At 39.6% G+C, this 144,179-nt stretch overlaps 1 protein-coding gene across 3 annotated transcripts; it reads right to left on the bottom strand.

The window, feature by feature from the left end:
* Positions 1–37,722: 37,722 nt before the first annotated feature.
* c21h8orf34 (chromosome 21 C8orf34 homolog) lies at positions 37,723–142,653 on the bottom strand. Of its 3 annotated transcripts, XM_036125456.1 has the most exons (16): positions 142,200–142,653; positions 114,971–115,115; positions 112,281–112,412; positions 108,315–108,434; positions 104,295–104,323; positions 103,034–103,197; positions 93,930–94,102; positions 73,428–73,563; positions 68,141–68,226; positions 67,944–68,020; positions 57,903–58,029; positions 50,259–50,519; positions 49,969–50,228; positions 45,574–45,670; positions 38,980–39,018; positions 37,723–38,192 (listed from the first exon to the last, which is right to left on the bottom strand). In XM_036125456.1, the coding sequence occupies exons 1-16, from the start codon at positions 142,266–142,268 to the stop codon at positions 38,185–38,187; spliced, it is 1,923 nt and encodes a 640-aa protein (XP_035981349.1). In that variant the 5' UTR covers positions 142,269–142,653; the 3' UTR covers positions 37,723–38,184. The 3 variants fall into 3 exon arrangements, with proteins under 3 accessions (XP_035981349.1, XP_035981348.1, XP_035981347.1); XM_036125455.1 differs by having other exon boundaries at positions 49,969–50,519; positions 67,944–68,017; XM_036125454.1 differs by having other exon boundaries at positions 49,969–50,519; positions 142,200–142,652.
* Between the last annotated feature and the right edge of the window lie 1,526 nt (positions 142,654–144,179).

Genomic DNA, 144,179 nt, shown 5'->3' with positions numbered 1-144,179 from the left:
CCTTGGCCTTCTAAATCAGCCTTAGAGTTACGCCTGGTTTCCAATCAGGGAAAACAAAAAAAAGACTCCTACACATATTTGCATGAACCAGATCCTTCAAAAAGACTTTTTTTTATGCACCAGATCAGTTTGTTTGAATGATACTAATTGACAGGTAAATGGAAGCCCACAGTTGCACACCAAAGATAAGCAATTATAATACGTTAATTTGCATGACTAAATCAAAAAGGCATATACTTCCATAAAGAGTTTTTACACTTAAATCAATTATCATCTTATCTACTGACAGGGAAGTGACACTAAAATTACACATTTCTCCAAATGAGGGCCTGGATCATCCCCTACTCATTGGGTGTGCCCTAATAAAAGGAAGTTAAAGTTAAGTTTGTCGTACTGTTATTTACCATATTTTTGCTTTAAACCGCAAATAACCGTGTCTTCAACTTGCCACAGGATTGAAAGTGGTCTTGAATATTTTCCATGGTATCCATATACAGTTTAAATTCTTGGTGTCATATGATTAGTATAATTCAAAATACTTACAGACATCATTAAAATTTTCTTACACCCACAGTGCAGTTCACTTTTCGGAGAAATCTGGAGGAGACAAACCACCAGAAACATTTATGGACTCATCTCCGGACAGAAGTGATGGCGCTTCGTCTTTCCAACAAAGCCCTTCTAATGACAGCCCCATGCTCCACACGCAACGATGAGCACAGACTTCACAGCTGGTGAGTTTAACAGCTAACCAAAAAACGAGAAAATCAGCATCCCATCTGCTGCTCGTTTCTCCTGCACATCGTTAATCAAACTGCAAATACTCTGTTCCCACCACATTAGAGATGTACACGGAACCACGCCGCTTTCTGTGTGACATCATCGCACATTAGCAACTGAACTTAAACATGTCTGACTTGCTTTAAGGTATGATCCATCAATGCATAACACATTTAGTTCTGTGACTTTATTATTAATGACTTTGGTTGTAGATTATGCCATTCAACTAGAGATTAAAAACCTTTGACTATCAATCAACATCAAAAATCAGATTAAGCATTGAGATTATTCTATTAACAGAAAAACTCCAAGAACTGAACACATGATATTACCAAATTCAAAATAACCTCAAAGACCAATAAGGAAAAGTTTTTTTCTGAATTTAGTTGTAGTGATGCAAAACCAAGTAATTTTACAGTAAAATGATAGTGAAGGAGTTCAAAATTTAAAACAATAACCACTTCCAACATTGCACATTAATGTGCGAAAAGGTGGAACGACTAGTTGGAAACAGTTGTTAAATCTGTTTATATTACTGTTAAAATCCACCCATAAATAGATTTACTTTAATGCATTTTGTGGAGAATTAATCACAGGCTCAAGTGATTTAAAGAAATGTACCAGAATGCAATGCTAATTCGTAAAGTTGTATTGTATTGGTTAATAGGAAGTGGTTTTCAGTTTAATTTTATAGATCACCATCCGATGGAGATGCTCAAAAGTCACGTTGCCTGGTTATATAATCAGCTGATTATTGGGTAAAGGTTAAAGTCGGGAAAGTTCCCACCAATGGTATTTGTTTCCGTGAGCGCAAACACATATATATTTAAAAAACTTAATTTAACCCTCTCAAGGTTGGTGGCCTTTAAAGGGTTCAGAATCACATGGTTCCAAAATCACATTTTAATTGATCAACTGACCTTTAAAGACAGAAGTACAAAAATGTGTTTGCACTGCTACTGCTTTCAATGCGATTTGACTTCTTAGATGAACTCTTTCAAATTAAGAACTCCCATTATAACTTAGAATTCTTATTATAACTCTTTTATAAAAGCAGCTGAAATTACCAAGGGATTGACTAAACGAAAACAAGCAAAACACTGAAGACTTGATTAGGGAGTTGAGAAGATGCCGAGTGCCTTTACAGCAAACATCTGTGATGAGAGCTTCCTGGATGATGAACTCAGTGACCCTCGGTCTGCATGTTCTCCCCGAAGCCGGCTGCTCTGGGAAATCTGCATCAGCTCCTAATATACACAATTTGCCTCTCTACTCATTAGTTCATTTCTCATGTGCCAAACCCAAAACATGTGGTTTAACAGAAATTTACAACGTTGAAAAGTCATTCTGGTGTGGATCAGCGAGCAGGTCTGAAGATTGTCAAACAAACGGCCATTTTAGGCATTCACATCCATAAGCAATAAGTTATTTTGCTTAACTTCATTTCCCTGTGTACAGTTATGCATTGGTTTTGCAAGTTAAAATTATATAAAACACTTTAAGCAGTTGAGAGTGAGCAAGTGAGATCAGAAAACCACAAACCCCAGGTAATAAATCTCAGCGGGAGGACAGTAGCGGGCAGGTTGTAAACTAAAAGGCCGTGTTGAGAATAACATCAATGAAAGACACCTGTTATAACAGATTCTAAACAGAGCTGTGACTAAAGAACAAAGTGCTGCGACAGGAAGCCCTCTGAGAACTGCAGTGTTCAACTCAGAACCGCTCCACTGCCATCTGAAAAAATAATTTTCTCTCTTCTTCCCATCCCAGAATTTACTGCTTTTTCAACAATGTGTTCACTGTTTAATAAGCCTTGCTGGAACATCTGGATCCACTGCCTGTCAGAGTCAGTCAGTATTTATTCACGATAGAAGAGATAAATTCTATGCATTGCAGACAACAATCACCAAAACTCTGGAATAACAGCGGCTGGGTTCTGCTATAAATTTGCTCAAGACAGGATTCACAACAGCGACTGTCTGTATACACTTTTTAGTAGATTATCGCTTGTTGTTGCCGAGGTCACTGGATAAGCACATATAAAATTAAGGACACATTTAAAATTGTATAGATAAAATGCAATAACAGCTTAAATGTGAATTATTGATCCAAACTGTTCTATTACATTACCAATTACTGCAGTTTTCTGTAGTATTTTTGCAAATATTAGTAATGTCAGTAACTATTATAAACTTGGACTACATTAGTAGCTGCAAAGGGATTTACAAGTGAATACTTTCTATTAATCTTAGCACATGGACTGATTAAAACAATAGATTAACAATTATGCAGAAAATTTGATGTGTTCATTAAGCGATTTATCTGTATTTATGCATGGTCAAGAAAAAAACGTACATGGTTTAAAATGCGTACAGTTTCAAAACTGCTAATGTTTTAAATAATTATATCGCTGCTATGGCTGAAAGTCATTCTAATGTAATGCCAAAGGCAGCGCTGTACTGTTTTTGGCTTTACTTTTTTTGGTCCTACTAGTTGCTGTGCAATGCTTGTCAGCCAGCTCAACAACTGACTGTACTTTTCCATCGCATAAGTGAAAGAGAGATTTTGATGTTTGGAAACATTTCTGCCTGTTAAAACATTACTGCAAAGTTATTTAAATTAAAGCATGGCTGCCCATAGCCTCCTAAGGTACCGGTGTTACAGTTTAAAACCGCCGCTGGTAAGCTAGGAATAGCATGACTGCTAGGCAGCGAACTGCTGGGATGCTTCAACTTTGAACTGGTTGACCTGTGGCCGACTGACTATAGACTATAATATAGGAAGCTGGCATCTGAAAAGTAAACTGTAATAAATGTACCATTATGTCCACATTTATACAATATGAGTATGATAGAAATATAATCTAAAACACACAAGATCACATGACCAGTAGGGGTCATATTACTAGAAATGTTGACATGTCTGATATGTTAAGAACAAGTTCTTTATATGTTCTGTAAACCGTTTATATGTAGCAAGAGCTCTAATTCTTGCTAGGGAGGGGGGGTTGCACTCCTGCACAGCTGTAACCGAAAAGGCTATCTGACTGAAAGCACTTTTCTGGAGAGGAACAATACAGTCTCTTCTCGGGTTGCCCCTCTTGTTGATCGATATGTGGTGTTCCCTGATATTTACAAACTGACTGAGCAGCGGAGATGACAAGAAAACCCTCAACAGGAAAGAGCAATGCATTATATAAAAGTTTTGGTTTTTAATCTCTCTTTTGTATGGAACATACAGGGCTCTCCATTGTGCCAAGGCGCTAAGGAGTCAGAAGTCATAACCTTAAATTTAAGGTTATGACTTCAAACTATCTCACTCTAAACAAGAGTTAACTTTAAAACCGGCCTCTGCGATGGTGGAGCCCAGATATTTCCAAGCGGGCCCATGAAAAAACCTGCCACTAATTCACCACAGCCCGGAGAAACATTACAGGCGGTTCCTGTAGTTACTTGGAACCAACAGAACCATATTAACCTGACAAATCAATATAAAACACGGTGATACATGGACTCTTTTACCCGTGACCTTTAATGTGTTTCAGCCTCAAATATACCGTGCATAATTCCTGGCAAACAGAGAAGTCAAGTTGGCATCAGCACTTGGAAATGTTTACTTTTGTAGCCTTTGGATGCAAAAAGGCTGAAAGACTGCTTTTTTCTGCGGAGACAGAAAATAATCAAGATGGATTTGGACAAGCTGTGAGAAAGCGGGACGGGCTTAATGAACGGGTGCAAATAAAAAAAGCTCAAACTTTCTAGAGGGATAGTAATCAACCTATCAAAGTTGAAATTTTACGCTCGTTTAAAGTTATCATTTGTCAGCCAACTCTTTGTAACAAGTATATTTATTTTTTAAAGAAATCCAACTTCTATCATTGAGGGTTAGTTTGATTAGGAAGCAAGACACGGATTTATAAGAAGCCATAAAATTTCTACTACTTTCTACAATATTTCCAGTGCTCTAAAAAGTTGGTGTAATACCAGGTCACAGTGTCTTATCATAACAACCCTGTTTTATCTCCGATGAGTGGAAGGAGAACATGGTCATTTTTTATTTCTCTCTGTATGGTTAATGATTTGAACGGTAGGAATATTTCTAGGTCTAATGACTTTTCCGTCTTACTAGAATCTTATTAAAAGCTGTACTCATAGGTTGGCACAGGATTGAAATTGGGATTTGGGCAATAACTCAAAATCTGGGATTTTGATAAAATTTTGTGCAGCCATTCATGGTCTATTTGGATGAATATCCATCAAGGCATAAAAGATGGATATTTGGATATTAGTAGGTTTTCCCCATATATTAAAAATTGGAGTGTGATTTGCTCAACTGTGCTTTATAATGCCCTCAATTTTATTATTTTTTCTGCTACCTCAAGCTTTCTTATGTTTGACTTCTTTTACACAAATACATCCTATTTTTGTTGCCATCATTACAAATTATTTGCATCCTACTCATCTTTTGTTAGTGTCACCCAGCACCTTTTTCTCCCCCCAATTTTTAAAACCCTGCACCTTCCCAGCAATCAAACTTTACACAAGTTTTCCCACCCATTCAATCCCTTGTATCAGGACTCACTTGAGGACCCATGTTTTCCTTAGGAAATGACTCATAAATTAACAGTTTCCAGGCTGGCTGTGAAAAAGCCAGACAAGCGCACAGAAGGATCCCCGATTAGACCGGCTGGAAGACAAGGCCAGACAGGCTGAGCCTGGAGGAACCATTTAGGAGAACTGTCTAGAAATTTTGAAAATATATTGATTAGATGACAGGGGTTTATTTATTAATTTCCTTTTGAAGGGAGCTCTCAGCTATGGTCAAACACGTTATGGCCACTTCATTTTTATTACTTTTATTTTTTACTACTACTTGAAATTAAGGGCTGTACAGTGGCGCAGTGGGTAGCGCTGTTGCCTTGCAGCAAAAAGGTCCTGGGTTCGAGTACACCCCTGGGTCTTTCTGCATGGAGTTTGCATGTTCTCCCTGTGCATGCGTGGGTTCTCTCCGGGTACTCCGGCTTCCTCCCACAGTCCAAAAACATGACTGTTAGGTTAATTGGCTTCTCCAAATTGTCCTTAGGTGTAAGTGTGTGTGTGAATGGTTGTTTGTCCTGTTTGTCTCTCTGTGTTGCCCTGCGACAGACTGGCGACCTGTCCAGGGTATATCCCGCCTCTCGCCCAGTGAACGCTGGAGATAGGCACCAGCACCCCCCGCGACCCCATGAGGGAGAAGCGGTTTGGAAAATGGATGGAATGGATGGATGGATACTTGAAATTAAATTCAATGCAACAGTCGGGTGCAGAAAGAATTAACTAAATGAAAATCTAACTAGAAGTGTATGAAGTACTTATTTCAGGCAGCATCCTTTGAACAGACAAAGATTTCATATCTCAATCCTGCATGTTCATTTGTTTTAGTTTAACGCAGAGAATGTGGGTAGAATAAAATAAATCACAGGCACTGGTGATTATCAAAATGATTGCCATTCGAAATGGAACTGGTCCATTTAATTATTCACAAGTCCTGATCCGTTATCTGTTGGTCAGAAACAAAAAGTACATTTTTATCCAATCAGTGAATGCACCACGCATGACTTCTACAATGTTGCTCTGACAACAACAGTTCAGTGTGGAGGTTGCTACTGAATGAAGAAGACTCAAATTAACATTTTCAGCATCAGTGAGGTAATAAAAAGTAAATTCAGAGAGGGCATTATAGCTTCCTTTCTATATGCTTAGCTTTTAATGTTCAGATTAGCTCTAGGAGTTCAGTTTCCATGAATCTGCTGACTTGCAACTCCTCATTGTAGCAGGTTGATTGTTGCCACATTTACTATAATATGTTTACATGCACAAAATTTCACGATTGGATTAAAATGTATTCAGATCAAATAATCAAATTGTACTGTTTATATGGGCACATGTCAAGTAATCCAATCATAATGTGCGTGCATATGCTCCTGGCTTTTTACAGAATAGGAACATTCTGACATGCACAGTTATCAAATCCCCCCCCCAAAACACAGAAGAAGTACTTCCATCTTTGCTAAAGAACAAAACATAGTAAACAAAGCAGTATTATACGAGTTAATTTGTCTTCCGAGCGCCAAGGCTGGACCAGCACAATGGTTTAATTACGGTTGTAACGCTACTAAGTAAGCAACAATTTTGAGCTTCTATATTTTTTCGAACAGAAAGGTTGTATCGGGAGCCCTGAGAGTTTTGCTTCCCGATGTATTTCCTTCCCCCCACCAATGTAGAAATACATCGGGCGCACATGCGTACTCAGGTCAGTTTGCCACATTTGGAATAACTTGGGTCTGACAAGCGTTAATATGCATGTTGAACGGATTATCAATCGACATAAATCACCCCTCTCATTCAGATTACAGTTTCATTCCTATTGAGTTTAAACCGATCATCATATTCTGATTAGCTTGTTTACATGATGCTTTTTTTATTCCGATCGGCCTTTTATTCCGATTACTTTTTGTCCATGTAAACGTAGCTAATGAAAAGTTACATGTCGACAAATATTCAAGGAGTCTGATTCTGAACATTGGAGATGTTGGTAGATTTTTAGAAATACAACAGTTAAGGTGCACACTTTGTATGAGCTAAAGTAGTGCTAATAGCCTAATCTTGCTAAGCGCAAATACTAAATACAGTTTACCAAATAAAAAGTTTAAAATGTCAACACTAATAAGTTCGGCTTTTTTAAAATAGCAAAATCTTAATCCAACAGACTATGGATCGAAGTTGAACAAATGCTATGTTGCGAAATCTATATCTCAGGCATTCCAAGTATTGGCCCTTGAAGCAGCAAAACTGTTTTAAAAGCATTGATATCAGAACATCTGACAGCATGTTAGGAATATCTCCAAATTAATAGGTCTTCAAATCCCCCATTAGGACAAACACCCATTTGGAACAATTGAGACATTCTGTCAAAATAAGAAAATCTGTACAAATTTAAGATTAAACAAATAAGCAGAACTTCATCTGGCATCTTTATTAATCTTCAACCTCCAAAGTTACTTAAGACTTTCTGAAATAAGTTTAACAATCACTTTCTATTAGTAAATTGAACGCTGATCTAGCGATAGCCTACGGATTTTAATGTTTATGTCATTCTAAAAGCCTTTGTGCAAACTTTACTCCAAAGTGTTGGTCTTAAGCTTTTGCAATACAAAATCCTTTCTAGAACATACTTCACGGGACAAAGGATGTTCCAAATGGGATTCCCACCAACATGTCCAAACTACATGGGAGATTTACCTGATTACTATCTCCATGCTCTCTGGCACTGTCTGCCTTGACTATGGCTTTGGCTAAAAGGTATGAAGAATACATGCATACTGCTACATAGCCCTCCATCAGAAAAAAAAATTATACATTTGGCGATAGCTGCTGTTTTGGCAATGAGAAATCTGATGAGCCAATTATCAAGCATTTTTAAATAAATTGTTAGCATACCATTGATGTATGGTTGTTATATGATGAACCACATATGTGATGTTTGCTTACCAGGTGGTTATTTGTGATATTGATATAGTACATAGATACATACATTGTGATTAATGGAAAAAGTGTATGTCTTGTTGTGTCTGCATGTTATATGTAATCTGTGTGCATCCTGAACCTGTGTCTGTTTCATCAATAGTTTCACTATGGTAACACATAGTCACAATAAAGATTCTTGAATAATATTGTACATGATTAATTTAAACATCAGAAATCCTTAAAAATTCTATGCTGCAAAGAAAGTCCCCAGGGTGTTACCCTCTACCAGAAATGGCCATCATAATGTAGCTCTACAACTTAAAAAAAAAAAAAAAAAAAAAAAAAAAAAAGATTGGGCTGACTACCACCTATAACCGCTATTTCAGGAGATCATCCAAGTAAGACCCGACCTGTAAAATTCTCAACACCCTACAAATGTAACCCTTAACTTAAATAAACAATAGATGTCCTGTTTTTCTCCAGCCACATTTTACCACAGGCAACACAGCCCGTTTTTGTAGGTGAATATGTGTTTATGTGTACTCCCTAGGGATAAATAACAGCTAATTTTAGCATATTCACTTGGGGCAGCTTAAACCCAAATATTCAGACAGACATAAATCCAACTGAGTGCAGAGTCTGTTTTTGGGTGTCCAATACACGAACGAAAACACAAATAAGACATTCAGCAAAAGGTGTGTACATGTCTCACATCACTGTGTCAGTTTGTCCAACAGGATACCTTCCAGTTTTACGGCCCCCACTTTACAAAGAGCTAAAACATGCTCACCTGTACCTTTCTGGTCTTTTAACGAGATATTAAAAACTTCAGCGCAAATGCGTTTCTCACATTTAATTTCATGTAGACCAGACAGCAGTTAAAAATAGAGACAAAAGTCTTACTCTTCAGCCCCAGAGCTACATTCAGTCTCATTCAACTACATATTTTAGATTGGACCGGAGACGTCTAGGGTTTTGGACATTTTCCCAAATAGCCAGCAACAGCAGGACCTTTGTTATTGCTGAAAGCAGCGTAAATGTAGCAAATGGTCCTAAAATAATAATTTATGGAACAAAAGACCAGAAAAGCCCTGAAGAATGTCTCAAGATGCCTAATATCTCAGAATCAGTTCAGATAAGGATTTGTGATTTACATAACCTCAACTCTGTCAGGTCATCTCTTTTAAGCATAAATGCAAGTAGGTAGGAGGTGGAGAATATGGCAGGAACAGGGAACTCTGAGCTTTTGGTAGGAGGGAGCAAAAGTCAACTGGCAAACATACATTCACATTTTGAATCAATATAAAACAATGACAAGGAAGTTCATTATCAGGAAGGCCAACGTAAGTAGTGTGTGGTCAAAGAAATGAAACAAGACAAAATTAAACAGGGCCAAATCTATAGCAAGGAAAATATTTCTACCACATTTGTCAATGACAAAAAAAACCCAAAAAAACAATTTCAGCAAATTGAAAGAAGGCTTCCCGTTTGTGAATGGATTTCTGTTTGACAACATTACTAATTAACCAAGCCACTGCTTATGTAAACCATTTTTTTGATTAAAAACAGGTCAAAGTTAAAGACACATTTACAGACTGTTAATATAAAGTATTTTTTTTAAATCTTAGCTACATTTCAACAAAACTTTCAGATCACATGTTCATGTTCTTTATTCCCACATACATCCATCAGGAGAAGAGTCCTACAGTTGCATTACATCAGCTGCAGCGTTGTTTTGAGAACACAGACTGGGTGTTTGAGCATCAAAGCTTGGAGGAGCACACCACATCAGTGCTATCCTACATCAGCTTCTGTGTTGACAGTGTCGATGTGGTCAGAAAAAAAGGGGGTTAGAGTTAATTCAAAAGACACTCTGGATGACAAAAGAAGTCTGGGCTTGGCTAATGCAATGTGTGGCTACTTTCAGAACTGCCTTATTCAGTAAGGACTCTGCAGCCAAAGCGCAAGTCCATCAGTGGTCGCCATGATAAGTACTGTCTGAATAGTGCAGTCAGTAAGGAAGGAGGCAGGAAAAGGAGCCTCTAAACGTCCTCTTGTGCCTAGTTTTGCCTAGGAACTCTATGGTGTCCCTTAATAATAATCAATAAATCAATAATCAATCACTTTATTGTCAATTTCTTCATATGCTCCAGACATACCAAAGAGATCGAAATTACGTTTCTCACTGTCCCACGGTGAAGACAAGACATATTTACCAGACTAAGTACACAGACAACATAACATTCAGATAAAAGTAAATAAGAGGGCACATGCAGTGAAGAAATAAATAAAAGCAGCAGTGGCTATAAGCCTTTTGGTATCACACAATCCGTTGTGTGATGTGATAAGCACACCCCCCTCTCAGAAACCAAAAACAATGTTTGGAGACCAGAGAGCACACTTTTGTTGTTGATTTTCGGATGGCTGTAGGCCCAGATTTGACTGGCATCATCCATGTATGTTTCCGTCACGTAATGACAGTAATGGCTGAAATCGGCACAGGAGTCCGAAACTCCTTTACTCCCCACGATGGAGTTCTTAGTGTTGACCCCTGTAAGGTCAAAGAATAGGAGCTAGCAGCTATTAAGGGTATTCGGATGGAGACAAATATTGATGACAGTGATAACAACGCTCAACAGGTGTGGCAAGAGTCCAGCACCTCACCAACTATAAATCTATAAAGACAACGATGGCCCAAAGGAGGGGCTGCAGTTGCAGAAAGGCTAAACCAGGTCACTCATTTTAAAGTGCAAGGAGCTGAGATAGTTGCAACTCCAACTCCAGGTTGCAGCAGCTCCAGCCTTATGGTGCAGGTGCACCAGGTGAGGTCCATTCTGAGGGTAGTGGACCTCAGGAAAGCCGCAGGCCCAGATGTAGTGACTGGCAGGGTCCTCAGGGAGTTTGCACACCAACTAACCAGGGTCTTCATTAAAATCTTTAATTTATCCACACTCTCTAAAGCTATTGCTATGGCACATCAACTTTGCTGACCATCCCACTGTGGCTGGGTTCATCTCTGGTGGTGACAAGACCACATTCAGGGAGGAGGTCACCAGGCGTCTGGGGAGGCGTGTTGATAACTTGAGCATTAACACCTCTAAGAACTCTAAGAGGTGATCGTTGGCTTCAGGAGGAGGAGGAGGTCTGGCCTGCAGCCTATCATCATCAGTGGGGAGTGTGTGGTGAGTGTGGCCAGGTTTAAGTTCCTGGACGCATGGATACAGACCACCAATGGAGCTCAAATATCACATTGATTGTGAAAAGTCCCTACAGTGTGTCCACTTTCTGAGGATCCTCAGAAGGCTCCTGAGGCAGGAGCTGCTTCTACCGGTACACTATTGAGAGTGTACTGACTTGCTGTCTAGAATAGTGTAGAATAGAATGCCCTTCATTTTCATTATGTGTATAACAAGATTGGAGAGAGCTACTCCTTTTCAGTTCAGGCACAGAGTATAGACCACAATAGTGCAAGCACTATTAACAGTTAAAATACTAAATATTAAAATATTGAAAATATATCCAAAAAATACAAAAGATATAAAAGTATGTTTTACCAGGTGAAAACAGAGAAACGCAGCAGTAAAAAGTGTCAGTGAGTCATTATTGACCATCGTACATAATTTTCTTGCCACAGTGTTTATATGATGTCTGACATGCAATGTGAGCCTTTCCAGCTCAATGTAAATGTTTACTGCAGAAAATTATTTAAAATTGATACAAAAAAAAAAAAAAAATATGTGTAGCAGTGCCAGACCTGGATAATGCAGCCCCAAAGGGGGCACAGTGTTCTGTGTCCCATTTTGAGGTTAGGGTTGGGTTCAGGGATTTTAAGCATTCAGGGTTAACTAGTCCAGAGCAACAGAGCGTGTTGAAAAGAGGTTGAGAAACATGTCCAAGCAGGTTGGAATGGGTGTAGAAAAGTGTCAGGTGTTATGTGATAAAAGAGATGCAATGTATTTAAAAGCCGTTTGATAGAGACAAGTTAACTATTGACACTGTAATACAAATTCCGCTTTATTTCTGTAACAGATATTGTTTCAGGTTCATGTACCTTGTAGTATGTAAGTAATGTTCTGTTGTGACTCACGTTAAAATCTTAGACAAATGTGTTTCTTACAATGGTTCATTCAACTATCAATCTGACAAATTCTGTTTTTATGGTTTTCGTTCAAAGTTGATCAAAATCCAACTGGCAATGTACCAGTATACATGTGGTTTTATAAATCACAAGTGGAACTGGTCCTATTGTCATTTCTGTACCCACATCTAGACACCAGTTTTCAATTGTATTTCCTATTCACCCACACACCTACACATTGCCTGCTGTTACATATTTATAATGAACAGTGCCATTTTATGCTCATTATTAACCGAATGAGCTGCAAAGTTAAAGTCAAAATAGCAGCCTTCCAATGAAGAGACGACAACTCTACCATTGAACTAAGGCTAGTCCTGTGAATTTGAAGAACATTTATTAATAAAAGTAAATGATATAACAGTTAGTATGGATTTAAGAGCTCAAAGTTACGCTAAACAGGTCTGCTTTTTTTTATCACTTAAACAAAATGCAGCATGTAAGTTGACTAAGTATTGTATCAAATCCCAACAGTCAAAAATAAAAAAAATAAAAAACATGTTTTGCAACAACCTTAAAGTGATAACAAATCTGAACCGGTTGGACTTCTGATAAACGCAACATGTAGGAACAAGGATAAAATCCATCATGTATGGATGGATGGATGGCAGGTATAAAAATGTGATACAAGAGATTTACAAGAAACAAAAACAAACATGCCAGAAATGTGGCAGAGGTCTTAATCAGCAGCAGCTGGTTTATTTAAACAGAAAAGCAGGGCAGATAAAAACAGTCATTTAGCACCGCTTTGTTGAGACAAGTGAGACAATGTTGCTTCAGATGTTCCTAACGTTCCTGACTTGCAAATTAAAAAAAGGTGCAAAAACAGAATAATTATGATTTACTGGTTACAACTTGCTGGTCATTTTCACTAAACTATCACTTGACCTTTTACAGCTTTAAAGAACTCTCCAGATACTGAAAAAAATAAATCTTTATAAAATAAAATATCTACAATCAGAATTGTATGTTACTTGTTCTTGCTTCTGTGCCACTTGTACATCCAGCTTTTAATGTATGAATGTAGGAGGATGAGTGCCTACTGATCCAACAACCTTCCTGGTTTAAGTAAAAAAAAAAAAGACAAAAAAAAAAAAGGTGATCTTTGCTGAGCACCTACGACGGAAATGCAAAAACATGCAGGCATTCACGAGAGCATCAGCCCCGCATGTTTTGCATCTACCCACACTTTCCCTCATGCTCCGACATTCTCATCACCTTCCCCCGCACTGTGTGACATCCTCTATATTCCGAGCCTCATTAACAAACACTCCAAACGCTAACATTGCATAACACGGGCTGCAGCCATTGCTAAATGTCAACCCTGCCCACGCAAACACACTTGTCACAGTGTGAGGAAAACTACGCGACTACACCGCAACCTCTTACTGGAACATCTGCCAATTTGCTTATCATTTAGCAAATCTGTGAGTGTGTTTTTCCACCCTCATTTCCATCTTCCCCATTTGCTTTCTTGGCCTACAGGTCCTTCCATCTGCTAGCCAGCTGGTGGAGGCGGAGGACGGAAAGAGAGAGGGGGGTTCCTGCTCCACCCGTATTTTTGTGACTCCCAACAGTCTAAGTTTCTCCCTCTTACTGGAATGATTCCTCTGTGGGTCTCGTTGGGGTCTGACCCGACCCGGGCACTGGTTTCACCTCCCTGCATGATGTAACATTCCGGCCAAACACACCACAATGTTAAATACAGAGCAGTGTAACAAATTACTGACAAGATCCTTCATCCATTCATTAGCTTCCTTATGTCTGTAAGCAGCACCAATTAGAAGTATTCATACCACTTAAACTTTTGCACATATTGTCCTGTCAGATTTAATGCCTTTTTATGTTATTTTATTATGCATGAAAAATAAAGAAAATTTTAAAATATACAAATCTGAAAGGGATGACTATTTGTATTCACTTCTTTGTTCAAATATCCCAAAATAAATTTTAGTGCAACAAATTTACTTTAAGAAGTCAACCTTATTAGTAAATAGGGCCCCATCTGTGAGCAAGTCATTTTCTGTACTAATCCAAGTCCTCTGTGAAGGCCTCGTAGGTTCGTTAAAGAACGTTAATGAACAGTCAGCATTTTGAAGATCAAAGACAACAGCAAATAAATAATAGTAGGATAGAATCTATAAGCTTCAAAACTTGAGAGTTTGACCCAAAATGATTACTTGTTGCCACAGCTGAGGTCAACAATATCAGAATCTATGACTGCATGGGGGCGTGAAATTCTGTCCACCTGAAATATTTTGCTCCCCTGCGAGGCGTGCGCTTACAGCAACCAAGGAGTGTTCACTGTAATCAAATTTTTCAGCTCCCATTCATTTCTTATGGGAATTGCTGGGTCAATGCCGAGGTTTTTTGCAATTTACTGAAAAATCGGTCAAGTTTTCTAAAAGCTATATGAAAGCACACTTTTAATTACTCTGCATCTTCCGATGTATTTTGAGCCATAACGTACAAACCGTACAGGGCTAGTTAGGCGCTGCAAAAGTGATGGGAAACAGGATATAAAACCAATGACCGGAATAAGTATGCACAATTGTACTGTGTCTACCTTATTGTAACCATACTAACATGCCATGCTGAGAAAAATACTCCATACCATTTTGTATACCACAACAATACTTTTTGAAAGCACAGGCTTATGTCTGGTTTGGAGAAAAAAAAGATTAAGTGCAATGTGGCAACCTTAACTTTAACTTCCTTCATTAGGGCAAAACCAATATGTCGGAAACAATTCAGCCCTCGTTTACAAAAGCATGTGATTTTAGGGTCACTTCCTTGTCTGGAAAAACAGTAGACAAGATAACCATAAAAGTGTTATCCTTTTTGGATGTACCTTTGATTCAGTCACACAATCATTTCAGCACGTTTGTTCAGCTTTAGTGTGCACCTGAGCTTCCATTTGCCAATCAATTAACTGCTTATACAATCACACATACATTAGCCTCCAATAGCTTTACAACGAAACAGAAGTAATGGAGGGGGTTCACAGGTTTTTTTCTGCTTTAATAATCAGACATTAGCTGATTATCATATTCCTGCGTTGACTTGGAATGAAGCGGAAGCACATCTCGACAGGACGGGGAAGCTCAGACCGACAGAACACAGTAATTTGATTGTCGGTGTCCCTGAAGTTACAGATGCAGAAGCTTTACTGACCTTTTTACTTTGCTGTGCCTTAGCATTAGTTTTTAGCATTAGCATAGCATGCTGCATTTAATTTTTTCTCTTTCGTCGGTCTTTATAGGGAAAGATCCTCCAAACAACGCTTTTGTGTTTGTCTTGATGATAAAGAGTGTTCAATATTTTTTTTTATGGCTGCACTTCACATGTTAGCAGGGTTTAAACTTTCAGCAGCAGATCTCTAGATTTTTATTTAAGTATAATGTATCAATAAATAAACTGCACTGTGATCATATTTGTGACATGAAGTTGCTTTGCTAAATTGTTTGACTACATAAGAACCCAAAAACAGGCAACAGCGCTGACCTGAATGGGGGCCATTGATTAAGCCATGTGTGTCAAAACGTGTCACTCAATCTTTTTTTTTTTTCTCCTCCTCCTTTTCACTCTCCTCTCTGCCTCTGACAGACATATTCAGGGGGAAGCTGATAGTGTGTAACCCGACCCTGCCCAGAACTCGCACTCTCGCTGTAATGATCTTGGCGCACTCCCATTCCCAGTGTTGGTTTAACCTGATGTTAATGTGGCCCTTCTGGGCTTCTGAATCAAAGCTCTGTTCCACTCGGTCAAACACATGTCTAGCCTCTGTCGCCTCCGCTGTCCAACGTAGTTTTTCCAGGTAGTACTGTCTCAAACAACAAAGAATGTATTTTTACATCTGTATTCACATATGGTATTGCTTGTCACAGCAGGGGAAAGACACGAGTGAGTGGCAGACTGGCAACCTGATCTTTAGAAAACGTCTCCACTACTACAGCGGTCTTTCTAGAAATACTGACATTAGAAACTCTTTGAACTCAGGAAGCTGTAAGAGATATACCTCCTTTTAATAACTGCTGGAACAATTCATTGATTTGAACTTAAGTTCTTTAACTCAGTCATGGTGAAAATGATGAACATAAACTTAGATCAGACATTTTGAAAGATTAAAACATTTATAATTACTAAATAGGATAAAGTAAAAAAAAAACTCCACATGATTTTTTTTAGGACTTGTTAATGCATTTTTCAGGAATTAATTCCAAACAATAGATATATCTTGACAATGAGATAGTTAAGTGTTATTTTGAAAGGCAGAACATGAGAGACAAACATCTGAATATTTTCAATGGAAATTTTTTGACAATTTTGTTTTGGAAACTTTCTTTAAAATTCCCTTTTTTTTAAATTAGTCAAAGCAAACTTTAGGAACATTTTGGTACATATTTTGTTTTGTTAGACATTTGTTAAGACATGTTCCAAATATTTCATTTTTCTTACACAAGCATAAAAAGAAGTTAGCATAAATGTTTCTTAGAACAAAATCTACAAAACCTAGGAGTAAAATTGGAATATAAATGATAAATGGACTGACATGGTCCCTGGGGTACTTCGGGAGAAGTGCCGATCAGGGAATAAATTTCCCCTTTATCGTCCCACTGAGGAGAAATTTGTCTCTGCGTTCAACCCATCCCTTAGGGAGCAGTGTGCTGCCAACACTGAGTGGCGTACAGGGAGCGATCTGTGGTCGAGGGTCCCAGAGTGACACCCAGCTCACTAACCACGATGCCACCACACCCACTCCAATAGAGAGACTACAAAAGGAAATAGCAAAGACAAGAACATGGGCATGCACTACTGAATTTCTTTGGGTGATCTGTCCTCACCAACCCCAATAATGTTGACTACACTTTTAGAGGTCCAAAGCTGAAGACCAATCATAACCCAAACCAGGAAAAAGAAGACTGAATGTACAATTTAGTCTCTGCCAATCAATGCTACTTCCACTTTGTTAAAGCATAAACAGAGCTGGTATTTCTTATAGTGTAATGAATTTGATGAGATCTTGGTGACGCCTTTTTATAAAAATAAAAAAAAAGTGAATGTTTCAGCTGCAGTCATTGTGAAACAAATGTGACAGCTTTGAATGCTTATTGCTCTGAAAAAAAAAAAATTGCAAATAATTTACACCAGTACGCCAAGATTATGAACATTTTTAGTTTTTTCATGACCAGGCTGTTAAAAACTGCAACGATGTGAATAGTTTGTGACGCCTGTATTCGAAAGCCAAGGAAATAAACATGCGGTTCTCATTTATAAAACATCTACGGCATAAAAATCTGTTTCCCAGAAGTTTATGTCACTATGGACTATTGAGGTGCAGCAAGGGAATTCAAATTGTGTTTAGGGCCATAAGATTTCAGGTGATATGGTCATTTTGCAGCATATATGATTAATAGTTTTTCAGTTCCAAACTTAGAAAGACGTACAGGAAAATGTTTTATACAGGATATTTAAAGCTAGAACGGAAATAAATCATATACATACTTTTTAAAATCAGAACAGTTTCATTGCCAAAGCATAACCAATGGGAACAAAGGTACTTCTGAAATAGTTAGCTGCTTTTATTTCAGGCACTCGTATGTTCACCAGTATTAAAGTATAACTACAGAATTAAATGCAATCAGTGCCCGGCAAAAGTATTCAACAACTTTGAACTTTTCAGCATTTTCTCACTTTAAACCTGTGATATACACTTCTTCAGGTTGGTCTTTTTTATTAAAATAAAAATTAATAAATTTTTGCCCATTCTTCTTTGAAAATTATCTAAAAAATAAAATAAAAATTGCTCAATCTCAATCAGATGGGATGAAGAAAATGTGTAAACATCAATTTTCTCCTGACAGAAATTCTTAATTAAATTTAGGCCTAGGCTTTAACCAGAGGATTCCAACAGGTGAACATGCTTTGATCCAAATCCTTCCATTTTCTCTCCGACTTTACCTTCACCACAGCACGATCATATCGCCATCATATTTCCTCATGGATGGTTTTTGAGGGTTGATGTGCAGTGCTAGCTTTCTGTCCTACATAGGGCTCCAAACGTCACCTTCTTTACCCACTTTCCCCCCAAAGGTACATCCAAGTTTCCCACCTGAGCTGTAAATCTCAGCAGACATACCACTCCCCTCTTTCCTGCTTCTCCTGTTGATGCTGGGATCCCCACGCTGACAGCCATGTGGTTTGATGTTGTGCTTTACTCTCATTCAAGAGATGGATTGAACTCTTCTCTTTGCTATTTTAAAAAGTTGGGATATTGTGTTTTTCCTGCCGCTTCAAATTTATCCACATCTTCATCTTTGACCTGTGGGCTACGTTTCTTGGTCTTCACAAGTTTGTTCACTCATGTTCTCTAACAAACACCAGAGGCCCTCACAGAGGAGCTTGATTTGGAGAATGTTTAATGCTTAAGTGACTTTTGAAGGCAGTTGATTGCTCTACAGTTTATTTAAGGATATCCGAGTAAAGGAGCTGAATACAACTGCATAACATACTTCCCAGGTTTTTATTTGTAAAAACAAAATTGGACAAAATTTCCTCCCACTTTACATTATATATATATTTTTTTACAATCATGTGCTACTTTGCATAAAATTACTGTTTATGGGAGGTACATACACAATCCCAAAATGACAAGTGTGTGATTTTAAGATGATAGCCGACTATTAAGGCCTGGACATACTTTTTCATTGTTAAAATGCTTTTAAACTGTATGACTACTTTACAAAAGTAGTCATACAGTAGTGGGGCTATTAGTGGGGCTATTATGCATTACTTCCTTTACAACTGGATATAAAGTCTCATTAATAGTTTCATAACAAGGAATACTGTTATACTGTGATTCAAAACAAAGCAAGAAACCAGTACATTTAATGCAACTGAAAAGAGAAAGAAATAAAATACTTGATCTCTTCCTCAAAGCATTTTCCAGACTTCCCCGCCTCGATCAACCACCTTATCGTGGCAAAAAGAAACTTTGGGCCCCGCCGACCCTTGGAGCTGTGCTGTCTGGATCACTTACCTTCTTGCAGGGTTTCGAATAGCAAATTGTTCTCAGACACGAGGCCAGACAACAAGCCAGTGAGTAACACCTCATGCGTGACTGCATGAGCAAAAACGTGCTGCAGGTACTTTAAAGAAGGAGAAGCTTTCTGAAACCATTAACCCGCTTTGTTTTTAACGCAGTCTGAAAGCTCAGGGTTTACACTTCACTTTTCCTTCCCGCTTGCTGCGTGGTGTTACAGTGTGAGCTTGAAGGCATCAGCAGAGCAGTCACGGAACATGTGTTTCCGCCACCTCCGCTCCTATTACAACATATTTGTTATTAACTTGAGATAACAAGTTTGCACACTGCTTTGGAGCCAAGACCAGTGATTCTTGGATGCACTTCTTGATCTGCTCTTTGTTTCCCTTTGAAAATGTGCTGCTGTTTAACAAATCTCTTAAGAGTTCTCCAGAGAAAAGAAGTACCGGGCATGGTGAGAAGCAAACCCAGATGATTTGGAAGTCCAGGCTTTGAAGTTTTATGGCACATTAGCCGTATGATAGCTAACAGTGGAAATGCCAGATTTTTTCTATTGACCTTCCTATTCTCTACAGGTAGGGTTGCAAGTATATATTGTACTTGTACATTTCTTATTTTTAGGTTTTTGGTCCTGCATTCACAGGTTCTGAATGAACTTGTACACATGCAGAATGCTGATACGTAGAATTTACAGAACTCTGCGATTGACTCCACCTTGAGAAAGCTGCACCAAACCAAGTTGCTTTTAGTATCCTAGTAGTCCGTTGCAAACTGTTCGTATGGGGGGAAATCTTTCTCTGCAGTAGTCTACAGCATTAGACATGTGATGGCTACAAGCCAGTTCACCCCTTTGCTTAATTGTTCCCATCCTGCAATTTTAGACCATTCAGCACTGTCTAAAACATCAGTTTTAAACACATGCTGAAAATAATGGAAGCAATTGTTACCAAGGCCACTTTCATCAGCATTTTAGTTTTGAAGTAACAGTTTCTGAAATGGGAAGCACAAGCTAGAGTTGTCCACAATTTATCAAAGGCTTCAGCCTTTAGGACCTATAGTGATGGAAATCTGAACAGTATTGATATGTCTTCACAATGTATCTGCAATGTGGAAAGTCATAGAAATAAGCAAAAGCCATTGAAGGACAAAGGTGAGCCCAAACTTTTGACTGGTTGTGTACAAATAAATTAATCTGGGTTTTCAGATCAACATCTCCCATAAATAAAGAAGCAACATGATGATGTAGTTGACTTTGGATCCAGCAATGTGGTAAAGGGAATTATAAAAAAAATGAAGTTATGTCTGCTCAGTTTTTATTTCTAAAATACTTAGTTTAGTTATAAATGTACTATATTTTTCTACGTAAAATGAAAATTCTTCTAAACAGCTTTTATTTTTATTTTGACAGCTTTATTTTGTTAGAAAAAGTTCTAAAGTTAGGAGTTTAATTGCTTTGTTTGGCTGCTTAAACCAGCCCTAATTTGAAAACTACACAGGTTCAAAACTCTGATCTCGATCTGTGGGTTCTCTCACTGAGTAACTCTAAAACTAGAATCCCACAAAATAATTTCTTCCCTTTGTAAACCTGAATGTTTATTATTTTAATCATTCTTTTTACAAATGTGGTTACGGTTCAACAAAAATTCAAGCTGAGACATTCAAGTCAAACTAGATTTCGCTGTATGATTTATGTAATCTGCTGCAATTTATTCCATACTCCTATTTGCTTTTCCTTCCAAACATTTCCAGGCTTTAAGACTGTGAAGGAACTCTGATTATTTTAATCTAGAGAATATAATTTGCGTTATTTTAATTGTTGATACTAGACATAAGAACAAATATAGAATAAAGACACATGCTAAATGTTAGTTATGTGGTATGACCTGTGTTCCCATTTTCACACCCTGACCGACTGTGTTTTGCAACCGCTACCTTTTCCAGACAGCCAAATGCGTTTGTCTTATAAGTGAAGCCATCTGAACGGCAGTCCGCAGCAACAAGTGGGAGTAGGGAAAGTGCTGCCCCACTTTCCCTACAGCCAGAGAAACTTTGAGTCACTCAGAGTTTGGATGAAATCTCATTAGAATAATTTTAAGCAACATGATGGTAAATGTTATCAATCCATACCTGCTTAAAACCTCTTTTTACTCTGATACCAGTAACAGGCCCATGCTTGGTACAGTTACACGCCCACAAATAGTCCTAATGTTTTTTCAAAACAAAGTCAATTGTCCACTAGCCAGAAAACCCTTAGTGAAGAACCAGGCCATCCATTTTAGACTGACTTCATCCCAACAGATCCACCCACTTTTGCTGCCTGTCTCTCCTATTCATGCCGTCTTAGGTGAAAAGAGTTAAGTCTTTCCTCTTTCAATAAGATGCCTGCTCATTCTAGCGGAGGTTTCCATGTCTGTCCAAACACAGTGAGGCTTAGGTCTGAAGAAAAGCCAACCGAGTGAGGAATCCCATCTGTGTCCTCATCCATTCTGCAGGTCTGGACATGAGCAAACAACATGCTTTCACCACCCTGGCAACCATTTTTCACTTTGCGCTGGCAAACTGCAAACAGGAGCACAAATCAAAGTTTGTGACGGCAGAGCCGGCACCCTCTCATGGACTGATTGCGACTTCCTGGCTCTTTGTGACTGTGTCTTAGAAGCCTGGAGATGCACACAGGGGAAGAGTGGCACTGCTGAGCTGCAAGGACCACAGAGCCTCAAACACCATTCTGTTGAAATGCAACGCCTTACAACGTCAACACAATGACGATACGTTTGCTCTTTGCATATGGTGGCCTGACATGGAAATACTTTGATGCTGCAAACTGATAAAGTAGATAATTTAATTATTTACAATCAGAAAGTTTTACTTTAACCGTCGTCTTGTTCAATTAAGAAATCAGATCTTTGAGACTCTGCAAAACCATAATTTCCCAAAACAGCTTCCTAATTAGAACTAAATACATTCGACATGTGAACCTCGGACCGAATTAAACTCTAATGTGTTCATTACAGACCTGTTTTTAAATGCAAAGGATGCCTCCTGTTCATTTCAAAGCCCATTGAACGTTTCCACTGCACGTCACACAGGCAGAGTGATGTGATGGGAAAGTTCAGTCCTCAATTCAGGGGTTTGCTTGGATAGATTGGACAAATATTTCTTTTGTGGGGTTGTATCCTCCCCTCAGTTGGGCCCTGACAACCTCGGGAGTAGGAGTAGACAAATCAAACTTTGCTATATTATGGGCTGGCTGCTCTACGACATGTGGCATTCTCGCCCTGAGTGCAAGGCACCAATTGATTTTATTTTTTTTTATTTAATTATTAATTCAAAGTGGACCTCTTTGTCTCTATTGCAGTCAAAACTACAGAAAACAAATCATACCAGTTTAATGAGTTGCTCCAAATACACAATAAGGGTGTTTAAAATCTAATCAAAATTATTTTATCCACTAAATGTTTTGAGTTGGAGAGAAGGAAAACAATTCCTCAAAAGAAACCACTGTGCCTGATCATTATTCCAAAGCAAACCGAGTGAAGCCTTTAGACATCTTTTACACCATATGGGGCCCTCTTAAGAGTCAAAGGCTCTGTAACAGCACACCGACTGCACGGACAAACAACAGCCCAGACCACATGTCCCTGTAAATCAAACCCCCGTCTGCTCTTTCGCATCAGTGCCATACAGTGAGTGCTGAAGCGCAGGTGACGGCGATACGGTCGCTTCATAATGCTGCTTCACGGGCCTGAAGCCTAAACGTGGTGCTCCTCAACCTGGGAACCATTATCTGCAGTTTTTCAGAGCACATGCAGGCATTTTACATGGAAACCGCATGTAGAGTCCTGTTTTCATTAATACTTTTCTTTTCCTGATGATACTTCAGTTATTTCAGTGCCTTTTTTAACCAATGATAAAGAGCCAATACAACCATAAACCAAATATAATAAGCCACAAATCAGGCTTGTGTCCTGAAGATAATGCAAATTCCCTAGTTTGAATCCCATGTACTGCCACTGTGGGTCTGACTAAAGGTTAGGATTAGAGTTAGCCCATTGTTCCCTAACAAAATGGAAAATGGACAGGTTAAATGTAGAGAGCAATTGATTGTGATTATGCTTTTCATCATTATCATCATTATTAGAAACCTTATTAGCCTTTCAACAGCATCATTTGTGCCCTGTTGTGGGGCGAAGGCACACTTCCTTTTAACGCCTTCTCTCCCACTGGATATTTATAAACAATGGACACAGCGATTGACAAGAGCCCTTTAAAGGGAACATAGCATGGTTTTAAGTTCTTCCTTTTCACATTTAAATCATTTAGTTGTGGTGTATATAAAGTGGAACTGCAATGCTTTGGTCTGAATTTCTCGTTATAGATGCCCCTGGTATGGGGTTCGCCTGAGAACAACTCATTTTGGTGCTGTCTCTTTAAATTCAAAGGAGGCACTTCACACACTGCTCTCCTCCAGGTCGCAGATCATGCCACTCCACCCTGTTCAGCCATTTTTGGAGTATGGTGGGGGACGGTGTAATGAATTATGTGGGATAATACACCCAAATACTGGACATTTTCACTTATCCATTTGTAGCTTCACCCTCCTTCAGCTTGGACTACAAAATTGCGGTCATAAAAAGAAAAATAAATAAAAAGGTTAGAGGCATATGTTTTGATTCAGAAATTATAAACGTATCATTTCTCCATTTTCTTAGGGATCTCAAACTACTACCTTAATCTCAGAATTTGCAGCACATTTTTTCCTCTGTTAGTCTTTAGGGAAAAAATGTCAAAATTTGTTTTTGTCACAACAGAAAAGCCAGAAGCCGAAGTCAGAGCAGAGAAAGGCGGACTACTGGACCGCTACAACATAATTAACATTCTTAGAGTTTATATTCATACCACATTGATCCGATCGATTCCTATTTTGAGGCTGTACTAGTAACATCAATGTTTTAAACAGGCAATCATTGTCAGGCAGGAACAGCATCTCTCTGAAAATGTACAGCCCATGTTATTTGTTTGTAGTCTATCAAAAAGTTGTTTCGGGTCTGAAAAACCCATCTAATAAATCCATTTTACGGCTGTGTTCAGCCAATGGCATCATTTAGTGATGTCTCCTTGCCTGAAACATTGTGGAAACCAGTATATCTAATCTCATTTATAAAATCACACTTAGTATGATAACGTCACGAGACTGTACAGTCTTATTCACCCACTGCTCTAGATATGCTCAGGAAACTGAAGACTGTGACTTTAAAACAGTTTGATCCAGAATTTAGTTTAACTGTATCACTGTGGTTTTTCCATGTTTCCAAAGCAGGCCTGTTGTACCTCTTGGATACAATATGTGGTCGACCACGATATTTTAAAAAGTGCTGTTTGTTTAAACTTCGATTGCCAATTACATCTTGGGCCACTTGGATAATATTTCACTTGCTTTTATGTTCCCACCTTATATGGATCTGAGAGATCTAAGTCTTAAAGCTCACCCTACTGTGATGACGGGAAAGAAAGAGTGGGGAGGATTGTAATCGATATCATTGCAGTAATGATCAATACTGTGCTCCCACTGAAACAAAAAAACATCACCTCTTTTGTGAACATAAGCTCACATTTTATTCTTTTTTTCCTAAATCCCAACACCATAAAAAAGGAAAACCTTTGTGTATTGCCATACAAACCAAACCCTATTAGTTACAGCCATAGCACTGAAGTCAAACAGTGTTTTACTTTTAGCATCCAAAGCAAACAAGAACAAGCTCCATAACAACAAATGTGTTGCGTTACCGCTCCATTATGTTCTTGTTTAGTCGAACGATCATAAACGTTTTATGAAATCGGGGGCAAAAAAAACAAAACAAAAAAAACATTCACATCACATTGCTGGGAAACTGACATCAGAGTCTTGGCAGCAGCAGGCTTTGATGAAGGGAAACGGCATCATCATGGTGATTGGAAAGGAGGAGAACCAAACAGTTCTAATGTTACTCATTCCGTGACAATTAATCTGTCCTTCGCTATTTACAGCTCCATAGCCTCAAAGCCAGTGGGCCCGTAACTGGAACTGACTGAGGCCGACTGTGAGAAAAGGCCACTCACACACTGTTTGCCAACCTCAGGGACATGATACCCTCTGAGAAAGCAGAAGAAAGGAAGAGAGAGAAAAGGAGCAGCAGGTGTGAAGCAGCTGAAATCTGTCAAATTTCTTCTGGCATCACTACAGACATTATCTGGCCTCCTACGGCAAGAGATCCATTGGAGATTTTATAACAGGGTCGATCAGACAGCCTTTCCCCTCCCAAAAGGCCAGTAACAGCGTCATCATTCCCCCCTACTCCACCCTGTTCTAGCATGCCGTCCCTGGGAGAGCAGATAAAATAACAGAAACCAAATCAAAGCGTTCACCATCATCTGGAGTACTTGAACTGCTTTTGTATTGGAGCAAAGGGAGCAAAGGCTAAAGATAACTTATGAAACAAACAAAAAAGCAAATGTCCTGTCTTCGTAGTGCATCAGCATCATCATTTTCTGATTCAGAGTAGAGATACATGGGGTTCCTATAAACTCTTGAAAATGTTGAATTTAATTTCATCATTTTCCAATTCTGGAAAAGTGTGGAAAAATTGGACACCAAGTATGGGAAAATGTTTGATCTTCCACGTTTTTCTTTTCTTTCAAAAGAAAAATCTCTAATAATGCTTCATTAATGCAGTGTTCACATTGATTTGACAAACCTTATCATTGATTTCCTAAATTACTGAATTTTTTTTTTTTTTTTTTTTTTTTTTTACATTTTATCAGTTTTTTTTTAACTGAATGAATGTACACTTATTCAAAAATCCAAAAGGAATAACTTTATTGCCTTTTAGGTCTCTTGCCAACTTTAATTTTACGTTTACTTGTATCTGAATCGGTTCTTTTGTTGTTGTTTTTTTAACAAAAAATAAAATAAAAAACTAAACCGTAAATGTAGTTTACAAACTGTATTAACTGTACAATATTCCATACTTTGAATAATCCAGAGTTGCAGATTCTGAAATAGTGCCGATCCAAAGAAGTCCAGAGGCCATAAAAATCAGTAAAATGATCTTATAATAGGCTTTGATAATCAGAAGCCAATTTTAGCATCGTGTGGTTTCATTATTTGCTGAAGCTACACACAAGACCCGACCAGTGTTAAAGAAAGATTACGGTTCACACTATGATGCAGATTTGCACATTTGAATATTTTTCAAAGCAGAAAAAGACATTTAAGTCTGGAAAATTACATTGGAAGCCTGAAATCCTGTGTGAATGAGTTGTTAAGGCCTGTTCCAGTTTGCAGTTTGAATAATGCTTAAAGTTTCCAAATCTTTGGCTACTTTTAGATTGAAAATGTTCATAAATTTCTGCTGAATTGGAATATTTTGTTGCAAGTTAAAAAGAAAATGTTTAAAAGAAAGAAAGGAAAATACATTGCTAGAAATCTACAAATAATATCCTTGTTGGTATTGGACAGAACTATTTTTTCATATAAAACTTAAATTAGTGCCGTATTGCACTACAATAATTTTTTTGTTTTTAAACAAGAAATCCTCTTAACAGTTTTAGAGAGCGGGAGTAAATTATGTTTTATCTGAGAGGAAATAAGTGACCAAATGATTCATGCATTATATTGTTAAATCATTAATTTTATTGGAACTAGACAAAAAAGTGTAAAAATGTGAAACTGATCTGAACCTGGAAAATAAATTTAACTGGTGCATTCTGTAATGTATAATTCACTTGTATTTTATTTGTCTTTCCCTAAGAAGTAAGTGTTTTATGACAGAAATCCATTTCTGGTGGCAGCTAAAAAAACAAAAAAAACAAGAATGTGCCATTCAAGCAAGTAAGATATGTGTAAACTTATAGGAAGATGGCATTGAAAGGAAACCGTTCACTTAAATGTTTATATCAAGTGTTAGAGGAATAATTTAACCTAAATCACAGAGTTGGGAGGATGGTAGTTCTCATTCAACCAAGAAGGACAGATTAAGAATAGTTTTATATTTTTAGAATTATGAAGTTAGAGAGAGGTAAAAAAAATAATGTTTTCCAAAGCTGAGATTAACTTGTTGTAATTGAAGAACATTTTTATCAGCAGTAGAAACGGAGAATAAATATGATTAATTAATATAATTAATAGGTAACTTATTGTTCAGTTAACAGAGAAGTAAAACTAGAAACCGACATCTCAAACGTATTTAGTCATCTTAAACACTTCTTGTCTTCTTACTCCATTATTAAGCATCTTTTGCACAATGAAAAGTAGATCCCACGACACACAAAAAGCCATGATTTTCACATTTGATCCAATTATTCTAACTGTACAAGAATATTTGAACCAGTTCCCCACAAAAACAACCATACAAGCAAAGACAGAAATGAAAGAACGCTTTATCTAAATGAAAAATGAAGGAAAGGGACATTTGATCATGGCAGGTTGGAAAAACTGATTAATTACCAATAAAACATCTGGATTGTAGCGCTCAAAAAAAGTAAGGAAACAATTTTTTTTTCACAGATTGTAGCGAGTCATGATAAATTAGGGATATGTAATATAAAGTTATTTAAAGCACTCAAGTAAAAAAAATTAAAATAAGAAGAGATAAGGCACCAGCACTGATTTTATGTTCTCAGCCAAGTGCCAGCAGCCTCTGGCAGAAGGTTTGACAAATGGGTGACAACACAAAAAAAAAGAACGCCAGCAGCAAATCGGAATAAAGCAGCACGAGAATGTGTAATAAATCACAGTTGTGTGGGCTTTATAAATTACCCTGCAACTTTATATGTAAATGGAAACACAAAAGAACAAGACAGCTTGTTGGTGCTTTTGGGAAAAAAAAAAAGGGATTGAAAGACAAACCCGACTTTAACTATACGCTTGGGAGTTGTTCCAAGATACCCTGAGGGACATTCAGTGGGTAATAATACAAAGCAGCTTGACAATAGGTGTAAATATGATCAGGTTAACAAGTTCTTTGTGTCCCTGCCACAATCTTTAGTTTCACTCCAGACTCAAATAATAATAAAAAAAATAAATTCAAAGATTTCCAACACATAGTGAGACCTCTGAAACCTAGATTAGGTTACTATGCTTGAAAAATTATCAACAGAATGCACGCACAAAGATTTCCTGGACGAAGAGACGGACTGTTTGGGTGAGTCACTCGATCCAGGTTTAGGATTCTCCCCACAAGACCTTAGATTGGGCGAACCGAGACACACACACACATACACACACACACACACACACACACACACACACACACACACACACACACACACACACACACACACACACACACACACACACACACATACACACACACGCCTTTGAAATGATCCCCAAGCGTCTGGAACACTGACCGCATCACGGTCAGCCAACAGAACCATAAATTAGTCTGTGTGAAAGCAAGGGAGAGATCCAGACATGACAGCTAAGACTACCGTTCTCACGTAATGAAGTACTGAAGTTAACCTTAAAGTGCTGCGGAGGCTGCTGGAGCCTGTGACTCAGAAATCTGCCATCATGCAACTCACAATCAGGCAGAGATTGCAACAGGATTGATGTTCCTGCATCCTCGAGGTAATCCTGCTGGATTCTATCTGAAACAAAATGACACAGCGATGACCTCCTAGGGGTGCCGAGAAGAACTCGCTGCTTCTGGTGGTGATTTCTTTCCGATCAAACAAAACACATTTAAAATGGGGCTGAGTCATCTGCTTCTGTTGTTTATCACAGACATTTGGCCTTTGTTTTATCTTCATTAATATGGAAACACATCAATGCAGTCTTTTTTTTTTTGTGAATATCAAAGTGCACAAAAGTGCTGCAACAAAAACATTTAAAGGCTTCGGAAAAACAGCTGGGCTCAAGCCAGCCACGCACTTGTTTAATACAGACAATATGTCCATCAACAACGCTGCAGATTCCTATCCAAACCCAGCAGCCCTCCGCTATCCGCAGAACAATGATGGATATCTCCTGGTTAACAACGCTGGGAGAAAAGATGGCCAAAAGCTGACCGAGGTAACAATGTGAAGTTGAATAATGGATCGGATTCTGTAATGCGTCCCAAATGCTAAAATAAATAACAGCCGTATTCCTGCATTCGATTTTCATTTAAGATTGGTCAGAAGTCAAGATGCTTCATGGCTTTGCTTCTCTTTGTTAAAACCACTAAAATGAATACAACATAACAAAAAAAGTGTTGCAAAAAATAAAGTCTATTTAGGTGTTCATCAGTAAAGAAAAAAAAAAACATGAAGAAGAGCCACACTTTTCTGTATTTACAAATGAAATAAGGTGTACAACTGTAACATATCTTTCCAGAAAACAACATCTATCCATCCATCCATTCATTCATCCATTGTGTAAACCCACTTACCAGTGCAGGGTCACGTGGGAGGGGGGCTCCAGAAGTCACTGGATGTGAGGCAGGGTAGTTCCTGGGCAGGTCACTGGTACATCACAGGGCGACACAGGACAAACAGCTACATAAACCCACTCAAGGACAATTTAGAGACAGTAATTAACCTAACCGTTATGTCTTTGGGCTGTGGGAGGAAACCAGAGTACCCAGAGAGAGAACAGCACATAACCCACAAAGTTTAACGTGCCTTCAAAGTGGGCTAACTTTAGCTTGAACATGAAATTATATCTTCTATTCAAATCACCTAGAAGTGTTTGAGACTCTTGTGTTTTAAACAATAAAGAACACCCTCTAGCCAATAGACCTATGTATAAAATTATAAACCATTAGGAAGGAGCCCTGTTTGTGGGTGAAGTGTCTGACATGGTGGATTCACCTGATCAGCCAAATGTAGATCACCTGGGAGGCGGGTAGTGAGAGTGGAGGAGACGAAGCATGAGAGAGGAGAGAGCCTGGGAGGAGTTCAGCGTTTGCTTTCTGTAAGGCACAATAAAAGTGGTGTGGTGTTCACCCCCACTGCATTTGGAAGCTGCTCTAAAGGGGCACCATCGATCTGGACCCCAGGAGTGGGTCTTGACCCTCCTCTCAAACTAGAATTGTGCCTGAATAAAGTGATTTAATTTGTCATAAACCGTTGTACTGCTTTGAAGGCAATCATTTTGGTTGTCATCTTTAGATGAAGTTATACAACCATATACAACAGAATAAGACTAATAAGTAAATAAATATTTATTGCAAGTAGAATAAATATGAAACAATACCATAACACTAAAGTTCATTGACCATGGCAAATTTTGAGCTTTCCTAGATAATACACTTTAAAAGAGCACAAGGTTTGAAGCTCCATGACTAAACTGACTGAAATAAAAACTTTAGTGCTAAAAACTATCCTGCCCTTTTGTGTTCAAATCAAAATTGTTGCTCATTTCTATTTTATTTATGTACAAAGTTGTCAAGAGCCACTACTAATAGACTCTGGAGCCACAGGTTGCAGGACACAGAGCCAGGGAAATATATATAAATAATTTAAATAATATATTTTTGTCCAGCATTAATTCCGACATTAGCTTGAAATAAGCAGTGCAGATTTTTGGACTGATGAAAAACTTTAAGCAATAAGTCTTAAAGAACAGAAAAGGTTTATGTCGCTAGTTATGCTAGAACTAGCGCTTCCCTTAGGGAAAACAAAAAGCTAATTTTGTCTTAAATTAGAGTCATCTTAACAGAGAGCCATCCAAATCTACCCTGGTCACCCTACTGAAGGGTCCACAAAGTAAAGCTTAATATGGAGTTTTTAGTTAAAAAACACTACTGGAGACAATGAAACAAAGAAATTATTCTAGTTATAGGTTTCGAAAAGTTGGACAAAATTATTTTTTATCAGAAATCCCCAAGAATGTACTTAGCTTATTACTTATGATGAATAGAAACAAGTCTTTCTGTATGGTTGTTAATGTATGAAAGAAGTCTAGTCAAGGAATTACTTATCTTATTCCTTTGTTAATTTGATGTTAGTTTTTTCCTATGTCTGTAATGTGTTTCTGTTCATGTATCAATCAATCAATCAACTTTATTGTCAATTTCTTCATATGCTCCAGACATACAAAGAGATCGAAATTATGTTTCTCACTGTCCCACGGTGAAGACAAGACATATTTGTACATATGTACAGCACTTTCAATTGTCTTGTTACTGAAATATGCTATATAAGCTTGCCTTGGAGCAGCTTTGCCTTCGGTGGTAGATAATTATTCAGGCCTATAGGACATTGGTGTCAGACGGAAATGTTTTATAGCTAAACCTGATATTTTCACAGTCTGTAAAAATTCAATTCAGTTTATTTAGATATTGTCAATTGACAACATGTCATCCCAAGTCAATACAATGGGATTACACAGACTCCAAGTCATGTACATACTTTCCAAATTGATCCTTATAAACAAAAACGGCAGGTCAGTTTATTACATTAATATTCAAATTGGTCAAAAAGTTTTCTATCTAAGGAAACCCAGCAGAGGGCACTGAGTCAATGACATGCAACATTCTTATAAAAGGAACAGAAAGGAAAACTCTGCTGTAACAGGGAGAAACCTTCAGCTGAACCACGCTCAGTGGGAACGACCATCTGCCACGCCCGTCTGGGGTTAGAGAAGGCAGCATTCACACAAAACTAACACAGAGGAACTGATCTTGGAGTACTTTCCGTGTGAGAGAAAAGTAAAAGGGTAAGAGCTGGCTCAGAGCAAATAAGCTCTGAACCAGTTTTCAAGTCCATAGAATGAAAGAGATCACATATAGTTGGTTGCAGTAAAAGCTCAGTTAATAGCCACGTCTAGGAGGGAGTCAGGATTCAACAATGAAAGACAGGGCCAAGTGTATCATCAATAGAAGGAGAACACGAGATTTTGGTAGCAGTAGCTCAGCTGATGCCCCCCCCAGGACGGTGTCACAGATAAACAACTGCAGGCTAGATGTAGCTATGAAAAAAAAATAAACAGAGAGAACGTAATGCTAACAGTTGAAATAGCAGCAAATATTGCAAAATTGGAGAGTAGTAGGAGAACTCAGCATAGTGAGAAAAATAGACCCTGATGTCTTCCAGCAGCCTAAGCCTAAAGCAGCATAACTATAGAGGTAGTGCAGGGTAACCTAAACCACTCTAGCTATAACCTTTGTCAAAAAAGAAAGTTTTAAGCTTAGTCTTAAAAGTAGACAGGGTGTCTGCCTCACGGACCAAAACTGGGAGTTGGTTCCACAGGGAAGGAGCCTAATGGCTACTTTTAGAAACTGTTAGAGACTCTAGGAAACACCAGTAGACCTGCAGTCTGAGAGCGAAGTGCTCTGAATTACAATAGTCCAGTCCTGAAGTAACAAAAGCATGGACTAGTTTTTTGGTGTCATTTGTTCTGGCAATACTCTGGAGGTGAAAGAAGAAAGCCCTAGAAACCTGTTTAATGTGGGATCCGAATGTTATGCCCTGGTAAAAAATAACACCAAGGTTTCTTTATTACCTGAGGTCATTTCACTACAATCCAGATTAAAGGAGCCTGGTCACGTATTCCATCCATCCATCCATTGTCTTCCGCTTATCTGGGGTCGGGTTGCAGGGGTAGCAGCTTCAGTATGGAGGCCCAGACGTCCCTCTCCCCAGCCACTAGGGCCAGTTCCTCCGGGGGAATCCCTAGGCGTTCCCAGGCCAGCCGGGAGACATAGTCCCTCCAGCGTGTCCTGGGTCTCCCTCTGGGTCTCCTCCCAGTGGGACGTGCCCGGAACACCTCCCCAGGGAGGCTTCCAGGAGGCATCCTAACCAGATGCCCGAGCCACCTGAACTTGTCACGTATTATGACCATAAAAAAGAAAAAAAAAAAAGAACATATATTCATCTCCAAATAAAACAATACACACCAAGCCTTCGTCCTGTTGGTGTTTTAGTTCTTTTTGAGCCTGAAACGAACTTTGCACCGGGCATGATGAGCAGACATAAACATTGTTGTACCATTTACCAGAACTAAAGAAAGCAATATGGTGACAATTGACCCAGCAACAGTAAGCAGACCGTCCGGCAAAGCCCCACAGTACAGTGACTGCTCTGCATGGTCAAAGACCAACCAGATCTGCAGGGTTAGGGGTTCTTTACCTCTATCTTTTCGCTCCTCCGCTGGGCGCCGCTGACTCGCTCAACTCCATCACAGAAATAAATACATAGACACCTTGTTAAGCACTAAATCACACATTGACATCATTGCCATGTTAGAAGTGGCATTGTGGAGGGATACAGGGAAGATGCCTCATTCACGCGGCATGGATTTGTACCACCCAATTCACAGCACAGATCTACATGCATTACCTTTCACAAGTAAAAATGTATATATAATTATGATTGTATTTATTCCTTTTGTTAGTATGACATCATAATATGTTTGTGTGCTCCATTGCCTCTGCTTGTTTATTTAGTGCATGCAGGCGTGGTATCGTACATCCGGTCACGTGGTCTTTTTGTGGTAAATATACACAAAAGCTCTTAAAAAGACACACTGTGTAAAACAAAGAAATAAAATATATTAAGCCAACAGAGCGTGACAATTTAATCGTAAAACCTTTCTATGCAACCAGAGTGAGTCGCTGGTGTAGAAATTAGTAGTCATAGTATGTAGCTAAGCCCCTTTAAGTGGCTGCACAGTCACACACACACAAAGACAAAAGATACATTGTTATTCTCCCCATCTCACATAAAAACAGACAAAATTTTCATCATAAGCTTTTATTTTCAAAAGTTGAAGACTGCATATACTTACGTAGTATTTGGTTGAAAAACCTAAACTGCATTAATTAACAAGCTAGTCTTACCTTCGCCATTATGGGGTTTCTTGTCCTGTCTACGAGCGAGTAGCACCTTGTCCCATTGAGCCAGTCAGCGACAAAAAAAAACGGTAAGCATCTAGACTTTTGTATATGCTTAAGTCTGCTCAGGTGTAAGGGTTTAAATCATGTGACGTGGAATCAGGCAAAGTTGACTGAGGAGTGGACTGAGCTGATAGGATGGTGACAGATGGCTGTTGGCTGAGGGGAATGGAAACTAATATATAAATCATTCAAACAAATCAGGACATCTGGTTCCCGAAACAAAGTTTAAATTACAGGATCTATGACTTACTTTTTTTACTTCAAACACACCTTATTACGTTTCTACGCAGCACTTTCTCAGCAAGCTCCAGTATTTTAAGCTACAAATGACAAATTGTTCATTCCGTCAACGTGAACCCTCCCTTTCGTTTGTGCTGTATGTTCTGATGAAGCTCAGTCTGTTCAGTTGTAAATCAAGACCTGGGTCAGTCCGCTGGCTGTTGATGGTGGTCCGGTCCTTCCAGTTAGTAACGGGGATGCCTGACCTTCTTCCTGGGTGGCCCTTACAGTGGCTCCCATTGGTGCTGTGTATAGACGCTCACACATACACTGAGGCTGATTTCTCCAGAGAGATGCTTTTAAAGAAACACAACTTAATCTCTCCGCTTCTAGCGCAAAGCATGTAACTAAAATCGTTCAGCAAGTGATGAATTATCAGCAGTATAAAACCAGCAATCATCCCTGTAATAAGTCATTGAATCAAGACTGTCCCCACTATTTCTTTTTCAATAATGGGGGACATGTGGGCGAAACAAACACCAAAGGAAAGGCATCAGATTGCTCCTTTTGTGTGACATCTGTGGCTGTGAGTTAAAGTCTTCATATTTCAAATTGACTCGTCTTCCTCTAAAACTCTTACGTCTTCATATTTAGCTGATGTATAAATGAAAGAGTGGCAGAGACATGTGAGCTTAAAGAAACTATTGATCGTAAGGCTGGGTTAACATGCTTGTAATCTGCAGGACAGCAGCAGATGGCAACCATCCCGAGCGTATTTCAGAGAAATGTCAATGTGAAAGCTGCACTAAGCAATGCAAGACTTTTGTGGGAGGAAAAAAAATGTTTATAGTGTTATAAAGATTATATCAAGGCACCAATGCAACCAAATTATGCCATGTCCTGAAATTCCTCCCTCCGACCACATCCCTTATTTAACGAGAACGCTATGTGCTCATTTACATGCGGCATTAGTCTACACATGTTTTACAGGATGAGGTTTTAAGTGATCAGTCCTCTCACACATTCTTAGAAGGAGTCACCCATAATGAAATAGGACTCAAGATCTGAGAAGTTCGCTGACCACATCCCAAGGGACAGTGTAAAAAAAAAAAAAAAGCTGGGGGAAATCTCACCACATGTCTCAGTAGGTTTTGAATGTAGGGATCAGACCATGTCCACGATGTGTTTGTGTGTCTCTGGAGCAGACGTCGCCTGTGTAACCCTCAGACAACCACAGTTTAACAGACGCATGCCCAGGCAAACACACAGGGGCGCAGTCATGGACAGAACCCATTTCTCTTTCTCTGTCAGCACCTCAAGGGGAGTAGGAGACAAAAACGATCTATGGAGCAAGAACCCAGCTCAGATAAAACCAGGTAAACAACTTTGGTCGGTATATTTGTATAAAAGTAGTTTAGTCTATAAGGGGGGGAATGATTTCTAGCCCTGTTTGGAACCTCTCAATATGAATAGAAAGCAGTTATATGTTTAAATGAACAAAATTAACATGAATAATTGCTCATAACTGACCGAGGTCCCTCAAGGTTGTGTGCTTAGTTCATTGCCGTTGATGCTGTAATTGCCATGCTTTGAGGTATTTTCCTGACCCACATGCAGAACCGTACGCAGAACGCAGTATGATAAACTTAAAGGGATTTATTTAAAATATTAACAAGGAATATGAGCACAAACTGAGAGGGATTTATCTGAGCTTGTGGTTCTGTAGCATCTGGAAAAGGAGATGAGCAGTTTGATTTGGTGGGGTGAATAATAATAAAGAAAAAATATATACAGGAGAAACTGAAAAGAAGATGGCTTAGTGGTTCAGGGGGGGAAGCTGGAGTTTGAGGGAGAAATGATGATCGTTGTGGTGGAATATGTATGGAGATGTCTCCATGAGAATTCGGGTCCAGGAGGTGGTTTTGTTGGCGGTGTTGCAACCTGAGAAGCACACGAACAGAGAATTGGTGAGTGAGCTGCTGGATGGCAACTGAAGACAGCAAAGCTACAGTGGCCGACTGTGGAGGTTCTGAAGGAGAATTTCTGAGTAGGTTCGTCGAAGGAATCCAGAGTTGGACGGGACAACCTCAACATTGCACAGAGAGCACAAGGGTAAGTCAAGCAGAGGAAAGCTAACATGAATTCATAACTCAGAATCTACAAGAAAACTATAGAATAATAACAATAAGGACACAGGGGGCTTGACTCTACCAGCAAAGATGATCACTGGGCAAAGTGTAGTCATTCTGCCGCTCCTGAAATCCTCAGCATTTGATGAGGAAAACTGCAGACAGGTGAGCAAGCAGCAGTGGGCCAGCCACGCCCTCCAGCAGGGGTCCTCTGTTCAAGAAAAGGCTCACACACACACGCAATAAACCACACTCACACACCAGGATTCATGATAGCAACACCTGGGAGAGGAAGGAGGGGTAACTGTTCCAAATTTCCAAAGAAGGCATTTTAATTCAGAGGTAAGGAAAGTAAGCTCACCTTTCCGTGACCGTCTATCCGAACAGTTTGACAAAAGAGTCAAACTGGAAATATGTGTTGTATTATTTTTGTTACAAGACGAGCCTTCTGTTGGATCTTAAAAAGATTTGGGTGAAAAACAATTACTACTATGGTAGTTTTTATCGTGGGAATGTTTGCCTAACCCCCCCATTATCAGCATTGATGAATTGCAATGTATCACACCTGAATGGTTCCTTATAAACCACGCACAAATAACAGACGCACACCTCTATAGCATGTTTCATAACAGATGACTAGGCATACTGCTTATGGGCTTGCTGATCTGTACGTATAAGGAATTGTTGGCAGGTTCTTGAAGTGGGTTTCTATTTCGAAGAGAAATACTTAATCCACTACTCTTTGAACTTTAAAGCAACTGCCAACTGTTTTGGAAAGTGGATTCAAATCACATGACCAGGCGTACAAAGTGTAACTACTTTGGCAGAGTTTGGATGGAATCCTTGGGTTGTTTCAAGCTTAGTATCAAAATAAATGTTTGACTTTCAATAGTCAATAATCTTGTCCATTTACTGAGTCTTCTTTGTACCACACTTGGTTAGACACTGGTTGTTTAAAATGACTGAACAACATTTTGAACAGAACGGAAGATTTCAGGAAAATAAGTCGTCGGAAAGCTTTAAAGACAACAGGGACGAAAAACAGAACAAGTGCACTAAAACATTTTTAATTTATTTCACAGCATTCCACGTATTTCCTTCTACAACTTATTTTCTATCTGAAAAGGACAAAATCTTTTAACAGTCCATGTCGATTAAACACGTTCATTATATGAGTGTGCTGTCCTGACGATGTAAATCTGTACTAGGCCGAGAAAAGGAGTCCATCAGGAACAGTATGCGTCTTCTCTCTGGTCTCCATACACAAGTTCAGTATCATGCTTCGATGCAAACAAAAATAAACAGCATATCCCTTAGTTTCAAGTAATATTTTCTCAGTTTATCATTCAGTTACAGTACAATGTTTATGAAACGGGGGGTGAAAAAGTATACAATCTTTTTTTGCTATTTTCATTCACACGCTTTATAAAAATAATTATCTTTGAACAGTTATTCAAAATATCCAGTGTTTTGCATAATTGTTTGTTTGGATCAGGCCCTCTGGTCTTCATCGCTATAGGCCTGTGGAAAAATGAAAGACGAAAACATCAGTCAACTGGAAACCTGCACGAGCCACATTTAGCCACTAAATGTATTAATAACTGAGGTAATTACAATAAAAGAGCTATTTAATGTTTGAATGGAGAAAAAAAATGAGAGGTGGAAAACAAGGCAGTCCAGCGGAGACTCCAGTCTCCAGATTTTACAATATGGAAGAGATCTGGGACGGCGCTGAGCTTTGAGTTTGGTTGCTGTGGCAATGCGCTGGCCTCTCTGATAGCCAAGCAGCAGCAGCAGCAAAACAGCAGCAGCCAGTCCTCTGATCTCCCTCCAGACTGGCACGCTCACGCTGGGAACTGTGGGCACCTCCAAAGCCACAAGAAGGGGAGCCACAGACGACCTCAAACCAGACAGACTTTCTCCTTCTCCCAAATGTTGATGCTGGGAGTCGACGCTGTCTGCCGCGTGTAAACTCAGAACCAAAGTGACTTAATGGAACCGAGCATCAGTGTTTCCCGGCCCCACACACAAGCAGCCTCGACCAATCGCCTTTGAGAGGCTCTGTGTCCTCTATTTAGCCTGTGACGGTAATCCACAGGGCCATAAATGAAGGTGGAGGCTGCTATGGTAAGTCAACCATCGGCAGTTATTTGGGCTGCGTGTGGCTCCACAAATGAGGTCATGTAAAGAGGCAGAAGCTCTCTCATTTTAAGGCGGTAGCTTACATTAGCAGACCTATTCAAGCGTCGGTTGTCATTTTGTAGCTCCAGCCTTGCGGCTGAAAAAGTCGAACAACAAAGATCCTTACCTGAAAACACGGATCTTTTGTTGGCATCCCTTGAACTACCTGTGAAATAAAATACAGAGTCACCAGAGCTCGTTTTATGCTCAGGAATACCTTTAAACAGTGTGGGGAATACATTTCACATTGCTCTTCTAAGAGCAATTTGAGAAAAGAAGTATCACTTTAAAAGAAGGTATGAAGGAGCTTTTTTTTTTTTTGGTTTGCCAATACTTTTCAATGGCTCTTTTTCAAAGGGGGAAAAATTGTTTGAGAATGAAGCAACTGCATGAGAAGATTGTCTTTACACCAGATTAACACTGCTTCACGGTCTCCAGGACCTCCATTACAATTTAAACGCGGCTGGATAAATTCCCACGTGAAGCCAATCGAGATGCTTCTCTGCTAACACTCCCGAACATTTTTTTTTTTTTTTTTTACATTTCTGCTTACGTGACCATATCTTTCACATTTGCCCCAAGATGTTGAGTTGGAAATTCCCTATACATATGGGAGTTTTTTTTTTTTTTTTTTGCGTCTCCCCCATCGGTTTCAGTGTCGCTGAGGAGGAGTAAGCACCACCATTTCTTCTCAGCAGAGCGACAACATGCAGATGAGGGGTTGTTTTTGGAAAGGGCTCTAAGCAAATGTCTCCCCAAGTGCAGTCAGAAGAAATCATGCACACACGCACACAAAAAAGATCAAATCTGTGTGGTTTGTAAGAAGCTCTGAACAAAAATTGGTAGTATAAACCTATGAGCCGCTTCTTGTGCTTTTTACCCTTCTGATTGCTAAATGTGATGCTTCTCTTTGAGAATGCAACAAATACATTGGCATTCCAACAGCAGCCTGAAAGCCTGAAAGCTTCATCTATGTGCAATCCGGGAGCTTCAACTCAGCTGGGAGCGCCGTGCCAAAGGGAGCAGAGGATACGGGTCTCTATTTACTGTAAGAAGCCTGATTCTTGCGCGGTAATTACTGCCATGGAGATTGTGGATTGTTAGGTGCATGATCTACTGGAGGCCTTATGGAGGCATCACATTTACTGCAACAAAAGCAGCAGCTGTGGTGCAAAGAAGGTTACAATAAAACACTTGAGTTGCAGAGTGGGAATGGCCAGGCTGTATCCTTAACATAAGTCATTTCCTGTTTCAAAGTTGCATATGACTAACCTATGCCAGTGGATGTGGAGTGAACCTCACAGATAAGCCTCCACTGTGGCTAATAGGTTTCTCAAAGCAGCACCCAGGACCAGAATATGTCAGTACCATGATACTGGGCCATCGCCATCTTACAGCCAGTGAACTTCAGGGACAAATAAAGCGTTATTAAATTCAGTTCAATTAAATTGGAAGGAAACTGTTCTTGATTTGTCCCAAAAGACCCTGCAGAGACCACCCACTTCTTGGCTGATTTTCAATGTCATGACGCGGGGTCAGTGTGAAGAGGGTCTAACCCTATAATATAAAACAAGAATTGCAGAAGTGCACACATCTGTAATTTGTTGAGAAGGATTTAACACAAAAAATATGCAACTGAGTTATTCAAAACAATACATCTGGTCTGTTTCTTTTAAGGACTTAAATTATCTTTAGCCTCAAACAACCAACAGTTGCAAATCAGTTTGCGATAACTAGAAAATAATTTAACAAAAATCAGTTGTGAACATCATAAATAATAAAAACTAATGAATAAAAACCAAATTTTTATTTTTACTGTGCATATCATTTCATAAGTTATATTTATAAATGTGTAGAAAAGAGAAAATTTCATGTGTAATGTGGCGTTTGTGGTTGATACTTTGTGGATGTTTTCAGAATAACAGGAAATAACTTTGGATTTTCCACAATCACGGAGCTCTCGATTTGGACACATCAGCTGTGATTCTTTGTCGAGGTTTGAATGCACTAACGATGTGAAGTGATGTTTTACTGAGAAGAGGAGTGTGTGGTAGCACACTCATTTCCTCTTCTCTTGCCAGAATAAACAAATCAAAAGAGCTTTGATTTTGTTTGTTGCAACAGGATATTGATTTTGGGTATTTGGAAACAATAATACAGGAAAAAAGAAAATGTTTTTCTGATGTGACCTGGTTTTGATTAGTGTCAATTTTATTAAGGGCAAATATAGCCTTAACTCATCCTATTATGTACGGTAATGGGAACACTCAAAAGCTCCAATGCTTAAAGATAAACTATAAAACTAAATTTGATTCAAATAAATTTGACCACATATTTTATGAACTATGACATTGTACATATTTACAATACTTTTATAAAGTCTAATTTCTTCATGTTTGCATCCAAAGAGCTAGATTTTCTTGTCATCTTTTAATGAAGTTTTTGATCAGTAGTTTTAATGATCTTTTATGAAGTTTTTCTAAAACCTTCAGCTGGAAAAATGGCTTTCCTCTTGCCACACCACCATAAAAGCCAGACGAGTGGTGCACACTTGGGTATATTTGTCCTCCCAAAACATTATTCACTAAGAGCTGTGGATCTCCTGGTCTTCTGACAGCAGTTGATGAAAAAAACACAATATGGCATATTAGCAGTAATGAGGTGAGTAACTACAAACTTGGAATAATGAAGATGAACAAACTGAAGAACGAAACTTCTCTTTATCACAGCAGAAAATTAGTTTTAGCATGAAAACCCACTGCGCCTGGATTTTGACTTTTTAATGTTATAGAAGGGAAAGAAACCTCAGGTGCAGAAGTGCTTATCGAGCAGCTATCCTCACAACGCTAGCACGAAGGGACGATGCATAATAAGCCTTCTACAGAATAAATATATTACCAACTGACGGACACTACGTGATTGTCTTGTTTGATGCCGCCATGTCAATTTAGCAGAAAAAGGCTCTGCTGCAAGTCGCAACGCTGAAATGACCAAGATGCAGCCTACAGCAGCATGTGAGAAACATTTTCCCTAACACTCTCAAATGCCTTTTATCTTTGTATTAACATCACCTCTAAAGATTACAAGGAAGTCTGGTTGCTTCGGAGCTATTTACATTAAGGGGTGGGGGGTGCAAAACCTTTACAAAGTAATGCATCCGACCCAGAAAACTGAAAACATAAAGCCTTCAGCTACGGGTGTCACAAACCGTTGAGGCATAAAAATTGCTCTGGAAAACACTACATAATGTGATTAAAGGGCTGAATTTGTCCTCTAAAGACGATTTTCATGTTTTCCCCTGACTAATAACATCTTTCTCATGCACTCACACAAAGACATACAAACCAGATTTGAGCGAACGGTCCTGCGGGGCTTCTCTCACGCCATAAGGTGCTTTGTCACGTCTTGTGGCTGCCGGCTTTCTCTCTCTGACTCCCTGAGCCACATCTAATTCAATGTGTGCTTAATATCCTTTCTCAACATGCCACTATCACTTGCCAAGGACTCAGAGCAGGCCCCCAGGGGCTATTAGGAAAACCTATCCATTTATTGTGCAAGATACGCATTTGGCAAAACAACGACCCTCCAGAGAAAGCTTGTCAGAGGGGTTATATTTCCATGTGACAACCACTCGCCAGCTTGATCTTTCCTTTGGCTGAAATTCTTGTGTCATAACGTCAGCGAGAGCTGTCCTTTCAAGTCCCACATGCAGTTAATTTTCAGTTCGAGTAGCTGATCTTTGTTTACTGTGAAAACATGGTTACGCTTAACTCAAGGACAATTCTCATTTCGTGCATACATCATTTTCTGGACTCATTCATTAACAAACCAAAGTCGTGAGGCAACGTAGATGCGGAGATGCGGGTCTGGCTGATGGTTTAGGACAATCCCGGCATTCATGGGAAACACGGGTCCAGGACAAGGGGTGCTGACAAGCGCGTTAGACGACTCCAAACGTTGGTTTTCACATTTTCACTGGTTGTAATTTCTTCTTTGGAAGCAGGAATGAATCGATTTTGTGAAAATATGAAAAACAAATATTTTTGCTCACCTACACATGAGGCAAATGTATAACAGAACTTTTAGAGCTGGTATGTACAGCGCCTAACAGATGTACATTTTCAGAAATTGTCATGTTATAACCACAAATTTAAGTTTGTGTTTTATGTGACAGACGAACACTAAGTAGTGCAGAGTGTTGATGTTGAAGGGAAATTTGATACATGTCCCCCAATTTTTATTCAGCCCCCTTTACTCTGATACCAGTAAAAACAATCAAGTCAAGCTATTGTCGTTAAGAAATCCCCTTATAAATTAACAGTCATCAGTTTACTGAAAGTAAAGGATTGTTAGAGAAGATTAGTGAACAAACAGCATCATGAAGACCAAGGAACACAGAAGACAGGTTAGAAATACGGTTGTGGAGACATTTAACATAGGGTGAGGTGAGAAAACAGAATCCAAAGCTTTTAACATCTCACAGGGCAATGTTCAGTTCACAATCTTAAAATTTAAATAGTATGGCACAACTACAATACCTACAAAGACATGGCCATCTCCTTAAGCCAATAGGCTTAGCATTAGTCAGAGAAGCAGCCAAGAAGCAATTATCTCTCCAGAAGTTGAGGAGAACCACAGCTCAGGTGGGAAAATCTGTTGATAGGTCAGATATTAGCCATGCTTTCCATAAGTCTGTCTTTACAGAAGCTGAATTGTTAAAATAAATCCCCTCAGAGGTTTACTGCTGTGGAACAATGGGCTATAGTCAGATTAAACCAAAACTGAAGCTTTTGAAAAACAAACAAAACACTATGTGTGAACATGACTGCAAACACCAACCATCTACAGTAAAATACGGAGGTGAGATCATTGTCATACGAGGATGCTTTTCTTCTCAAGGGAGAGGGAAGCCAGTTGATGGGAAGATGAATGGAGCTAAAAAAACAGGTGAAATTCCAGAATCCAATTGAGTATTAGTGGTTAGTTTTGAAAAACTGATGTTCATAAAAGAGGAAGAAAAATAATTGCTCTATTGGTGCAGCACGTCTCTATGTTAGAGCAGACTCACCATGCAGTGCGGCTAACAGACCCTTTTAGACAATTGTTGCTTAATTGTCACAGACTGATGCTAGATTTAAAGTCACTGAGGTGCCTGCTCTACGCTTATCAAGGCTCATACTGGAAGCAATTAGCTGCATGCATACAAAAAAAACCCTGCTGTAATTCACTTTCCAAGCCCTTTTCAGCATTGCCAACGTTAATACAATAATCTACAAAACTGACAATAATTATTATTCTCAATTATGCCTAATGTTGCTAATTTACATCATACCTAAGTTCATATCTATTGTATGGGCCATATTCAAATGAACAATTTCAACTTAATTCAGTGTTTATTTGAAAGCACAAAAATCATCATTGTTTCATTTAATTGCAAATAAATTTAGGCAGTAAGGTGTTAGCCTTTGAATCAACCATCCAAGTGTTCGCCTCCTGGGTCTAGACCATTTGGTACATGCTCCCACTTCTATTTCTGCCACCTTTCCTGTTAGGTTGTTGTAAATAAAGGCAACTAGCACTCTAAAACATAAGAAAATCAGCCTTTGTATGTTTAAGGCTGGTAGTGTCATACACTAGAAAGACTATACATTATATCTGTTGGTGTATCACATTTAATAATCAAAATTATTGAATTTTGTAGTTGTTAGGTGACAAAGTGTGAAAACGTTCAAGTGGTGTGAAAACCTTTGGATGGAACTGTAAGCTTTAAGAGTCAGACTATATAATAAACTTAGCAACTAAGTAGAAGACCTATCCATGTATAAAGTCATTAAGGCCTCTCCACAACCACAGCAGGTGTGGTACTTGCAGTCTGAGCAGCGCGGCTCTAAACCAGTCTTTTCCAAGTGCTCAAATAAATCTGTTCTCTTCCAGAAACAAGCCCCGGAGCAAAACCCTAAATAACGTTGACATATATCCTTTTTCATTGAGAGAGGGCCCAGGCTGTAAATTCTTACCCGTATCTCAAAGGATGAGAGATGTTTAGCTAAACGTTAACCAGCGCTAAAACAAGCAAAAGTCTGACGGTTCTGGTTGGATCACAGAGAACCGAGAAGTACTTGGTTTCCGTCTGCCGAGGCCCAGACCGTTGGACCGTAATGCCTCATGCATCTGTATGATTTACGGAGCAGAATATCCGAGGAGGGCTGATCTCATTCGACGCTAGCAGATTTGGCTTTGCTGTGTAGCAGCCAGACCTTTACTGCAAAACGATTTATGATCTTCAACAACAATCGTTCATGTTGATTGACTAGATCTTGATAGAGACATATAGCAATTGGTGCCAAAACAGGACATTTTACATGAAAATCTTTCCCCCCCTTTGTAAAAATCCCCAACAGTGAAATATGGAAATATTCTCCTTGTGTTCCAGCTGAAAATTTACAACTAGTAATTTTGCTTTTATACTTTAATGCGGTGGTAATTTTGGGGGCAGAGTGACATAATGAAATAAACCTCACATGTTAGGAAGACAGAAATAAAGGAGCTGCAGGAAGGTAAAATCATTATAGGAGCACATTTGTGAGCTGCATATTCACATGGGAGACCCAGGCAACTGCGCAAACCTGTGAATAATGGCCTTCTTTTGGAGCAGTAACCTTGATCAGCGTGCAAGACACGGAAAGCAGAGAGAAGCAAAAAAGAAAGGTAGGCGACTCACTCTTATCCTGTTCAGGAGGCTCCATGATGTCACTGTCTGTGTCGCTGGGAATATGCCAGGGCTGTCTGATGGCCTGGAGCTGCTGGTAAAACTCATCCTGAAGTAGGAAAAAAAAGACAAGACAGAGGAGAATAGATGTGAGACAGGAATACGGCTGATTGGAGAGAGACTGTTGTTTACCAAAGCGTCTCAGCTTGGCACCAGGGTGATGTAACACAAAGGTACTGATGCATGTTCCTTTATTTTTTTTCTGTCATATTTAAATGTTTCACGTTTTCAAACAAATGTTATGGTTCAACAAAGATACCCTGAGTCAATGCAGAAGGCCAGCATTAATGATGCACCAAAAGGAAAGAGACTGGGAGGAGTTTCAGAGTGAGAAACGCAACTTAGCCTACAGTACATATCTGTACCTGTATAAAAGAGGAACTTCTTAATGAAGATTTTTTTGGGAAAAGCCGCAGTTCTTGGAAGACGGCAGCTTAGGAAAAGAGTATCCCACAGGCAGTCAAAAGTGTGGTTTTGTTACGGTCTGTGCTTCTTCAGAACCTGAGCGCTGTCATAATTAATGGAACGACGAATTAAACACTCAGTCTGTGTTGCTGCTGTCAGCATGACGACTGCAGGGTTATGTTTACATGACACCTTAAATCAAATTATACGTTTGTCATGTCTTTATCAACCAGTACAATATAAACATACACTTACCAAAATTGGATTGAAATTTGGAACACATTTGCACCACTGCTGACTCTGGCGTTTTTAAGGCCATGCTTAAAACCTATTCATTCATTCAGCTTGGCTTTTGACACTCAGTAGCATAGTGTCATATTTTGTATTTTATTTTGTACTTTTTTATGTTTATGTTTTTAATTCTGTTTCTATAATGTTGATTTGATGTACAGCACTTTGGTCACCTGATGTTGTAAAGGGCTATGTAGATTGATTGATTGATTGATTGATTGATTGATTGATTGATTGATTGATTGATTGATTGATTGATTACCATTCATTTAATTAGGTAAACCTGGCTGGTGCAAGTTTTGACCCAGCTTTTTGCCTCAGAATTGACATAATCCTTTCTGGTGTAGATATGATACCACCACACAGTTGAGGCAGATTTGTTGTCTGCGCATCCATAATGAGAATCTCCATTACATACCAAAGGCATTGACATCTTTTGGCTACGGAATCTACTAGAGGATCTTGAATTCAATGTGTTGTTCAAGAAGCCAGGCTAAGATGAACTGAGCTTTGTGACATAATGCATTGTTCTGATGGAAGTCACCATCAATAGACGGGTACATTGTTGTCATGCTCAGTTGGTGCTGAAGGGTCCAAATGCGGGCCAAGAAAAATTCCCCACACCACCACACCACCTGCACCAGCAGCCTAAACTATTGGTACAAGGCAGAGTGGATTAGTCCTTTCATGCTTTTTTTTTTTTACATTTTATTTTAGGCAAATTTCTGACCCTTCAATCTGAATGTAACGCCTGAAACGAAGACCAATCGGAACAATCAGCGTTCTCCCAATCTGTTGTCAAATTTTGGAGCTCCAGTTTGGAGCTCCAGTTCCTGTTCTGAGCTGACAGGAGAGGCAGTGGTTTTTCTCAGATACCGCTATTGCCATCTGCTTAAAGGTTCTGTGTTGATATTCTGCGTGCCTTGGTGGGAACAAGCGGATATTTGAACCCCTATTGACTTTCTATCATCTCGAACCGGTCTTTCTATTCTCCTAAAGTTATCCTTAGCAGTTAAACACAAATTATCTATTTGGATTTCAAATTGTCTTCACGCAACCAAGAACATAATTTCTGACAGGAAACCACAGCTGTAAAAAGATATTAAAACACTGTCATTAAAAATGGGTTTCTATTTAGATTTTAATAAAAACTGATATGCCAAAATGTATTTATACACTTAATTTTCCAGCCATCCATTGCCTATACCCACTTGTCCTTGCAGGATCATGGGGGGGCCTGGTGTCCACCTCCAGTGATCATTAGGCGGGAGGCAGAGTACACCTGGGCAGGTGGCCACTTCATCACAGGCCAACACAGAGGCCCACAGGACAGAGAACCATACACGTGCACAGTCATAAGGGAAACTTAGAAAGGCCAATACACTAAAAGTCACATTGGAACCCACACCTGCAAGTCGGAGAACTTCTTCAATCAACTCCATGTTCATCAAGATGGAGTTGGGTCCTGATTCACACCCAGGACCTTTTTACTACAAGGCAACGGTGTTAGATGTGGCGCCGTACAGCCCCGCTTCTGCTTCATGGGAAAGGTTTTATAAGCATTACTGCAATCAAATCCTTCTTCTAAGGACCAACTTTGGCACGTATCCATCTAAAAGTTAAATTATTGCTCAAAAGAAACATAGACCCAAAAATTATTTTAAATTCCTACATTTTTTGGATAAATGATCCTACATTTTTGACAAAAAAAAAATGTAAAATACATTTTTGGAGGAAAAAAACCCCATAAAGAACAATAACTTAAGAAAAGCTGACTTTTTTTTTCTTTCCTGTTCATCAGTATCGTATGTACAGAATACTCTCAGTTCCTAACCAGGGTTTGCTTTAAGGATTTAGTCCTACCCAGGAACAGGTGGTCCCAATAAAGACAGACAGGGTGCACTGAAATAATGTTTTGGATAATGTCACAAAGTGTCGACTGGCGTGACTGTCAAGCTGTATACAAAGGGACTGTAAAACCCCTGCCCATCATTAAGAGAGCCTTCAAAAAAGGCCTCGTATTTAACAGGGCTGCTGTTAAGTAGATCATGAAAGGAAAGTAAGAAAGAAATCCCTCTGAAAGCACCTCTTTAATGCCAGGCTCATTTTTCCACAGTGAAATGACATCCTACCATGCAGACCTCCACGGCTCTGCATGAAACCCCACACGAAGGGTGTGCATGCCTCGGCTCGCGCACGCACTCGCTCGTAGTCCATCTGTGTGAAAGGCTCCCGCATTTTCTCGCTCTCTGTCTTCTACAGCTTTAAAGGAGAAATTATTTTTAAGCCTACGACCAATAGCTGCATCCTGTGCTTTAAACCGTGTGTGTGTACTTAATCTATTTAACACTGATGCGTGAAAACTAATTTTCCATTTCAACGCCAACTTTATTTGCTTTCTTGAGAGGATGGGCTCTTCCACAGCATCTACGTGTCACACATGGATCTACTCACGGCAGACAGACACAAGGGTTGCTAAAGAGGCAGAAGTAAACAGCTAGACCGCCTCTGTCTAAAGGTTAAGAAAATATACAAAAACTAAGTGCAAAAATAACAATTTGTGGTCCTCGTGTTGGACATTTTGTTTGCGTAGCCTATACTTTCTCGGAGTCTTGTGATGATTATTTCCAGGAAGTCCGTGTGCAAACCCAGGGATTATCCTGTCTGTCAAACAGGAATTTTCATTTCTACAGTGTTTTGTGCAGAGTGTTCGTCCCTCTTAATCTTTTTTTCACTTTACAACCAGAAACATAAAATACTTTTTTATCTTTTAAAAGTAAAAGTATAAAGGTTTTAGTGTGAATTTGGTATTTAGCCCCCTTTACTCTTGTATCCCTACATAAAACCCGTTATGAGAAGATGGATAGAGCTACGTACATGGCAATTCTGGAAGAAAGCCTGTTCAAGGCTCCATACAAGAGACGGGGGCCGAGGTTCATCTTCCAGCAGCACGATGTACTTAACAAACAACCAGAGCTGCAGTTCCTAAAAGAAGACCATTCCTGTAGCCATGCAAAATAACGAAGGCTATGAATGTTATATTGTTAAGTGTTTATTTTTACTTAACGCTTGTCCTCATGCAAATAAACAACAAAAGAGGAAAAAAGAAATGCTTTACATTAATGCACATTCATGTGTCAAAATGGCCTAATCAAAGTCCTGACTTTAAGTCAACTTGTGGCAAGACTAGATTATTGATGGTCACAGATGTTCTTAATCTAATCTGACTGAGTTTGAGTTATATTTTAAAGACAAATGGGCTAAATTCTCTCTGGAAGAGGTATCTCAAAAAGACTTGCAACTGTAATGATAGAGAAAGGTGATTCTAAGTATTGATTCAGGGGGACTGAATACAAATTCACACAACACTTTTAAGACATATTTGTAGAATTTATCCCCCCCCCCCTACATCTCACAATTTAGGGCTGTTCTGAGGTTTTCTATAATATAAGACCACAGCAGTGGTTATAAAAGTACAGACGGTGTCTGTATGCAGTGGTAAGCAGATGTTTGATGAAAGTCAAGTTCATAATTAAAATTTGTATAAAAGAGATTACAGGTCTTTCTTGGGCACTTTTAGCAAAACATATGAGCAGCTATCAACATGAGTGTGCTCCAAAGTAAAAATGTAAGTCCATTTTTGTGGCTCACCTCAGACAGATATGCCCGAAGGCTGGCACCAAGGCTGTCTGTGGTACTTAGTCCTGGAGGGGTGAGCAGCGGTCGAGGAAGCGGCGGCTGACTTGTGGGCGTCACGGGTCGGCTCCTTGACCTACGGAATGTTACTTCTTTATGACCACCGGGGTTAAAGGAGGAGCGCGTCAGCAAGCTGTTTGGGGTCAGGGGCCTGCTGGGTGTTCTGGGGGTTTGAGTCCTGCTCCCAGGGTTGCTGGGGGTTTGAGTCCTGCTACCAGGGTTGCTGGGGGTTTGAGTTCTGCTACCGGGGTTGCTGGGGGTGCGGCCCATGGACATGGACAGCGAGGTGGGTTTGGGGCTCAGCAAGGGGAGGCCGATGCCACAGGGCTTGCCTGAGAAGCCGCTGGTTGCAGACTGAGGCCTGGAGATGAGGCTGGTGAGCGGAAGAGTGTCCGGGAGGGTTCGGTGGCTTAGCGGGGTGTGGAGTAGACTCCCGTGTGGATTGTTGGTGCTCCGACTAGTCATCTTTCCTACTTCTGCCAGTTTAGCCAGGTCTTTCTCAACCTCTAAAAAAAGAAAACGAGTCAACATTCAAAGGTCATTATTTAGACTTCAAGCAGGCATGTCACACTAAAAATAGTGATAAAAACAAACCCTAAGAAATAACTAAGAACAACTAAAACTAAGTGTACTGTGAATGTGGTTGAAACTATTCTTTCTAAAAGCGGATACCAAAGCACACTGTAAGGTTAAATGGTCTAATAATCGTTGTTTGTATGGGCACCACAAATCAGACCTTTTATCTCATTTAACCGGCCTTCTTCAAGTACCTTCAAAATACCTCTGAATGTTTCAATCAGACACAACAGCCTCTTTCCCCACACAGATGCTGTCCTGAAACTACGAAAGTGTTTCCCTAAGAGCCTGCTCTGAATGTTAACATGTCAAAAAGCTTTTAAATGGATTTTATTTAGTCAATTTCAGAAAAGCTATTAAAATTGTCCATCTTGTGTTTAGCTATAAATACAAATTTATTTGTTAGGTTCTGAAAAAACCAACAACATGCAATCATTCAAGACAATGATTTCAGCTTATTGATTTTCAAATAAGACTTTCCCAAAGCTCGCCTCTGATTGGATGATAAGGCCCTCATGATTACTCTTGAAGCTGCAAGCTCCCAAGTCACTTGTGTTCTGAGCCACCTAAATGAAAAGGATCAGCGCCAGCCTGAGTGAGAACCAGGCCTGATGACTCTGTTTATTGTTTTGTATGTGTTTTTTTTAGGATCTGTGCAGATCATGTTACAATAAAAGTTTTTGGTTGTGTTATACAACTTTGCTTTAGGTGTGAAATTCAAGCAATAATTTTAGTTTAGTTTTGTTTTGGTTTTAACAAATTTTCAAATCCAATGAAGCAGCAATAAAGTAAAATCGATGATTTCTTTGTTCTAGTTGTTTTTTGTGTGTTTCGTTTTAATTCTAGTTGACAGGTCTTAGAGTGTAGATATTAATTTGATTAGTCATGACTTAATTACTGATGACATGATGACATTTCTGTGGTTTATTTGTTTAATCCTTGATTTGAAGTCTAATAATAGTAATGACAAATAAATCTTAATCTAATAAATATACAAAACTTCTTTCCTTCTCTAAATGTGTGATGGAAGTTGTTTAATAGAAAGTGGAAGATTTCATCCTCTAACAGACATCTGATAAATTATGAGTGATTTAGTTTAACAATCAATTCTATGGAATGCAGCATCTTGCATTGTTTTATTCACCTGTTTATCACAAATTGGACTGACACATGTATCTTAACAGAGGAAAACTTTGATTAGCAAATTTTTCTTATCTGCCCTTTTTCTTTATTCAAATCCTTGTTTCACAAATTGGAATGACGTTTGGATTCAGTTTGCAGATCTTAGTGATAGTGCCTGTAATTTGCAAAAATCCCAGATTACTAACAAAATTTCTTCCAAGATTCCATCATAACGTCAGCCCTGCTTTTGATCATAACTCGGAATGGGGGAAAAAAAAACACCGGTCTGCGTCCCACTAGACAGATGATTCACAAATTTTACCGAGCATTAAAGGGGGCGCTTGCTCACTTTCATCCCTCTTCTGGGTAATGGATGACAATATTTATAGATCTTGTAAACTGTGGTAAATTCAGCTTCCCCTTATTAAAAAAGTCCCAACTTGAGATATAGTGAGCACAGAATGTAAAGATCGGTGCGACCCTTCATGACAAAAGCTAATTTGTTTGCTTCTCTGCTAGTTTTAGGAACTATGTCTGTTTGTGAAAGAACAGATACTGCCAACTTGTGGGATCAACATCTGGCTCATTCCCCCCCCACCTCATTTGTTATGTTTTCAGTACAAATGCTGGCAATCTTGTCTTCAACAAAACTCTCTGGGAGTTATCATGTGCGAGGCATAATTTCACGAGTGAGTCATCAAGAGCGATTCCTTCTGAGGATCTGTGTGTATCGTTAAGTGAATAACAAAAGGAAGCATGACAAGTATTCCATAAACCTTGACTTCCTTGTTTTTGAGCAAATGGTGCTTTTGCTCCCATGCAAACAACATTTTTCCGTGAGCTAATATGAACCACATGTTGCCGCTCGCTGACAAATGTCCATTTAGTATGCAAAGCAGAGGATGTCTTCATTGAGCTTAGGGAAAGACTCTTGTTTGCAAATGCTTTCCAGACCGTTTTTAGGGTTCATATGCATGTTTATTTGACAATAGATGTAAGTTTTTAAACTTCAGAAGGCCTTTCCATGGAAAGTAGGCCTGGCTCAGTGCTTCTTATACTTGGCTGTGTCTCATTCCTGGAAAGGGGTCATCGATGTATGTATTCCTGTTCTGTCCTGTTTTTTTGGGTTTTTTTTACCTTTCAGAAGAAACACTGGACCCAGTGTTTCTCTTCTTAGCTGTCTGTTTTCCTTTACAGAATCACTGACAGAGCTATTACTGCAATTAACATTTTGTTCTTTGATTCTCTGTAGAGAGTGTCCCTTGCCCAGTGACTCTGTGTTTGGCTATGTCTGATGCCTGATGGAGCTATTACTGGGATTAATCTTATGCACTTTGCTTGTTTTTCTTTTCTTAGAAAGTATTTCAGGCCAAGTGGCTCAGTGTTTAAAATGTGTTTGTATCCAAGACAGTCATTGGCAGAGCCAATGCTGCTATTAATTCAATGTAGTCTCTTTTTCTCACTTAAGAAGTAATCTCTTATCACTGCTCCGGTCATTTTTTTCCTCCCATATCTTTCCTGTCATCTCAATCCCCAGTTGTTTGTAGCAGACAACTGCGTATACCGAGTGTGGTTCTGCTTGAGCCTGTTCTTTTTAAATCCCTTTTCAGTAAAAGGGAATGTTGATCATTGAATTTGACTACAGTATTGTGATTCAGGCTAAACGTCTGTAATCGGGTTTGGATGTATGATTAGACAAGATTGGCTTGAACTGAATTTTAACTGAACTGGATTCTACATAAGTAAATATACGTTTACACTGTTTGTGCAGTAAGGTGCCTTAAAATTACTCCTGTTGCAAAGTAGTGCTATGAAGATATACTGAATTGAAAGTCATTAATAAAGCTGCAGTAAGGAGTTCTGAGAAAACTGTGGAAATTTAAACAAGCACACCATAAAGGTTCCTCCCCCTTGCTCTCTGCTGCACTATAGCCCTCCCTACACAGCTCTTCCCACACAGCAGAGCCTGCCCTGCTGCTCCAATGTTTACCCTCATTTTATTTCAGACTCATTCAAATTCTTTCTTATTAGCTTGGTTTTCGTCATCAGTCCTCTTCTGTTCACCTGTCTTTGTTTTCTGAGCAGGTGCCACTGGAGAAATTGAGAGTTTTCCTCTAACTTAGGTAATTTCCCCACTATTCTCCATAAAGCTGTAGCACACCAGCAATCTTAAGCTTGAATGGCGGTGACTGACACTGCTCAGACATTCCTCCTGGCTCTGATTGGTTGTTTCTCACCGGGAGCGGTGTATTTCTGCAAATGACAGTAGGACCACTGGGAGGAGCCAGAGGAGCCTGATTTTTCTCTCTCACATATCTGCTTTATATTTCACTGTCAGGACACTGTGACAATTTTAACAAATATGTAAAAATAAATAAATATTTACACACTTTACCTACTGCAGCTTTAAAGACAACTTTTACTGTGCCATTTAGTTTATTCAATGGCGTAAAAGGTAACAAATAATCAGTTTTCGTTGTTTTTGACAAAAATATTTTTAGGGCGGGTATAATTAAACGTTTGTCGGCTCCGGTCATAGCGTGACATCAGCTTTTGGTTGCATTTGATTTAAATTTTAAAGCAGCACTCTAATTAGCTGACACGCCCGCAAAGCTCCTGACCATGAGACCGAACAACAGGGAAACACCCTTGTGTCACTGAAATAAATGTTACACAGTAGGAAAAAAAAAAAAACTATTCTCTGTATAACTTTCAGTTCCTAACCGCCTACACTGTGTCAATGGATTCTTGTGTGATTATTATATTCAGCTGTAAACAGGATATGTTTGTTAGCCGTCTGTTCCCATAAAGCTGACGTGTTGGACTGAAGATATTTACAATTCTAATGAAAACACCACATGTTTTTGTTTTCATACATCTTCCTTGCGTCCATAAATGGTTACAACAGTCATGATCCTACTGTAAACTAGGTTTCCAAACTTCCTAACACTAAAGAGCAGTCTAATAAAAGCAGCACATTTTTTTGAAGACCCTGTGCTGTCGATATCGTAAACACAGTCCAACTTTTACGGCAACTGATGCAAAATGACAGCTTTTGGTGATCAAAGATGAGAAAAATCACATACGTCAAAATACAGCTGGTATTAAGTTTGTGTCGTTGTGATCTGAATTTCACATTAAAGGCAGGGAAAAGAAAGCAAAGTGGAAAATAAGACAGAAGAAGACACGAAGAAATACAGACCAAATCTATTAAAACCTTTGATCAAGAAGCAGATGCACGTGCTGAGAGAGTACACGGCCGCAGCACGCTATAAAACTATTCAGAACTCATGCAAGCTTTATTGGGTCCCTTCTCTGAAAATAAACAAGAGCACTAACGACATACTTGTCTTCAGGCCTCCAACTATGCAGAATAAAACTTGCTGGATAAATTAAAACACCACCTACTGAACCCAGAATAAACAGACAAAGTACACTTTCCTAACAATGTAATGTTTATGGTAAAACGATTATTCAACACGGGTACGTTTAGAGTACTTCCAGATGCATCTAAAAAAAAAAAAAAACACGAGACTTCGAAAACTACATGTTATTGAGAGTTTTCTCAGGACAGATAGGCAAATGTCCTCAAATACTAAACTGATACCAAGCATGGATTTTCTGAATCTGTGAAAACTTTAGACCCATTCTCTACGGATAATTGTGAAGAGAGGTTAAACTTTTGACAGCCATTTGGTACTTTGCAAACTTAATAAACGCCACTTGGAAAAAGTAAAAACAAAGGTTACTTGAGATTTTTTCCCGCAGTACAGTAGAGTAATCTATCAAATATTTTCTGTACAAAAGCCCTCCCATATTTCTCACTGACATTCTGATGTGACTCATAAAAGGACATACACTCAATAGTTTTCTGTAAATATGTATTTAAACTTTACAAGCTTTACCCAATATGTTGTGGCTTTTTTAATTGATGATTTAATTTAAGAAGAAAAAGGCTATCTAAAGTAACCTGGCTCTATGTGAAAGAGTATCTGATCCCTAAACCTAATAACTGGATGAGCTATGATTAAACACTTGTTAAAAGGGGCCACATCGGAAGTTTTTTTTTGCAAGCATGACCCTTTTTAAGTTCATCCCACAGAAGAAATCACATCCCTGCACTGTTAACACGAGTCATTGTCTATCTGTGTTGTCTTAAAATCACATGTTACTTTGTTGACAGAAAATCTGTCGGTTCACTAATATTATTCAAATAATTCTGGTATGTGATGATATGTACAGGCTCTTTAAACAGTGTGATGCTGTCAAATAGAGTGGGCAGACATGCACAAACAAACAAGTGTTTGACACATGACACTAAATGGCGCCTTTGCCTCTGGCTTACATTCCAGTCTACAATCTGTTTTATAAACCAACACATGTGTGATTTTAGTGACTAAAAGCAGCCTCGCAGATTTCAGACATCAGATATATCAAAGACGAGAACTGTATTATATCATGAATAACATAGGCCAAATTGCAAAATATTAAAAATTTACTGGAAAAATGTCAATCTCCTGTAAAGGCTATGAAGACTCCAGCAGTTTTGTTAAATTAAGGTTGTTAAAATAGGCACATCACAGGAATTACAATAAATTCTTAGTATGCGAAAAATGACATGTCCATTTAGTCTCGTAGCATTTCAGTTGAAATCAAAAGATTTTATATAAGCAAGGCGATGTTTTCACCAAAGGGAGCACATCTTTGGCCAAAAGTAAAGCATAGTTTGGCAAGACTCTCTCCCCAGGTGTAATCTACACCCCCATAAATTACTCAAATAGTCATCCGAGATATGTCTACATGTTTGGAACAGAAAAGCAACTTTTTTTTTTTTTTTTTTGCAACACCAATTTCTTGGTTGGTGATTATAGTAACTTATTTGACAGGTAATTACCTATCCTTTGTCTTTTGCCACGAAAGTGCAACTCAAGTCCCAGTCTAACACCGAATCCCTATCTCAATTATAATTCCCGCCATTTTAGGATCTCTTGGCCACAACTTATAAAACTTGCAGACTCCATATTGGTGGCTGTTAGTTAAGATCTTGGACCAGAAGCCTGTTAGACTGTTGCCATGCTCTTTGGAAAGCGAACACGATCATAGGGTCTATGAATAGTTTGGTTAAGGGTGTGCAATTCACGGTGTCCTGCTGGGTCAAGACTGGATGTTACTTTTCAGGGACATCACTTTCTCATTTTACATATTCATTTTTCTCATATCAAAGCTGACCCGCTGTGAATGATAATTTGGTGCTTTATGAGAGCCCCAAGTGGTCAGACAACTACCGTTAATTGATTCATTTGAATTTAAAAATGTTTAAGATTTAATTTTCGGAAAATCTGGATTTTATTTCGCCAATGAAATCATTGGGCTTCCATGAAGAGAATAGCATGTAAACATATGTTTAAGAAAATATATTAGTTGAATATATTGCTTTTAACTTTTTTTAACCTTAATATGAGGCACTTTAATTTACTCATTTACTGTTTTTTTTAAGTTAGTTTGAAGCTACACAAGTGAAGAGAAGCCTGTCCTTAGCTCGTTGTGTAATACCACTAGCAGCAGACATTTAGTTATATTTCCATTGTTTACAACGGCAGGGCCGCCATCTTGTTTTATAAGCATATTTCAGAGCTTGTATTTAGTTGCACTTTGAATTCAGGTCAACTCCGCAATGAAATGATTGACATAAATGCAAGGTTTTAAAATGATTTCTTCAATTTCTTTTTGTGAAAAGAAAAGGGGGGGGGGGGTCTGATTAATCGGATTTGGTATAATAAAATTGGAGATTTTATTTTTAAGCCATATCCTCCAGCCCAACAGGATTCCATAACATTATAAGTCAAATTAAACTCTGTGAAACATTTGTTCGCACACTATTTCTTTTAGCTTTTATTTCTCTAGCTCCATATCGTCTGCCCTTAAAAACTGGTTTTATTCTGTTCTTTGTGTTTTAAGCTGCCTTCAAACTGCCTCTGGGAACAGGCATTGCCCATTAGCATAGGCTATAAATGTTTTGGTATTTCTCGGTACTAAACACTTGTCTCCTTTAGAAGTACACAACAAGTGATAAAAAAAACAACAACATTTGACAACAATTTACCATTAAAGTTCCTAAAACAAAGATATACTCTGCAGCCACAAAGACACAAACACACACACAAACATACACACACACACACACAGCCTACCAGCGAGCTGCTTGCCCATGTTCTCCAGCTCTTTGGAAAAGAGGGAGTCGCCAAGCAGCAGCCCCGTCTGCCCGACAGAACTCCCACCTCTCGCAAACTTCAGATCAGCCTCCCAGACAGCCTGACGCTAGTTAGTGAGGGGAACAGAAAAAGAGAGCAAGTCACATTAGAAGAAAGACCCTTCAATTAACTCTTTATATAATTTTCAGCTATTGCTGAAAGTATCTGAGCCATATCTGCTTGGGGGGGAAGAAAATAACCAATTATTATTTTATGGGCTTTAGAAAAACACAAAAAACCACAGCAAGTGTAGATGAAAGCATGCAGCGCGGAGGGAACTCTGTTAAGTGAATGTGGCCCGCTAGACAGTCAGTAGTGGTTCAGGGCATTTTTCTGTAACCATCAGCAGAGGCGCTTACCCTTCGTACATTGGTATGTTGGCAATAGGTTTGTCAGCAAAATTAGAACAAATATAAAAATGATATTATTTACACTATTTGTGGCCTGTTTAGGGAAAAAAAAACTTCTTTTTTTGTAGCCTGCTGGTGCATAGAGTTAATGCCCTTAGTGTTCATGAGCCCCGAGCGCAGGTGAGAAAGAAAATCTGACAGCTATAACCCCACCACCTGTTTGTTTAGTTTGCACAAGATAAGTTATGATGCGGCAGATGCCAGCGGTTACATCATTTGATATGCTAAGCTTTTAATGAGAAACAGAGCCGTCTCGACGAAGTGCTGAGATGCACTGAGACATCTGGTTGTATGCAGCACGCTTTTCGAGCCATTACTGAGGGATCGCCCTGTCATATACATGCACTAGCTATGAAGAATAGTCCACAAAAAACCTGAACGTCCCTGTTATCACAGACAACAATGAGTAAAAAAAGTAACTGAAACTTATTGGAACATATTTTTGTTGGTGTATCACATTTAACATTAAGGAAATATATCTTTTGGTCATAAGATGTTCACTGTCTGGTCTGAAAACATTACTAAAGGTTTTCTGCAATCTAGTTCCTGTTTTTAAAAACGCAACCAGCAACTTTTTCTGGAGTCATTGGAGACTCATGAAATCACATATATCTGATCTTGCTCTTCCCTACGATCAGATATATCCTGCTTCTGTCCCAAAGCACTCACAAGCAGCCAAGTCCTTGTGAAGCAGTCCCTCTCAGCTGCAGTCACTCAGGCCCGCTCCGATAGCTTCACTGTGGTCAGTTACAGGCAGACTGGGTTCTTCCCAGACCGCTGATAAATCCCTAGGCAGGTTGACAAGCTGTTGGGTTTCCAGCTTTAAATTTTTAGTCAAAATGGGATGTACTAGCTGAAGAAACTGGCATTACACTTTCAGATGATTTAAATCTGTGTCATGGTGCGCATGCCCAATTTTCAAAGAGTGCAAAAGATGGCAAATCTGATCTTATAAGTTTGCGTTTGAGTGCCCACACGCTGAACAAAAATGTCAGCCTCAGCCCAAGGAATATTGACAGGTATAGGTGTTTTGACCCGACAGTGATCCTAAACACACTGCAACCATCAGTTTGTTTGAAGAGCAAAAAAGGTTAAATTGTTCACTGGCCAATGATGAGTTCGTAAAATTAGCTATGGCTACACTGACCAAAGAGCATTTTCAAATGATCTTTTAGAAATGTAGCTATTGTAGATTGCAAAAAGGAAACTTGAAGAACAATTTCAAGAATATGTAGATTTTTTTTTTCTTTAGAATGAGTCCTCCTTTTTTTGTTCCTTGAGATTATGAGGAGCTTATATTGTCCATGCAGCTTTGCTCTTTTTTATTAATGTACATAATAAATATCCTCATCCAAATTAAAAAGAAACATGTTATTTAACCATTTAAATCTACACCAAATTGACACTAATTTGTGCTATAATGCACACAAAACAATTCCAAGTACAGTGCTTAAAAAATATAAATACCTCTTAAACGTTTTCACATTTTCTTATATAACAAAAATGTTCGATTCGTTTTATAATAAATTAACAAGATAAACCATCACAAAGTAATGCATACTGGAATGCTTAAAATGCTGTGATGAATCAAAATACAATCAGTGCCAACAATCAACTTCAGATGTAACTTAATTAGTAAATAAGGTTCATCTGTGTGTAATTCAGTCTCAGTATAAATCCAGCTGCTCTGTGAAGGTCTCCGAGGTTTGTCAGAGAAACTTAATGAACAAATAGTCTCATGAAAACCAAGGACCATATGAGACGGATCATTGTTGGGAAGATGTTTCCAGCAAGATTAGGTAATGAAATAATAGCAGAAGCATTCAGTATATCACAAGCACCGTTTAATTAATTATCTGAAAAGAAAAGTGTTCATCGGTTAAGCTGCAGACCTAAGACATGACAGACCAGACAAGGAGAGCATTAACTAGAGAACCAATAGTTAATCTGGAGGAGAAGCAGAGACTCACAGCTCAGGTGGAAGATGTTTGCTGGCACGACAAGTATTAGTCACGCGTCGCACAAAAAGCCATTGTTGAAAGACAGCCAGAAGAAGTCTTGTTTGCAGTTTGCCTTAAGCCATTTGAAGATATAGTAAAAGTGCAGGAAAAAAGTGCTCTAATCATATCAGACCAAATTTTAAAACTTCACCTTATTTCCTACCTCCTGGAAAATGTGTAGTGGAAAACTAATTCTGCATGCCTCCCTGAACACACAATAACCACCCTGAAGAATGGTGGAGGCAGGATCATGCTTTGAGGATAGTTTTCTTCAGCCGGGCCATTAAAGCTGGTCGGCCGGAGCTAAATACTAAGAAAACCTGTTAGGTGCTGCAAAAGACTGGACACTGGAGTGGAAGCTTGCTTTCCAGAAGGTCATTGACTAAACATACAGACAGCTCAATGCAATGGGCTAGCTAGACCAAAGCATGTGTTCGAATGATTCATCAATGTCCGAACCTAAATCAACTTGATAAATGATGTCCTCAGAAAATCTCCCTTCTGTCTGGATGAACCGAAACTTCTGGACAAAAAACACTGAAAATGTTGGTCTCTAGTTGTGCAAAGCTTACAGATACAGACCTCAGCCCCCCTCAGGGAGCTGAATACAAATACACGACCCATTATTTAGGATTTTATATGTGAAGAAAAAATTAAATGTATTTTTGCTTTCACGTCAAAATTATGCAGTAGTTTTGTTTTTGTGTGTCTCTCTCAAAACATCCCAATAAAGTCCACGGTGGTTTGTGGCCTGAACATGTCCAAGAGGTGTGAAGACTTTTGCTCATTTTTACTGAGCGTGTTGGTGGAAAAAAACAAGGAAAACTGCTATTCTCTTGTGTACGGCTGACCATTGAATTTCAAGTGCGCTGCATTGATCTCTGTGTCTGTCAAACAGATGAAGCATTTTGTGGCAGCATAACCACCTCACCACAAGCCAATCTTTAATTACAGCCCCCATAAAGCAACGATGTGAGCTGAACATCATAGCTGAATCCACTCCCTGACTTTATTTCTTTTTCTTTGGTGGTGTCTCCCCAAATCCAACGGCATTACATCATCTTCTCCGCCTCTCGCTCTGGGTCTCCTCGGTTCCAGCACACGAGGCCACCAACACGTTGCGATTTTTTAAATTTCCCAACACTGTAAAATCTTTACTGGGTCGTAATTTAAGTCTGGAGGCACTGCAGCTGAAATTCTTTGGAAAACCAGATACACAACTGAAAATGTTTCTAAACAATAACACTTTTTTTTTTTTTTTTTTACAATGCCTTCTTGTTTTTAATCTTACAAGGATCATCAAGTTTATCCCAGGGACTCCAGACTTGAGAATGAGGCAACTAGCAGTTCAAAGCAATCCTAAAGGCCTAAAACAACAACTAGATATACTGCAAACAATTCCTACAATCAGATACCATCAACCCAGAAACAAACACTACAATCAAAATCGCTTGTTTCCTTCCATGATTTTTGGTGAACTGAAACATTATTTCAATGGAAAGCATCTACACGTGCAGTCAGACATTATAAATGCAAATGAAAGAATGACATAAAAATCAGAAATGGTTCAGTTTAATTTGGGGAAAATGAACTGAACACCTACATTTTAGCCTAAATTACACAATGTGGGGATGAAAAGCAGTCTCAGGTCCTTTTGCAGCTCTTTATATGCCAGACAATGTAGGACATGGGCAGATATGGTCTCAAGCTTCTCTTCCCCATTGTTTTGAAGCTAAGTTTGGATGCTTTAAACTACGAGAAAAAAAAAGCGGTTTTTCATCTCCAACAAACACAGATTGACCATAATTTATTTTCACTAACTTTATTTTTATGAGCGGTGCAAAACTGAATTTTATAACCCCCCTCTCTCCCCCCATGTTACCATAAAATGGGAAACATAGAAGGAAATAAATGGAAAAACCTCTGTTTCTGCCTCTGCTCAAATGACCGCCGTGGATCTAATTTTTGATAAATGATTTCCATGTTGAACTCAAATAAGACAAAAAAGAAATAGGATGGAAGTCTTTATGTTTTATGCACTGTGTGCTCAGCTATACGTGTGTGGTCGGCCCTTAAGATCACCACAATCTGGAGTTTGCTCCAGTGTGGCTGAACACAAAACGAGAACTGTTAGAGATTTGGGAGTGCAGTCCCAAAACCAAAACATTATCAGGCTGGGTTCGCACAGGAGCCAAGAAGGGACCGACACGGAAACATACAAGGCCGACATTATTTCTTTCATGCATATCTGATTTTATGATGTGTGTCTTGGCTTGATCTAAATACTTTTTCTACTCATTGTTGAGCCTGTCTCAGAAACCAGTTGTTTGGTTGAAGTTGACCTACTGCTGTGCCTCTAAACTGGGCATGTTCAGGCAGCGGCCCATTGGCCGAATGAAATCTTCCTGTTGCCCCCAGAAAATTACCAGAAACTCAAATTAGATTGAGCCGTGGATCCTAAAAGTATGAAATACATGTCAGCTGGTATGATACAACAATGTGTGCATCCTTTCAATAGACTATCTCTGTGGGGTTAGCCGTGGCAATGACGTGTGTGACCGTTTATCCCTAATTGTCCCGCACAAAGACGGTAAGTCGGTGGGACCACGGACCGAAGAACATTGCAAAAGCTAAAGTCAGCAGGGTAAAGTAGCTTAATATTGTCTCTTTCAAATACAAAAAACATGGCAAATTGACAGTAAAAACAGACAATTCCAGAGCAAACTTCTTTATTCTCCCAACAGCGACAAGTTGTAAGCCTTAGTGTTTACTTTGCAATGGCAGCGTTGCTGGGATTGAGTATAATTTGAAATGACACAACAATACAACCTGTGGTTCTTTTTCTGCAGGTTTTCTAGAAGAATCTGGGGAACAGAGGTCTAAAGTACAGAGATCACTGGCATCATTTCAACACTGGCTATTGGAGGCTTTCCCTCGTAACAGGAGGCAGCAATGATAGCATCCCTGTAAGTACCTTGGACATTAATGCCAAGGAGGCGATCTTTTACTGCGGCTGAAACAGTGGGGGAATGCATGCTTGCTGTCACCAATGAAGTTGTGGTCGACCAACAATTAATGGGTGAATCTGTTCATTCATCAAAGTGCAGTTATTCAGTACGTCAGCCGAATATGTACAGAGATACTTGCAAACGACGTCTCAAAAAAGCTTAAGAAATATGGTGTCATGACTATTGCTGTTGATGAATCCACAGACTGCATCAACATAGCCCAGCGTTGCATCTATCTAAGATGTTTATTGCTGTTTGTTTTCAGAGAGAACTTCTTGAACTTACTCCACTTCTATCTATCTATCTTGCTGTTTCTTTAGAGCTAATTTAGATTAGACCAGTTTCAAAAATCCTCAAAGTCTGCAGAACTTCTCCATGTTATTTGTGATTAACAGACTTTAACACTGCTGCTCAGAGTAAATTGTTTCGACAGATTTAACAGGCTGAACATGGGATCATTTCTCATGTCTATGTTGCTTTTGCACTTATAATTTTTCATGTTTTTCATTTGTTCACGGTTCCCCGTTGCTTCAGTAGTGAATAACTGCATGTGAAATTATGCTTTACTATGTTTTAAACTGCAAAATTAAAAAAGAAACCCCATAGGTTCTTTCTAGATCTCTCCCAGTCAGCCGCTACAAAGAGGTGCTTTGAGTGCGTCCAGTAGGAGAGACAGGAGACGGGATAGAGTGGAGCTGCTTTTCATTTCTTCATGAATGCATATGAAATAGTGCTTTGCAATGTTTTTATTTTTTCTCTAAAACAATGAAAACCTCCGAAGATTTTTTTCTGCTTCTCTCCCTATCAGCCGCTGCTGAGATGCTCCCCCTGCTCCTCGGAGCATGCAAAGCAAGAGAGACCAGAGTGGAGCTGTCTCCACGAAACGGGAGAGACAGCTGAAACCTAAAACCTAAAACTACAACACAGACGAGGTCCAAAAAGTGTAGAAACATGTGTGTTTATCACACATAAAAACATTAACTGCTTAAGGATTTCGTGCCCTACGCGCAATGCGTGGTGCGCGTGTGCAGAGCGCCGGCACTGCCTGTAGGTAAATGCAGATGTCTCATTTTGTTAAGTCAGGAGATCACTTGTTGTTGAATCAGATTTTACCTTCGGCATCATGTTTTCCACCTGAAACAACTGGGTCTCAGCTTAATTTCTCTGTCATTGTTTTTTTTCTGTGTTTGATGCTTTTATTTAGAAATAGATCATTCATTTATTAAGACCAAAGGGGGAGAAAACAGTATAACAATATAACATGGGTTTGGACCACAGAGCACTGTTAGTTCTGTGTTATCTGGTGTTATTTTACCATAGAACTTCATAGAAATGACTTAAATATTCCTCTTGGCATTAGGAAATTGAATGAAATAGTAAAGAACGTTGCTTTTTGCCTATGTTTAAATATTCTTATAACAAAGCTGAAAGATCAAATTACAGGACCATAAGTTTATTGCTAGTGAGCAAAACATCTGTAAATGTAGTTTGGTTGCAGCATCTCCGGCTTTGTCAGTCTGTTTGTGCTTTTTGGACCAAGGTCTGCTCTTGTTGTATGATGAAGTGTCGACCCAGAGCAGTTTTTTGGTGAAAAGATTAACGTGTGGTTTCTGCTCTGCGGTACCGGACAGGACACATTTTAATCTACATGTAAGATGTAATGCAATGTAATTAAATCAACTCAAAACGAGAAAAACGTCTGGAGTCAAGAACTCAGTTTACAGAAGTACAATAGACATCTCGGTTCCATGGGTCTGTTTATATATTCTGGGAAAAAGGTCGACTCCTCAATTGTCACAACATTTCTTGCACCCTGATTCTATGAAATTATATGAATATTTGTGGGGCTGGGGTCTCTAATATTGTATATCAAAGCACATAATAAGTAAGTTGTTTATTAAATATATTTATATCAACAGCACTAACAAATTATTTAAACAGGACCATTTTACACAAAAGAATATCCAGTTAAACTGTCCTATTTACGGTTTATGTGATATAAACCTAATCTTTGAAAAACTTGAGAATATCTGTTCATGAAAATGATGGGAGATTTTAATCAATTGATAACAGGGTTTTTTGATCTTGAAGTTGGATTTTTATTAAAATTGTATTGGCTTCTGGCCACTAATGCAAGTGTAACGAGTACATATTGCAATTTACGGGGGCCCATAATAAGAAAGAAATGTTAAAAAATCCACCATTTTTACAGAACTCATCCAAGTTATGCTGTGAGATTTCCCTCAGCGGATAGAAACTTATGTAGAACTGTGTGACAAAGTATGCCGACGCCAAACATTTAAAAGCCACGCAGCATATCAACAGATACCGGGCCAAAATCCTGCTGCAAATAAAATAAAACCATCATAAAATCCCCGCTTTTTAGCATGCATATAACATTACAGCACACCAATTATCTTATTTCTATCAGAAAAGCGAACACTCTCCCCTCACACATTATATGGCCTTAACAGGCATACCATTCACAGCTAAACATGATTAAAACCAATCGCCCCGCTCTCACAAAGAAGGTCATAGAGGTATTTTGGAGGGGGGGGATTTGTCCCGGCTATTGCTTTAGGAAAGTATTTGTCTTTATGAGGCAATTATCACCTAAAAGAGCTGGCAGAGACAGGGGGTCTGTGAGCCTAATAATAATAATAACTATTAACAGTGTTTGCCATGCTCCAGTATTGCCGTGCGTTTAAAGCTCAAAATAGCACTGCCTACAGTTTAAATTGTGCATTTTTATGGACAGTCATAAATATTCCCATAATAAAATATGACCTGAAACTTCTGATCTTAGAGGAAATGTGTTAAATATTTTTTTCCCTTAATGACAACAAGCAGTGGAGCAACAGAGAATCAACAGTCCAGTTTCTACAAACCCAAAGTCTACCTTTGTTCGTGCATGTCCACGTACATCGTCCCCCAGGCTTGCAAAAAGACTACAGGGTTCCTATCGTGTGACTGACTGTTTTTCAAAGACATCCCCAAAGCTATTCAAGATTAACATGAAATGCCTTGCTAATAGCTTTTGCCTTTCGAACAAGTTGGAGAGGATTAAACCAGAACCACAGGGTTACATTAAGTTTGACTCATATTGCATTGAATTGTGAAACGGTAAGGAGCCTTGCCTCCATCCAGCCAATCAGCTCTCACCAGCTTTCCCCGCGGCATGATGCTGCCCCCACCGTGTTTCACCTTGGGAGATTGTGCGTTCAGCGTAAAGTACTATGACGGTTTATTTGCACAAACAGCCACATGTTGGCTGTAACCCCTTCATGGTTTGCGGCAACATGAATACAGGATTCATGCTAACGGCCTCTCTCTGTGGCTGGCCAAGTCAGCTTGAGATGTTAAAAGTTTGGAGAGTGATTTACAGCTCAACCCCACCTTATTCTTCACAACCTGTCTTCACGATGCTGCTTGGTGGTCTAACAAAGCTCTGGGAGCTTCACAGGGCAGCTGGATTGACAGTCACGGCCAATAAATTACAGTACGGGTTACGATGAGGCTTGCTTTTCAGTAGCTTTTCTAAATAACCTTTTAAGCAGGTATTAAACAAACTTTTTATGAAAAGCCTATTTCTGTATTTTTATAGTTAATACCGTAATTTAGCTTCAAGTGGGAAACCATCATAATTAACAGAAACAAAGGCTTGAAAACAGCATGTGTGTAATTAATCTACATGATGTTTCAATTAGTGAATGGAGTTCCTGAAATAAATTAACATTTCAATAATATTCTAATTAATTGAATATGACTGTAGATTCAATTACCCACAAATGGACTGTTTGGTAGTTAGGTGACTTCTATAGGCAGCTGATTGCGCTGGATTTTGTTTTAGCGATATCACAGTAAAATGGGTCTGAATACAAATACGCGCTACACTTTATAGTTATATCAGAAGAAAAATATCCACTCTATGAACCCAAAGGCTGGTGCATGTCAGACGTCTGCTTGTTCGCACAGCCTCTAAAAGTCGGCTCCCAGTCAGTGTGGAGCCACTTTGCATGTGCTCCACACACACAGAGATGCCTTGGCTCCAAACCATTTTCACTCTTTAAAAAAGAAAGGCCTCGTCTAACAATTAAACCGGCCGACTATGAAAAAGGTATTGGCTTTTATTGTACGTATGGAAAGGTTCTAGCCTCTAAGCTGCACACCTTATTAACAGCATGTGAGAGTCTGCCTTTATAGAGGTCTGGTTTGGGCCAACTATATATTGCTTTGCCTGAAGTGTGTGAGGTGAACTGAACAGTAAACGCCTCCCACCACAGAGTTAACGTAAAATTTCATTAAATCTTTTCAGCTTGAACAGAAGCGCCCTGAGAGGCAAGCAAAGCGATATAGGTAGATCGTCAATTGTTCTGTGAGCTGAAACGCCCCACATGAGGACGGATCGTTTTTCTCTCACAGAGTTCTGTTCACAAGAAGCTTGAGGTGGTTTTCACTCAATATCAGGCAACAAAGCTGCAGAGGAGCGCGAGCTACGAGGTAATTGATGGCTTGTAAAGTGATCTTAATTGTCCGGTGATGGGAGCAGGGAAGGACACTCACAGAGGCTGACACTTGAGATAAGGCCTCGCATTCCTGAAGTCGACCCGCCACCGCGTCCACCCCGGGCAACGGCGCTGCTGCAGACGAAGCCATTCACGACAAGGGAAGCAAGGAAAACAGCAGAGAGTAACAAAAACACACAGATATGGGGCAAAACAAAAATGTTTACATTTGATTGGCCGTGTTATGAAACTCACCGGAGATGTCAGGCACAGCCTGCTCAGATACGTGAGGCCTGTGGTCCTCTTCAGATCGGCTGTCCGATAGCGTGTCTCCCTGCAGCCTGGAAACGACACGCAAAACACACTCAAAGCTGTACACAAGGCCAGACAGCTATGCATGCACTGCATGTCTAGAGGCGGAAGGTCCGACAAAGACGAGTCGGGTTGGTTGCTATCATTGGGAGGTGATGACATAAGGAAGAAACGTTGACCAGATTCATAATCCGCGCCGCAAAATGTGGGATGACAAAAGAAGAGACACAGGGAAACCAGAACATTGTGTTTATAGACAGAAGGTTTTTGATAGTTATAGTGGGAGCCAGAAAGGTGGACAGGGCTGAGAAAAAGATTGAATCCTGCTTTATTAAATGCTAAATGTAAAATGTATATGTATAAAATCATAAAAAAACTGAAAAAAAATACAATAGGCAGTTAAAGGTCCACCACTGTTTCCATGTTTTCTCTGGCTTTCACTGCTGTTTTCCTGAAGGCAAAAACCCTTAGGTTTTGTAACCCTTAGATCGGCAATTTTCTGCTGCTTTTTGAAATTTTTTAACCTACTCCATGTTGCCAAACAGGTTTTATTTAGTTGATATTATTCTACAGGTCAAACAAAAATGTCGGCCTTTGAAATAAATGGACCAAATAATCTTGCATTTGTTGACTTATCGAGAAGGTCGGCTAATCAAACGTCCGCACCATTAGCATGATACAGTGTTGCTCACTGCGAGCTGCAATGTAGGGCTTCTGTTTAAGACTTTTTGTCAAACTGAAACGTTTCAAATCATTAAACTAAATTCAATATTATACAAAGACAAGTAGAGGGAATACAGAATCAGTTTTTAAATGATGTTCCATCCATCCGTCCATCCATTTTCCAACACGCTTATCCCTCTTGGGGTCGCGAGAGGTGCCGGTGCCTATCTCCTTTTTAATTGGTGATTTAATTTATAAAGCAACATAAGCTATCCAAACCAGCCTCACCCTGTGGGAGTTTCTTTTTCACAGGAACACATTAGATTTGGTTTGTGATTTTCAGATAAATGATGCCTCTTTTTTGGATTGAATGTGCTCGTTTGCAATGCTTCACTAACTAACTATGTTGCGTTGATGATTTTGGGCCTTGGCTTTTCTTTTGTTTCCCACAAGCGTTCTGAAACCTTTAGGGTTGTTTTTCTAATCAAGCTAAAATGGTATTTTGTTAGACGTCTTGCCATAAAGTAGTTATTCCACCTCATCAGCGCACATAGGAGGAAGCAGCTTCTCTCGGCTCACTAAAAAGTGCAACAAAATCTTTCTCGGATTGTTTAAGAAGGGCCGTTGCTGCTTTTTAGCACAACATATTCCTAGGTCCTTATAGCTTTGTTTCAGATTTTTATGAAGATATGTTTGCAGAGAAATACAAGCTGGTCCCAGGGATTTGGCTGCTCCCTCAAGGCACTAGAAAATTTACATTCCCGGATACTAAAACAAACTGCGGGGGTAAAAACAGAATGTAATTGTTCTGAATTTACAACTTAAACATTGAATTGTACCCCTTTAATTTATTTATTTTTTACAAATCATTAAAAAACTAAACCATGAAATAAATGTAAGTCCAGCCTCTCCTGTGAGCCGTTTCCACTTCATCAGAACAAAAAATAAAGGAAAACAACCCCGTTTGCTTTTATAGTGCAGCTGCATTCCCAGCCACAGGGTCTCATAGTCTCTACCTCTAGAATGAGGGGTATTTAAAATAAAAATAAAAAAGTCTATTTTATTTCTTTTGATCTTTATACACCCGTATCCTTTTCTCTTGCACTGTTAAATGCTCGTTATAAGGCATTTAGAGTAACCCAGGATGGCTTTAGGGAAGGCCTTGTTATTTTATGCCATAAAGTTGAACTTAACATGAAACATTTAGTCTCTTAGATGCTAAGGTGCACACGCCTTAGCCACGTCGAAATGCTGCTGTACTAGCAGCAAGTTGGTGCTCCTTTTTTCCACTGTTACCTTTAATGTTTCATCTCTTTTTTATCTGAGCATGTCATATTATGATTATTGTTATGATTGCACAATATTTACTCTGGCATTTATTTTGTACTTTGTACTTTGTACCGTTTCTGATCAAGCTTATCCTCTGCTGGTTTAGAACTGACTTTAGATTAGATTAGCTTGTTTTTGTCATTACTGTAAAACTGTGTGTAACTCTGTCTGTGTCGTTGCCACCGCCACGCCTGAATTACCCCATTGTGGGACAATAAAGGAATTTCTTCCTGTTATTAAAGCTCTTTATTGGTTGAGGAACTGAAAACTATTTTCTCAGCAGAGTGGTTCTAAAAGCCTTTATATAAAGTAGAAACCAGAGTTGTACATACATTGAATGGAAAGAGTTTCCCGGCTTTCACTGTCTGACATCAAAGGATACAGACTAAACTTTTGCTGTTTTAGGTCAGTTAAGATTGTTTACATTTCCCAAATAATGTGCCTGGATAATGTGAGATAAAAAAAAGTTTTGTCTTTCCTTTTAAACTGTATCAATCAAGTCAGCACATCCCAGTGCAGGTCTTATTAAACTCTCTGCTACAAGCTGTAGCAACCATATACACACATTCTGGACCAAAACACGTTTATCTCTGGGACATAGAACCTATTTGCTTCCTGAATAGTGTCTTGGATGGGTATTCCCATCTTTTGCAAGCTGCCTCAAGTGAAAAAAGCTGGATTTTACAACAGCTCTAATGTGGGCATCCAACTTAAGTTCAATGTCAATCTTTACCTCAAGGTTCTGAGATGTAGTTCCAAAACCACTATGATTTCCTGTCGTACCATTCATACAATTTAAAAGTCCCTCAAGGAGCTGCAGGAGAAAGCAGTGGATCGAGGGCAGTTTTCTCCAGCAGTAGCATATAACTATCCTGCACGTCCCCACCTGTTGCTGCACACTGCTGACCAGCTGCCTGAAACAATCTCACCAGAGAGACACTTGGCTCTTTAGAAAAATTGGATTGAACACGAGGTGAATGGTTATTGTGTCAAAACTAAAGGAATGCGAGTCATCCATCTTCTTAGGCTAATATTCTGGAGCCATCGGGGGAGTCCTCTTTGAAAAGTGTTGAAATAATAAAAGTAGAGGGCTAATGCATACAGCAACGTTCCTTAACAAAATGCATCCAAAAGAGGTGGAATTTTTCTAAGATGACAGTTCGGAGGCCAGCACCCGGTCAGCCATGTGTCTGGAGACTAGCGCATGTCTCTTTCCTTAAAACCAAGTCACCTTTATTTCTAAAGCACTTTAGACAACCATGGTACTAAAGTGCTGTACAGTTACCGTCAATAAAACACAACAGCAGTCACAATGCATAAACAAAGAAAAATGAAACAATAAACACATAAAACCAATTAAAGCACTTTTAATTTAAACTAAAAATCAACATCTCAGATGGTGACAAAACGCAAAGTGAAGAGATAGGTCTTAAGAGGTGATTTAAAAGCCGACACGGAAGCGGCCGGTCTGATGTTACATACTGTGACGATATCTATTAAAAGTATATATTATCAGCATGCAATATCCATTGCAAACAAACAATATAGTCCAAGCAGTCGTTTACAATTGCGATATTACCAACGTTGCGATGACGACTGCAATTTGATGCATTGTACTCTAAACGTTAACCCTTGTTAAAGCGTTACGCTTTAAACACGTTTGCAGTGCAATTCTTCTCCAACTGCAAAGAAGCTTTAGAGAAAACCTTTTCCAGCTACATTCAGGTGAAATTGGCAACAAAAAAAGCACGTTAACTTTCTTCTTTTCCATCTTTTGAGCATTTATCATCACATTAAGCTTCCCAGTCAAACAGTTTTTTTGTCCTCAGCTGCATCTTTGCTTTCTCTTTAAGTGTACAAGAAAAAAAATATAATAATTTCCTACTCTGCTGAGAGATTTTCCTGTAAGGCACAAAAAAAAGCTAACTATGTAAGCACCGCTTTCCATCTTGCCGGTGTGTTTGTGGCCCTTAGATGACCCAACAAAAGACTGACAAAGTCCAGGACTGCTTGGAGAACAAAACTCATAAAAGATTTGGTGGTCAGATTTAAAGGGAACAAAGCAAGAATTCATTTGGAACCTAAAGGAGTGGGCGAAACAGCGCAGAACAGAGGGCTGACGTTTCTGAAAAGAAGCACACAGCGTATCAAAACAACCCCTCACAGATGTTACTTTACTTTGTCACTACTGTATCCATGGAGCAAGGGCCGTAAACAATTTGCTTGGAAAAATCACGCAAATAAACTGCCAACAAACAAAATCCAGAGATACAATTCCTACTCCAGCAGAACGTGTGACGGCATCCTGCAGCCTGTGTGTTGGAAAGAAAAAAAAAAAAAGTTGATAAGCTGCGTGAATGAAAGAAAAGTGGCAAACGAACCCAAAACAGTAAAGGTAGCACAGACAGATGTCGTCTCATCCTGGAGATACCCGTTTATCGCCGGCTGGCATCAAGAGAGATCTACGCCCACACCTGTCTGAGATATCGCACCCAAAACTCTGAAATCTGAGCGCTACACTGATACTGGATGATGCAGGAAATGTGTCAGAGGAGAAGACAGCGATAAAACCAGAAGCTGCGATAAGCTGCAGGGTTGTCCATGCAGGAACCTTGAAAACAAGCAGCGGAGGAACGGACTTAAGTTATGTCAGACTCTGCTTCTTTCCCTGTCAAATATGTAGGACGGACGGACGGACGGACGGACGGATGGATGGATGGATGAATACCAGAAAGAAAAGGAACAAAGAGAGGAACAAAAGAAGGAATGACACCAAGAAGAAAGAAAGGACATGAGAAACAAAAGTAGTAAGGGCCACTTTTAGACATTGGAATACAGAATAAAGTCTGGAAATTCAAAGAATACTTTCCATACACCATTTTCTTTGTGCAGGGTTACTCGGGTCTGGAAAGTACTGAAATCCACATCCATACCTTTCCAGACTACGGGGGTATTCTATAAAACCAGAAATCTGAGCGATGTTAGCATCGTCTTACTGATTTTTACACTGGAGTTGTTCAAAGATGACAAACATCCATTTTGAAACTTGCCTTACTCTGATAAACCAGACTGTGGACATTTTATCGAAAGGTCTGATTGCGGGTAAATAAGTTACGGACTGCTTATAACAATTTTACAGAAGTGCACAAAATCCAAAACCGTCTATCCAAACCAAACCAAACTGTTCACCTCCACTCAGCTTCTGAGTCTTCAGATCAGAGAAGGTGGAAACATTTACCTGGCACACCTGGAGCAGATGTTGAGCGTAACTTTGGCCTGCGGTTCGAGCTGATAAGAGCTGCGTCCCTGGCTGAACTTACTGCCGGATGGAACCAGCCCCGTTACGCCCTCCATCCGCAGGTCATCCAGGTCCTCTGGGAGGAGAGGGAAGCACACACACACACACAGACACACAGATGGGGTTTGGTGGGGTGGGGAGGAAAAGAGACAGAAAGGGCAGCCATTAATCATACTTTGGTCTTTGCCATGTCAACATAATCCCCTGTGATGACAGTCTGCTGGGAGCCAAAGGAGCAAAGAAAGACTATCAAAGTTGGTATATATGATCAGAACAGTCATTCCGGTGACTTTCCTTAGCACCATGCAGATTTTGAACCTTTGGACCGCTCCCATTGCTGCAAAACCATTTCCAGTGAGAATGATGTCGGGTAGCCACAACGGCAGTGACGAAGGCAAACATATTTACTCGAGAAAAAACGAACAAGAATATGAAGGGGGGGGGGGCAGATATGAAGAGGGTTTCCTGATATATTCTGTACCCCGAAGGGTCACGTGATAAGCCGCTCTCTTGTTGAGAGGAGTAGCTGTCAACATGGAGCAACTGAAAACCCCAACGTCTGGACAAGACTCAAGCCAAAACAGATCAGCTGTCATATCAGCATGATGAATTTCTAACATCAAGGCCTAATCCCGTGCACATTTCCATACTTCTGTCTTAGCCGCAGCACTATTATAATGGAGAGAAGATGTTTAAATCACCCCCTAATGGCAAGATTTATGACAGAAAATAGTGATGTTGAAAAATATGAAATCCGTGTTGTTTTGTGCCTCGGTGGGACTTGTTAAAGTTAGTTTATAATGATCAAAGGTGGAGACTCTGCCTCAACCAGACAGCTTTAGTTTTCTATCCATTCCTCTGAGATAAAACTTACTGTTGTACACTTTCCAGGCCACAGTTTCTGCAGACAGAGTAAATATGGAGAGCAGGTATGAGTCAGAAGCCAGGAGCACCTTAAATAATTATGCCACAATACTGTTGTACTTAGTCAAGCAATGTATTTTTAAACATGAAAATATGATCTAATGGATTTTATTTAAGACAAAAAAGCAACATCAGGTATCCCGGTGCTTTGGACCATCACTGATATGCATTTAATCACTTAGCTTTGCCATAATTCTGACTTTAACTCGTTAAAACAAAACATTTAATAAAAGGAGAATACCTGTAATTTACACAGCTCCATGTCAGCGCATAGATACTAAAGATTTTACCTTTAAGAACTCCACCTCTGAAAAACAAAATGCCACAAGGCGTAGCTTTATCAGGCGGAGTAGTGTAACAAAGGACTAAACCGACTCGGCACAGAGATTGCTGTGTGATTGAAACAGGACACGTTATACTATACAAAAGGTACGAACTCCAGAAACAAGGGAAATAAACTAAATAGTACAGGGAGAAAAAATACTCAGTCATTTCCTGTAATCCTCTGATAAATCCTGACTTGGGGACAGAAAGGTGTTTTTTTTTTTTTTCTAAGAAGGTGTTCATTAGAGTTTTGAATCCCATCTAAATAATTCCCATCTGTGGACTTTGTCCTCAGAGAGCCGTTTAATCATATATAGCTAGCTGTGTGGTTTTACTAAAAGAGTTGCAGTTCAGATATTTTTTATTTTATTTTGTCAACTACTGTAACCGCACACCAAACGTGCGTACTTGCTGTGCTGTTTGCAACTTGTTCACTTCATAAATAAAAGCCCATGGAGAAGGAAAATCCTTACCCTGAGAAGCACTGGCTTCTGAAAAGATGTTAAGTTTTAGAAACAACAACTGATGTCGTCTAGTCCTTAAAATTAGTCATTTAAAAGCATAGAAAATGGCAGGTCAATACCAATTTAAATGTGGTTTTCTTTTACCTCTGTTCTTCATCTGTAGCAGTGCATAAGGCAAGGCAGATGAATATGCTGGTTTAAATATTTAGAGCCCATTTTTTCAGATCATGTTCCTAATCTTTAAAAAGGAGAATGGACTGATCTGATGGTATTATTCAGTTTAAGATGTAAAAGTTGATCATCCTACATGTGTTTTAACAGCAGATATCTTGGTATTGAGGTAGCCAATAAAAATTAGCTGACACATGAAGGAATCAAGGAATAAGCTTTCCAATTTATTTTGTTTTTTAAACATGTGGGGAGAAATTGCCTTTTATGGTACGTTTAATTCGATTTTTAATAAACCATTCAAAAATATCGCAGCTGTTTAAATCTAAGCCCCTATTTTCGGTTGTTACCAAAATGGCATTTTTCTGCATCTGTCAGTGAAAGGCGGGGTCACGCTGAGGTCAGACTACATGTAGTGCAGAGCTTGCTTGATTTTCAGCGTATCCGGCTTTCTGAAAGCGACACTGAAACATCTTTTTGTTTGGGATCATATTACGCTGTCCCCTAATAGAAAGGAGGGAAAAACATATGTTTGACACCTTGCAAGAGGAGAATGCATGACTAATCACAAGGATTAGTTTGGATGACACTTGCTCAAGAGAACGCTCTCCCCTCATCCATCACTGTGGAAGCAACCACCCCCCCCCCCAAAAGAAAGAAAAAAAAAAAAGATTTCATCAATCTGACAAGAAACATTTCTGACTAAACAACATAAATGTAATCCTTGAATCTGTCCTGATCTGCTCTACCCGGCTGCAGAAACTTATCTCTAAAGGCACAATGGATACATGTATACTGCTGGTTTCAGTCGATAATAAAGATAAAAGAGAGATTTCTTGTGTTTATGTTACAGCAGCAATATAGATTATTTTAGTTTATCAGGTTGTGGATTGGTTACTTTTCTTTCACTTTTTCCTTACTTTTGTAAATTTTTTGTTTGGTACGCTAAACCTACAAAGGGTAATTATGGTGAAACTTTAGAAACAAGCCAAGGGGAAGAAAAAAACAACATTAAATTGTCCTGATATTAAAATGTCCATAGACAAATTTGGGAAATGTTTACATTTTTATGTTGAACTTCATATAGGTGGGGATTCGGAATCATTTTCATACGATTTCATGTGTTTCTATGAAGCTGCAGCGAATGATTTACAATCTATGAAGCAAAAGTCTAATATTGTACAATAATTTGATCATTATTACTAATTTGGGAATTAGTAGTTGTGATAAATTAAGCCTAATTTTAGGGTGGTAACATGCTTATCAAAAGCAAACCCTTAATCATGTTCACATTTAGTCCAATTACAACAATAAACTTCAGAATATTCCATTTTATTATCAACATCAAGTAGCTATGAAGTGGGATCTAAATTATACGTGATTTTGGAACCAGTAGACCTTCAGAATAAAGGTATGTCAACATGAAGCTCAAAGATCTCAAAAAGTAACAAACTGTGCCTCAAGCTAAAGACATTGAAGAACAGACGAGATTGAAAATCCTACCATTAAGGGAAATGTTACAAAGCCGTTTCTAAGCCTTTGGGACACCAGCCGGCCAAGGTGAGAACCATTATCTACTAAAAGAAGAAACATGGAACGACAGTAAGCCAACTCAGGAGAGGTCAAATCAGACACTGATGTTCAGGTGTGTATCCTGAACATCGATGCGTAACCAACACCATCCGAAGCACTGCATTCCTCAGTTAAGGTCAAAATTCATGATGATTCAACAATAAAAAAAAGCATCATATGGTGGTGGTGTGGTGGAATGGGTGTTATTGAACCATGAATTTCCACTAACGTGCACAAAATCCTAAAAATCATGTTGTGACCTTAAGGTCACTAGATATATTCAGCAGTGCAGTGACACAAAGCACACCACCATGTCCACCCCTGATTGGTTATAAAGTAAAACTAAGGTTTTGGAGTGGTCAAGTCAAAGCCCAACCTCAAATCTGATATGTCACCAGGGGATAATTAGGAGCTTGTTCGATGATCTCAGATATTTAATGTGACAAAAAAGCTAAATCGAACAAAAATCTATATTGGCAAAATCATTTTTTTTACATATTTCATAGTCTAAAGTATATTTTCAACAAAATAATTTTAATGAATAACACCTTCAAAGGGCAAAGTCAATTGGCTTGAGAAATAATTAAACCCTTTCCTTTATTACAGTCTACAAACAAAGGCTGAAATACGATTTGGTTTTGTAAAACTCAGGAAGCCCCTTTGTTTTCTCACATTATGCTTTTAACATTAGAATGTCACTCCTATATACACTGCTAAAGAAACTGTGGTTTTAGAGTCCTAAGAAGGACAGATAAGCTGCATTCCACTGATGCCCCTAAGCAGAGCGATATTAAATGTCTCATTCATCACGTAATGCTTGGGAGGTGTGGCGGCAGAGCGAGCCGCCAGTGATTTGGGCAATTTTCTGGTCGTGGGAATTGCACAGTAAGGTGCCTTCCCACTTTTCCTGTTCTCTCCCGTTCCATTCCCACTTCTTTCCCCCCTTCCAGCTATTATCCTGTTCTATTGGCGACCCACTAATTCGACATACCGGATTTTCTTTGGGTCATAGAGGGTGATACAAATCATTACTTGGCACACGGAAGTATACATTTGTGAAACTACCGCTTGTATGAGATACAGAAAGGATAGGTTTAAGTGGCGCTGACCCTGATAAAGAACACGACCTACGCTGCTTCTAACCTCAACTCCCTTTTCGTCTTTTTGACTTGTTTCTCTCTGGTTCAGACAAAACAGCACATTGAGGAGTAGAAAGGCCTCAGTGTCTGAAGGAATAAAAAAAAGGGAATGTCCGACACTAAAAAGGTCAACCACATAAACTTAAGCTCGGTCTTGACAGAGCCCAACACAAAAAGATATTGCTGAGACCTGAAAGTCAAGTAAATGACAGAAATATTAAAGTCCCAACATTTAATTCAAATCAGATTACTTCTTTACTTCTATTTTGATAAGTGTACTGATGAGGACCAAGAAAAGGAAAATAGTTTGCAGTCAAGTTGAACTAAAAAAAAAGTGATCGATAAACAAAATTACAAGAAAATCACAATCAACACATGCATATTCATCGGTATGAGCACCAACTCCACCTTACATATCCGTATATGAACTTGAACATAAGTAGAAGGTACTAATAAAAAAAATATATCCCATTGTATAAACCTGCAAGTATATCCTCAGCTGTGACCTTGAGTAATAGTAAGTGATAAAGTACCAAGAGATAAAGCTGTAAAAAATAAGAACTAGCAGAACCACTTTATGTGAAGACTCTCCTTATTGATGGCTAATAAATAATTTATACATATGGTATTAATTAATCTGTAAACAATTTATAACTCATGCATAATTGTTTAATATGCATTATTTAAGGTTGAGCAAGAGACAAATTGAGTTTGTGTAAGTTGGAAACTCATCAACGTGCTTCTCCCTTTCAGGTTTTTTTTTCTTTTTTCTGATGATCACATTTTTGACAATAATTTAGAGTCAAGTCTAACTTTTCAACTTGTTTCATTTCATGTTTTGTATCTGTATATTACGTAAAACAGCAAACACTTTAAACAACACTTAGAATTTGTTAGAAATCCAAGGACTTCTGAGAATTTATTAGACTTCACTTTTGAAAAACATGTTACAGAAGTAAATTTTTAATAAAAAAAATAAATAAACTTCCTTTTAAAACAGTTGTAAAAATCAGTTATGAAACGGTGCTTGTAGGCGTAGATGGAGGCTATGCTGGACTCTGATCTTCCCACCACAAGATGAAGAGGTGACAAGTGTAGACACCATAGTACCTCTTTCTATGTATAAGTGGAGAATTTATGATTTTATCGCTGCAAAGCACCTTTTTAACATGTCCATGCATACCGTAGTGCTTGGTGGTTATTCTATGTCCTGATGGTGTCCTGTGAAAGATACCACAGATTATTGTGGTCCCCCACAGCAAGAAAAAAGGATAAGACACAGAGCAAGCTTTTAATCTCGCCAACATGAACTGGAACTGTTTCAGGTCAAATTACAGTCACGAGCAAAGTAATCTACATTTGAAAAGTTCCATAGACGCCTGGATTGCATATAACAGATGTAACAGTACCCACACAACTTTTAAATCCACTTTTACACATTGTGTAAACTAGGACTTAGCAGTCCTTTCATGTGCACATTCCCAGGTCCGTGCTCCCTTTAAAGTCTTTGTCAACTTAAGGTATGTTTGGCGTGCAGAAGTGCTCTTTTCCTCTGTATTTCTAGTCAAAACTGTGCATGTTCTCCAGTGTTTACATTAGAGTTCAGCATAACTCCAACACAATGGCGCTATGATAAGTTTACAGAGCATCTCCCGCGAGACCAGTTTACCCTGAGACCATGACTGCCTCCTGGGCCTGTGTCTAGACACAACAAATGTCTGTCTACACTTGCCATTTGAAAGCCTATTATGGCAAGCTGTTAATGTAAATATTCTATATCTTTGATTTCAGCAGTAATTTCTGACCCCTAGTTTGCAACAACATTCCATTAGATAAACATTTGCTTATATTAGTGCCATATTCCTCTACTGTTGTTAGTGTGTTTATAGAACTCTTACTAACAAACACTTTTGCATACTAGAGGCACTCTTGTGTTTGTTTATGCAGTAAACAACTAGACGGCACTAGTAGATGAAAATGCTATGCAAGTGAAGTAGTTGGCATTAAAAAACTGCAACAGATTAACTCTTTGACACAAATTCTGAACACTAGTTAACTAACCATGCACAATAATTGAAGCTTTTCTTTGGCTATACTAGTTCACTGAAACAACTAAAAAGTGTCACTACCAGTAACTGCTTAATTGGTGAGCAAAAACATGCTCAAAATGCTTATACAGTATGCTGACTAGTAATAGAAATTAGTTTTATGCTGCAAGTGAATTATTAGTGCCTAGAATGTGCACTGGTTAACTAAAATAAGTGTTTCTGGCCATACTAGTAAACTACCGATCAATACATTTAAGGTTACATTAGTAAACTAACAGAGCCTGAAGAGGGCAAAGGTAAACATGTGATGCATTTTTACAAAAAAGGTTAAAGCTTAACTTCTAAAAGCCTGCAAACTAGCCTTTTGTTTAGAGGGGCTATATACAGGACAACAGTTTTTTGCTTTAAACTAACATTGTTTTATGTCTTGTCCCTGATCAAATACATTTGGAATAAATGTGTAAACTGGTTGGCTTGTAACAGTAATTTGGCTCCAATGTTAACAGGTACAGCCTAAAATGTGTACTAACCAAGTCACATAAGCTTTTTGGACCAATTACAGAATTTGTCCATCCAGGGCTCTCATGCCTCACGCAATGAGCGCGAGATGCACGCATTTTCCTGACTTCACACGCCACACATGATATTCCTCACAGTGAAAACAAAGTCTATACTCAATGGGCCGCGAGCGATCCGTTCACTGCACTGTCCGTTCAGAGCTGTTACAGATGTTTTCATCTGCTAGATCAGGGGTCTGCAACCTGCAGATCCAGAGCCCCACGTGACTCTGTGGCTCACTTAATATATTAAAATTATATAGTTATATATAATAATTATAATTATATAAATATGCCCTGTTTTTTTTTGTTTTTTTTCCTTTTGTGCTGTGCCCTCATGAAAAAACCCTGATTCCGCCCAGGTCCCCCTGGTAAATTTGGTCTAAAACCGCCAATAATTTTTGTTTTTATGATTTTAATCATAAAAACACAGAAATTTCCCCAGTGCGGATCTATCTCATCTATCCACTGCTTCTAAAAAAAATGTCAGCTTGTCAACTAGTGTGATTTTTAGGCTCAACTAATTGACACGTTTCAAAGGTTGCATGTGGACTGCTTGGAAGAATGCAAATTCTTACTAGCCAACTAGAAAGCCTTTTAGGACCATACTAGTTTATTGGTGCAAACTAGCTTGTGCACAACTTAACTAGTTTACACCTTTTAGCACTAGTGTAAACAGGGTATTATGTAGCCAAGAGAACTTTTCAGACTCTACTGGTAAACCTGTTGAACTTGTTGATTAAACTAGTCAAACAGGGCGCACATTTAAGGGCCACAAGAGAACTAGTGGGTAGAAAGTGCCTATCAGGTAACATTAGGGTCTGTACTTCAGTCCAATTACAACAATACTAGCAACAATACTAACAAAAACATAATCCTTGACTAGTTCAACCTTACAGTCGAAAATTGCATCAAAAAGCCTAATAGTTGGCACTTTTAAGCTAACAACGCAGTACTTTAGCCCAACTAGTTGGACAAAAGTCCAAGTAGTAGACACAAAGTGTTTACATGTGCAGCAAAAGATTGAGCTAGTGCGAGTGTCTTTCCAGTGTAGAAAACAAAAATGGCAACTGATGTCAAGTACAGGGAATACTTACAAATGCAGCTGGCAGTAATCCATTGCTTTTCATGCATGCATCAGAGCAGCTATGCATACCCATTCTGTCTAAGGACCAGATAGGGCAGATAAATAGAAATGGGCCTGCTATGGGAGGCAAGGAATGTGTAAGTGTGTGTGTGCGCATGTGTGCGTGTGTGTGTGTGTGTGTCTCAGTGAGTGAGGGGGGGGGAGTGGAAACTATTCAAGCGATGCAACCCTAACAAAAGGCCTGCGAGATGTAGCATTCCGTGCCGTAATCACTCACTCATAAGTATAAAGCCAGACAGGAATAAGTGGAGGAGTGCACAGATAAAGAGTCGGTGTGCTCTTCTCTCCACGTTTCCATGTAATTTAATGTTGTTTAAACAGCGACGGTCTGACTGACTCTCTGCTGCGCTCGGTGCAGCTAAAAACAGAGCCGGAGTCGTAATTAGTGCAGTAGCTTCACAAATAACTTAATGTACACCTTCTCGGGGGAAGCGCTGACAGATATATAGGCCGGAATCATCCAAAAGCACCGCCGCACACGGTGAGAGGGCAGGAGACAGGCATGCGCACACATTCAGCACCGCATCCAATCCAGCGCATTTCATCATGCGCTTGTAATCCACTGCGTCTCATCCGAGTGAGATAATTGAATTTTCCATTCTTTCATGTGCAGCGGCGACGTGTAACCGCAAAAAACAGTGGGACCTAATTAATAGTTTGTATGCGGCAGACGCTTTGCAGCCAAACACTGTGCACTCTCTTCACTCCAAAAGGCATGGGGGAAGGGGGGTGGGGGGGGCACATCTGCAAACACATCATGGAGCAGCACCGGCGGACCTCACAACTTCTACTGCCCTCACACACGCCAGCTTGCCATTTGTGTTTCATTATGCGCCTCAAACGCGCACACGTCTCCACGCCGCGGTTAGTCGTCACACAGACATCTTTTGAAGTGATTCGCAACAGAGACTCATTTGTTTGGCTTCGTAATAAAAATGATGTTCCAACTTACATATCATAATTGCGTGTCGGCTTTCGCTGACACCCCACCACCCACCTACCCGCCCCCTCTCTCTGAGCTGAGCCTATAAGGACACTGCTGTAAAGCTGTGGGTCGCCACGGCCCTGAGCACAGCAGTAAAGAGCCTAACCAGAATCAGATGGGTGAGGACACATATGAGTAGGGTAACATCACAGCTCTGAGGTCTGTGGAAAGTCTTATCGCAGATCTTGGTGCGAACCGTCTTTCAACTTTCCCTCCGACCGCAAATACTGCTCAGATTAGAGCACTGCTGTAGACGCAGAACGCTGATGTGCTGATGTATTACAGTGCCAGTCATTGCACTCAGTTGCCGAGCTTCTTTCCCCCCTAAGCATATGGGACTTTTTCATTTTTATTGCAGGAATAATAAAACTTCCAATCTGTCAGGATCAATACTTCCAACCATAGTTAAAAAAAAAATGATGCTGAGAGAATGAAGTAATCAGACGTAAAATGGATTTTATCGGAGGTAAGTTGAGGGGGTCGTAGAAAATTACTAATTATAAAACTTTCACAGTTCCTTGCAAAAGTAATCATATTTTGCAAAACAGGCAGTGGATATTTGTGAGGGCTATGGAAAAGGATACGCGCTTTTCAGTCTTCTTCTTTAAAAACAGAAATCTGAAAAGCACGCCGTGCATTTGTAGAACAACCTTATAGTGCCAAAGGCCGTTTGGGGTATATCTCTGCCAGTTTTGCAGATCATGAGACTGAAATTGTTGGCTGTTCTCTGCCACACAGCTCTAGCTCAGCCAGACAGGATGGAGAGCATCTGCAAACAGCATTTTTTTAGGTCTCACCACAGATACTCAATAGGTTTTAGGTTTGGACTTTGACCGGGACATTCTACAAAATGTATATGCTATGATCTGGGTCTTTGTTTTGTAGATCTGGCTGTAGGTTTGGGGTCCTCGGCCCGCTGGAGCCTGCTGGTCTACCACTCTGGTCTCAAGTCTTTTTTTTTTTTTTTACCAGGATTGCCGTGTGTTTAGCTCCATCCACCTCACCATCAGCTCCTTGTACTTGTTGAACAGAAACATACCCACAAGGTGATGCAGCCACCAACCACATTTAAGCATGGGAATGGTGGTGTGTTCAAGGTGATTTGGTGAGTTGTGAAATGTTAGTTGTTGTTTTTATAACCACAAATAGTGTTTTGACCATGCACCCAAAAATAGCAGTTTTGGTCTCATCTGTCCAGAGAACCTTCCTGCACATGTTTTGTAGCAAAGTACATCAACCACTTCTACAATGGCAGTCATTACTATTCATCAGTTGCTTTCTCCTTCCACTCCTCCATAAAGGCCTACTTTTTAGAGACTTGCCTAATTATACTCCTGCCTCCACATTCTTTCACCTAAGCTGTGGTTCTCTGCGGCTCCTTCGGATTTGGTCTTCTGGCTGCCTCTCTGATGAATTTTGTCCTTGCCTGACCTGTCAGACTAGGTGGACATCCATATCTCTTTGCCATACTCCTTCCTCTCCAAAATGACACGACTGTGAGATGCTGAAACCTTCCCGAGTTTTAAACTTCTCCACAACTTTACCCCTGACCTATTACACAATTGTATTCCATTAATTCACTAATTAGATTGGCCTGTGAGTTCATTTCGGGATGGTCAGAGTAAAAGGGGTTGTATATAAACGTCCGAAAACACTTTTCAGGTTTTTATTTTTGTCGCTCACATAAAATCACAACAAATATATTTTTTAAGTTTGCCATTATAATGTGGCAACATAAGAAAAAAGGTTCAAAAGGTAGGAATACTTTTGCAAGACACGGCGTATTGTTTATCTCAGATGTAGCTCAACCTTTGCAATATTGCGCCGAGCATAAAGCTGCATCAGGGGTACGACTGAGAAAACCCACTGATTTCTCAAATCTTAAATCTTGATGCAGACAGAAGCCAGGAAACAGTGACGTCTCCCATCTACACAACCCACAATAACATAATGCATCCATTCATACAAGACCTCTATCTGTAACTCTGGATAACAGCGCTGTATCTTCGGATTACATACTTGGCTTCCTATCTGCGATCTCCTGCTTCTGTCTGGCTACACAGTCACAATACAGCACCACTGCTTCCATTCAGCTCTCCTCCATGGAGTTTATCGTCTCCGTTAATCTGCGGCGTATAATCAGACAAGGCATGCTGGCTGGTACTAGGCCACGTGGAGCAGAGTGTTGCCCGTAGGTAATTGCTTCCAGTAAAATCACAGCAACTTGGATCCGAATTAATGCATCCGTCTGCGGCACGCAGACTTTTACTGGCGTCAAATTGCCTCTCCTAATAGGGGAGCCTCTTTCCACTGAGAGCCTGGCAAAAGTTTCAGAGGTGAGCCAGACCCTTTCATGCTGGCACCCCCCGAACGGCAGATTTAGAGTTAAAGCCGCTGAAATAAAGCACGGTATCTGTCTGCTCCGATACACCTCCTCTATTCCCCTCAATGCGCCATGAAGGTGCTGTTTTGTTTGTGCCGGTTTACGCCGTTTCCAAGGTAAATGCTATGTTTTATGTTGTTTGGGCAACGATAAAGAAGGCGGTGGAGGTGAGGGAGTCTACATGTGGCGTCAAAAAAAGAAGAAAAAAAAACACAGCCTTCCCTCATCTGCAGCAGAGTGTGAACACACAAAGACATATTTTAGGTGTAGATGAAGTTTAATTACCCACAACCTGAACAACTAGCTTCTTAACAACTGTATATAGAATTATTTCAGACAATTTACTTCATGCAAAACTTGTAATCTATTATGCCGCAGTGTTTTTTTATTTTTGAAAAAAACATACAGTGGCTTGCAAAAGTTCGTACTTTTGTGACCATACAACTAAAAACAACAATGCACTTTATTGGGATTTTACTTGATAGAGTGATAGAACACTAAGCAGGGAATAATTAATAAGTAAAAGGAAAACATGTAGATGCTTAAAATCTGCAAAGTGGGAAATGCATTTGTTTTCAGCCATCTCTATCCAAAATAAAACTTCATAATCAGCTTTCCTAAAACAGAAAAAAAAAATCAACAAATGAGTAAATAACCGAGAGATGGGGTTGTAGATCAGGGATAAAGATGTGGAGACGTTTATTAAACTGCATCCTAAGCATTTAAACAGTTAACAGAGCACTGCTCAATCCAACACAGTCTGAAAATAAGCAAATGGCAGAACTCAAAACTACTAAGACTTGGCCATCTATCTAAAGCAGTGTTGAGCAACCGTTACCAGCTAAACAGCCATTTTTCTCACACGCATAGGTCTAGTAAACATAATTGTCTCGACTTCGGTGACCCTCCAAAAAAAAAAAAAAGTATAGTTTATCCAGTTATAAAAATACTAACTTTAGAAAAATTAAAAACGAAACAAGAACTACAATTTCAATTCTCATTTGTCAGGTTTTAAAGCAAACAAACCTTTATAACGATGAGCCGATGACCTCATACGGAAATAAAAAACTATTTAAAAAAAAAGAAGCACCCAGGTTATAACATAGCAATGCGTGTTCACATAAAAAAAACATCAAAACAAAGAAAAATATCACTTGTGCCATAGTTATCCTGCTGTTGTTGAAGTTCTGTGCAGACATTACATGACAGCCACAGCAGGAGGCAGCTCTGGAGGACCTGCAGATATCCACAGCTCAGGTGAAATAATCTATCAACAGGAAAACTAAGAGGTGCCCTTCACAAATCTGTTCCTTGTAGAAGAGTGGAGATAAGCATTTATGGGAAGTCCTATACACACATTTCCACAACCCCTAAAAACATGTCAGATGAGGCCAAAATAGAACTTTTTTTAACCCATATGCAAAATGTTATGTTCGGAGAAAAACTAACACTGCTAATCACCCCTGAACACACCTTATATATCTGAGAAACAAGGCAAAAGTAGCTTCTAGCTGTGGGCATGCTTTTCTTCAGCAGTAACAGGAGAAATGGTTTGATCTGAAAGGAAATATGACGGAGCTGAATAATCAACAACTCCGGAAGCAAACCTGTCGGAGGCTGCAGAACACTTGAGCGCAGGGTGGAGGTCAACCGTCCACCAGGACAACAGCCTTAAACATGCTGCCTAAACTACAATGCAATCATTTAGATTACATATAGTTGTTGCACAATGCATACCAATGTGCTAGAATGGCCTAGTTAAAGTCCAGAGCTAAATATGTGCAAACTAGCGCAGGCATCATCCTCCTACCTCTCAACCATGTGCTGCTTCGTGATCTTTAACCGGATTTGATGGACCAACACAGAAGCTTAAGGCTGCGGTATAATAAAAGGTTAAAGAGCAACACTCTGAATTCGTGTGACCAGTGACGTAACGTGGATCGCCTTTCAGTTAAATATTCACCACGGTAAAGAAAGTAAACATTGCAAGGAGGAAAGAAAAGACGCTCACTTTCCCTTTTCAACGCAAAAAACGAAAAAAAAAAAAAACCTCCGCTATTGAGTTGCACTGTACTGCTGGCAGCGCTCTCGATCGGGGGAGAGATATAATACGCTCAACAAAAGAGCCACACACACAGGTAACGTAACTCATCCGTCAGTCACCGTGTCACTCGGTGTGCGTATCAAAGATCAGACGGCGGCTTTATCTCGCCCTCATCTTGTCTCCATCAAATCTTCGCTGGTGCTCTTACAGCGTCTTCTCCCGTTTCAGGATTTATGCCAGAGTGAGTTAACACACTGACAGGGGTCGGGCCGGCTCACGCAGGGAGGTCTGATGGCTGTCACATAATGTTGTTTGACTCCGAGGAGCTCTGTTCCTCCCCTGGAACAATGAAAGCGTGTACATGAGCTCAGTTCCTCCAAAGATCCTTCACCACACGACTTTTCTTAAAGTGAGGCCGGATGACGACGAGAGCTTAACATTCTCAGCATATCTTGTGTCGCAGCTATAGGGGATAAGGCTTTTTTTCAATGCATACTTTCACCTAATATTTACTGAAGTAGGTTGTGAGGATTTGAGCGCAGCCGCCCTGAAAAAAAGGCAAGGATCTTGTCATTCTCCAGCGTTTTCACAAGACCTTTGGAGCCGTATTACTTTCCAGTGCAGGTCTGGCAGCGCTTAATGCCAAGCGCAGAGTTAATGAAAAGGAAGAAGTGGTACCTGAGAGAAACTGAAGTATCAATAAGAGCTCCAATTATATTTCTCCTTTTTTTTTTGGAAAAGTCCTAACAAAGCAAATCAAACCCGAGGCACGTCTTTGGTTTTAGAGCTGTAATAAAGTGAGAAAACTTTGGCAAGCTCAACTGTATAACCATTCCAAGAGAATATTATTATTATCCCGTAAACCCCAATATAGGGATTAGGGGGAAAACACACATCCAGAATGGAAAATACTTAAAACACGGAAATGGTGATTGCTATGCTTATTTCTTTTGAAACGTTTTTTTTTTATTACTACACATCTTATAATCTGTCTCTCTGTCTCTGTCTCTCTCTTTCTCTCTCTCTCTCTCTCTATCTCTCTGAAGTGTGTATTTCCCGCCACCTAGTGGCCATCTGGTAGTGCATTTATTTCACATTGTGGCTCTGAACTAAATTCTCAGAAAACCCTGACTGATCACAGCCACAACGCAAGCAGATTTCCCTTCTTACTGTTATGATCGCTCCTCTTCCTCTGACGTACATCTGTGTGCGCAACATACTTCAGATGAATGAGATTCCAGTTACTAGCTGTGCCAATCAGTAGCAGAATATTCATAATAATTATATGTATGATTACTGTATTATATGAGACCTATACACAACACCAGAGCTTATGTCTGCAATCTATAAAAACATAACAGTAAAATAAATGACTAAAGCTAGACTAAGTCTAAGGCACTCGACAGACTCAATAGTAAAAGCAAATCAAAGCTGCTCTAATAGAGACTGTGATGTAACATTTTAGCCACTAGATGTCAGCCTAAGCAAACGTCTAAAGCCTCAAATGAGTTTTGGTTCCGTACGAAAAATCCGGCATAACATTAGGACCTCGATGCATTCTTCCCAATGGGGAAAATTAAATCTTACTGAAGTTTTTTTTTGCTTTCATTTTATTTTCAAAGTAAACAGGACCACACATGGAAATCAACTTTTATTAAAATCTGGACTTTGGTGAATGCATTTAATAAATTTGGTTAAATACAAAACCTAATTTAGGGAAAGGGGTTTTTGTTCCTGAGGACAGATTTTCTCAAGAAATAAATATGAAATAAATTTTGGCACTACATGCATGCTCAGTATGAGGGATTGCTGCAAATCCATCAACAATGCAGACGACTTTCCACTGTGGCTCTACGCTCTTTCGTGAGGAGTGAATGCTGCTTGTGAAGACTTGATGCAATCTGCTAGGTTTCCTTAGATAGGAAACTTTTTGACCAATCTGCCTGGATAAAACCAAATATTCACTTTTAGAAATAGTATAATTATTAACAGATCACATCATGCCCAAAATGTACATGTCATAGAATCATTATAGAAGTTGATAATGCCTACATTACTCCTTGGTGCGTTGATCAGTTGTACTCAAATTAAAATATATGTGTTAAATAAATATAATCAAACCCCACCATATTTAGCAGGCTTGTGAGTATAAACAGTTTGTGCCCAGAATGTCTCTCTGGAGATGAGGAAGAAAAAAAAAAAAAAAACACTGGGTTTGCCGTTTTTAAAAGCGGCATGTGTTAGGAGGATCTACTATAATGAATTCTGCAGCCTGTGAAGCCGTAAACAAAGAAGACTGCATCTCTGCAGAGCTCTATGGCCGGGCCTTGAAAGAAGATCACAAATGACCTCGCTGCATTGTTTCATCTGAATTACAGCCGTGGACAACAGAGTAAAAGTGTATAGAGAATATGGCTGAGCTGAAGAGTTATGGCCACTGAGGGCTATCTCAGACCACCAACATGTTGTTTTATGGTTGTATCTGTCGCCGTTATGTACTGCTGTCCTGGGTTATGAATGTATATACAGATGAGACCTTGGTGCTGTGACCTGTGAAGGGTTCCTTTACTGAAAGCTATAAGGCAAAGAATCACCCAGTTACCGGCAATAACAGCAAATAGGTTGAAGAAGGGGCCCTGGGCAGATGAAACCTAGATTTTAACTTTTGGTTGAAGTTTTAAACATTGCATGTATGTCTAAAAAAAAAAGTCCAATAATTCTGTCATTCATTCGAGGCAGTGAAACTCCTGTACACTGCTCAAAAAGATTAAATGAACACTTTGAAAACTCACCAGATCTCAAATGGGAGAAAAATAAATCCTGCTGGATATCCATACTGATAGGGAGTGGGTAATGTGTTAGGAAATTAAAGAAAATGAAGAAATGAAGAAAATGATCAACCCACAGAGGGCTTCAAAGTCACCTAGAAAGGGAAATTAAAAAGTCTGAGGCAGCAGGCTGGTCCATTTTGCTAAAATATCATTCAAGCATCTCATAAAAAAGGTACTCCACAGCTAGTATGGCCCCCGCGTGCTTATATGCACTCCTGACAATGTTGGTGAATGCTACTGAGGAGATGATAGATGGTATCCTGGGGTACCTCCTCCCCAGACCCTGATCAGGGCATCACTGAGACCGTGGACAGTCCGAGGAGTCCCTGGTGATGCCCCAGAGGTCAGATCTTGAGGTCATAATATTGCCACATGAGGCTGGGCCTTATCATACACTAAGAGGAACCCAGGACCCACTGCACCAGCGAAGGTCTTACAATGGGTCTAAGTCCTAGATTAACTGCCCGTCTCCTGGAGCCTCCTACATGCCAATGGGACTGTGCTTGAAACACAGCAAACCTTTTGGCAACAGCACAAATTGATGTGCCATCCTGGTGGAGTTGGACTGCCTGTGCAACCTCTTTAGGGTCCAAGTATAACCTCATCCAATCCAATCCAACTTTATTTATAATGCACTTGCCACAAACACAGAGGACAAAGGGTCATACAGATGAAAGCAACATATAGAGAACGCCAATAAAACTAATAAAATGGACAAAAAACTGACAAAACAATGTAAGATCAACATAAAACCAACATCCTGTTAAGTATTGGAAGTCAGATGGAAAATATGTATTTTAAAAGGGATTTAAAAATGTCTGCCTAACCTGAGAGACAGAGGTGCTACAAGCAGTGACACTGACCCTGGTCAAATGCTTGACAACTGAAAAGCATCCAAAAATGAGGTAAAAATGTCTGTCTTCCAATGACACTGTTATTATTACTCTCATTATTTCCCCTTTCTGTCACCTGTTGTTCATTTTGGAAACTCTAAAACAGCCGCCCCTAATTAACAACCCCCTCTGCGACTGAACTGACCAGAACAATATTCCAAAAGATTCACTGATTTGATAGATACAGAAGCATGGTTCAGATCAAAGTGTATTACTGTGTAAGAATGACCAAGTCGAGTAAAGACGGAGAGAGAGAGAGAAAAAAAATATGTGTAACCTGCATGCACCTGACAGAATACGTGTGAAATCCATCCATTTCAGATCCATATTTTATGATTTGTAAACCATGTATTATTTTTCTTCCACATCACAATTAGGCACTATTTTGTTGTCTTCCATTGCGTAAAATCCCAATAGAATTCAGAGAGTTTTATAAGGATTTGTAACATGTGAACAGAGATCTTAACTTCCAGACCATCTTGTCCGTGCAGACAAACACCTTCAGTAAAGTCATCAGCATAATTATCTTTCATAAAAAAAATAAAAGAAAAGAAAGCAATCGTTTCCCTTACAGGTAACTGTAGAGATTTAACAGTGTAAATGTCTCCTACAGCCTCACTCTGTACGACCGGCACGCATTCTGTGTCACATATCGATAAAAGAACGCCACCGTCTGACTTTCCCTGCCAAAGAGATGCAGCTAACAAGCAGAATGGCTGTGACAGAAGTACGGGGACCAAAGGCATGCATAGATTGTGTGTCACTACACAGCAATAACTCAAAAGACTGTTTGATAGGCACTGAGCCGGTATAATTGGAGCACATGTTAGACACAGAGCGAGCGCACCGCTGGTTGATGTTCCTCAAAGTAAACCTGCATGACAGCCATTTCTGAGCTAACCTGGGAGTCCGTCTGCATAATCGCCGCTTTTCCCCAGCGAGCGCCGACACGCTATTAGTTACGCTTTAAACTGGGTTTTATGCCACCTGCTGCTTCTTGTGCATATGTATGTGCTTTTTTTTTAATTAAGAGATTCACCCCCCGCTGATAACGATTACTCAAAAAAAAAAAAAAAAAAAGTAAATAAAAAATCTGAGTTCCAGCTTGTTAAGTATTTTCAGGCACCAGACACAGGTCGTTATGAGGAATTAGATCCTGTGCTGGATAGACTGACTGACAAGGATGTTTCATTGAAAATGGCTGAAAAAAAAGGGATTTAATGTCAGATGCTCTTTTCATCCATTGCTAGTCAGTAGCTGGTGGCAGGATAGGCATGAGGGAATATAATACGGCACATCAAAAAGACGGCTTCTTGTGCTGTAACGTCTAACAGGTTTACTGGGGACCAGACACCTCTTGACAGAAGATGTAAAAAAATACCTATATACATATTGACATTTCAGTCAAGATGTGAAGTCAAGATGTGACTGTCATTGCATAAGCTCTTTTCCATTCTGGTCATTCTGGTCTCGATGTGGCACTATCAATGACATTAGTCTTTTGTTTATTGTTTAATGACCCAAATCTGGCCAATCTTCAGCTGTTGGACAGAAGGCCGCCATGTTTGCTGAGGTCCTGATTGGCAGCGAAGCAGCTCTCAATGAGAGGTTTTACTGGAGTTGCAGATGGTGTAAACAGGCAGGCGCGCTTGTGAAACGACAGTAAAAGGGACTCAACACACCTTTGAGTTAAATTCACTTGGCTGCCTCCCGGTTAGCAAAATGGACACGCTGCTGCTTCTCAACTGTAAATAAACTAGGGCCTGTGACTTCATGCCTCTCTCAGTCTCACCCAAACCCGGCTCGGCGAACACATCCCGGACTTTGCTCTACAGATGCCAGGCCCCCAGGTGCATCAAGCAAACCGCAATGCAGAGCTGTCAGCGTAAAACAAGGTGGTGAAGTCTGCTTTTATATCAATGAAGGTTGGTGTACTCATATCATGGTTTTACAGAAAACATGTGGTCCTCTCCTGGTGTCATTTTTTTACTGACTGTTACCCTGTTACAAACAGGGAGAGGCTGGTTTTTATATCCCAGCTCGCTGAATTGATAACAGACATGGAAAAAAACAAAACACCCAGACTCATAGTTTGATTTAAGTAAATCTCTCTAATAAACTTCCAAAATACGGACATTATATAAGGTTTCCCACCAAGTACAAAGATACAGTGGAGCACTGTTACACAGCGTTGAAAGCTTTATATCCCGCTGACAACAGGGGCATTTTGGGACTTTCTGATCGTTTTTTGCTTCATCTGTATCCAACCTGTGGGTGGGAAATAAATATGTCTAATCTTGTGGTTTGGACTCTAAGGAAGCTGATGGAGAAGCCAAAGCAGATGTAGCAGGCCCACTGTGACTGCAGCATGTTGGACTGGAGTGTCTTTGCTCGATTCGACTCAAATTTGCTCAAACTGACTTCTTACATCAGTTTTTCTTTTTCAGGACATCTGTGTACAAACTAAGAGCTATTTTACATACATCCACTATAAACCATGGTCTCCTTCACATATGAAGAAGCGGCTTGGGAGCAAGGACTAGGTGTACAGCAGTGGGGATCAGGCCCTGCATAAGCTGGCCAGGAACAAACTGACCAAGGAGATCAGAGCAGCTAAGAGAAGCTACAGGGAGAAGCTAAAAATCGGCTAATCAGCGGCACTTAGGAATGGTCTGTAAAGACATCACTAACTATGAGAGCAAGTAACAGAAAAAAAATGTCAACTCAAACTCAAAGAATCAGAACACATAAAGACATTCAGCATTCAACTACAGCGTAAAGCGCTGAAAGACTGTGACACTAAGGTCACTGCTCATGTCTTTCCACCCCGGCATTGTGTTTACTCCAGATCATCAAACTGCCCAAAGCTCCTATTTTCACATAGGTATTCACAGTGTCGGTGTGTGAGATATCAGCTTAAATCTGTGGCCATGTTAGTTAGTAGTGCAGGGTTGAGACATTACCCAGAAGCTCCATGGCATCGTCCTCGTCCTCGATCTCGAGCTCTTCTTCTACGACGGAGGAAGCAGGACTGTTGACCGAGTCAAAGGAGTCCTGGAACAACATGGCTGCCAGGAGCTTCTTATGATGCTGCTGCTGCTCCTTTAGCCCTTTGCTTTTTGTCTCCATCTTCAAGCTAGGAAAAGAAACAAAATCAGGGCAAATTATCTTGGAAATAATTAAAAGTTGAATTTGTTGTTTTGTGATGCTATAGCGCACATGTGTCAAACTCAAGGCCCGTGGGCCAAATCAGGCAATGTATCCGGCCCTCAAGAGTCAAAAAGGCATATATGTCATAAAGTAGAGGCATATATCCTTTTAAAGTGTATACATTGGCTGAAACTGTGCCTCCTGTAGTGAATGTTGATTTTTTTTAACTGTGTAGTAACAGAATCCTGCCACTAAATGCCTGTTTTCTCACAACATATTAAAACAACCCAGAAATGTAAAAAAAAAATAGAAAAAATGATGCAGAATGACGATAGTTTAAAGTTTAACTCACCCCAATATCAACTTCTTTTCCAGATAAACTGTTTAAATGGGCTTAAGGGTGCTACTTGTATGTTATTGTGAAGGTTTTTACATTTTTATGTGAACTGGAATGAAATTATGAAATCAAAAGCATTATCTATAAAGGTGCAACTGGCCCTTTTAATGACTTCATGATGCCAAAGTGTCCCAATATAGAATTGAGTTTGACAACCATGCTATAGTGTTTTCCCAGCATAATTCTCTGCATCTGTAATCTACAGTGGCTTGAAAAAGTATTCATACCTCTTGAACTTTTCCTCATATTGTCACATTACCACAAATAAAAAATATATTTTATTGGAACCTTACGTGAAAGATCAATACAAAGTGGTACGTAATTGTTAAGTACAAAGATAATTATACATGGTTTCTTTCTTTCTCTTTTTTTTTTTTTTTTACAAATAAACTCAGAAGGATATTGAGCAAAATTATTCATTTTGGCCAAGAAGTTCAATTTAGGTTTTGTTTGACCAAAGCACCTTCTTCCACATGTTTCCTGTGTCCCCAACATGGCTTCTGGCAAACTGCTAATGTTACTTCTTATGGTTTTCCTTTAACATTGGCTTTGTTCTTGCCACTCTTCCATAAAGTCCACATTTGTGCACAACTAATAGCTGTCCTGTGTACAGAGTTCCCCACCTGAGCAGTGGATCTCTGCAGTTTATCCAGAATCACCATGGGCCTCTTGGCTGCATCTCTGATCAGTTCCAAAAACTGGACTTTTTGGTGGTCCAGTTTTTGGTTTGAAAGGAGCGTGAAGGAAGGACTTAGGTTTCAACTCTCAAAAACTTACAACACAGCAATAGGGTTGATTCCTTCCAATTATCACCTCAACCTCACCTCCATACAGGTGATCAAAACATTTCTCCTGTAAGCCAGGCCAACAACGACCCCAACGACTCCCCATTACTAAGGGGTGGACCTGTTTCGGTTCAGTTTGCATGTTATCTAAGCCATAACAAGGCATTTGTTGGGCAATAATATAAAGTCTGGAACTCCACACGACTCCAGACATTTGAATTGAGAAAGTTTTCTGGATGGGAAGCGAAATGTCTTCAAACTTTGGAAAAAAGTCCAATTTTGTTTAACTTTTTTGGAATGACCTGACCTGGATGACTGAGAATCTTCACCAGCATCTCTGATCAGTGCTCTTTTCATTTTCGGATGATGGATTGAGCAGTGCTCCGTGAAATGTTAAAGGCTTGTGAAATCTTTGTATAGCCTAAGACTGCTTTACACTTCATCACAACGTAATCCCTGACCTGTCTGGTGTGTTCCTTGGACTTGGACGATGCTGTTTGCTCCCTAATGTTCTCTAAACCAACCTCTGAAGCAATCACAGAGCAGCTGTATTTGTACTAAGATTGAACCGCACACATGCGGCCTATATTTAGTTATTAGCTATCACCAGGCAACTTCTGAAGGCAATCAAAGAAAAGGGGGTTGGATACTTTTCTATGCCGCGCCTTTTAGTTTTTTATTTGTAAAATAAGTCATGTATAACTTTACTACTTCAAAATGGTATACTACTTTGTGTTGGTCTTTCACATGAGAAGTATATTTAAGGTTGTGGTTGTAAACGTTCAAGGGGTGTGAATACTTTTGCAAGCCACCGTATCAGGCTTATTCCTGAAACGGTGGCATTTTGTGTTTCATTTGCTAATGAAACACAAAATGCTGCTTTTGCCTCGACTGGGTGCAGATAGAGGTGGCTGCAGTCTTTGCTTACCAGAGATAAAGTGTGACTAAATTCAGGTGTCACCCAGGTGGAGAGCACCTCCTTATAAATGGTATGTGGAGGGAAGATAAGATGAGATGATTGCACAAGTGGTGCATTCATGCACCTCTGACAACAAACAAAACTTTCAAACTAGAAGTGAAGCTGAAGGTTTCATGTGCTGAATGCATAATGCTGTTCTCTTTAGTTAAAACAGGAGAAAAAAGTGGCACCTCCACTGGGATAAGGGATGCAACGGGGGCAAAGGCCACCCTGATAAAATGCTTTTTTTAATAATTTCTAATTTAAGAGGGGGGAAGGCAAAGTTGCACTTAGTTTGCCCATTACGGCACACAAGTTTCTAAATCCCATCCCACCAACCTACAAATATATATAATAAACAGAACAGTCTGAAGTTCTCTCAGAACAGATGTATCCAAAAAGACAAAAAGAAGAATAGCAATGCATGTGAGCTATTTTTGTTATTGTTGTTCAAGTTTTAAAAAAATAAATCAGCCTGTCATTTCCCATGTTTAGCCTCATACTTGTGTGTGTTGTGGTGCTTTAAAGAGGTCTGTGTCAGGATTTTCGGAGTGGGGGGGGCTTTGGTTTTGTGTTTTACTTTATTTCCAGAGTTGTCACTCTTGGGTTTCCAAATACATCTCAGTCGGAGGTTTTTAAGTTTTGAGGTTCTTTGTGCTGTTGGTTCCCAGGTTGCTTGTGTTTATTGTGTTAAACATCACAACGTGACAAGCAGTAATATTTTGAGTTTGTGTGTGTTCCTAGGTTTGCATTCTGCTCATGTTTAACGTGTTTTTGTTGGTGATAGTTTCTCGTGTCCCGTGGTTTACCCAGTACCTTGAGTCTCTGAGCTTTCCACACTCCCCAGCTGACTCTCATCTGCTCATCAACTCCTCAGTCTTGCATTCTAGTAGTCGAGCTCTCCAGTATAAATACTACCTGCTGTGTTTCAACAATTAAACACCTTCTTAACTATGACCAGCCGCTTTGATGTTTTCCAGTCTGGTTTCCGTGCTCACCACAGTACAGAGACCGCCCTTATCAAGGTGTTTAATGACTTCCATATAAATACAGACTGTGGAAGAACCACCGTGCTGGTTCTATTGGACCTCAGTCCAGCATTTGATACTGTCGATCACTCCATCCTGTTAGAACGCCTGGAGAACTGGGTCGGCCTCTCTGGTACAGCTCTCCACTGGTTTAAATCCTACTTAAAGGACAGGGAATCTTTTGTATCAGTAGGTAACTTTACATCAAAAATGACAAAAATCACATGCGGGGTTCCCCAAGGGTCCATCCTGGGTCCCCTCCTCTTCAATATCTACATGCTCCCTCTAGCTCAGATCATAAAAAACAACAACATCAGCTACCATAACTATGCAGACGACACATAGCTTTACATCACCATGTTACCAGGTGACTATGAACCAGTTCAGGTACTGATAATGCCTAGAAGAAATCAATGCCTGGATGTGCCATAATTTTCTTCAATTGAATAAAAACAAAACTGAAGTAATAATCTTTGGACCAATAGAGGAGAAATCAAAAGTTATTATGTTTCTACATTTTATTCCTACTTGCTTTTATTCTGCTTTATTTTCCTATATTTTAATCATGTAAAGCACTTTGCATTGTTTCTGTACTGAATTGTGCTATACAAATAAATTTGCCTTGCCTTGCCTTGCTTTATCTGTTTGTCACAGGCCTCATCAACATGACGACAAACACTGAATTAGGAAAAAAATTTCCTTCCACACAGGAGGGCGCAGCACCACTAAAACGCTGTGGTGGGTATCCCAGGTACACTGGTGCCGTGACGCTGCCACAGAAACGTGAAAAAATACCAGGCATTCGCAGACCACTCGTGTGAAGTAAACACGACAACAAATATTTATACATGTTCAACTTCATGTGGGTTGGCAGGCACCCGCCGTGTAGAGCAGGCTCATTACAAAGGAAGAGTCTGAGGATGCTACTATCAGCCATAACTAAAGCCAATATTTGCCTCAGTATGAAAGCAACACTGGATGTGGGGCTAGGCGATATGGCTTAAAATAAAATCTCAGAATTTATTATACCAAATCCAATTAATCGAGTTTTTTTCCCCTCCTTTTTGTTTCACAATTAGAAATAAAGGCATTATTTTAAAAACTTACTTGTATGTCTATAAGTGCAACTAAATACAAGCTGTATAAAATTCAGATTTTTCAAAAATGAAATCTTAAAAAATTGTAAATTCGAATTAATCGATTAAATGGATTTATCGCCCAGTCCTAACAGAACGGGGCCATCTTTGTTGCTATTTGTAAGAGTCATGGCGCATGCGGGTTACAATGTGAGGCAAAGCTATGTCACCATCGTTACAGGTGCTGATCATATAATTAGAATATCATGAAAAAGTTGCCTTTTTTAGTAATTTTTATATTCCTTCATTACACACAGACTGATATATTTCAAGTGCTTATTTCTTTTATTTTTGCGTTTTCAAAAATAATCATTTATAGTCTCCTAAAAAGCTACATCCATGTGGACACGCAGCCTAAAAGACAAAATACTTTCGTGTATACAACTAATCTCTTCTCTGCGTGGGCGGGGCCTCAAATACTGACTTTATTTTCACACATACACCCCCTCTTCTCTCCATATGAGCCCTCCGCTTCATCATTCACGACAGTCTGTTTATAATGTTCCAATATTTATACTAGAAGTCTTTGGTGCCGTTTCTCACACCTGGTTAATTTTTAATTCCACGGCTAAAGATTGTCACCCTGAGAGACTGCGGCTGTGAAAATGCACCATTTTGCACAGAATTGATCTTGTGCTGCAAAACAACACGCACATTACGTTTACATTTCTGTTTTTACTTAAAAAAACAAGAATCAGTATTTCTATACATTCAATATCATCCTAAAAATTTGCCTGTTTAACTTTAAAAGTCATCTTTACTATTAAAAAATACTAAGACAGGTTTCTGCCTCATACAAAATGAATCGCTATATCGCTGTCTGTGGATGAGGGTTGTGGATCACAGCGCCGTGAGAGTATTCATTAGATCCTAATCTCTATTTAATGACTTCTATTTACAGCTAATAGAAAAGGGTCAAAGATGACTGATGCTGTATTTTGTCATATTCACTGTGCGGTAGTTGGGCTAATTAAATTGGTTAGCTGGATTCTGTACAACTCATTATCCACAGATGTTTCATCTGCTTGAACTTTAGGGTAGGGTTTTTTTTTTTCCCCAGACAGAGAAAATTAACGCTGAAGACAACAAACCAAGCAGGAAAATAGGCTAATATTAGTCAATTTACAGGTATACATTAAATTACAGAGACAGTACCTTAGTTATAAAATGAACCTTGAAACCAAAATGCTGGTATCTGTTAGAGCAACGTTTACGTGTAAATATTCAGAGAAATCACAGATAAATTTAAAGAAAACCAAAAGACAACTGAGAAGAGTTAGTGTGGCAATTACACACTGATGAGTAAAATAACAGCTAATGGTAAAATTACAATTTGAATCTTCATTAAGTTTTTGCTGAGTTGGCGATGTTTGCTTCTATCACAGTCATTCTCAATCTGGGTCCTCAGGGCCCACAGTCCTTCATGTGGGCCTTGAGCCCATCCTCAGCCTGCCATGAAGCGCTGCAGCAACCTGCTAATCACCCACTCATGTATATCAGGGGGGTGTCAGCAGGGAAGCCTCCTAAACCACGCAGGACAGCGAGTCTCGGATCAGTTGTGAGGACACCTGTTCAACCCACAAGCTTTCTGAATGAAAAACGAAGGAGATTTGAGAACCTTGATCGGGGAGGTCATTTTTAGCTTCTCTAATTTAAATCCAGAGGATTCTACATTTCAGATTCAAGCTTTGACCCCAGGCATTTCAGATCTCAAAATATCTGACTTAGTTTGTGAAGAAAAAAAAAACACGTTCCTAAGCACATGTACTTTGCATTCACACACAGAAAAGCACCATCAATATCTGACGAGCTGTCCCCACTGGTCAGTTCCTTCCAACAGAGCATGTAAGTGAGGCCACACTCTCCATGTCCCAGTTAAACCAACTGATTTGTCCCTAAATCCTCCCATACAGTATCATAATGGGATTAACTGTGTCAGTCAGCTGAGGCCTGTGCATGATGTATGGTTTACACATCTTCCCCTGTTTTAATTAGTCACGTAACCATGTGTGACATAAAGAGTAGCTGCATGAGAGTCATACAAAAATACTAGAAACCAAATTAAGATTGATCCTTGAGCACTTCTCCTGAACATCAGCCGCTGTGATCAGAACTAAAGTAACAAATGCCAATCCAGGACCACAGCAATAATATATTTACATATATGTTTATAAAGGGTCATTTAGGACTTGACCTTAGTCCCTTTGAGAACCTTCTCGACAGGGCTTGTTTATAGAAGAGATTAGGGAAACAAACACGGGTCAAAAAGTACAAGAATGGAGAAGTTAATTAATTTCTAAAAAGTAAAGATATTTTACACCTGAAGAGTTTCCCAGACATAAATAGCACAGAGTAAGAGACAATACTCCTACCTCAGTGTTTCTTTGTTTATCTGTATCATTTTATTGATGGGACATTGATTAAGCTACTGCTGTCATTGACATTTTCTACTCTTTTTCCTATAGAAAGTACTCACACTGCAAAAACTAAAGAAAAAATAAGTCAAATTTTCTTGAAATGAGTGCATTTTTTCTTGATTTGAGCTGATAAATAATATGATTTGCCAATGGAATAAGATTTTTGCACTTAAAATAAGAACAATCCATCTCCATCATCTTATTTAGAGGGCAGAATATCTAATTATCTTATTTAAGGAGTCAAAATACTCATTCCATTGGCAGATCGTGTTGTTTACCTGCTCAAATCAAGAGCAAACACACTCATTTCAAGAAAATCTAACTTATTTTTAGTTCTGTTTTTGCAGTGCATGGCTCAGGACTTCAATGTGTAATTGTGTCCTATCCCCTTTACCCAAGTGGATCACTGGTAATGGGCGTTTATACAAAAGTCTGGTTCAGCCACGTTTTTCCTGAGAATGGGGGATTGCTGGAAAGTCAAGAACTATTAGCTGAATTGACCCATCTTAAGATGTTGTTGGTTGGTGTTAATGTTTGTTGAACTTTAATGATGTACTTCAGTCGCTAGGTGCATATCCACCGGGCCCTATGTGAAAAAATAAATGTCATCCCTTGTAAAAGCGGATGTCAACTGCACTCCCAGGCTTGATCACTGCCAGACTTGTAGGATCAAGAAGTCACTTAAAACTCTCTGACAACATAAAGTAGGTGAAAAGATCTCAAAAAGCATTACATCATGCCTCCATCTAAGGAAATTTAAGAACAGATGGGAAACAGATTCAGTGACATCTATCTATCTGGAAAGGATAACAAAACCATTTCTAAGGCTTTGGGACTCCAGTGAACCGCAGTGGGAGCCAGTATCCAAAAAAACAAAAACAAAAACATTGACAGTTGGGAACCTTCCTAAGAGTTGACAGCCTACCAACATTTCTCAGAGTGGTCTTCCCATCCAGGAGGCCACAAAAGGACCAACAACATCTGGAGTACTATATAGGCATAATTTAACATCAGCATTCATGATTAAGACCCCTGATGACCAGACAATACAAAAAGGCAGCATTCAGGTTTAACAAGAACATAATCTTGATGATCGCAAAGACTTTTGGGAAAATATTCTGTTGACTGACAAAAGTGGCATTTTCTGGAGGGTTTGCATCCCATTACATCATTCATAAGGCTAATGGCATTCCAAAAAAAAAAAAAAAACAGCATTACGCCAACAGTGAAAAATGGTTGTGATATTTTGATGATCTGGGACTGTTGTGTCGCTTCAGGATGTGGATGATTTGCTGCAAATAATGGAACCATACTTTTTTTTTCTCTACCTAAAAGTCTTGAAGAATGTCCCGCTATTAGTTACTCTTAAGCTCAAACACATATGGGGTCTGCAGCAGAATAACTGCCTAAAGCACCAGTAACTCCATCTTGGAAGGGCTAAAGAAAAGAAAGTTTTGCAGCTGCCTGGTAAAAGTCCAAACTTAGGAATCAAGAATCTTTTATTGTCACCATGTGTTACAATGGTCAAATTACCTTTGAGGCAGACACTGTGCCAAGGCCCTAAACAGGCTGTGATGACTTAAAAACTCTGTTATGTGACTGTAGGGTAACATTGGGTAGATATTTCCCTTAATAAATGAAATCAGAAACCTGTTTTTAGTAAGGTGGGGTTTAATTAAAAATATGATAACGTTGATGATCTGAAATATAAGATTGAAATAGAGCAAAAACTGAACCAATCAAGGACTTTTGAACAGCACTATATAACAGGACACACATTGAACCTGTTTGTATTGTAAAATGCCTTAACATGACATTTTGTGTTATTGTCACCATGTAAATTAATTGAATTAAAAAAAAAAAAAAAAAAAAAAAGAAGCTCTGAAGAAGTTCAACAGAAGACTCAGATATGCCGTGAAGGAGAGGACACGTGTTAAACACCAGGCACAAAATTCCTTTGGCATTGAGGGCAGAGAAATGAGGTTAGCTTTAATTTGAAATTGGGTTGAGGCAGTATCATGGCAAGCATGTTGGATTGGGCCCTTTGAAATGGGATTATCAGAGCCATCCAGATGGGCATTCCTCAGGCTGACACAGTCATCGCTTTACCTCCTCGTATTCGAATTACTATCAGCTCACTGAACTCTGTAAAGCCATCAACTTCTTTTTCCTCTCCACACAGACCAGGTCACTAACCTCCGAGCGGGGCTGTTCTCGCCGCTCCAGCACACTTCGGTTTTAGCCCGAGGGACAGGAGGTTGCAGCATCTCGGCAGCCAGCGGGTCCGCGTCGTCATCTGCACGACCGACCCACTCGCCCACCACCCGGGGGCGCAGAACTGAGTTGTAGCCCAGAAAGTGCTGAAAAAAGCAACAGGCACGCATTGAACTGCTAGCAACAGTTAAAGAAAGCAGAGATCCTCACAACAGCTCAGTTTTAAGAAGCAACGCGCGGTCGGATTCCTGTCACAAAGACAGCCAGAAACATTTACTTCTAGCTCAATATAAAATGCAAACCATCTCTGCCTAAGAATTCAAAATTTTCCATAAAAACCCAAAACATGCTGGAAATGTAGTGTCCCATTTAACATATATGCAGCGTTTTCTCATCACAAGCCATCGTTTCCAAAAAAGAGCCACTCAGGCTGGGCGGCGGCGGCTGCTGCTGCTGCTGGACTATTGTGTTGGGAGAGAATTGGACAAAGACGGGGCTGGGGGAAAGTTTTCTGGGTCAGAACGACACAGCAGCACAAATGTTGGACATGATTACTTTGATATTACTTCCATTTACAGATGGGCCCAAAATGATTCATGCCCCAGGCACATTTAGATTTTTCTAATTATTTTCTTTCAACCAATAAGTTTATTTATAATGAGAAATGCATCTCTTAAAAGACAACAGAAATGATGTAAAGGGAGTACTTATTACAAAAATAAATGTTTACTTTATAATGACAATGTCAAAAATCATGTCCCATTTCTTTATAGTTTTCTCGGTGATTTATGGCAAATAGCATTTCAATAATCAGATCCATCCTCCAAATGCTCACCAGTCATTTGAATCTTTGAACTGGTATTCTGAAGATTTATCTTTAATTAAGAGTTTGAGTTTGCATGGCCTCCTCGCCATCACCCTAATCTTTAGCCCCCTCTGCAGATTATCAGATTCTAGTTGGGACTGTAGCTGGCTAGTCCAAAACGTTTATATGGCTTCAGGTCAGAAGAAACATGTGGATGAAATTAAAAGGTGAATTTATATGCAGGTCTGCTTGGGCTGTGAATAACTTTGGGCTTAACTCTACCATGAAAAAACAATTGAACATGCAAAAAAAAAAGCAGCTCTGGTACTCTGATAACTACTTTATGATATTTATCATTATTATTATTATAATAATTATTATATGTTTTATTTCACATAAGGAATCCTGATAATATTTAGCTGTGTAATGTCTGCATACCTGGTCAAGCTCATCCGAGATGGCAATGCCTGCAAAGAAAATAACATGATAGGTTAATACCTCAGGTACGCAACACAGCAGTTAAAAATCTGCTTATTCCTACAAAGCAGCTTGTGGGATCAGATGCTCCACAATTTTTTTAGCTTTTTCCTGAGGATTTACAGTTATGGGTAATTAGAAATTTCAGTTCTACAGTGGTTTAAAGCTAATGAATCCTTTATTATTCAAAGGTACTGTCTGGAGAAAACTATAAACTGATGTTACCCCATGATGCCATCTGTAATACAGAGCTGTGAGGTTTACTTTCTACCATCCTTCCAACTGCCTGGCTTCTCGCCCAGCTTTGCTTTTCCCAGTTCCAGAAGTCTTTAACTTTTCAATAATTGCTCTGAATGTAGATATGGGCAATGTAAGGGGAGCAGCTGTTTTCCTGAAGCCACTTCCTGACTTGTGAAGCTCAACAACCGACTTAGATAAATGACATGTTCTCCTGCCTTTCCCATTTTAAACAGATCATGAATTATGAATGATGACTTCAATCATAAATCATAACTTGGATGTGATTAAACCCCATTTTGTTTTAAAAGTTAGTTCAGTTTCACAAGAGGCACCCAGACCCGTTTACTACCCGAACTGAAGAATGAAGAAATAATTTAAATAGAACCTTTCTGACAATGTGAAGTAGGCTAATGTCAAAAAAAGCAACACATCACACAGTGATTGAAGAAATTTGAGAACAGATCGAAAACAATGTCATTAAGATCTATCGCTCTGTAAAGGTTAACATAAAATATCTAAGACATTTTGAATTAATTTAAAACAGAGTGTAATGATTGATAGAAGAAATGGAGCATAGTACAGACAGGAAATAGCAGTAATAAGAAATTTGTCAAGGGGGGCAAATATTCATAGCATTTAATGATAATACTTCAGAAAAAACATGGATTGGGCAAAAGTTATTGTTGCCATGTTTAGGTAAAACACATTATACTGGGCCCCTGTGGCTTTGTTGGGGCCCTACTGGGTGAGGGCGCCCCTGGGCTTCGGGCCCCTGGGGCCCATGGCTGGATCTGCTCCGGCGTAGCTGGCTGCCGGCGGAGCCCACGGGCTCGTCCCCATGGCTCCCGGGGGCTTCACTGTTGTGGCTGTTGGGGGGGTTCCTGGGGCTCCTCTCTGCTCTTCCCTGGGATTGGAGAGGCAGCGTTCCCTGTGTTGGTCCTTCTTGGACTCCATTGCTCAGGGGTCCTTTCGGGAATCTGGTTCCCCTGGCGTCTGCCTCAGTGCTGTGGGGGCGGGTCTTTGGCTCCTCACAACTTCCATTGAGCATTTTTCTTATGGATAAACCTTACATACACAAGTACACTCCCACAAACACCTACAGGTGCATGGATACAGGTACTGACAGATTCACTTCTATACAGAGAAACCCCTGTTATTATCTTTAGCTGTCACTTTATACATGTTGTATTAATTAATACTGTATATTCCTCAGTGATGGTATGAGGGTGTTGGTTGTTTGTATCTGTAATACTTTATCGGTTGGACTTGCTGTTCTTTTTATATCTTTCTCTGCATGTGTAGAAGCAGACTCAGAGGATGTTATATTGCTCTCTCCCTTTCCTCTCTTTTGCTTTCACCTTTTCTCCCTTTTGGCATTTTGTCTCATCTGTTTCTCTCCTTTTTTTTCTCTCTTCAATCTTCCCGTTTCAGTGTCCATTGAACATGATATAGTACCAGCGTAAAATCTAATAAAGCTTCTTCCATACATAAATCAAGCGGAGCATTATGGTGAAAGCAGTAAGGCTCCACTTGTCAAAGTAAAATCTGTTTGTCTCTCATTGGCATTAAGACAACAATTCTTATTGCCACGTTGCCAGACAGGACACACAAAAAACATTATACTTCATTACTAATATTTCAGCTGCGTTCTTGTGCTACATTTATTTATTTATTGATTGCCTGAGACCTTATATTTCCTTTCAAAACAGAAATTAATTATTAGAAATGGTTGCTGTCATACCTCTTGACAAGTATTTTCTGATTCTTTCAAAAACTGGGCTTTGGAGAGCTCAATAAACTTTCTTGAATCCCATTGAGCCATGCTTACTCAGGAATTATAAAATGAACAGATGTCAGAAGGTCAAAGCATTACTGCAAACAAACAAAAAAACAGTGTGGAAAATGTATTTTCTGAGCTCAGGATCATGGAGCTCAGCTCACATAACAGAGACAGATATATGAACACATAAATACTTGAATAGTCAGATAAGATAAGATAGACTTCATTGATCTCACAGTGGAGAAACTCACGTGTCACATCGGCTCTTATAATCAAAAGAAGATGCCAAAAGGAGGAAAAGGTGCATGAGAAAGGTCCAGAAAGGTAATTACTGTACAGCAGCACTGCAAATAATATAGATAAAGGAGAATAGTGGTTCGCCCTGCCATGTACAAAATGAAACAATTGTGAAACATATGGTGTGGAATCAAAATGTGAATTTTTGAGCAGTGACTGTAAGAGACATTTACAAAACAAACAGTTTTAATAGTAAAAACAACTGTTTTTTTATAGGAAGATTGTAATAAATTGCAGAAGTAAGATATTTTAATAATTTAAAGATTTACGGAGTTTGTTTAAACATTGTGCAATTTACAGGTTATCCTAAATAATAACCTCATATTGAGTCATATACCTGTAACAGCCACTTTTTTCATGTAGACCTGTTCAATGGCTTGTTAACAAAATTGTAAATGAGCCAGTCACATGACAGCAACTTAATATTAGGCATATATGATGAAATGGGATTTAAGCAAGTCCAAATGTGGCATCAATATTGGTGCCAGAGAAGCAGTTTTTTCAGAAATTGCTGATCTCCTGGGATCATCTCTCAGGTTTACAAAGAATGTTCTGAAATACAGAAAATATCCTGAGAGCAAAGTGATACAGAGGCAAAAGTAGCTCGAAGAGCTACTGATTATAAACAACGTATGCAGAATATTTTCTCTGAACGCACAATATAATTAACCCTAAAGCATACGGGCTACAACAGCAGAAGACCATACTGAGTACCACCTCCCGTCAGCGGAGAGCAGGAAGGATAGTCCACAATTCACACATGCTCATCAAAACGGGACAACAACAGACCGGGAAAGATAACATAAGAAGTTTATTCATCATTGCCCACTGTTGCAAGCGTTGCAATGAAATTGCGTTAGTTCCCGGACCGAGAAATAAAAAACGCTGCTTGGTCCAATGAATTCTGATTTCAGCCTTGACATTTGGATGAAACACGTGCAGCACAGTAATCTGCAGCCACTGTGTGACGCTTCCACGACACTGGATGAAAATCTCACAGGGAAGCGTTTCTGACTCCTTGTCGAACCTATGCTAGAAATAATTAGGGCACTAAGTAAATATAAGTTTACTTACTTAGAAATATACATTTATAAGTAAATATAATAGGTTAATGTTATTTTATGTTAAGCGAAACACAAAACGTAAAATATAAAATTCTGCAAACAGTATGTGGTTTTTCCTCATGCTTTGCTGTCCCACTGCAGCCTCCATGGTTTTTTCAGTGTGAGAGAGCAGTCTAAGTTCCTCCATACTGCCGTCACCTCTCCTTTTATACCTCACAGGATGATCCGGGCTTATTGATTAACTACTAAGAGGGATTTTACCTTCACTAAGCGTTTTGACTGATATCCTAATGTGCGTTTCTAATCCAGACATATTACCTGAGTGTTAAAAAACTGTAACAATCAATTGCAACAAACTGTTTTCGTCTTCACTCGCGTAAAAATCCCCGGATCAGTCAGCTTCTGCTTGAAATTGGAAATTTACATTAAAGGATTTTCACAATGAGTATTTTCCACATGTAGTCTATATAAATCTCTAATGGTGCCATCGCCTATATTCATACAGACGGATGTAAAAATAATAAATGATTTACAAACTGAGGTATAACACTGAGCTCAGCACGACGTACGCATGCAATCTGCTGATGTGCAGTCACTCACTTCGTGACAGGCTCTCCAGGGCTTTGCCGAGCTTTTTGCTCTCCTGCAGGATGTGGCTGAGCTCATCAAAGTCACGGCTCTCCCTCCAGTCCCAGGACGGGTACTCGACTGATCGTGGCACTGGACGTCACAAACATAGGACAAACAGAACGACTTCCTGCGTGAGTGAAAGCTCTCATTTTACCCTCAAAGAATAACAAAAATGCTCAAACTAAAATGCTTTAAAAAACTAATAACCCTCCTAGAACTTCATACATTTTGATTTGGTACAACCACAAACATCAGTGTGTTTTCTTGGCATTTCATGTGATAAACCAACAAAGGATGTACAAAGGATGTACTTTTTTATGCCTCTGTGTATCTAACGTAGAATTGCTAAACCCTTCCTATCCGCTGTGCACAACTTCTCTGTTCCTGCTGAACTAAAGCAGGGGTCTGAACCTGTGGCTCCGGGACCGCAAGTGGCTCTTTGGACCTTATAGATATAACTAAGTTTTTCATTGAATAATTGCGCTTCATTTCCACAACTGAATGTTAAAAAGTGCCAGTGATAACTTTTAGATCTATTTTACTCGTCCTTAGGGTTAGGGTTCATTGAAACATCAACATACCATAAAACAAAGTGAATCCATCTTCTTTTTGTCAATTTTTCATCATTTAAAAACCTAAACATCGAAATAAAATGGTAATTGTTTATCAATGACAACAAATTATGTGTAGTATATCAATCTGAAAAAAATTAAATTAAGTGGTCATGTGGTCAATTCACAAAAGGTTGTGTAACATTTACGGCTCTGAACAAGTTTTACTCAGCTGAAAAAATGGCCACAGACGCCTGAACAAAATCATCTCCACAACATGATGCCATCTTTAAAAGTGGGCATTATTGGTACAAGGTAACATGCGATAAATCTCTGTAGTTCTTTCAAAACCACCACAGGCCGCTTGGCTTTGTCTCTCTCTCTTTGGCCATATACTGGAAAGGTTTGTCCTATATTTAGCTTTTTTATCTTCCCATCAACTCTTTAAAGACTTCCCGTTCCTGCTCAAGAAAAGCAAGCACACCGCATGATGCTGCCACCACCTTGCCTCAACCTGGGGATGGTGTTTTCTATAGAGCTAAAACAGTGACAGCTTGTTGCAACATTGAAAAGAGATTTGGCATCGTGAAATCAAACATTGAAAAATGAAACGTTGAAAAATCACTTGCAATGACACCGAAAAAGAGATTTTGCATTGAAAATTTAGACATAGAAAAGTCAAACATTGTTAGAAAGTAAAAACTTATGACGATATTCTCATTTTATGCTGCAGCTTTTTTTTTTTTTCAATGACAGATGTTTTCATTGTCACTGCAGAGTTCCATCAGCTACAATATTACTACAAGCTGGCACTGTTTTGGCGTCCGGGGCGGGGCTAAATTGAAGACCCCTTCAAGGGATTTCCATTTTTCCCGGTACTCCTCATCATCTACCTGCTGCTCCATTTCACTACAATCATTAGCTGTATAAGCTAATGAAGATAGTATTAATGAAAATAATACCCTTTCTTGTGGTCGAGCAGCGGTACTTGCCCGGATGTTTCCACAAGTTCAATGCAGGTAGATGATTAGTATTGGAAAAACGTAGGGCCCATGAAGGGGCCTTCAATTTAGCCCCGCCCCCGACGGCAAAACAGTGCCAATATGTAGCGACATCGTTAGCTGAAGCAACTCTGCAGTAACAATGAAAATATCTCTCACTGAAAAAAGCTGCAGCATAAAATGAGAATATCATCATAAGTTTTTAAATCCTAACAATGTTTGACTTTTCAATGTCTAATTTTTCAATGCTGAATCTCTTTTTAATGTTGCTGCAAGCTGTCACCGTTTTAGCTCCATAGTTTTCAGGGTGAAATGTTGTGTTAGTTTTCCACCATACATACTTTTGCAAGACGCTGAATAAAACTATCTGTAAAATCCCAGTTTGCCAACTGTGATAGCAGGAGTACGTGAAATGGGGCACTAGCAGAAAAGACCTCACTTTCTGGTTTGAGGCCAGCTGACAGGTGCCGTTACCATCTTTGATTCACAAAACAAATTAGGAAATGACCAACATACTATGATGAGATCCTGAACTCACAGCTTTTACTCGGCATTTATAGGCTGTTCTTTACACACACTATTAATAAAGTTAGACAGCGACAGTCTTTCAGATTTCTTCCAGTTCTCATGGTCACACACCGCTTTGTTCAAATCAACATTAAAATTTAATCGTTTAAGACGCAACAGAAATGTATTCTGATATTCTAATAACCTTTGATCCAAATCTAAAGAATGTTTGAATTAGTTTAATCAGTGTGTAAATAAAAACTGCCAAAACTAAGCAACAGCTCTTTGCCTGAAGGCACAAATTTACTCCATGGTGTATATCTGATAGCAGCCCTGCAACAGTCTGCTGTCCTCAGCTCTTGTTTATCCTGACTAAGCTGTTTGGCATTAAAATAACTGTAAGCACAGAGTAAATGCTTCTGCCAAATGCGGTCCGGAGAAAAGAATTTCATTAGCTCTGAGGGAAAATGGGCTGATCTTTGCTGTGCTCGCCTATGTGTCATACTGCAGAAACAAAGGGTAGCGCAGTCTCTTAATAGCTTACATCAGACTAGCGAGCACGTGAGACAAACACCCATTTGGTGCTGCTGCATTGTAGTTGGTTTACTCTTTATTACTCAACCATCCTCTCTCCAGGGTCCCTACACATTTATCATGTAAATATTGAAAACCTTTCCAGACTCAACTTCCCGCTTCTCAGCTCTTTGTGTTAATTTTCAAAAGGAAAACACTGGGAGTTCACAATTAATTAAAGGTAGATTATTTTACAGAGTGCAAGCTTTTATTCAGTAGGTAGGTAGGTAGGAAGGTGGGGGGGGGGGGAGTTTAGGGGGGCTGAAAGTATTTTTGCCTTTGTGGTTTTGGCTCACGTGACAAAATGTTTGGACATCAATGCCAGGAAAAAAGGAAGAGAGGCAGGATCCAAGAAAGGAAAGAAGGAAGGAAAGGAAGTAAGGACACGTGAAAGGAATTGATGAATTAAGGCCTCAACATTTAGCATTGGCTGGCCCTGGAATGAATAATAAAGTCTGGCAATAGCACTGTTTTCTATACTCTTCTTTTCCCATACTTATGAAAACTTGGAAAACACTGATATTGTGTCTCAGACTTTCCCCGGCCGTGTAGGAACCCTGTTTTCATACTTTGAAAAAAAGTAATGAGCTCTGCATGCACAAACACCTGTGCATGCATATTTAATGTTATCTCACTTGTAGCTTTAATATTGTTCTTACTGAGCATGCTTGTTGTGATGCTCCGCACTTACAAATGCACCTTGATGTGCAATCCTTGTCAATTTGCTGACTGCACGCGCTCCTCCGATCTCCACATTCATTTCCTCCAACCACAGCCTAAAATAGACTTGGTCTGGCAGTGACGGAGCACGGTGTTAAATTATTGAGGCGGTGTGTGGCTCTGCTGCCTCCACCGTTTGACCCGCCCCTGCTGCCTCCAGCCTTATGCTTCATTCGAAAGTCACAGCTACGGTCATTTATTTCCAAACTAGCTAGAAAGACGAAACAGTGCCCAAGTTTCTACATCTTACTCTGCGAGTATGCCACGAGCTTGTGAATAATTCACTTCAGTGTGTAGCAGCGGGGAGGGCTGGAAATGTATAAGGGGGCGCTGTATAATGAACTCATCTGCAGGGCTCCGGGAGGGTGCAAGGAGGGCACTGTGACTAACTTTAATTAGACATAATTAAATAAAATTAAAACGAAGATGAAAGTCTATGGAGCACGTAATTGGGAAACAAGCGATACAACATGTTTTAAAGCCGTGCAGCTTCATAATCCACAGCACAGGGAGCATGTCTGCGGAAAGCACCCGTACAACAATGGCGAAAGTTAACCTTTGATGATGACTGGAGTTACACTTACAGGACTTGGATTCTGGTGAAGGCGGGGAGATGCTTGATACCGCCAGGTCGCTCTTTGATTTTTTAGGCTTCTTCGGAGTAATCTGCCATGGCTTCTCGAAGTTGCTGTATTCTCTCCGAGTGATTTTGTTTTCTGTGAGGGAAGAAAGTGACAATGTGTCTTCAGGACAATATGTATCCATAGATAAACAGTGGATAGCTCTGGCAAATGGAGTACCTATAGCACCAAACCCATTGGACTTTTTAATCAACATCATGTTACAAACACAATCTTCAATGTAATTTGGTGGAATTGGGAGGAAAATGAGGAACGTTGTTCAGGAAAGAGTCTAAAAAAAGCGTGGCATCCATCTGTGTTCAGCCAAATTTTCTCTGACATTCCTTAATAGAATCCAACCAAACCCATTGCCTAAAGTAGTTAGCTAATTAATCAGTAGCATCCCCCTGCGTGTATTTTAATCTCAGTATAAATCCAGAGGTCCTGTGAAGGCCATCTGGACCAAGGAAGACAGCAGAGATGTCGGGGTTAGTGTTGATGGATAATTCTAAAGCAGGGTAAGGATATAAAACATCTACACCTGAAGGTGTACTGCACAGATGCAAACCTACCACGAAAGATTGTCCACCAAATGGGACAGGTCGGTCAATGAGAGCAATCATAAAAAAATAAAACAAGATCCGCAAAGAGGCCCGCGTTAACTCTGGAGAAGATGTGGGGCATCCACAGGTGGAATAATCTGTTAAAGGATCAGCTATTAGCTGTGCATCCCAACAATCTGTCATTCATGACAGATTGGCAGGAAAAAAAACAATGAAAGAAAACCAGTATAGTTTAAGTCCTCCTACATGGCTAGATGAGACTATATGAGCTTCTTATGTGCAAAATACTGTGTGGTTCAATACTATTTGCACATCATTCTGAATAAATCACCTTCAAAATATGACATGGTGGTGGTAGCATCCTGCTGTGGGACGGATTTTCTTCAGCAGGACAATCATGACGGAAAACCCTTTGGAGTCCAGTCTTGAAACTGAATCCAGTTAGGAATCTGTTGAAATCCTTTAAACTGATCTTCACACATTCTCTCCATCTGATCTGACTGAGCTGTTTTCTAATATAGTCTCAAGATGTGGATAGCTGCTGGAGACAAAACTCTTAAAGAATTGCAGCAACAGATGCTTCCACAAAGCGTTGAGGAGCCCCATTTCTCCGAGTTTTATATGTATAAAAAAAGTGGGAAAAAATATTATTTTCCTTCCACTTCACAGTTATGGACTTTTCTGGGTCAGTCTTTCACAAAAAAAGGTAATGGAGACAGAGTTGTTCAGTAACCTTAATCTATATGGAATGGTTTCAATTATCGCTTTTCACTTTCTGCATTATGCACACCAAATTTCCATTAGTGAAGGTTTTTAGAATATTGGTGTTTTTTAAGAAAAGTTGGTTGTATCAGTAACCTCTGATCTCCTTGGAATGATCCCACTCTGTTTCAAGTTTCAATATTTCTCCCCTTGGAAAAAAATCCTTCTAACTCTAAAAGCTTGAATGTGGAGCAAGCATGCAAAGCCACTTTCTGTTTCACCACAGACTGTTTTGGGTCAGATTCAAACACTTTGCAAGTCACTCAAGCCAAGTTTCTCTGAAATCCTGTTTTGCAGCTGGAAGGTAAGAGGTATTTTTGGTTAAAATGTATACGTGACTGAAGTCACATATACATGGGGGGCTTTCCAGGTATTACAGTGGTGTGAAAATTAATAATGGTTGGTCTTCCTTAAAAAGGACCATCAAAACACTGTAAGGGTGGACGCTTAGTGTATATATTATTTTATTATTCACGATCAAACAGTTTTTGGTCTTTTTTATGGATATAATTTGGCAATATACCTTTAAGGTCATGCCACAGCATCTCAACAGGATTCAGGTCAGGACTTTGACTAGGCCACTCCAAAGTCTTAATCGTTTTTTGTGTTGTCTTTAAACAGGATTTAAATTAGTTTGATGTTCTAAAATACTTAATGTGAGAAATATGCAAAATCATAAGAAATCAAGAAGGGAGCAAACACTTTTTCACACAACTGTATTTATAAAAAACACAACAACCAAATTAAATCAATGTGTCTTTTTCTGACATTGCAGTTTTGTTCCATTGCAGTGGTGAAAAATTAAGAAATTTGCAAAAGCCAATCTCATCAAACGATGCTCCATCAGAAAGGATGTTTTCCACTGAAGACCAAAATTATTTATTCACATCATATTTTCATAATGAATTTATTTTCACACAAAAAAAGCTTTTGGTAACCAGAGTCAAGTCAAAATGAATACAATAAATTAATGTTTAAACAGCTATTGCGAAGATGAGTCCTAAAATTTAACATAGTTTTAAAGAAACATGCATGAAAACAGTTTAAATGCAGAAGGAAGTGATTCCTTGTTCTAAGCTGGAAAAACCCATCAAAGTACTGTATGGGCTCTGTAAGTAAACATATTTCTATAAAGGGTAAATGCTGAGATATGCACTCTTAGCAGCAACTGTGACTGAGCAGATCAGCAAGCAAATCCCACTGGATTTCCAACTTGGTGTAATCAGTAGTGCCATCATTCCCACATGCAAGTTCCCACTACGGAGGTAAAGGGAACACAGCATAAGCCATGTGTATGCATGCGTGCTTTCATATGTCTGTGTCACCGACCTGGGGAGCTCTGCGCCCACAGAGCAGCTGATCCAGAGAAAGCTCTGTGCAGCTTGCCTGGGCTGTCTTGCTTGGTCTGCAGGTGGGCAATAAGAAACGGGATTGGATGGTCTGGAGTCTCGGTAATCAGTTTGGTCATCAACTCCTACAGGAACGGAGAGAAACATCAGATGAAAGCTGCACACGAGAAAGAAGCTCGTGGGCCAGCGGAGAATGAGACAAACACAATCCAGCATCTCAGCAGTTATCTGCTGCCAACCTTTCTATGAGGAGTTGCTGAAAGGCTTCCTTTTTGGAGAAGATTTGCTAATTTATAGCGCTCCGTGTCAAGGTCATTAAAATCAAAAAGTCAAGGCAAACAGTATTCCCTTTTGTACCAATTAAATAGCGGCAAACTCACATGTTTAGACCTAACGGCACACAAATAAACAAAAAAAAAAAAAAAAAATGGCACCATCGGGGTAATCACTGGTTCTCTGAGGCCATGTTTTGTTTTTCTTCACCATCTGTTACACGGATTCTGCTGGAACGGTTAAATATTGTAAAACCTCCTTTTTTTATGAAAAGAAAAAGGTTGTCAAAGTAACATAACACAGCTAATATATGTATATTTTATTTATGTATTTAGTTGTTAGTATTGAAAGAGAGTCTGTACATCTTTAGCTGCTCACAGGGATCCCTATCGCTGGAGGTCAAAGTGGGTGTTGATACCATCTGTGTGCAAATGTACTCAAAGAAACAAGCACAGTCTTTGTTTGCCGTTACTGTTTTAGTTTTCCACACCGAGCCAACTTTCTGTAGTCAGCGCTAAAAAAAACTGTAACATCACTTGCGATCACATTAATAGTGCCTTGCAAAAGTATTCAAGCCCCCTAAGGTTTATCACAGTATTTCACACTACAACCTCAGACATGTGTTACGTGTGACAGACCATCACATAATGGTGTATAATTGGGAAGTGGAAGGAAAACACTGGATTTTTATTTTTGGCATGCACTTGCGTTCAGCTCCCTGAGTCAACACTTTATAGAGCCACCTTTCTCTGCTAACGCAGCTGGCAAGTCTTTTGGGGATACGTTTCCGGCTGCTTTGCACATCAGACATACCTGAAGCTCAGCCAGGTTGGATGAAGAGTTGCTGTAAACAACAAATGACTTGCCGCAGATCCTCGAATGGACTTAGTTCTGGACTTTGACTGGGCCGTTCGGTTATAGCTCAAAGCCATTCCTTTATACCTCTGCCTGGATTTTTAGCATTGTTATCTTGCTGGAGGGTGAAACCTCCACCCCCATCTGTGCCTCAGCGGGAAAGCTCACGTTTTGTAAAATTGGAAAGTTGTGGGTTTGATTCCAGCTCCCTCCTGTGTCTTGTTGATATGCCCCTGGGCACGGCACGTAAACTCAAGATGCCTACCGTCGTGCATCTTGCTACTTGTCAGTAGGACAAGCCGCAAGGGATTCTGGGTAATCCCTCAGAACAACAGCTTCCTTGCATTGATGTAACGTAGCTATGAATATCTCCAGATAAATATTAATAAACTCCTGGAAAAAAAAAACAACTTTATGAAACTATGTTTTGTCTTTGATATCACTGTCCTAATATCATTTTCACCATATTTTCAGGTCTCTGTATGTTACTGATGATGAGGTTCATGGCTAGCTAAAAGTAACACATGCCGTCTTTCCAGAGAGAGAACGTTCTGTGTCCGCAGGCAGAGAACAGTTTTGTTTCATCCTTTGTTTTGTCTCCAGGGATGTGACACACAAAAATAATTCATAATATAGTTAAGGTTATATCGTTTTTGAAATGTGGAAACATTGAAAAAAATACCAGTGGTTAGAAACCGTTATTGTTATAAAATGTATTTAACTGTCTAAAAGGAATTCTGGGTAATCCGCAGATCAACAGCTTCACAGCAATGAGAGATAAGAATGTAAGGTACATTTTTGTTCCGCTTTTTGTAGAAGGTTGTTGGGATAGGTGGACCTGACATCTTTTCATTCTTTAAATGGAGGCGCAACAGAAACAAGTTTGAAAACCACTAGTGTAGTGTGACACACTTTGAGTGGTAGCTATAGCTATGTAAATTCAGTCCATTTACATCCAATTTTTGTTCTTGCAGGTTTGCCCACTGATCGGCTTCCCTGATCCAACCAAACATAAACATCCCTACAGCATGATGCTGCCATCACTATAATGAACTCCATGTTGCTCTTGGGGTAATGTCCAGTTAGCTTTCTGTGACGCGTCAGGCCCGTGAGCCAGACAGGGAGACGGCACTTCTCTGTGACCGGACATCTGTGCTTGATCTGGTCCTTCAATCCCACAAACTGAAATAGTGTGACTGAGTCTAATTCTGAAAAGTCAAACCATTATCAGACAGGAGTTTTTTTTAACGTTATTTAATGCTTGCAAAGAAAACATTAGTTGTCATCAAGGACAGGTCAGAATCAAATTAAACACGGGTGGAACGCAGATGCTGAATTCTACGCTGTATAGCATTTGTTTTTTTCCGTCTTAGGTGATGTGATGGAATTGTTTCTAAATTGAAACTGAATGCCAATGCAGGACAATCTGTTGCTGCACATTTCTTGTGAGACTCAGTTTTACTGTCGCTTCACGCTTTATTTCCTTCCAGATGAAATTACAAACTTTCTCTGACAAACCCCACCAAAAACACAAAATATCCATCCTCTGGGTTCATCCAGGTGTAAGCTGTTTCACAGTCCTGTTAGCTGAATTTTTCTTGTCATTTATCCATTTCCTTGCGTAACGGCACACAGTTGGCCTGCTTTTGACCGAGGTGGCCACTTTGCAAGAGAAGCAAGAGAACTATTGGGGAAGCGGTTGGAGGAAGGGTTTTTTTTGTCTTTTTACCTCTTGTTTTAATAAAAAATTTAAATAAAAATGAATAACACGTGAACTTAGCAGCTATGTGTTTGACCATTGATCACTGATTGAAAGCTGACACGCGTCTGTGATGAGAGCCTTTCTGGTTTGTTTGCAATCATTAGACAATAGATTTTTTAATTTTTTGACAAATCATATGTACAGTAATTCTTTAACTCCATTAAAATGTGGACAGTGAGAGAGGAGACAATACTAACATCTAGTCACCCAACTTACTGGAGGAATTTTGAAAGGAGGCCACCTTGGGTGCAAATACAAAAGAAAAAACAGAGATCAGGAGATGAAAAAACAAAAACAGAGGGCCAGAAAGTCACAGCTTTAGACTGAATTTACTTTTTCATAGATTTTCTTTTCAATTTCACATGGAATTTGGCAGGATGTAAAGAGACAGTAAAAGTGAGTCCACACAAAACACAGAACAGCAAAACATCTGCTGATCTGTAGATAGCCTGCATTTATACTGAAACCCAAAGATGGCCTGACTACAATAATAACAACCTTTATTTTGTCGATTCGTGTCCAACGTTGTACTTCAAAAACGTTGTCGCTTTCCTGCATTGCTTTTGTTGGGATCTTTTCAACATAGCCATGTTGGGTTATTTGTAAATAAGAAAATAAAAAAAGAAAGTAATAATACACACTCCATACATACATACATACATACATATTATTTTGAAACGTTTTTTATTAAGGACAGAGGCACGCACATGTCTGCATGCACAGCTACAATTCATGCAAGTCAGCCAAACCTCAAAAACTTAGAGCTTATGCCAAGAAAAGAAAAGATGAAATCAAATGCCTTGTTTTCAACAACACAAGTATGGACAGAAATTCCAGACATATATATGTTGTGCTTGTAAATCAGAATGTTTAACCACGAGTACATTTTTCCACATTGTAAACCAAAACGTCTGTCTGTCTATATATTATATATATTACTTTTCAGAAATAAAAGGCAAAGGCATCTTCTTGGGATCTTCTTAGTTTATTTCTTATTAGAAACAATTAAATACTGTGACTTTATGCTTACTGTATGTTTGTTAATGTATAGAAACAATAGGTGATGAAGCTTACTTTGAGTCATCTTGTTACTGTAAAGTGCTATATAAATAAACCTGCCTTACCTTTGCCTTGGTTTGTGTTACACAAGTCGCTGTGTACAAAGATTACAATGTATATCAGCACTATGTGACCAAACACAATGAGAAAAACAAGAACTTGTCTGATGAAGAGCGCACAAGGGAGTCGGATGCCTTGCTAGCAAGGCTGCAAAACCAGCAAAAAAATGTTTAGTGGTTTCTGCAGCAGTAATATTCCCAAAGGAAAATGCATTTCAGGCTTACAGAGACGCTCCCCAATTACACTGTGATGAGGATGGTAGAAATCTGAAGTTTATCTGAAGAATATGGCAGTCCATTTTTTTACAGCTTTAGACCTGTCATGTTTATGACATGGTCCAACTACTAATTTCTTTACATGGGATAACTCAAAACTGTAAAACCAGGGAGGAACTGGCAGCCATGCAGACAATGAAAGGGACAACAACTGAGAAGTGATCACTTCGTGGAGGTAAATGTATATTTAGAGAAGCAGGAAATTAAATGGACTCAGACCAGAACCTCCCAAAGCATCTAAACACAATTACAAAGTCAAATTTCTATCACAGAAACTTTAATCCAGGATTAAAGGACTACTGTCTCAGCAGGATATTGGAAAACAAATCCATGCGTTATTTGTAGTTGAATCGATTACTGCAACGTTGTTTTTACAGGTCTGCCTCAAAAGTTGATCAGACAACTAGTTGACCCAGAATGTTGCTGGCCGCGTCCTCACTAAGACTAAGAAAGTAGAGCACATAACCCCAGTTCTAAAGTCCTTACTCTGGCTCCCTGTAGCTCAGAGAATTGACTTTAAAATACTTCTGTTTGTCTATAAATCCTTGAATGGCTTAGCACCTAAATACATCACTGGGTTGCTGTAAGTGTATCAACCCTCCAGACCACTCAGTTATTCTGGCTCCAGTCTACTTTGCATACCCGGAACCAGAACCAAACATGGAGAAGCAGCATTTAGTTTTTATGCTCCACCTATCTAAAAAAAACTTCCAGAAGACTGTAAAAGTGCTGAAACATTGAGTTCCTTTCAATCAACGTTAAAAACCGATTTGTTTAGAGTTGCCTTTAATTGTTAATGTTGACGTTTGTCCAACTTGTCCTATACTGTATCTGACCTGATGCTACTATTCCAATGCTATGTGCTTGCCTCTGTAATGTTTTTCTTTCCTCTGTTTTTTCTTTCCTCTGTTTTTTTGTGTGTTTTTTGTTCATGTACAGCACTTTGAATCGTCTTGTTACTGAAAAGGGCTTCATAGATCAACTTGTCTTTTTGTATTAGGAAAAATAAGTTCAAGTTATTGTTAGCTTCGCCCTGCAAAAACTGACTTTTGTTTTTCATATGACCCCTAATAAAATGTAATTGACCACCCCTGATGTAGGCTAAAAGTTCAGTTTTTGTCCCATCTGACCAGAGCACCTTCCTCCACATTTTTACTGTGTCCCCTACATTAAAGCTTATAGCAAGGTTTTAACAGTAATTCTCAAGGGCTTTCTTTCAACAATATAATTTTTATTGCACCTCCTCTACAAAGGGCAGATCTGTGCAGTGCGCGACAGACATTTATCCAATCAACACATTCTCCCACCGGAGCTGTAGATCTCTGCTGCGTGCAAAAACCTTGTTGTTTTATAACTTAACCCTGCTTCAAACATCTCCACAACGCCATCCGTGATCTGTCTGCTGTGTTCCTTTGTCTCTGTGATTCCGTTTGCTCACTAGCAAACTCTCCAGACCTCTACAAAAGATCTATATTTATACCAGGGTTACACTACACACAGGAAGACTATTTACTTCTATAAAGAGTAAAGGGATGCAATAGACTGTATTTAGGGGTAACTGAGAAAAGATTGAAAACAGTGTTTCCTTTTGTTTCCGCTTCAGATTCATGCGATACTTTGTGTTGATCTTTAACATAAAATCTCAATAAAATACATTGAAGTATTAAGCAACGTGCAAAAATAAAAAATAAAAAAATATCTAAAAATAAAATCGAAGAGCTTTGAATATTTTTGTTGCAACACTAAAGTTGACCTGCTCATTAAAATTAATAATTTTGTCTAATAAGTAAACGCTGAATCAAAGAACATTTTCAGAGTGCAGGAAAAAAGAAATCACACAGGGAGTCACAGCGACAGGCGCCGAGGGAGGAGAACCCCCTCTTTCTCTGCACGCCAATTAGAAACTGATCAAAGTCATGATGGGAATTAGGAACCAAATGAACATTCATGTCCAAACTAATCACACACAATCTCTGTACTGCACCTCGTCGTAGACAAATTAACCCGGACATTGCCAAGAAGACTTCATAATAAACATGGTGTAATGTAAGTGCAATGTCAAAAAAAAAAAAGGTAGCGAGACAGTGATGAGACTTTTGTGGTCATTTTATGATTCTATCCTAAAAAGACAAACGTACAACCTTCATAGAGAATATTTGTCGTTGCTGCTGTTAGTGCTAATTAATTATTCATAATAGCAGAGGCAACATCATGCCACTGTGCGATAGACATGAGTTTTACTATTTTAAATCAAAGACAAAATAATCACAGTTGCTAATTTGATGTTGAAGCATCTTGGCTATCTCCAGCTGTCAATGGGCGAGATGCGGGGTACACCCTGGACAGGTCGCCAGTCTGTCGCAGGGCCAAATTAAATCAAAAATGCTTTATTAAACCCAAAGGGAAAATAAATGTTGATGTAACTCATGTTTTTTTTTTTCAATGAGTTGTTCTAGATGCCGATGGCTGCAGGCAGGAAGGGTCTCCTGTAACGGTCTGCAGAAGTCTCTGACAAAAGACACACTGTTGTTGTATAACAGTCTGATTAAGAGGATGCTCTGGGTTGTCCATAATGTTCTTCATTTTATGAAGAATCCTTCTTTGCAAAATCATCTCCAGAAGTTCTAGAAGATGCTGCTACCCCAACAGATGATGGCAGAGGAGATCACACTCTCCACAACAGATTTCTACAAGATCTGCAGCATCTTGCTACAAACCCTGAAGGACCTAAGCTTCTTCAGGAAATATAGTCTACTCTCTCCCTTCTTGTAGACAGCATCACAGTTGTGTCTCCGGTTCAGTTGCCGAGATAAACACTGAGGTATTTATACTCCGCCACCACGTCCACTTAGCTATTAGCAGTAGCTTGGTACCAAACACATGGAGTTCGGTACCAAGCTACTGTCACATTCATGACATTCCACGGCTGCTGTTAAGTGCGTTATTACCCAATTAACAGCGAGGTTGTTTGCAATTCATTCAGCGCACCACTAGATAGTGCACTAGTGTGTAAATCTTACACACTGGGCCTTAAATTGGAAAACATACATTATTTGTCTTATAACTGCGGTTCCACTGACCTCATTTCCAAACACCACAGCGACAACAGCTGACTTTGAGTGTTCTTCCCTCAACAATACAATCCACACTGAAGAGGGCTGTTGTGACAGCAGATACAGCAGTGCTCAAGTACGCAATGCATCCAATGATTGGAAAACTGTCCATCAATTTTTTAATACTTGAAAAAGAGTAAAACTCTTTTACAGCAATGGTATAAGTAAAACTCAACAGATAGACGAGGTTAAATGGCATTTACGTTGAGCTTTGAATGAGCAGTTGCATGTTGGTAGGATATTTTATCAGGATGAACTCTGTTTGACCAGTTGGAGTCGGCCGGAGCAGCGGAGCAAAGAAGCCATTAGTGAGCTGCAATGAATTGGTAGTCATATATGGCTGCCATGAGCGTGTCCAAGCACACACTCCATAGCGAACCAAATCGGGTAGCTCTACACTCAGGATGCTGAGATGGATTTGCCCTTGCAGACATGTTTCCACATATGTATGCGTCTGTTTTGGAGGGGAGCGAAAAGGGACAAAGGGGTTACAGGCTGTATTATAGCTTGCCTTGGCTGTGCTTTTGTGTGCTCAGAAAGCTAATCAGGTAATTGTTCAGGGGGACATTCCCGACCAAGCCCAGCAGCTGTGACAGCAAACAGCATGTGAATCGACAAAGAGGGACTGTGCTGGCATGATTCCCTGCAAGCTGCAGGTCCAGCAGTATGAATAGAGGACACACACTCGCATGCCTGCAGAAGGTAAAGTAATGTGCAAGTTCGCTAGAGAGTGCAATGGACACGGTATGTAAAGTCAAAGTTTAAGGAAGCAGGTTCTAAGAATTTAATCGCTTTTCAAAGAGATGTGTTAAGAAATGCTGTTCATTGATAAATCAGAGAGCCAACTGGAACTGCATGTAGATTTTTCCAAATATTACATTTCTGCACCTCTATTTTAGGAATGATTCCCGAGTAGTGCATTTTATATTGTTCAAGCAGTGCACACATACGTATAAACAGAAATGCCTGATGCAAGGTGAGCTACAGAGACAAACGGGCAGATCCTGAGGATGTTTAGAAATGACCGCATTTGTAGCCTGCTGGTGAAACAACCTCATGCAAAGGTTTACTGGATGTCTTTTCAAGCTGCTGGCTGACTTAAAGGATCCGATTTATCTTTGATGTTTGATTCAGTGAGGTTGTCTCTTGTCCTACAAGTTAAGATGATGCTGTAAGTTTTGACTGGTTGTGTTTTGGAAAAGTTAATGTTGCCAAAGTTGTTGAATGGATATGAAGGTGGCATGGAGGGAGGCCTTATGTTTATGTGTAGATTTAACCAGTCAAAGGTGAGACTGATTTTTTATTTATTTTTTTAATGGCACTAGTGGCTTGTTTTTCGTACAGTGGGCTGACAGGAAAGGGAGTTTTTAGAGAGCGGGAGAGACATGCGGCAAAGGACCACAGGTCGGTGTCGAACCTAGGTCGGCGGCGTTGAGGACTAAGGCCTCCGTACATGGGTTGTGCACGCTAACCACTGCACCACCGCAGCACGGCTACACCGAAGCATGCCCGGGTGAGACCCATTTTGTTTCATTAGAGAAGAGACTAGAACATAGATGTAAAAACACAAACGTAGCATCTGTGTTGTGTGCACCTGCCTGTTGCTTTAATCCTATAAATTTCCCCGTCGTGGGATAAAAAAAGGATTAGCTAATGTTATCTTATCTTAAATAACACTTTTTAATATATGTACTGGGTTCTTTCAAGGTCTTAATTACATGTTATGTGTGGGCTCCAGTAACATCCATCCATCCATCCATCCACTGATCTACCTGGATGTTCCCTGGAGGACTGAAACGCCTCAGTCAGAGACCTCTGTGGGTCTGTCGGGGCAATGAGAGAAGTTTCGTCTCCTCTCTCCGTTTCTGGGGCTCGACGTTTTCATGTTTTTTCACGTGCTTAGATAAATTTGTTGTGTTTCCACTGAAATGAACCGGCTTTTTACAAAACATACAGCTTGATTTCATTTACGGTATTAAAATAAAGCCAAATGGTGCTACTTCCCCTGTTCATGTTTTTTCGCTGCTGTGGTCTCTCTCAGCTGTTTGTGTGTTAAGTTTGTGTGAGAACTGAGTGGGCGGGCCAGGCTGAGCCTGCGTGCTGATTGGCTGGCGCCGCTGAGCCATGTACGAGAGGGGAGGGGGAGCGGGAGAGTGCTGCAGTCAGCGCGCCTGCTGACTGACACTGACTGAAAGCATGTGAGCAACATGCGTTAATGCGCGATAAAATTAATATCGCCGTTATTAGTCTAATGAATTAACGCGAAATTAACGCGTTAACTTGCCCAGCCCTAATATATATATATATATATATATATATATATATATATATATATATATATATATATAAAAAGAACACGCACATCGGTAAGTATCGGTTCTCGGACATGATAGCAATATTAATATCGGAAATCAACATTGGCCCAAATGTTTGTATCTTGCATCCCTAATGCGGAGTAACATGTTTTAAACAATATATAAAATGTTAGGACGTATCATGTATAGTACTGAAAACATTTTTCATAAAACTACACCTATCACCCAGCACAGATTTTGACAAAACATAACTTCCTCCCCATTCATTTATTCAGATGAGCAGGATCTATTACACCGTGCAACACATACCTCACTGAGTCCTCTTTCCAGGATTAGAAATTGTGTCAAAAACAAACTAAAATACTCATTTACGCTGTGTAATAATATAGAGCACAACTGCATCACAGCGCCCGTCTCATGTTCCTTTTTGTCACATAGAAACAACCTTTTGGTCGCGTGATTGGTCCACTTCCATCTGGTCTCCCTCTTTCTGCACACATTTACAGCACAGACAGGCAACCTAATCTCATGCTATTGCTTTCTAAAGTAATTATGTGTTTCATATAACATGCCTCTTGTTTATTATAGACACATTAGGATAAGATTTCCACATAAAGCCAGAGTTAATCCTATATGCTATGTAATATGATCTCTTGAGCAGAACAATGTCCCAATCGTGTGTTTCAGCAGAAAAAGAGGATTGTCTCAGACTCTGACTTTACACCAGGGGCCTTTCAGAAGGCCAACAGGTGACGTTAGCATGCCAGACATGCAGTCCATATCTGGTGCAGATCTGATGCCGGAGCAGATATCCACACGCCTTTGGAAGTTTCGTTTGGTCCCAGTAATTGACAATCTGTCAGCTGGCCAAGAAACAAACTGCGTCCTTGGAAGCTCTCAAGGACTCCCTCCGGGAACAGCGACAGTCATGATACTCTCACTGATACTGCCCTGCGACTTAAACAAAGACACAGCCAAGGAAAGTGCAAGCCAGTCGAAAAGGAGGAGGGGACAAGCAGAAAGTTCTGAAGGCCATGAAAAAGGAAGCGAACTGAAGGACATAACAAGAATTTTCCTACAGCAAGATAATAATAATAATAATAATAATAATAATAATAATAATAATAATAATAATAATAATAATAATAATAATAATAATAATAGAATCTGAAATTGAGGATCAGAGTAACAGAGTCTCAGTGTTTTGTAATACTTTTATTCCTCCATTTCATTCTTTAAAGCCTGGTTCAAGAAATTATAGGATATGCTCTATTTTAAACGCTTACAGTTGTTAGATGTTTTGGACAAAATATCTGTTGAAATATTAATATAGTTAAACAGTATGTTAAACATTGACCATTTTTAATCAACACAAATGCTGAGTTCCTATTAAAATTAGGTTTTTTTGTACATTTAAGTGTAAATGAGGTTACAACTGTTGTATTTTTATGTTTTTATTTACCCTACAAGAAAAAAAAAACACTTCAACTTTTTCACTGTATAAATGATACTTGCTATATCCTGAAATATCTCAATTGATACAAATAGTTTAAACTGCTATTTTTTTGTAAAACTGATGAGTACTTTTTTCAGATTTTTCTATTTTTTTTACACTGTGACCATTCCAGCAAAATAGCTTGAACTCCTTTAAATGTCTGTCTTTTAGATGGTTGGGGCAGCCAAATTGGACTTTTGAGTGAAACTTCCACTTGTGGCCTTTAGGACTTAAATCCTCCATCATAGATCATGTGACAAGTTCAGGATTCAGACAGCAGGTTTTTGTGGAAATTTCAAACTTTGTTGACCCGAAAGAGGTCCCAGAAATAGGCAAGAAATATGCTTGGCATTATTAAAGTTAATTCAATATTTAACTTATTACAGTTTTACTTTTTTATGTTGCTACTGAAATTATAGCTGCAGCAATTTAATTGTCAATTTGCCCACACTTTATGTTCTCAATGTATGTTTTGTTGTTGTTCTATGAATTTTGTCCACTATGACGTGTATTGCTGCCAGGTCACCCTTGTGAAAGAGGTCTTGATCTCAGTGAGTCTTTAACCTGCTTAAATAAAGGTTTACTTCACCAGAACTTTCTGAGGATAGACAGGAATCCTGTAGAATTTTTACGAAGCATTGACAATGTTTCATGTTTGTAGGCTGCCATCTGGGGCACATTTGTAACCTAAAACAAGAATGTAACTTTTTGTCTGACATCATTTCTCCACAATTTGTCCTTGAGTAAAAATGTAAAAAAATAAAAAAATAAACATTAATCCAGCAAGAGCTCATCTCTGGAGGGCAACTTGTCACCTGCATGACAGGCCACCGTCTGGCGCTTTTCTCGTTCTCCATCTTAATAAAATTTGGGAATACAAAGCCATCCCACAGGTTCCAGTGACGTCTGTATTTCTGTGTAATGGACCATGTGACCTGAAAATTGAAAAATGAGACCAGCAGAAGAAGCCGACAAATGAAACAATGAATAGAAAGGGATGGAGAAAGGTGCCACCAGACAACGTCCAAACCACGAGCACACAGGCGAACAGTGAGGAGCAGAACACGACATGCAGAAAGGAAGAGCTTTGTAGGGATGATGTCACCTGGACAGGACTGGCAGTGCCAAGTAATACTCAGCAGAAGATATGCCCCTGCCTGCCCTGATATCATTGACTTTCAGTTGCTATTTTACCTTTTTCTACTTCTATGTTCTAGAAAACAACCTTTTTAAAGAATCATGTGATGTTTTTACTGAATGAACACATTGCTGATTGTATATAAAAGCTTATAAACGCTTGCTGATCTCTCTCCCTGTGTTCCTCTTTAAGCATTTTAGCACTTCCAGGCTAACAATGTAAATAAGAAATTGTTCTTAATGTTTTGCCTAGTGAAATAAAGGCTTATATAAACTAGAAAATAGCTCAAGAAGTTTGGCCAAATAAGGGATAGTAAATTTATTAATTAGAAAATGCTTTGTTCCCCTTGTAAAATAGTAGGAAAAAATTGTTCACTTTCAGACTGGACAAGTGCAGTAATAATTCAAACTGCTTTCCGACAATCGGTATGGATTTTGAGAGGGCTGGTATAAAAAAAATAGCAACAGAAATATCTTATTGAAGGAAAATACACTGAAAATACACCAAAAAAAAGGTGAAGTGTTGCAGCCATCATGTCTAGTGCTTACTGTACCCGTGGGGGCAGTGCTATGATCTGACGTTACTGCAGTTGGTCAGGTCTAGGTTCAGCTGCAGTATGTGCTCAAAGAAAGTCAGCTGACTACCTGAATATAATGAATGACCAGGTTATTCCATCAATGGATGTTTTTCTTCCCTAATGGCACAGCCTGTGCACATTCCTAGATGACAATGCTAGGATGAGACATCATTTTCACACATGGACAGGCCACCACAGAGTCCAGACCTTAACTCCACTGAGAATCTTTAGGATGTGCCAGAGAAGGCTTTGTGCAGCGGGCAGACTCTACCATCATCAATGCAAGATCGTGGTGAAAAATGTATGTAACACTGAGTGGAAATAAATCTGGTGACATCGCAGAAGCTTATCAAAACAATGCCACAGGAAATACATGCTTTGATTACAGCAAATGCATGCTGTAATCAAAGCTAAAGGCAGTACAACTAAATATTACTGTGAGACCAGGAAGTTTACATATTCTGTGGAAATTAAGATTTCACAGTTGGATATATCTTTTGATCTTTGAAACAGAATTTGATATAATCTGTTAAGAAATAGGTAAATAACCTGGAAAGATATGTGATAAGCAGGGTAGCTTTCAATTCGGTTAGAAATTATTGAATTAACAAGCAACAGTTTGTGTGTGTATCCCACAAGGATCTGTGTTGGGGCCAAGAGTTTTTAATCAGTTTATGACACATGTAATATGTCAGATCGCTTAAAATGTGTTCTTTTTCCTAGACATTTTAAATATTTGCTTTCTTTTAAATCCATCGCATTAAATTAATAAGATAACAATGTGCTTTGACATAAATAGCATCCAATATTTTTATTGTATGAGATATAGGTGACCAAAATTAAGACAAAATAACTGTTTTTTACATTTCAGAGACAGTCAACACAAAACATAAACAGTGACCTCCCTCCCCCTCCAACTCTTCATGTTTAAACTCCAACTGGATCTCAAACCCCAGTATCATCTGTTGAAGGCAGTAGAGTAAGCCATTCAATTCAATCCAGTGAGAAAAAAAAAAGATTCACACCTCTCTCTTCCTCTAGACAATGCTGAAGCCATGTATTTGAAGTCCCCATAGTTGCACTGTGAATCACTTCCTTCTTGTAAATAAATATTTTCTCTAGCACCTTTCGAGTCCTGAGTCTGATTCTGCTTGCGGGTGAGGAAGCTTTCCAGAAACATGACAGTGTGTGTGGTAGGGTATATTTGTACATCAGCTGTTTCTTAATCTAATAGTAAGCACTGAAGGGTGTTAGGATAAAATAAGTTTATTTTACTGCTTTTCAAGAATATAATTGTATTTAGGACAACGTCAAAGGGCCTCGCTTTAGATATAACTGTGACAATGGAGCTATTTCCAGTATTATTTATATTTACATGTGACACTGCTAAAAAAAAAGGGGAAGGCAAAAATGCCATACTTTGTAGGCAAAGCAATGTTCTTGCCTCTTAATCTTGAATACATCCCAGCAGAGGCGCATCAAAAAGATTATTTCTGAGAGTTTTTTGTGATTAAAACACAGCGCTTTGAACTGAACTCTCCTATCGTAGAGGTCTTCTGTTTAACTCATTAAGCCTGCTTGTCCGTCTTTCTGTTGACACATAATAAAGTGCTCATGTAGCCGTTTTTTTCCCCCTGAAAACCCTCATTTTTTTCATGACAACCTATTAAAAAGAATGCATTGCTGCACACAGCATAATTTTTCTGACCGCTCTGCTTTTTCGTGTGCCTGCTTCCAGCAGAAAACAAAAACAAAAATAATAAATGCTGAGCTTTTCAAAAAGCACTGCTGCCGCCACTTTTCAGGCAACCAATCGCACGTCCAGAGCTCTGTCATCCTGGTGACAGCAAAACATGATTGGTGGAGAAGCTAGTGCTGTCTGTGGCTCCATATACTGAGATGTAAAATATATCTGGCAAGTCTTGCCAGGGGAGAGAAAAAAAGAAGAAGAAAAATCTGTCAAAGTGCAGAAGCCAGAGAATAGATGCTGTGTGTGTGCTTTTCATCTCCCTAAGCATTGCAGGCTTTTGCTTGTTGCAGATTCTGATGATTGAGGCGTGATGCCTTCAAAGCCCCCTGACGGCACTTTTATGACATTGAACTGAAAAGTCTTGCTTTGCACATTACCTGCTTTATTCTACGCATAACCAGTCACTTTTCTACTTTTCTGTCTCCTTTACTTATGTCCAGTTTTATTTAAATATTTGCTAATTAGATGTTAGAGGCTCCTTTGGATTGATATGAAACACTTATGACTAACTTTCTTTTTTAGTTACCTTTTTGCCACAGTATTTTTCTGGTTCACATCGCAAGATTTTAAAACTGTCCATTGATTTTTAATACCCAAGACACCTTACACATGACAATAATAAAATAAATATATATAAACAGGTTTCCTCCTACAGTGTGCTGTACCCATTCAAACAATCAGCACAACACACCACACACCTACGGATTTCCCTCACAAGATCATCAGGCGGGAAATCTTGCAAAACCTCTCGAAATCAAACGCGAGTTCAGAATAGATAAACATGGCCGACGAGGAAGAACATGAGTTCTTGCTCGTCCATAAGTTTATGGACTATTTTTAACGGAGAATAAACATTACAAACGTGCTAAACTATGACAGGGACGTGAGTTGTCATGGGAGTTTTTCCTTAGGGGTTTTCTCAACTCACTCTCTGATTGGCTACACGTTACATTCAACAGGCGCAGTGCTTGATTGGGTTTGCGGAGCACCATGCATGCTCTGATTTCGGGCCAAGACAATCCAACATGTACCGAACTGACAAGATCGCTCTAACCCACCACACACGGCAGGAATAACAATTAAGAGCCATCCCAATAAGATTTTTGGAGACTACGATTGAAATTTTTCGGAAAAACAACAATCCAGGTGAGTATTCCTTCCATAAACGTAGAGTCAGCGATGTTTCCGGAAGTTTCCCCAAGTCCCCTTTTGAATAACAAGACCGCAAGACCGTCTTACCTGCTTTTCCGCTCCCCAAGGGGATTGCTTGAAAAAAAAAATCTCTCAAATCTACTCTGGTCTTATTTCTTTCGTTTTAGGCCTTCCTCTTCTTTTCATAAACATGTACGCGGTTTGCTTCTTGCAACTCTCAGCCATGTTCAAAGTATACAGTGAGAGCAGCGGAGCTATAATGAACAGCTAACACCGAAGTTAACCGCTAACCTAGCCGCTAAGCTAACCGGATACATAAACACTAGAAGTGCGCATGCGCTGCCAGAAAGCGGAGACTAACAAGGAATGTGCATGTATTTTGGCATTATGTGAGCGCATCAGAATGATTGCCATGTGGGACAAACAATAGATAAGGCTATTCCCCTGGAACTTGGGGGACAGAGGGGGGTGAGAGCAGGAACAAAACTCTGACCAATCCCTGCCATTTGGTCCGGATGACAGGGATTGGTCAGAGTTTTTACAGGCCTGCAGTTCTTTAAGAGATAAAAAAAAATTTAACATCTTTTTTCTGAATACATAATGTATTGACTTCTGTCAGGATGGAAGGACCCAATGTAACAAAAACATGTTCCGAACAGGATTACCAACTATAGCTTTAACATGTGGAAAATGTATGTGGATATCCACAATTATGCAATGGAGGATCTGGAATGCTGTGGGACTGCTTCTCTTGCAAAGACCTTGGAAACTTTGAGCTCCTTAAATTACTAAGACATTATCATTAAAACCTGTTGGCCTCTAAAAAACTTGAAACGCTTTTAAAACTGGACAAAGGAACAAGTGACGAATGATCTAAGATAACTCCCAGTTCACTCCAGCTTTGTGAAATGTTCCAGGAATGCATCTGTCATGACGTGATGTCCAGAGCTGAAGATGACTTTGGGGTGGGGGCAGTTAAAAATGCATATCAGTTGTTTTTAACGTACTATATAAATAAAGTTAAATTTAGTCTATGGAGACCCCAACTAATTAATTTTTCTTTATACAAAATGGCAGAGTACAAACTATTAAAAGCAAGCGTGCCGTTGAGTGTGGTACCAGTGATGTTAAAAGCAATTATTTCCAAACATTGTGTAGTTTCCGGCACAGAATAAATGTACTAAAAAAAGTTTTTACTTTTCTTATTTTTTCTGCATGAGATTATGCAACGGTAAATAAATATTAAAATATTTAAAGGCTTTTCAGACATTTTTAACGAGAATGCCAACAAACTTGTGTTTCTGATTCTGCATGCCAAAGGCTTACAGTATAGCTCCAGGTGAAATATAGAAAGCGTATAACAGCCAGTCTATATTCGTGTCTTGTAACCATTACCCTAATGCTTTATAGGACTGTTTTTTCTACAGAGCAACCCCCAGGACACAAAGGATAAGCACTTGGTTACATTTTCTGTTTGCTGAGGATTTACTTGTGGGTTCATCCTTTAAATGCACAATTTATGCAACCCCCCAACTACATATTCACATGCTATGTCTTTGTATATACTCGAAGTACGTATATATATATATATATATATATATATATATATATATATATATATATATATATATATATATATATATATATATATATATATATATATATATATATATATATATATATATGTATGTCCTTCTTTGGACATATACAACAGTATTAGTCACAGGCTAAACAACTGCAGGGTAACCAAGAAGGCTTTGTGTATAACATGATCTTCTCTCCTACTCCAGCAGTTTGACTATCAGTTACTCTCAGCAGCCAGCCATCAGGATCCTTGGGCTGTAATTGGACATGATAACTTGATTAGCATGCACCAAAGCCGCTGCACTCTCCTTAGCTTTCTCCCTGCTTTAGTCATACACTCACAAACAAAAAACACAGTCTCATTCCTTTTTTTTCAGTAGGCTCCATGCTCCGAATCATCCACAGAACTGCCTTCACTCATCGTTTGACTGCCTGATCCGACGAGGTAAGACGTCGCTCCCCCCCACCCGCCCCCCACCCTCTCCAGCAGCCCCTCAGGATTAACCTGGCCTTGGGCTGTTTTCAACTGCACGCCTGTCTGGTAGTAATTACTCTAACTGTGCCTGAAGGGGGGGAGCTGTGTTAACCCGTGCATGACCACACTTCTGTCATATCACTCTTGAGACCCTCACAAAGACTGAACAAAAGGCCATTAATATGCATATGGTGTTGTCTGAGTTTTAAGTCTTTATCTGATGTTCCCAGATGCTTGCAGAGACAACTAGTTTCAAGACACATTGCATCACAGAAGTTTACTATAAAATTTCTTTTTTTAGAGAGAGGTTTTATTTTAGAATTTGAGCATTTCTGCATTAAGCTTCATTCTTCCATTTAGTCAACTGTTGAAACTCATACCAATGAAAGGCTCTTTGTTTTTTAATGAAAAATATTGGTTATTGGTTATGGTAAAAAAACAACAACAAAAAAAACAACTACAGCCTGATTTAACCCTTAAGGTAGTATATAAATCTTGGAATTCAATAATTTCCTAATCCTTGAGGCAACTTGAGTGGAAATAACTTAACATAATTGCTTTCTGGATGACCTTTTTACTATTGCATTTGGAACAAGTTTTGTTGCAGCCTGTCTTTGCAGTGTTGCCTTCATTTGCTAAAGTTTTTCAAGACTTGTTTAAAAAGCTCCAACCATATTTCTTCTATGTTCCTCCATGTAATACACTTTGTTGTAGACTTACAGTATCAGTGACATTACCTGATTTCACATAAACACTAAATGACACACATTTAAAGTGTTGCTGAAGATCTACATGGCTCCATTAGAAGGAAAAACAAGCTCAGACCATTAGCCTTCCACCACCGTGCTTTACACATATCAAGTATTTTGTGCCGACAAGGGTTGTTTATTTGAAACATGTAAAGAAAATCCTTAAAATGTCCAATAGTTTTTGACACTCATTTCAAACAGTGTTTTCTATATATTGTATAGATTTATTAGAAAGAGTGAAATATTTCAAGCCTTTACGTTTTGTACTTTTTTGATTATGACTCATAATGAAAAGCCAAAATTCAGTGGCTCAGAAAATTTGAATATAGAGAAGAGGTTAAATATTGGAAACTCATGGTGTCACACCCTAATCAGCTGATTTACACAAAAAAAACTGTAAAAGTTTCCTGAGCCTTAAATGGTCTGAGTCTGGGTCAGTAGGCTGTGCAGTACATCTAGTTATCTTTATTTTAGGGGTCAAAATACTCATTCCATTGGCAGATAATATTATTTACTGTTCCAATCAAGAACAAATACATTCATTTTAAGAAAACTTTACCTATTTTCAGTTCCCCTTTTAAAGTGTGTTATTTAAAACGCTAATTGTCCCTGTAGTCTGAAATGCAGAGTCAGTAGTTTTGCCGTTTGTCGAAGCAGCGCACGCTCTGATGTCAGAGTAAACAACCTGCAGCATTCACTCTTAGAAAGGCTGCTCGCTGTCTCAAGTGTTTTCCACTTAAAACCACAAAATTGCAGAATGATGGACCCCGAGCCTTATAATTCTATACCCAGAATGATAAGCAGCAGCAGCTATTCTCCTTGGTAGTGCCTACACACTTTAATGTTCCAGATTAGCTGCACAGATTTTCACTATCATGGAGCCTCTACAGTTTTCTGATAATTAGTCAATGAAGTGCATTTGATCAGCAGCACAGAGCTGCTAAGTCATTGTTTCCTCTCTATTAACGAGGAAACATCAAATTTATACCAGGTTTTTAGCTGCTTCTTAATTTTGGTTCAAACAAATCATGACATGACATGTTTTTACTTTCAAAGTCGTGACAATAACTTACATGCACAACTGTACAATAAACCAAGTGAGGCAAGATTTTTTTGGTTTTCATGACAAACTTATTTTTCATTTAAACAAAACATCATAGTGAACAGGAATTACAACATCTCCCCTATACAGAAATCTAACAGCCATGGTAGAAAACACACCCAGGGAGTCATAAAACAGGACAAAGGAAAAGGAAAATGATTCGTCATCAATAAATTATGACACTGGGACTGCCTCTACATTATCAGGATGAAACTAAAGCAACATATAAGCTGCTAAAGTACTCACAGCATCTTATTTGCAAATGTTTTGCTGTGAACAACTGACCAACTCAAGTGTTAAACGTCCATTAAGGTTACGCAAGCTAAAACAACATCTCTCAGTGTAACTTCTGCAAGAGAAGCTTTTCTCGGCCGTCTACGGTGCCTTGCAAAAGCTTTCATAACCATGAAACTCGTTCACATTTTGTAAAGTTATAACCACTACATCTGATAAGGATTTTATGTGAGAGTCCAACACAAATGGTGAATAATCAAGTCACTGTAGAAAGAAAGCCTTTGCAAGTCATGTTTACAGTTTGCCACAAACCACTTGGAAGAAGGAGTTCTAATCAAATGAGACCAAGAGTTCACTTTCTTGGCCTACATGCAAAACGTAACAACCCTGAAATAACTATACCCACAGTGACGCATGGTGGTGGCCGCATCATGCTGTGGATAAACTTTTAAAGTTGATGAGAAGAGTGATGGAATCGAACACAAAAGACGATCGTGGAAGACAACATGAAGGCTGCAAAAACACCTGAAGACTGGGGAAGAGGTCCATCTTCCAGCAGGACAGTGACACTAAAAACGTACAGACAGAGCTACAGAGGTGATGCTGCTGGTTAACTAATGTTCCCTATAAAAAACAACAACTCTGAGGCCTTTACAGAGCAGCTGTAGCTACTTATCCTGAGATTAAATTACACACCGCTGAACTTTCACTATTACGTGATTTCTAAAGTGGCTGCACTGGATTGTATTTAAAGGTAGCAGAGATAATAGAGCTGATGACATATGCATGCTACATTTTTCAGATTTCCGTTTCTGAGAAAGTTTGAAAACCATAGATGATTTTCTTCTTCAATTTTCCATTGGTCTATAACATTAAACCACAAGAACACATGCTGAAGTTTGTGTGTTTTAACGCAAAAAATGCAACAACACTCAAGGGTTTTCACTACTTTGCAAGGCGCTGAACGACAGCAGTAGTAGCAGAGACCCTAGGACACTGCTAGATGTTGTTTGTCCTTACCCATATTTGTTGGACTCATAATAGTAGCAAGAAGAAGGCAAACTCAATATTAGATGGGCGGTCAACAGGTTATGCCCGACAGAGGCACGCATATGTGTGTTTCCTCTCTGACCGCTATATAACCCTGAAGATCTGGACTACAGAGACTCTGATGAAAGCATAATAAGAGACCACGGCTAGAGAAGATGCTCAAAAAGAGCCTTTCCACGTCAATGGTTACACTGTTTACTCCAAAAAAAAAAAAAAAAATCAATACGCAAAGGAAAAGTCATTTAGGTTTTGTATAGGTAGCAACACCAACGAATGCAACAGAATCAGCTTGCTGCATTGGATTCCTTAGAGTTATTATTTAAAAGTGTAGTCAATACTAATTCTCCAAGTTCTGGTATACAGACCGCAATCATTAAAACCACTTTCTTACTAATATAACAAAGGTAGAGTATATAATCAGATATTTAATTAGAGCAACACTGTATTTAATTCATCAAACCCCCACTGTTCAGTGACAGAACCTTTGCATTGCCTCTGATTTGACTGGCAGATAACATCAGGGAGCAAATATGAGGATGGCTTCATTTTCCGCCTTCTCCCATCCCGCTTCACAGTTTTAAATGTTTAAATGTAAATATTAGACAGAGAACCTCTTTAACGGACAACAACAACTGTCCAGTTTTGAAACAAGTAAGCGATTCCTCACGTCGGTAAAGAGGCATAAAAAAGGCAACACATTTGTTCCCTTTTTTGTATTTGCTGCCCATTTATAACAGTTTTCAAATAGAAAAAGAACACACACACTTAGCAATTCTGGATACACGTACCAAAAAAAAAAAGAAAAAAAAGAAAAGAAAATTAACCGTCACGCCGCATTGAAACTGTGTTCAAACTGAATATCAATTTACATAAACGTGTTGCAATGACTTGGAGTGCAATTACTCGGGTTATTATAAAAGCCTGCTTGACTCTTGGAAGAAATTCAGTCAGTGTTGACTCAGCTTGCTATCTTTGCAAAGCAACCATTTCATTAGCGAGTGAGGCAAAAAAAAAAAAAAATCAATTCCTGGGCAAATCATAAGCGGTGTCTCGTCTGAGTGAGTAAATAAACCCTGCAACACTGGTACTCTCACTGGTTAATACTGCAGCTGTGTACTGGGTATGAGAGGAGGACAGGATGGGGCTCTGCAGACGTCTGGTAGAGGAAAGAAATACTAAAAGACAGCGTGATTTTATTTATATACAAATACACATATAGTGTTTGCCACAGTAGTGTCCAAGCTTTTTTTATTAAAAATATAACAACCGTATTGTACAGTTTGTTTTTATTTACCTGCTCAAAAATAAGAGAAACATATAATATTTAATGAAACAAACTAAGCAATCAGATTTTTTGTAGGAAAAAGGCTCTGTAAATCATTGTAGACCCAAAACATGAGGTCTTGTTTTGGGCAACAATTTGTGCGAATGGCCGGTCTCACCACAACAATGACAAGACTAACTACAGAGAGATCCACCACATGGACCTGTGTTGTTCAGGCAATTCCCCTTGTCCTGAACACCAGCAAAACCAAGAAGGTCACTGTAGATTTCAGAAGGTCCTGATACACAGAGAGGCAGTGGAGCCTGTTGATAAGATTGAGCTGCTGGGCCTTGACATCTCCTCTGCCCTGTGCCCGGAGCATCTCAGCCCTGGTGAAGAAGGCTCGAAAGTGACTCTTCTTCTTTAGGATGCTGAAAAGGACCAGCCTGTCCTCCAGAGTGCTTGTGAACTTTTACGGAGCCTCAGCAGAGAGCATCTTGTGTCTGAATGCCACAGTGTGGTACGGGAGCTGTGAGGCACAGGAAAGAAAGAAATTGGCCAGGGTGATCAAAACACCACAGGGGATTGGGGGATGTCCTCCTTCTGATCTTGACTTCACATACACCAGACGAGTTCAGAAGAGAGTCAGGACCATTGCTGCTGCCCCCTCCCACCCTACCCACAGCCAGTTTCTAACACTCCCTTCAGAAAAGCGGTACAAAGCCATCAGAACTCGACTAACAGACCCAAAGAGAGCTTCATCCCCAGAGCTGTCAAAGTCTTTACTTCCCATTAGACCCTCACTCGCACTACTTACTGCACATTACTTATCTCCAATTCTGATCCTATAGCAAAAACTGTTTGTGTTATTGTTTTTACTCCTTTGTACTGTGAAAGTCATGATGCCCCAACCTACATTTTGATAATACTGCTTGACCAAGTTTTCTAGTGATTCCATCAGGCTTGCCCACCGAACACGGAATGTCCTTAGTTTGTTGCTGAGTCCTGCGGTGACTTTGCTGTAGGCCACAAATTTCTTCTCAGGAAAGCCCAGTCCCCCACGGAAAGAGGCCCTGACCTTACCTGGCTCTTTCTTTGTCAATGAAAGATATATCTTGCACATGATATAAAAAACAAGTACCATCTCTAGCCCTGTGCAGCATACTATTCTGGCATCATTGTAAAACGCCCTGTGTCTATTGGCTGCGCAAAACTACATCACACCTGGGTTGCGCCATACTTCAGACACCACAGAGTTGTCCCTTTTTTTGGCGCAAAGCACTACCGTTTTGGCACTGCCCATGCAATACACACAAATGGGTTTTTGAGTTCAGTGCAGCTTTGGCCGTCTTCAGATATGCATGCTTAGTCCAGGAATGTAGAAGTGAGATGATTGCCTGCATTTTGTTTAGTTGGACGGTAGCAGAGGCAGGCCACTGATGCAAGTTTGTATTGAACATTTTAAACTCTAACATATTTTTTATTCTCTGTGAAAACATTGCCCTAGGAAATGTTTTCAATAGTGACCATCTGCATCTACCGTCAGAACTAGTGGGCCGAATTTGTATCGTTCTTAAACTGTCTTCAGGTGGCACATGAAATGAATGTCTCTACAAGTTTTGAATGTCTAGGTATGCCACATTCTCTTTTTTCATGTGAAAAAATGCAAAGCTACTGCATGAATTTTTAGGCCTAAATGTTCTCAATATATATCAAACTTTCAGCAAACCCCCTTTTTTTCTGAACCGCCCAGCAGAACCGTTTCATTATTACCTCTGCTGCAATGAGTCCCTACATCTGATCAGAGAGAAAATTACAAGCAGAACACTGTTCTCTCCTGGATTTTTCCAGTAAAGAAATGTTTCTCCGCAGCTGAATGCGCGATAATGGATTTTCTTGGGGACAACAATAAAACGGCCGAGGTTTTTCAAGCACAACAGCGGGGCAGTGACTCCATCATTCTCTCATGAGAAGAGCGAAAAGACCCAGGAGACTTTTCAAATATCCTCCCTTTGCTTCACCTCTTTCATTCTGCTGTATGTTCCCCCCCCTGGAAATCCGGGCACCACAATAAACCTTTTAAAGTCTAACAAATGAGGCAGAATCCATATCTTCATTGGTCAGACTGAACAGACCGTTTGGGAAGTTAAACCGATTGCAGAACACGGTGTGTAACTTTTTGATCAGCCGCTCTATTGCGAGGCATCACCTTTGCACTTTGCCGTAATCATCTTGAATTGTGACACAAAGGAGACCCAATTTACCAGCGCTCAAAGGGAGCTCAAACATAAGAGAGCAAGGCAGCATGGGGAGACAGGTGAAAGAGCAAAACGGAGCGAGGAAAAACAAACAAGCAGAGCACACACAGAGCCCTATCATTGAGCAGTTTAGCCTCATCGACTGCTCCAGACTCGCTGGAAGATTTACTGTCCTTACTGGCGGCTGGCCTCCATATTAGGGAAGAGGCTCTGTCCAGGGTGCTGAAACAAAGCCTTCCTACTGCTCTTAAGAGTCATTTCACATGCACGTCATGTTCGTCTTGGTGTCCAGCTGCGTGGAAGTGAAATATCAACACCTTGCAAAAACATGAGTATACAACGTGCAGGTCAGCACTGTGTCCTTATTTTCATGTCCAGGTGATTCTTGAAATGAAGCGCACTCACTGATGTGAGGCCAGCCAATAATCCAGAAGGCAAAGGTGGACTAAGCCTGCTGTGTTGCTTAGACGTCACCCAGGTAACTCCTTGTGAAAACAGTGATCTCATTCATAGCTGGCAAAGGTGAGGCGGCACTCATGTGCAAGAGCCGGTTTGAACAAAGTATTCCAGATTTAACAAGGGCAACTTTGTCGGTTCGGACAGCTGCAATAAGGCTTCAACCATTGGAGGGGTGCAGTGGAGGTGGGGAGGTGGTGGTGGCCACCCCTGCAAACGTTTTTTTCTTAACAAATAAAAGAGGGGAAAAAACGGAGCATGCGTATGTATTCAGCCCCCATTACTGACACCGCTACATGTCACATGAATGTCACCAAATCAGTTAAAATGCAGTCCACGTGTTTGATTTGACCTGAATATAAATCTGAATGATCTCATAGGTTTGTTAGAAAACATTAAAGAACAAATGACATCATGAAGACCAGGGAAAATACAAGACAGGTCAGCCAGCACATCGACAGATGTCACCTTTAAGATCAGAGAGATGTCAAGAAAGAGTAACCCATCAAATAATCTTTATGCATTATGCCACAAGCCATGTAGGACAGACAGCAAACATGTTTTCATAGGTGGTCATTTTTTTGGCCTGAAAGCAAGACCCAGGCTCTGTCTCATTCCGCCTACTTCTACACTTCGAACACTTAGTTTTAAGTATATAGTGTAGATAACACAAAAAGTCAGTGCACTGAAGGTACCCGGCTGACCCCCTAAAAACGGTCACAAAATGAAGTGTGTAACGATGGACCCTACTCGCACTAAACGGACGCCATCTTGACTACAAAGCGGAAAGGGAGGGACTAGGGACGTCGGGAAGATGTTCCCATTTTGAAAATAATGGCAGACAATTCAGCCGAGACAGCCGGAGCTGCGACACCGCAATCATATAAATGTAAGTAATGGTTGGTAATACGAGGCATTGTACTCTCGTCTAATGCATCACTTACAAAATACACGAACATACCTCATGTTCAGCTAATAGTAGGCAGATCCTGCGTTGACGTCAGAGGCAATTTATTTTCCACATGCTGAGAGTGTTAACGATTGGTTAAAGAACGTGTGTGTTTGTGAACAAACGCCGGCATATAGTTTTGGCGGGCTGAAAATTCGCGTTCACGTGTGTTGCATTCGTCACGTCATCCCGTCATTTCCGGTAAGCGTTTCAACATAAGTGTTCCTTTTGGAACACTACTAACGATCTTAAGTGGGCACTACGGCAGTAAGTGGTCAGTGCACATTAGCAGTGCACTGACGGAAGTATTCGCCCCAACATAATCCTGAACACACAAAATAATCAAACATGGCAGCGGCAGAAACGTGCTGTTGGGATGGGGGTTTTTTTACAGCAAGGACAATGAAGCAGGTCAGTTGTTTTCCAGCTTTACAAGAAATTTAGAAGCTGTGAAATAAAATATTTCCTCCCAGTAAACATACAGGGAGTGCTGAAGCGGTTTAGGTCATAGCATGTATGTGCTAAGACGGCCTAGTCAAAGTCGACACTTTAATATACTTGACAATTTGTGTTTAAAAAAAAATCCGATCTTTAGCCATTTTGGACAGAAGAACCGCCTCCAGGTGAGTTGGTAGAAACGTACTCAAAAAAGGCTTTCTTCTGCAAGGGCAGCAAATGGTGCCGCAACACAGTAGTGACAGAAGGGCTAAAAGCTAAATGCAAGCTACACTTCTGGAATTTGACATGTTGACTCTACAACATGGTATCCCAGCAAAATACACTGAACTTTGTGGCGGTAACGTACCAAACAAACAAACAAAAAGCAGGGAAGAGTGTGGATATTTTTGCAAGGCACTGTACATAAAAAAGAGCTTTTGGTTTTTGGGTGTGCCAAACCCAGATCGCCGTTGATCACCAGCAGGCCAACCCCCCTTTGAAAACTTTCTGGGGACGCCCCTGGCACTGTAACATGGGGGGGGTCCTAATGATGGAGGTGTGGATGTAAACACAGCCGGCAGTGTTCGTTTACTGACTGCCTGTAGTGCGGAGCTGTACAGCCCGGAGCGCAGAGGGACGCGGGGTGCCGGAGGAGGACACCTGGCCGGGTCTACCCCCCCACCCCACCCCACCCCACCGCTTCCACATCGGCTCCCATCAAGTGATCGCACACCTCCCAGGATATCTGCGTCCAACGACAGGCGCAACGCCGACGACTCCCTCCTGAAACGTTACGGCCAATAAACTTCAAAGTTGATGCACTCACCTCGAACAGAGGTCCGATCTTATTCCTCTCCAGATAAGACTGAATCCTTGACTGTTGCGGGGACGCCATGGAGAAACTGGGGTCGCCTCCCGCACAAGAGCTTTTAGCAGAATGAAACCAGAAGGGGAGCCGGTGGAGTCATTCGTCCTTCAGGAGCCGTGTTGGCGTCTAAAATTGAGTTTAAAAAAAAACAAACACAAACTAAATTGTCCTGCCGGTGGGCTAAGGTAAGTTCAGACGGTGTTGGCGTTTAAAAGGCGGCGCTGACACCGGGCGTGCATGGTGGAGTGGAGAGGAGAGTCAGCCCGGGACCTTCCTGCATGTCGCCTCCCTGACTCTCTCTTTCTCACTCTCTCTCTCTTTTTCTCTGTCGGTGGCTCCTCTGAGGAGACCAGCGGCTCCGCAGCTCTGTGACAGATTACAAATCTTCCGCTCACTGGCTGCTGGAGTTGCCGTCGCCACTCCCATTTGGTTGTCCGCCACTGCTCTGTTTGCGCCACTAAACGCATCGGCGCGGCGATACATCCCCAAAACACTGCGTAACGACCGCTCCACGTTACCAGGGAAAAGCGTGATTGTTTGGCTACAATCCTTTGATTTCGTTAGGGTAAAATGGATGGTTTGGATTGTTTTGATCTGGGGGGCAAATTGGAGAGGTTGTGAAGAGTCAGTATCTTACCACACTTTCCCAGCATTTCTTTTGTTGAACACCAAATTTGTTGCATTGCATTCGCCTCCGAAAAGGAAAAGAATAGTTTGGAATGGGGTAAACCTGAGTAAAAAGTGTTCCAGTCAACACAGTTGAAGAAATCAGGATTCCAAAATAAAACCAAAAGCTGATTCCAATATGGCGACGGCTAGAAAACCTGTGTTACCTCTTAAAAACGTCCCTTAAAGCTGTACTTTCCAAGATGCAAACATCGGTTTTATTTTGTTCGGTTCAGAGTTGCAGCCTCTACATGTAACATGGATTTTAGAAGCACACGTACAACTGTGTTTTGCAAAATAAACGTGTTTTATCACAGCTTACCGTTGTTGATGCGAGGAGCCGTCTTATTGGATCCTACATTAGCCCCACAAAATTTTCTTCGACTTTCCGACGGGAAAGGCCAACTATGGCGACCGTTACAGTTGATTTTTCCGATCAGAAGCCGGGATTTCCGAATTCCGGGTGCAAATGGAATGCAACATTAATGTCTAAATCAGGTGTGCCCAAGTTCAATCCTCAAGAACTTCTGTCCGGCAACTTTTGAACGCATACCTTCTTCTAAACACCCGAATCAAAAGAACGCCTCCTAAAACAAGCCTCTGCATAGCTGATGACCTTTACTTTAAATAGAATTTATTGTCATTGTTTCTCTCAATAAAAAACAACAACTGAGCAGTTCTTGTTTAGCAGTGTGAATATCACACACATATATACAGTACAATAAATAATACACTATGTAGCGATAGCTTTCCTTCATATCCTGCAGCTGTAAACGCCCATCAGAGAGGGCACCTTTGATCCAATAACACGTTCCGCTGACCTTCCTGTTTTTGCTGGAGAGCAGCTGGAGAACCACACAGTGCAGTAAGACACCACTTTGGCATCCCTGATCTTAGTGGAGCATAGATTTCTAAGCTAAATTGTGTAGATATGTTTAAATTGTACGTTATGTAGGTATGTTATGTAGGTATTATGTTGGTAGGTTTAAAGGGGCCTAGTCACATTCTATGATTTCTTTTTTTACACCAGTGGCTCACTACGGCTCATTATTAAATTATCACATCCTCTTGGCTTATTATATGTCTTTGTTTTTGCTCTATTTGTTAGTAAACAAAGCGCTTTTGTGTATATTTACCATAACCAGACCATTTGACCAGAAGAACTATATTGCACATGCACACAAATGAGTGTGCATGTACAAGGAGAAGCAATGGAGCTGAGCGAGTCAGCAATACCCAGCAGAGGTGTGAAAAGAAAGGGGTTAAGTAATC

Source organism: Fundulus heteroclitus, chromosome 21, assembly GCF_011125445.2.
Source record: "Fundulus heteroclitus isolate FHET01 chromosome 21, MU-UCD_Fhet_4.1, whole genome shotgun sequence".
Taxonomy (NCBI): Eukaryota; Metazoa; Chordata; class Actinopteri; order Cyprinodontiformes; family Fundulidae; genus Fundulus; species Fundulus heteroclitus.
Note: the sequence above shows the minus strand (reverse complement) of the source record. Positions and strands in the feature narration are given on the sequence as shown.

Coding starts and splice junctions, on each gene's coding strand:
- c21h8orf34 (XM_036125454.1), bottom strand. CDS start 142,268: ATGGCGTCCCCGCAACAGTCAAGGATTCAGTCTTATCTGGAGAGGAAT. Junction 104,324..108,314: donor CCTGGAGAGCCTGTCACGAA/GTGAGTGACTGC, acceptor TTTTCTTTGCAG/GCATTGCCATCTCGGATGAG. Junction 103,198..104,294: donor TCTCGGATGAGCTTGACCAG/GTATGCAGACAT, acceptor TGCTTTTTTCAG/CACTTTCTGGGCTACAACTC.